The sequence below is a fragment of the Podarcis vaucheri genome (genome assembly GCF_965113315.1).
Source record: "Podarcis vaucheri genome assembly, chromosome: 3".
In the NCBI taxonomy this organism is placed as follows: domain Eukaryota; kingdom Metazoa; phylum Chordata; class Lepidosauria; order Squamata; family Lacertidae; genus Podarcis; species Podarcis vaucheri.
The window spans coordinates 45,827,323-45,971,501 of NC_138761.1; the positions used below are offsets into that span (position 1 = coordinate 45,827,323).

The 144,179-nt window shown below is 42.3% G+C and overlaps 2 protein-coding genes and 1 long non-coding RNA gene across 6 annotated transcripts; all 3 read left to right on the plus strand.

The window, feature by feature from the left end:
- The first annotated feature begins 2,024 nt into the window (after positions 1-2,024).
- PLD5 (phospholipase D family member 5) lies at positions 2,025-91,558 on the plus strand. Of its 4 annotated transcripts, none has more exons than XM_082215051.1 (10): positions 2,025-2,251; positions 45,407-45,543; positions 54,362-54,530; positions 58,643-58,757; positions 74,567-74,694; positions 81,763-81,960; positions 84,767-84,906; positions 87,440-87,605; positions 88,993-89,107; positions 89,811-91,558. In XM_082215051.1, exons 1-10 carry the CDS (start codon positions 2,063-2,065, stop codon positions 90,041-90,043), a joined length of 1,590 nt encoding a protein of 529 aa, XP_082071177.1. In that variant the 5' UTR covers positions 2,025-2,062; the 3' UTR covers positions 90,044-91,558. The 4 variants fall into 4 exon arrangements, with proteins under 4 accessions (XP_082071177.1, XP_082071178.1, XP_082071179.1 ...); XM_082215052.1 differs by lacking the exon at positions 2,025-2,251 and adding an exon at positions 32,676-32,778; XM_082215053.1 differs by lacking the exon at positions 2,025-2,251 and having other exon boundaries at positions 45,411-45,550.
- A 25-nt stretch (positions 91,559-91,583) lies between these two features.
- Positions 91,584-102,593, plus strand: LOC309528021. The gene is made up of 2 exons (XR_014217476.1): positions 91,584-97,077; positions 98,070-102,593. It is a non-coding gene; the product is annotated as an uncharacterized lncRNA (long non-coding RNA).
- Positions 102,594-129,854: 27,261 nt separating this feature from the next.
- MAP1LC3C (microtubule associated protein 1 light chain 3 gamma) lies at positions 129,855-135,039 on the plus strand. Its single transcript, XM_082215127.1, has 4 exons — positions 129,855-130,323; positions 130,581-130,636; positions 130,872-130,978; positions 134,613-135,039. Exons 1-4 carry the CDS (start codon positions 130,266-130,268, stop codon positions 134,821-134,823), a joined length of 432 nt encoding a protein of 143 aa, XP_082071253.1. The 5' UTR covers positions 129,855-130,265; the 3' UTR covers positions 134,824-135,039.
- Positions 135,040-144,179: the final 9,140 nt, after the last annotated feature.

Consider the following 144,179-nt stretch of genomic DNA (forward strand, 5'->3'; position numbering starts at 1 on the left):
GTTCCCCATTCCTAACTCATTGCATCTACTTTAGCCCCAATTCTACCCTAAGGTTGACTCCATTTTCCTGACAGTGTTTCTGTATCTTGAACAGTAGCATCTCTGGCACAGTCGCAACAGGTGAAGATTCCCACATCAATAAACCTCAGTCAATACACTTCATGTGTTGAGTTCATGTGCCACGTGGCTGTAAAAAGCAGTTTCCTTTTGGGGGTGGGATGTGAGGATCTTCTTGACCCAACCTCTCAAATGAACCAGATTAGACCTTGGTTAACATCTGTGCTGCTTGCCTGCATTTCTCTCCAGGTCCTCTGTTCCTGCCCCCACATTCAGTCTCTTGCAGGAGTCTCAGAGGGCAGGTGGCTTCTGCCAGTCACCTTCTGCCTGACAGAAACAGCCTGCCCTGGGGGAATACTGACAAAATTTCATCACCTCTCTAATGGTGGCAATACCCAGATGGATAAAGGAAACCAGACAGATGGAAGTGAAATTATAGCATGAGCCACAGCAAATGCTGCTGCAGACACCATGTGAAATATACCTGCAATAGAAAGATTGTGTTATAGGTGATCTTTTTTTCTCCACCGTGTGCTGTTATATGGGCTTCCTGGGAGTCCATGGGAGATGCTGAAGGTTTTGTTTTCCTTTAGCAAGAGAGGCCACTCAGATCGTGGGGTGCCTATGTCACATTTGGTTTCATTTGCAAATCTACAAGCAGAGCCTATTGGAAACAAGCAGGCTCCTTTGAAATGCACCACAACTAGCTGTCCCTGCATCAGATTCCTAAACAGATACTGTTTCCTCCACTTTCAGCTATTTAATTGCACTTAAACTCTGTTTTCTGCTTGCCTCTCACCATGCAAAACTAGCACATCCCAGCCGTTACACTGATTGTGTGGAAGTAAGGAAGAGTGGAAATGGGACGGATGCTCGTGCCATCAGATTTAGACATGGATGGATCCCACACGGATCCCTTGGGGAGCTCGGCTAATTGGATGATGGCGATCTCAACCCATTAGGAAATCCATCCACAATTTAAAAATATGTGCAGAGAAACCGTTTAGCGACGCTGCACCCTGGGCCCACACCTATGTGGGCGTAAGCCCACGGGGCTTACTCTCAAGTAAACATCCGTAGGCTTTCACTGTCCGATCCCTTTCTTAAAAGTCCCGGGCGCTCCCGGGTTGCCCATTGCCCGGGCTGCGGAGCCGGCGGAAACTCGCAACAGTTATTTTTCAACTTTCCAGAACCAACGGCGTGGACAGCGCAAGAAGAGCAGTCGCGTGGATGAATCGGCGAGGAGAAAGCCGAGGAAGCTGCTGCAGGTGACGCGAGAGGGTCGCACTTCGAGCCTCGCCCACTTCCTTTTCAACCTCCTCGCCTCGCTGCCCCCCTCCCTCTCTCCGCGTGGAAGCACCAAGTTATCTCCCGAAGAGCCTCTGCCGGGCGAGATAAGGCGCAAGGCGGGAACCTGCTCTGGGGTGGCGGCGCGTTTGGTCCGGAGGCGGGAGCTGCGCGAGGGGTGGCGCGAGGGAGGGACGCAGCCCTTCCACTGCGCCAACCTGCAGTCTGGCGGCATCCATGGAGTGGGAGAGGGCGCGCGCCCCTCGCTTCCTGCCGCCGCCGCGTGCGCCCCTCCCTCCTCCTCCTCTTCCTCCTCCCCCCCTGCGCGCGCGAATGTGTGCCTGGCGCTCTCTGGGCCCGCCTTCCTTTCCGTGGCGCCCGCTGCCAGCCAGTGCCGCAAGGAGCCGTTTCGCGCGCCACTCGCTACTCTCGGCTGCCGCTCGGAGGGGGGCAACAAGCGGCGGCGGCGGCGGCTTCCCCCACCCCGCCTCCTCCTCCTCCTCCTCCTCCTCCGCGGGCACTTTGGCGCCTTTCCCCCCCTGAGCTTCCCGCTCTTTTCCCTCAGGAGGGTCTCGTGGGTTCTTCCGCCTCGGCTCTTTGTTTCCCGCCCCAGCCGCCGCCCCCCCCCCGCTGCTTCGCCTTCCCGGGGGTTTTTCTTCTTCTTCACCTCCCGGTTCCTTCTGCCGTCGCCGCCTGGACGTTGCCTTGTCATGTCAAGATGGAAGGCAGGAGCGACTGGCTCGCCTCGTCGTCCCGCCACGAGGGCTTCGAGCAGATGAGGCTGAAGAGCCGACCCCGCGAGCCGTCGCCCAGCCTCACCCGGGTGGGCTCCAACTTCTACAGCTCCGTCAAGCAGCAGGACTACAGTGCCAGCGTCTGGCTGAGGAGGAAAGACAAATTGGAGCATGTAAGCCACTTTCCCCCCCTTTTTGCTCCTCCCTGCTCATTCATTCTCACCAACAGCCCTGCCAGGCAGGCCACTCATTGCCCCCATTTGGACAGGTGGAGGAAGAACCTCATGAGCTTTCCGCCGGGTGAACCGTTTGCACCCGGGACTCTGTATGGCACAGGTCCAATGGGATCGTAGAATCGTAGGGTCCCCAAGGGTCATCTAGTCCAACCCCCTGCAGTGCAGGAATCTTTTGCCCAATGTGGGGCTCGAACCCAGGACCCTGAGATTAAGAGTCTCATGCTCTACCAACTGAGCTATATATAAACATTGGTTCTGAGCATAGTCTGTCCCAACCTGGAGCTTCGCCCTAGAAACCCCAAATAGGTTCAACAACATGTGGGGGCTCTTGGGAAGAAGGGTCCCTAAGGCTACAATGTGATGCACAATGGCTTGGAAGTAAGTTCCATTAAACTCAATGGAGCTGTCTGCCAAGCGAGCGCGCACAGGATTTCTCTGCAAAAGTGGGAGACGAGGTTCATTTCTCTTTAGGAACAGCAGGACATCAGAATAATTTGAACGGTCTGGATCACAGCCCTTCTGAATTGCGAACATGTCGCTCTGTGTTTTCTGTACGTGTATATGCTTAGTTCCCGTTCTGTGGACTATTGTCTACTGCAGACCAATTTCACATCCCTTCCCTCTCCATGCATGTACATATGGGACAGCTTCAGCTCAAGCTGGGAAGTTACAGTACCTTTTATGATGTTGCAGAATTCCCCTCCAAGCGAGAACAGGTTGGAATGTTATGGTGATCAGGATACCTGTGTTTTGCTTTTGCAATCCTTATTTCCTATTTGGAGCAGCAAACATTCTGTATTCCAGACATACTTTCCCTCCCCATCCCCTGTGTGGGATTTTAAGGCAGTGTGAAGTAGATTGCTTTCCAACATCAATTTCTGCAGCAGCAATGCATGTTAACTAAGTGGTTTTGAGACCAGGGAGAAGCTGTGGCTGCCTGCAATGAATATTTTATGGGGATTTTAAGGTGCTTGGAAATATTCCTGTGGTTCAGATGATTCAGAGCAATGGGCTCTTTTGTTATGTAATTTGTAACAGTAAGAAATTGGATGAATGGCACCCTAGGTTAGCATCATCTGAATAGAGTATTAGATGAAGTCCGTAATTACATTCTCCCCCTCTAGGCACAGATATTATGTTTGCTGCATGCTATTGGGGAAGCATTGCTGGGTTTTACATTGCAGCAGGCTTGCTTAAGAAGACATGCATGCAGTTCGAAGCTGACTTTGTGACATAGAAGACAAGTATGCTGCTTTTATAAAATACATCAAAAATATTGTAATGCAAGCAAGTTCCTTGAAAGAAATACTTGCATCAAAACATGTCTTTTGCAGACCTATTGACTCATTATAGTACCCACACATTATTTACACTTTGTTAGAAACTGATTCAGTGCCAAATGATGTAATCCAAAACGCAAAGATACAGCAGTAGAATAGCTGGAAGCTACAAAAAGTATTAAAATTCTTATCTGCATTACTATAAAGTATTATTTATTTGGGTGAGATCGCTAAAGGAAAGGATTGAGTATTCAATTAAAAAAAACCTCCCCCAAAGGTACATGTTTGTGGCCAAATATAAGTTGCAGTCATGGTGATAAATGGCATTGTCAAGATTGATCAACTGTGGGATGTACTGTTCCTCAGCTGTGCTACTAGTATACCTGTCTATCTTGATTCAATAAGACTTGTCAATAGTGGCATGTGACGTTTAATGAATGGCTGGTGGCTTTTCCTGAAATCTGGAATATAGAAATATCCGTTTTCTCAACATTGGGTTGCATCCTATGTTAGTTACTCAAAGTAGACATATTGAAATTAATGGATATAAGTGAGGTCCATTAATTTCCATGGTTCTACTCAAGAGTGCAACTTAGCGGGATACAACCCACAGACTTTTACATGAACTACCTGTGTAGGTGAACTATCATTTTGCAAATCTTAACATTGCCCATTTCTAATCATAACAGTATGATTACTATCAAAGAAACAGCTAGAAAATTGCAGTGTGGGAACGGAGAACCAGAATAGCCATATAGGCTCATTAAAACATTAAAACATTTCTGATACACAACACCAGCACTTGTTTTATTTAACTTACTTGGATTTGTGAACTGCTGTATAGTGGTACCTCGGGTTACAGGCGCTTCAGGTTACAGAGGCTTTAGGTTACAGCCTCTGCTAACCCAGAAATAGTACCTCAGGTTAAGAACTTTGCTTCAGGATGAGAACAGAAATCGTGCTCTGGCGGCGAGGCGGTAGTGGGAGACCCCATTAGCTAAAGTGGTGCTTCAGGTTAAGAACAGTTTCAGGTTAAGAACAGACCTCCGGAACGAATTAAGTTCTTAATCCGAGGTACCACTGTATTGACAATGGATAGCAACTTATATAAAACAAAATCTTAAAATGTGCATAAACTTATGCAGAAAGTAAGACGGTCTTGTAGTGTCTTTGGAAGATGCTAAGGCTGTCTTTGACAAGAGTTGGAGAATTCTTTGATATAAGACGCACTCATATCCACATTTACCTAGGAGTTTTCCCAATGCACTAATTTCAGTAAATATGGGATGTTAATGCAATTATTTGACAGTATTGTATAATAAAGCTTGTGTAAAGACCATGACCATTTGAGTTCAATGACACTAAACTGCACACTTATTCAGTGGAACGTACTCCCAGGTATCCATACAAAGTATTGTAGCCTTAGTTAAACTCCACATAGTTTTGTTTCATTTGGCAGAAGGGAGATTAGGTTGAAATGTAGATGTGGAGCACATAATGGTCCTGCAGCAATGTGAAAACATTTCCTATAACCTTTTTCAGATAGATGTAGTACAGTACAGCGGTACCTCGGGTTACAGATGCTTCAGGTTACATACGCTTCAGGCTACAGACTCCACTAATCCAGAAATAGTACCTCGGGTTAAGAACTTTGCTTCAGGATGAGAACAGAAATCGCATGGCAGCAGCAGCAGCAGGAGGAGGCCCCATTAGCTAAAGTGGTACCTCAGGTTAAGAACAGTTTCAGGTTAAGAACAGACCTCCAGAATGAATTAAGTTCTTAATCTGGGGTACCACTGTATTCATTGGGATTGTGCAGTAATCTATAATTGTGAATGCACTGTGATATAATGCAGTAGCTGACAGAGGGCAATGGGTTTGGTGTCATACCTATAGGGCTCAGATGTGGTCTTTTTAAAGGGCCCGCCCCTCAGTTCTGATTTGACAGCCTGTCTTCTGATTGGGTCTACCTCCTTACATAAGAGGCTCTCCTCCCTTCAGTTAGATGAAGACACCAGAAAGGGAGGATCAATGCCAAGCTTTTTCCATCAGCTATTGAACCACTCTTTGAGCAGCAGAGATGATACTCGCAGAAAGGAGGCTCCCCACAACAGTGGCAGGAGAGGTAAGATAACCTGGGATACTTGTGACATCAGCTGTTGATGCCCATACCCTGGCCTTGTTACGACTGAGATAAAGAATACCAAGTGTTTAGGTGTCCCTGGAGCAAAGTACATTCTGGACCACTGTGGATTTGGGGTATTCCTTTTCTTTTCCTCTAGGGCTTGAAGGATGAGAGGAAATCCTGATGTTGATTCTGGCCATTATGATACCATGGGTCATGATATCTTTGTGTTTGTGGTAAAACTGATGATGGTCCATTGCTCCATGGATATCAGCCATGGAGCTTGTTGGATCTGAAAGAGTAGCCCACTCTTGCTTTTAATAACAGTGGCAAAACCTGCTATGTTTTGCACAGGGGTGGAGCCTCCCTGTCAACATGGTTGTTACCTTTCATAATTATCCACATTTTGGGGTCTATGTAGCACATTACAGAGAATGAGTCTGTGATGCATTTATATTCTCACTATACTTCAGATATTATATCCAAGTTCAGCTAAGTAAAAACCTTTAGCTGATCTCACTGGAATTGCACTTGAGACAAGTTGGTCAACCATATGCTTCTTGTGAAAAATGCCTGTAAGCTAAGGGCAGAGCACACTGAATTGTTTTCAGATGATAAGAATGATTTTCTGATTTGACAGGTTTTAGCTTAGTCAGTATGTACTTTGCAATATACTTACTGAATGGTGAGCTCAATATATAGTCAACCAAAGTACTTGTAAATTCAATACGGCTAGAATATGTTGGACAATTTTATCTAAGTTTGTGCACATATGTGCATTATTTCATTATTTGAAATTTCATGATCTGTCTTGAGTGCGCAAGATATGTTTGATACTAATGGGTAAGGAGATGTTAATAGCCTATAAAAGAACATTACACTTTGTACATTTACAAAAGGTACAAGACCATCTGGTGCTGAGTCATAGAGACAGACTAGGGTTGCAGTTGGTGTACTGCTCACCTTGCTTCCTACCTGCCTCTCTGGCCAACCTGGCTGAAGTGATTTCAGCTGTGATGTTGGAGAAGCCCAAGGCTGTGGTCCTGGATGAGCTCAATACCCACACGGGGACCACTACTAGCATTTCTTCTCAGGACTTCATGGCTTCCATGAAAACAACGGGATTGTCTCAAGTGGTCATTAGTCTGACACACAGAGTAGGGCATACTCTTGATTTGTCTTTGCCTCAAATGATGCAGGTTGTGGTCTGAATATTAGGGACAGGCTGTGTAACTCTGTGGTCACAATCAGACTACTGGACCTGCCTGCAAGTGCTCCAGTTGGAGAACAGCCTTTACCAAAGGTGCCGTGGACTTAATGGGTTGGGTTCACCTAAGGAGCATTATTAGTGGAACCTTTGTGCAAAGACTTAACTAATGCAATTGGGGCTTCCCCCCCTTTCCACTCCCATGTGCCCCCGCCTCCCAAAGTTGTTGGGGGATGGAGAGAGCCGCCAGAACAGTTTGTGAGAAGACAAGAGGTGGGATTGTTCCATCTGGCAAGCTGAAATGCTTGCACAAATGGTATGTAATAGCAACACTGAATTCCACCCACAATGTCTGACCTCCCCTATAAGGGTAAGAGGTCCATTCAGTCAGCCCACACCTGGTGGCTTATGGACTCCAAGGGAGTCCTGAATGTTCTGGGGGATGTTCCAGTGACTAGATCTAACAATCCTGTCAAAGCTCTGCTCTTGCTATGGTATGGCAAAATGAGGTGTGCTGTTGACATTATCATTCTCAAATGCTGCAGAGCCAATTTTGCCTCTTGGTATTCCCAGGAGATTTGGATGTTGTAGCAACTGAACAGAGTGCAAATGGCAGAAATCTAACTATGAGGCCAATCATATAATCATGCCTATTGTGTTGCATTATTGGTAGTGAAGACAGCATATTTCACTGTCTCCATTGCATCCTCAAGTAGCCATCCAGTGGAGCTTTCTAAGATTGCCCATCAGTTATCATCTCCCTTAGCTAACCACACAATAATACAGATGTGGTCATTGTTGGCTTGCTGTGACTTTTGCAAGGCACTTTGAAGGGGAAGTTGCTCATCTCCATGGAGATATTGATACTGATTTGAGTTCAAATCCAGTTGAGGTGTTCAATGCTACATATAATTCTATTCTGTGAGGTCTGTTTCAGCTAATGTGGCCTGATGACACGGACAGGGAACTTACAAGAATGAGGCAGATTACATGCCATCTGGCTCCTTTTTCCTTCTTGGCTGATGAAAGGTAACCATCGGGTTCAGGATGTGGTGAATGTATCTTCATGCTGGGAAGTAGTGCCTGGTGCCCGTTAAGGAAGCAACAGAGCAACCACTCCTGAAAAATCCAACCCTGGACCCAAAAGCTTGTCAACTACTAGTTGGTTGGTAGCATCCTCTTTTACAGTAAATCATGGTATACGCCCCCTACGCTCAATAGACACTACTTCTAAAAAATAAAGAAGCTATTGCATTGCGCTGGAAAGAACATTACCAGCATCTCATTAACCACAACTCCCCTGTAGCTGCCGAGGTCCTCTCACAAATTCCGCAAAAACAAATTGAAGATGAGCTTACAGGATCTTCAAATCTGGGAGAGTTGTGTACAGCTATTAGCCAAATGAAAAACAACAAAGCCAGGGGACCTGCTGAAGTCTTCAAAGTGGGAAGAATTGGATTTACACAATGACTTCACAAGTTCAACAAAAAAATCTGGGAGAAAGAGGAGAGCCCATCAGACTTAAGGGATGCTAAAATTATCAATCTCTTTAAAAAAGGTGATTGAACGGATTGCAGAAACTACTGAGTCGCATCTTTATTAGCTGCAGCTGGCAAAATTCTTGCAAGGATCTTGGCAAACCATCTCCTAACTATACCAGAGGCTACCCTTCCTGAATCCCAAAATGGTTTTCAACCTTCTAGGGGGACAGTGTACATGATTTTCACTGCTTGACAGCATCAAGAAAAATACAGAGAGCAAAACCAACCCCTGTATATGGCGTTTATAGACCTACCTAAGGCCTTCAACACTGTAAATTGTAATGCCCCGTGGACTGTCCTCCTGATAATCCTCCCAGATAAATTTGTGAACATCCTTTGGCTCCTTCATATGGCAGCAACAATCGTGGATAACAATGGCTCTCAAAGTGAGCCATTCACAGTGGGATCAGGTGTTAAACAGGATTGTGTTATCACCCCAACTCCATTTATTATTTTCATCGCCATGATCCTACACTTTGTCGAAGGGAAATTCCCCACCGGGGTAGAAATCATATATCAAACAGATGGAAGGCTGTTTAACTTGAGTAGGCTGAAAGCAAAGAATCTTCTTTGACGATCACTCGTAGCCGAGTAAGATTGTCTTCCATAATTCTGGACCCACACGTCCTCCCACAGTGGGGACATTGGTTCCCGGGCGGGAGTTGATCATAGTGTGTATTTGCCAAGCGTGCCTTCCTCTTAGCACGTTTCTCCCTTGCGTTCTGAGTTCGAGTGTCTTCAAAGTCCACGGCACCTTTGGTAAAGGCTGTTCTCTAACTGGAGCGCTCGCAGGCCAGTATTTCCATGTGCCGGTTCATGACTAGGGGCTTCCAGATTTCACGATCCTGCCCCCATTACCATTTGCCGTTCACCATGGAACTTTTGGGGTTTGGGTTGGGTTTTTGGAAGACGCCTCTGCGTGAATTTGTTTTATGTGTGTAGATCAGTGCATAACTTGTATCATAGAGCTTCAACATTCTGATGACAACATAGTGCGTGCACACTCAGCGGATGACCTGACTGAGGTCTGAGAGGAACTCACGTTTTTGTCAGAGCAGAAGGTGTCAGAGTGTTGGTGCCCAGGAGAAAAGGACACTGGCTTGCTGGGGGGAAGGGGCATCAGCTGGGCTGCTCAGAATCTGGGGCATTGGAAGGGTGCACAACACTCTTGAAAGTCAGTATTGGGGCTGAAGCAGCAGTGCTGGAAGGCTATGTTGGAAGCAGAAATTAATTTTTATTCATATGACTAATTCATGGAAAATATTGCTTTATTTGTGTGAGATGCGTGCGCATGCACGCCCACGCACACTCACTGTATATGCACTTCTGGGGTAGTTTGTCCACCTTTGGTCCCCACTCTGCTCTTAGCTCTTATCTGTGGCTCCTAGAAGCTGTCAGCATGTGACAACGGCCACACCCCAGGGAACGTCTTGGACTAGCTGGCTAAACCGGGTCAGGGTAGCCGATGGGTCTCAAACCCTTGTTGAGTTAGGGACCTCTTCTGCTTGTGAAAACAGACTCTGGCAGATTGAGTGTACAAGACTAATAGTGGGGCTAATGGTTAAGTTCTTCATGAGCTTTAGAGGGAAATCTGTACCCGCTGCCTTTCAGGACATCTTCTGGAGAAAAAAAGAATAAGGAGCAAACCCAAGGCAAATCCAGAGTGAAGTCTTTAAGAGGGTTGGATGGTGTCTTGTACACCTCTTTCTGACAACTGCTGTAGCCAAGATGGTGCCAAATGTATTACTCTGCTCTGCTTTGGACCACATCAGTGAGACTGGGCAGCCCAGGACCTTCATACACACTGCCCAGGCATGTGCCCTGGAGAGGTCACTTTGGACTTCAGCCCCGGAGGCACACTCCATTGCTACTTGAGACAGATGGATGCCAACAATATTGTTTTAGAGATAAGCACCTAGTTACAATATTGAAGGTCCTCAATACTATTGTTTTCAGGGGCCAAATTAAGCAACACAATTTTTGGAATTCTGATTTAAGTCTAATGGACTAGAGTCAATGTAAACTTTCATTTCACACACTCCATCTGGATACTGAAAAGCTGACTTTGTGGGGTCTAGCTTCTAAGCCAGAAATCTCTTTCAATGATTGTTCAGTGGGATTTCCACACAACTCAACCCATAGCACCTTGGCATCTGTTGTATCTACAGCTTCCCATGGGCCTAGTATCCACCCTGATTTCATTCATGCAGCTGTTGGTGTGTAGGGTAGACTGAAGACAGAACTCACAGTACCCTTTAACTGTAACTGGCAGCTTATGTAATCCTATTGTGCTAAGGTTGCTTTTTGATTGTAATATAAACTCTGTCAAGCCAAAACTATATCTAACATCCAAACAATAAAGTGGAAAGAGGTCAAAAAAGCTCTATTGTTGAGGGAGTTGACAGCTTGAAGGTCTCACAAAAGCAAAAAAAGAAAGATATTTGATCAGCAAAATGCAGTAAATCATTAAATGTCTTCTCCAGCACACACTCTACTATGAAGACATGACTGGAATCAATTGTGAGTCAAATGAGCAAGATAACGTTTCAGCTGAATATAAATGAAATTTTCAACCCTTTTGTATTATTAAAGAGTGCCTAGAAAGAAGGCATATCATAGATGATGTTACAGTAAATGGTATAGCATCTTGTATCAGGTAGTGCAACATGATTCTAAAAGTCTGAGGAGGAGCTCAGAACGATGTAACTGGAAAACATTTTTTTCCAACTCCCCCATATTAGGTTACCACAGTGGGTCTAGTTTTTTACTAGTAAATGTTATTTCCCCTGATTTCTGATCCCAGCATTACCCCAAGACAGATTCAGATGAATCACAGGCCAGCCCCACCCAAGGGAGTCCTTGGAACCCCCTTTTACATCCTGAGGGTGTGGCTTTCCTATCATCTTCAAACTCCACCATAGAAGATGACTGCTCTGCAGCTTCTCCTTCATAACCATGCAAGAGTGTGCAGCTGGAGAACCACTGAAGGCCCTTTAAAGGATTACAAACAGTTCTGCCAGCGGGTGGGGGCAGAACCACTGGAAGCTCAAGCTGTGCCAGCCTTCGCAAGGCTTCAAATAACTCTGGTCTTTCTACTGCTCAGCAAGCAGAGCACACTCGGAGCTACCCATGGTTTTGATTGCTGCTCACTGGAACCTGCCAGGACTCAGCCTGACTTGACCTGATCTGACTTATTATAGCTGGACTTGCCTCAGCCTGACTGAGTTTGACCTAAGCTACTTGACTTGCCCTAGCTGAAAATCATTTGACCCACAGTACCCTGGCCCATCCTGATTAAGAACAATTGATCTGCTTGAGTGGGCCCCACCTGAATCTGCCCAACTTACCTGCTTCTTCCCTTGGATCAGGCATGGCTAAACTTGGCCCTCTAGCTGTTTGGGGACTACAACTCCCATCATCCCTAGCTAATAGGACCCAGTGGTCAGGGATGATGGGAATTGTAGTCCCCAAACAGCTGGAGGGCCAAGTTTGGCCATGCCTACCTTAGATGGTAAGGAAAGGGGGTTATTGAACATTCTGGCACTGGGCAGCCCTCCACCTGAAGGCCTCTTTTCTCGTTCCCCCAGACCCTAACATCCTAAGTGGCAACACAGTTGGGGGTCAGGGGATGAAATTAGGTTTTGTCTGTCTCTCAGTTAGCAACCACACATACAGAAATCCCCCTCTATCTGTATTAACCTTCAGAGTCATCTAGCAGTTCTTTACTTGCCAAGGCTGTATTTCTGAACAGCGGACAGCAGAGCAAGAAGCGCCATTACTCAGTGGTAGAGCATTTACTTTGCATGCAGAAGGTCCAGGGTTCAGTCCCTGGCATCTCCAGGTGGGGTTGGGAGAGGCCTCTGTCTGAAGCCCTAGAGAGCCACTGCCAGTGAAGACAATACTGAGTGAGTGTGGTGGAGTCTCCTACTTTGGAGGTCTTTAAGCAGAGGCTTGACAACCATATGTCAGGAGTGCTCTGATGGTGTTTCCTGCTTGGCAGGGGGTTGGACTCGATGGCCCTTGTGGTCTCTTCCAACTCTATGATTCTATGATTCTATGAGATGGACCAAGGGCCTTGCTCAGTATAAGGCAGCTTCCTATGTTTGGGATGGATTCAGATGACCCATTCTGTAGTGTCTTCTGTAGTGAGTTACAGTCAGCCACACCAGGATCAAAATGAATTGGGCTTGCTTGAAGCTTTCTGATGGATTTTGACACCAACATGATTTTTGGCAAGTTATGTTGTTTTTTTAAAGTGCTGTTACATAACATAATTGTCAGAATCGATCAGGTGCTGACCCCCTTCTGAGCTAGATTGTAACCGGATCCCACAATATGGTGGTTGCAAAAGTGATCAACAGGTCTCCCTTAGTGTCTTGTACCTCTCTTCCTATATCTCTCATATAGCATTGGACGTAGGGTTCCTAACTTGCTGTGCTAAAATATGTACTCCAGTTGCTCAAAGCTTCTCTTCCCTCTGTGAAGGAGAGTTCCACTTTTCCTGCCGTATTCTTAGGGCATTTTAGAATTTATTTAGGATTTAGGTGGGTGCAGGCTTTTGAGTGAGGGCAGTGATTTGTTTTTCTTTCCAGTAAAACATTTCTTTGGCCTCCTGTATCGTCCCTGGCTGTCCAGGCTTCATTTGAGAAAAGCCCCATGGGAAGACTTGCTGCATGATGTCATCCCCCCCGGTTTTAACTGAAGTGCAGGTATATAGGAAAGCTGCAGAATGCAGACCACTAGTGAAATTATTTGTAGATTGAAAGAAATGACACCCCCAAATACCTCTCAGTCACATCAAAAGTAAGGTAACAATGACAAAAGCCCATGGGAATTTTGCTTAAAATTTCTCTCTCCCTTTGACAATTTTCTTATGCAATTTCTTTTCTCGTTAATTGATGGAGATTTTATTTTATTTTATTTTTGGTGGGGAGTGGGATACAGGATAAATTTCTGGCTTGGCATTATTAATAAGTGCAATTTAATAACATTTGCTCTGATAAATGCGAAGATTTGCCCAGAATAATCAATGAGCATTTGTAGCATTACTGATGTAATCCAGATAAATTCTAGTTTGAGATCATAAAAATAAATTAATTGGAGGACACAAGAATCTGCAGAGGAATCAGCAAAACCCATCCCTGCCTTCCTTCCCCCTCCTCCTGAATGGATCCAAGCCAATTGCAGTTGCAGTTAATATTGTTACATTTTAAAAATGCATCTCTCCATTTGTAGATAATCATTACTGCCTTTTAAAGTACAACAGAAGTGGAAGCTTATTTAAAGATATAATGGTGGAGATGGATGTTTGCTTGGTAAAAGAGATGAATGCCTAAAGGTTCCAAGTAGCCTCGTGCCAATTTCTGGTTAAGCTTGCTTTATTATAATTACATTCTTTGTAAAAGGCTCTAATTCCATGTATTTTTCTAAAACAATAAAAACAGTAGGGTTCCTTTTCCAGTTATTGGAATAATAATTAAAATCAACATGATTGTTATAGGAAATGAGACATGGCAAATTGCTAAAAAAAAGTTTAACGGTAACTTAAGGTGCAACAGTAAGCACCTTTGTACCAGACTCAGAGGGGTGTGTGTGTGTTGCATTGGATTTGGTGAAAGTGTCTTTCTCTCTGGCCCTGCTAACTTTTGCCTTTGGAATGATGCCAGTGTTGCCCTGCAGCTGCAGACCTCCTCCTTTCAACTATAAAACAGGCAGACAGCCCTCTGTCAGTGGAATCCCCACTAGTGGCAGCCCACAGAAAGCCCAGAAATGCACAATTCTAGGAGGAGGAGGAGGAGATGATGATGATGATGATGATGATGATGATGATGATGAAGAGTTTGGATTTGATATCCCACTTTATCACTATCTTAAGGAATCTCAAAGCAGCTAAGAATCTCCTTTTCCCTTCCTCCCCCACAACAAACACTTTGTGAGGTGAGTGAGGCTGAGAGACTTCAAAGAAGTGTGACTAGCCCAAGGTCACCCAGCAGCTGCATGTGGAGGAGCGGAGACACGAACCCAGTTCACCAGATTACAAGACTACCACTCTTAACCACTACACCACAATGGAGCAGCAAAAGGCTGAACTAGCCTAGAATTCACTTGATTCACATGACAGGACTGAGCCTGATTTGGGTCCGATCCCTGTAGCAATTTCAGGATGACACTGTGATTTGTATCCCCCACCCCAGCATGTGTGGCAAGCCTGCAAATGCAGCAGTAGCTCCACTGCACCATTAAAAGCCTGTGTGAAGAGGGATCCTTTGTTTCCATTACTTTTTCGGTCTTGACAAATTGCTAAGTCTTACGTTCCGAATCATTCATACATTATGCACACTTCGTATCAAACTTTCGTAATTAAAATTTTAGAGATAATAACAGAGTGATTCTTTGGTCCCACTGTGCATACGTAACATAGAAAAGAGTCACAGGCCATCAGTGCAGGAAACGGATGCTATACACACATAATTTCCCTCTCTTGAAGTTGCCCAACACTTTCTGTATTAGTACTGGGTGAAGTTTCTTAGTTTGCCACGGACACATTCCTGGTGTGCACTAGGCCTGTATCCTGTGCACAAAGGATTGGTGGCTGCGGGGGTGGGGTGGGTTAGGAAACAAACCACCGCCTCTACAAATAAATTAATTACTGTTTGGAAGAATTCTACAAATACAGCTCAGTATTCTCAAGATGATTTAAAATCTGCAGAATCTTTTATTGATTCCTAAAAGTCCACTTGGGAATCCCTTGCAGGATTATTCTGCTTTGGAAAAACATGCCGTTGGTATTTCTTTTCCACATAATGGTTTAGGGCCAATTCTAAGTATCTGAGTCAACCGCTTACCTGGAAAAACATTAGGGAAACAAGACATTTTGAAATGGTTATGTTCAATATGGTACACCCAATCTCTCAGTCTAATATACTGTACCCCTCTGTATGGCAGCTGTTATAAAACTGCTTCTTGGTGGCCCGGCTTCTACATCTCATTGGGGAAGGATAAAATCACTAGCATGTATGTTGTCTGGATCATGCGATTACTCGTTGTGCCAGCAGCTCCAATAGATGTGCCAACCTGGTAAGGTAAATAACTCCATGATAAAGTACAGCTGTCACAGTGATGATGTGTAGATTGTCACTACAGGTGGGTTGACTGTGTTTCATCAAGCTGAGAGCTTATTACAGGGACTAGGCTCTCTTTAATTTGCAGCCTAAGACTAACGGAAGCAACAGAGGAGGTTGTAAATCCCAGATGATCTGTTATCGACAGAGGAGGGAAACCCAGAGGTCTAATTGCTTAACTCCTTTGCAGGTTTAGAACGCTGGCTGCTCCACAGTGGCAACCATGACAAGCAATTTATTTGCTTTAAAATCCATTGCAATTACCAAAAAATAAAATCATGATATAGTATGTTTAAGAGGAATACACTGTGTTGCAGTCAGCACAGGAAGCTGGTATAAGAAAAGAAATTATGTTGAAGGAATACAAAATAATGAAGGACAAATGAACTAGAAATTGTTGGGGTGGGGCAGTTGCCATGATTTCCAAATGGTGATTCTATTTTTGCACTTACTGCCATCTATCTTCTTAATAAATGGTTAGTTACATTAAAATTTAAAAGAAAGTGCTTACTTATAAAAGACCTTCATTACATTTTTCTCTGCTGTAACAGTTTAACTTCTCAATAAAAAGTGGATGACGGATGGAAGGGTTGTCTTCATCCTGCCAAGGCAATAAACAAAGGCATCTGCACTGTTCGGAGATTTCATACTTCCTTGGTCTTCATGTTTTATTCTCTTTTAATTGGAAATGAGCACCTGCTCATATATTACTTAAGCTACCAGTCACAAACAAATAGCAGACACGCTGTTTCCTCTTGGGATGAATAAATTATGTGAGCAAGTGAAAGAATACACGGATGTGTCTGTGTCTGTGGCCTCATAGATATGCTTTTCAGTGAGTGACAGAAAAGGCACTCTGTCTGCAATTCTGTTTCTGTTGTTTCACGTAGTCAGTTTCCTAAAGGAGAAGAAAGCCAGTGAGGGAACACACAATTATAATCTATGGCAAGTGGAGGGGAGCTGCTGCAGCAGCAGTAATACAGTTTGTCATGTCCCTTCCTGCTGCTGTGTGGCGTAAGCAGAGGTTCACTATGGCAGCATTCTGTGCGAGGCAAGCAAGCCAGAGCTTCATGTGTATCTTAGGTCCAAACTGTGTGACTTCTGTGTTCATACTTCCCACAGTTTCTAAAGACACAGGTAGGGTCAATACTATGTTATTGAGGAAGGGATATTTTGGGGGAGGGATATTTTAACAGTGCCATTTTCCCACTCTGCACTGCCCTCCCCACTGCTATTAGTCTCTTTGTGGGGAGTCATTTACATATCCCATATGGGAATATGGTAGCTTCCCCCATAGCAAATAACATCTTGGGAGGGCAAAATGTCAACCAAGGAAACGGCAAAAGAAGCTACTGCATTTTCTGTGAACAGAAGCTGTGGGAGATTATGGGGCTTCCAATGAAGGGATGTAGAACCCTACATTCTCACTCCCCAATCCCCAAATGCTAGCATGGCAGTCTTGTATGAAGGCTTTGCCTCCCGCTAGGAAACAGCTATGTTACTCAGTTGCCCACCATTCTGTGGATGAAGGGCGGGGGGCAGAATGGTTGGATGCTGAACAAGCAACAGGCTTGAGTGAGAGAGGAAGAAGAGACAGAAAGAGCTGCAGACGTAGGACAGGCAGCTGAGGAAGAGGTTGCAACAGATTCGCAGGAGTTTGCCGGTCCTACTGTATTCAGCTCCCCTTGTCCCTTGTCTCTTGTCTCCAAGGGCACGGAGGGCTTTGCATGTAGCAGAGCAAAGGGCACAGCGAAAACAGGAGCCCGCTCCCTGACTGAGTATAACACTGATGAGAAAACAGCCTGCCGGGGTGGAGACTTACGGCGAAGTGGCAACTGCTTTACCAGAGTCAGTTTTGCCCGTAGGTTTCTCTGTTTGTATTTTGTTTCCTTGGATAAAGATTCAACTTTACTACTCGTCTGTGTACTGACTTGCAACTGAACCAGCCCTGACAACTGTAATTTAAGGGGTATAGAGTAAATATGGCTCGTATTTCTGGTAAAGGTTCTGTTAGTTTTGTCTGCATTTGACAGAAGGGCTTTGCTCTGGGAGCCTTTTGGCTGAAGGGCAGTGTGTACATATGCATACATAAATAAACTAGTTATTTCAAATCATTAATGAGTGGTGTGTGTGTGTGCTGTAGCTCAGTATCGGAGCATCTGCTTTGCCTGCCAGGTTCAATCCCCAGCATCTCCAGGTAGGGCTAGGAAAGTTCTCTGGCTGAATAGCTTCCAGTCAGTGTGGACAATACTGAGCTTGATAAACAAATGGTCTGACTTGGTAATAATGTAGTTTAGGGAACCCTCCAGAGTGTGTGTGTGTTTTTTGTGTGTGTTTTGCAGGTGTACTCTGTAGCATGTCACTGATGCAGCAGTAACAGTGCTGGACTGTGCACATAACATTTCACTTTCTTAGTTGTTCTGCAGAGCTCCTGTGATGTTGTTGCATTATTGTAATCTGGAAGGGCACTCTTGCACTACTGCACAACAAAAGCAGGGCAAAAAAATAAACCAGAACAATTGTGATATAAATAGTTACAGGATTTCAGCTGGGTGTTAGGGGGCATGCACTGATTGGACACCAAGCAGTATGTCTGGTGCGGAAGTGTACGTGAACAGAAACTAATTAGGTAAGGAAGACTTAAGTTCACATATTCTTTCAATTTAACTTGCCAAGTTCCCTGTAACTGAAAAAAAACCACACACGTAGACTGCTGGAACTTCAACAGTACTTTAGCTTTCTTTTCTGATAACTCTCTGCTAATATAATGGGATGCTTTATTTAGTGGATATGTCCCCTCCACTTGACATTTAGGGTGCCCTTTCTACTTGTCATCCTTCCTATCTACCTCTACTCACCTTTTAACATTATAACTTGGCCTTCTCATTAAGTCCCTCCCAGTGACGGATTTTAAAATACTTCCCTTCTTTGAAATGCTTTCTACAACCACCTAGCTTAGACTTCTATATTAAGAGTGTATTGGCCAAGTTGCCTACACCTCCTAACCTTCTTCTTATTCATGGGCAAGGAAAGAGTTTGGCAGTCACACAGCTCTCATTTCAACCTCTGCGTGTACTGAACAAAGTGCATATATTTTTGTATGGGATCTCATTCTTAACTTCGGTTGCAGCATACAGTGAGCTCTCTAGAGAGCTGGGCATTTTAACAATTCTGAGTGAAACTAATATCTTTGGGAGTTTCCAGCCAATTAACTAACTCAGCTTTCATCTGCCTCAGCTTCTGTGCTCTTAGGTCTTTCTGATTAATTGCTCCAGGCTGTTCTGCTGGTGAAGTGTTTTTAAAATTTTGTGCTGATCTGTTACTTTTGATGCTGGACTCACTACTAAGCTATGATTACAATCTTTCCAGAGTTGCTGTTTCACAGGGCTAAAAGCAACATAAGAGAGAAGACTTCATACTGAGTAATACAATGACCAGACCACCACCATTACTGTTAGCAGCAGGAGAGCTTTTTAATCATCTAAGCTGCTTCTTCAGAAGATGACTTTAGGGCATCAGATACCTGAGTTTCACTGGAAATCAGTGGTGTTCATACTCCTGACATTTCTATTATAGTGGTACCTCGGGTTACAGACGCTTCAGGTTACAGACGCTTTAGGTTACAGACTCCGCTAATCCAGCAATAGTGCCTTGGATTAAGAACTTTGCTTCAGGAGGAGAACAGAAATCATGCTCCGGTGGTGCGGCAGCAGCAGGAAGCCTCATTAGCTAAAGTGGTACCTCAGGTTAAGAACAGTTTCAGGTTAAGAATGAACCTACAGAAGTAATTAAGTTCTTAACCCGAGGTACCACTGTACATTGAATCTAGTTTCAAAGTTTTTATTCATTAAATGTCAAAGGGATTGAGACATGCTTGACTATTTTAAATACTTCTGAAAATGCCATCCCATAGCTATTACATATTTCCTCCAACAATGTCACTCAATCCCCACAATATTGCTATACACCACCCCAATCTCTGCCAAGTGGTGCGTGAGATTTCAGGGGGTTGCAGGTGCGCTCCCCAGGGTCTGTGTTCCCTTTTGGGACAATGGGGTGCAGCAGAGACTGTGGCGTCATTGTGATACAGTGGTACCTCGGGTTACATACGCTTCAGGTTACATATGCTTCAGGTTACAGAGTCCACTAACTCAGAAATAGTACCTTGGGTTAAGAACTTTGCTTCAGGATGAGAACAGAAATCGTGCTCCGGCGGCACAGAGGCAGCGGGAGAAAGTGGTGCTTCAGGTTAAGAACAGTTTCAGGTTAAGAACGGACCTCCAGAACGAATTAAGTACTTAACCCAAGGTACCACTGTATATGGTTTATTTGCACATATATACAATCTGAACCTAAATGATGGGATTGCAGAGCTTTCACTTTTAAAGCAGGCCTAGCCTCCTCCATAAGTGCAACACTGGATTCAAAAAGAACAGCAAAAAAGCTATCCTCTCCATTTCTGTTGCAGCTTCTCCCAGCTAGCCTCCATTGTGTTCTGTCCCCTCCTTCGCGGCTTGCAAAACTGAGGTTTTTTTCCTGTTTGCTTATGTTATCCACCCTGAAATCCTAAACCCCTTTGGTCTCTTCCCATCAATGCACAGCTGGAAGAGGCACCCCTCACCTCCTTGTCTGACAGTGTTTGCTCTCTCTTGATGGTTTCATCGATGGGCCATCACTTAGCCAGCCCTGACTGTCCCCCTGACTTGTTAGCATAAACTAAACCCAGGAATTTCAGAGTTTGGCACAGTTTAATCAAACCTTGATTAATTCTAACTCTTATGGGAAACTTGTGCCCACAACTCCCCGCACCCAAGATCTATAACCATATGGTACTAGTTTATTTGTCTCTAAATGCAATTTGTTACAGGCGAGATATATTAAACTTCAAGTAGGCAAAACAATACATGGACTAATGATGAACAAAGTAGCAACAAGAAAACTCCAGTGGTATTGTGGCTCAGAACAGATATTAATTTTTAAAAATCCTGACATTTGACTGTTGAAAAGACAAATAATTTGTCCTAATCCTAGTTTCCATGTCGTTTGTGTTCACTGCAGAGTTAAATGAAGTCTTCAGATGTTGCACTGCTCATGTGAATATATCACTCATGTGGACAGTTATACATAGTAGTTGGCCCAGATTAGTAACATCTGCACAACCTTTCACGCCATCTTTTGTCTGCTGTCTCATTTGTGACAAAATGGTAATAGCTTTCCCATGTACTCTGGTTAAACATGAAACCACATCATGATGCAAATATATATACAAAATTTTCCCCTGCTTCCACTATCATTTAGCCAGGTTCTAACTTTAAGACAGTGCATAGTAGGCAAAGTGATAGCCAATGTGCCACACCAGACCCACTGCAGTCAAATATCCCATTTGACTGTAGACTGAGGAGTGTGCATGTGCCTAAACACAGCTTTCACTTATACAGCTTCCTCACTGAGAGACATTATGAACAGTATGCAGAACAGGAAGGAAGTGACAAGGAGCACAGATGTGGTGGGAAAGCTGATGGGATAAAGGAGCAGGAGGTGGGGGAGAGAAGAGCAATGCACAGTTAAATGTGATTGTAAAAGCCACAGAGCATGCAAAGCTGTTGTAAATTATATGACCTGCAGAAGAGTGGTGTTTGTATAGAAAAGCAGCATTGCAGAATTTAAGGAGAAATAAACTTTGTATTAATAAACGCAGGTGGTGCTCTAGTCTAAATCACTGAGCCTAGGGCTTGCCAGTCAGAAGGTCAGCGGTTCGAACCCCCGCAACAGGGTGAGCTCCCATTGCTCAGTCCCAGCTCCTGCCAACCTAGCAGTTTGAAAGCACATTAAAGCGCAAGTAGATAAATAGGTACCGCTCCGGCGGGAAGGTAAATGGTGTTTCCATGCGCTGCTCTGGTTTCACCAGAAGTGGTTTCACCATGCTGGCCACATGACCCAGAAAAACTGTCTGCGGAGAAACGCCGGCTCCCTTGGCCAGTAAAGCGAGATGAGTGCCGCAACCCCAGAGTCGTTCGCGACTGGACTTAACTGTCAGGGATCCTTTACCTTTACCTTTTTAAACTTTGTAAAGGAAAGACAATATGAAGCAATTGTTTTTCTAAGAAGAAGTTCCCTGTTCATTTCACCAGTAGTGTTTTCACAGAATAATGTAGTTAGGACAAGATGCCGTCCATTTTCTTCATTGTTTGTTAGCTTAAACGCCAGTAGCTCGAAATAGAAAAACTATCCCTCTCTCACATTCATACCTGTAATAGAGAGAAGGGGAAAATGGAGATAATGTGAGATGCAACTCAGCAAAAAGAACATGTGTTAGTGGAAACTTGTGATTACGGGAGGAAAAATCTGCCATTTGCTGAATGGAACTCTGAATATGGCACCCTCTCAATACAAATGAATTTATTGTGTGCATTCATTGAATGCATCCCTGTGGTTCCTTGGTTGAGCTGCTAGTGAGGGGATGGAATTAATTTCATATAATTATTTGAACTAATCACCCAAGTCTTTGACTGCAGAACTACAAAACACACACACACACACACAAGTTCTTCTTCTAGAGGGGTCTAGGCCAATGAAAGCTACTTGTGGTCTGACCTGGTACAGAGTTAGGTATTCCTAAGTTGATTGATTTTTTTTTTGAAGTTATGTGCATCTAATTCTGCATATGAATGGGCTATGTCCCAAATTAGTTATATATTTGACTGTGAAAAACCTCCTGAGAGAAGAATCACAGAAGAGAATAGGAAACTGGATCTGAATAACTTTACTAATACCCATGGCTGGGATTCGGAGAACATCCTTTCCCTTTCTTTCTAAATGTTTATTAATTATAATGATTATTTTGTCAGCATGAAAGAATAAAACAAGTAAAAGTAATGGCAACATTCATTCAGTAATTTAGATTTAAATACCCGAGAAAATTGAAGCATCTCCCATACAGCTCTGTTCCTGAATTCTAATGAGCTGGCTTGCACAGCTAGTTCTAGAACTGCAACAGCTAGTGAGAAAGCTCTGCCCTGAGCCCCTATAATGACCTAGAGTGGGGTTTTATTGGGCTGACACTCCTTGCATCTACAAAACAACAACAACAACAACATATTATTTTGACCCCACCCATCTGGGTGGGTTTCCCCAGACACTCTGGGTGGTTTCCAACAAAAAGATTAAAAATACATTAAAACACCAGTCATTTAAAACTTCCCTAAACAGGGCTGCCTTCAGATGTCTTCTAAATGTCATATAGTTGTTTATTTCCTTGACATTTGATGGGAGGGTGTTCCACAGGGTGGGCACCACTACCGAGAAGGCCTGGTTCCCTGTAACTTCGCTTCTCACAGTGAGGGAACCACCAAAAGACCCTTGGCACTGGACCTCAGTGTCTAGGCTGAGCGATGGGTGTGGAGATGCTCCTTCAGGTATGCTGGTATACAGAAGCTGACTGTACAGTACTGGAAACCAGGCTGTTTGGTGGAAATGAAAACTGAGGGGAGGGGAGAAGAATGGAATGGATGTAATACATTACTGCCACCTTAAGTTCCTATTTTGCACATATCATTTTATAACAACAACAACAACAACAACAACAACAACAACAACAACAACAACAACTTATTATTTGTACCCTGCCCATCTGGCTAGGTTTCCCCAGCCACTCTGGGCGACTTCCAACAAAAAAATTAAAAATACATTAAAACACCAGTCATTAAAAACTTCCCTAAAGCCTTTTAATATCAGAAAGTACAGTGGTACCTTGGGTTAAGTACTTAATTCATTCCGGAGGTCGGTTCTTAACCTGAAACTGTTCTTAACCTGAAGTACCACTTTAGCTAATGGGGCCTCCTGCTGCCACTGCGCCGCCAGAGCACGATTTCTGTTCTTATCCTGAAGCAAAGTTCTTAACCTGAAGCGCTATTTCTGGGTTAGCGGAGTCTGTAACCTGAAGCCTATGTAACCTGAAGCGTATGTAACCCGAGATACCACTGTACATCACTAGTCAATACATGCAGTTGTCTCTTTTCTTCCATCTTTTCTCCCATAGGTATAGCTTGGGAGAGCACTTTTGAGTGGAAAAACAGTGTCATGGGAAACCAGACCCATTTCAACTTTTTACCTTTCACTGGAAGCCTCTGAGGCTGCTTTTCAGCTTAAAAAACCCACAGAGAAACAGAAAGTTTAGGGGCAGAAATGCACAACACAACTGTATTAACATCTCATTTGGGTGTCAGGCAACTGTGAAGGTGAAATGTTACCACAATCTACTTCAGAAAGCAGTTCCAAAGCAAGAAGCTGCTGGAATGTGAATTAAGCACTTATGCCACCTAGTGGTGTTCAGCTGTGACTTCAGTTTTCTGTAGGAGCAGCAGAACAAAGAATGTTCATCTTTCTGTGTGTTTAGGCCAGTTTGTATGGTTGAATGGCACAACACGACAGCAACATCTGACCGTTAGAAGGTGTGTCAGCAGTGTGGCACATAAACACACCAGCAAATCAAAAGGGCTTGCCGGAACAGTGTAAGAGCAACCACTGGGGCTGTAGCAACCAATACACCTACCTACCTTTAAATAAAAGTCTGTGTCTACTGCACATTTTTAATCAGAAAATAGTGGAAAGTAAAAATAAATTAATAAATGCAAATAGTGGCAGAATATTAAAATTCAACATTTTAATAAATAACTTTGAATGAGGTAATAATATTATATCCTAACACTTGTAGGAACCTGTATTTGAGTTTGCTTATTTCCTCTTTCCATCCAAACCATGTTCCTTTTGTGTTATGGCTTTTTAGATTGTAAGTCTGAGGGCAAGGACTGTCTCTTTTAAGTGATTTATAAGTTGCTATGGGAGTATTTTTGGCTTGAGAACAAGCCAATTTTATTTATAAATAAATAAATAAATAGATGATAGATAGATAGATGATAGATAGATAGATAGATAGATAATGATGATGATGATGGAAGGAAGGGTTGGCTATGGCAGAGGTGCCTTGCTGGAAGCAGATGGATCACATACACTTTGGAGGCTTCAGTTATACACATGGAAAGTTCCATGAGCATAGAATTACCACTAGTAGTAGGGTTCAAAATGAGATATTCTAGGGGAGAACTGCATCTACCTGTTCCTAAGCTGCTTTGTTATGCCAACTATATACTATGCCCTAACCTGATGAATCTTCCAGTAAGGACCTAGCACTCCTAATGACCAAAAAGACCCAGATGTGCGTGTGTGTGTGTGTGTGTGCGCGCGCACACACACACACACACACACGGGGGGAGAGAGAGAGAGAGAGAGAGAGAGAGAGAGAGAGAGCCAGCCAGCACTGAAGACCCTAGTATACTGGGAGGGCCCTTCCCAGGCCAGCCTCCAGGGTTTCCCTGGAAGGACTCTAAGGGTGGAGAGCAGAGCTGAATCACCCCCAACCCTTGAGAGTGTTGGTGCTAGAAGGTCCAAGCCCAAGCGGCTGATCAATGATGGAGCACATGACTCTAGAGCAGGGTGGTCCAATGCATGGCCCAAGGGTCGCATGCAACCTTTGGGGCCCTCATGTGGCTCTTGGCAACATTTGACACACACACACACACACACACCAGCCCTCATGCTGCTTTCCCAAACCTTGGTAAGCATAGCACTGGGCTTTGGGAAGGAGGCATGAGCGCTCTGGTTGGGTCCTAGTGTTCTCTTGCCTAGTTAGCGCTTTCTCAGCTTTGGGAAGGAGGAGGGAGGGTTCTAGGACCCTGCCAGAGCCTTGAACCTCCTTTCCAAAGCTCAGCATTTCTATTCTTATTCAAGTAATATCTCTCTCTCTCTCTCTCTCTCTCTCTCTCTCTCTCTCACACACACACACACACACACACACACACACACACACAGATATATATGAGAGATTTTCTTGGTTTACAAAAGTTACGTGCATTGTCTCTTTTCTCAGATTGTGAAGTCTTTTCTAAATATCAGTTACGTATGATGTGACACATTGGTGTTGTATACAGAAATGTCTGATCTTTCTAGCTTCTGACCTCTGCCCCTGGCTCTGCCTTTGGATCATGAGCAATTCCTGACTGGTTTTGGTTTTGGAAGCAGTGGATTATTCACCTCTACCCCCTCCTCTCTAAACTACCAATGAACTTGTGCTGTGTTCATAGATGTTCATGGCCAGTTCATTAAGGTAGTCATTATACAACATTAAATCTCTGCACTACATTTTCCTGGAGCACTGCAAAAATAGTATCTGTAATGAGTGCCAATGGCCATGTTAATCAAATAACTTATGTGCGCTTCTCACACAGGCACAATTTGATGAAAGCACGGAGTCTGTTGCTTTTAGAATACAAAGTATTCAGACTAGATTAATTATTATTGTCCGTCCTTCCCCCCCACCCATAGATTTGAAAATGCTTTTTCTTTACATCCTTCAAGAAAAATACCCAGATTGTATAACAACAGTACAGCAGCACAAGGTATCATTTTTAATGATCGGTTTTGTCAAAAGACAAATTGTCTGTTTAACTTCAGCTAAGAGGTTCTGCAGCACTGTGGCACTCTCTAGTGGCCAAAGGGAAAGAGAGGTTTAATCATTTCTCCATGTCAATGAAAGACTCAGCCAAGAGAGCACAGAACAAAAGCATGGATTATGGAATATTGATCGCTGCTGCTGTTGGCTTGACTTGCTGTTTGAAAAGACAGACAATATCAGTAGCTGAGATCAATGAAATTGGGCTTTGTTTAGCCATTTTTCATGTCAACAAGACATGTTTATCTATCCGGCTTACTATTGTATAATATCAGCATAGACGGTAAAATAATAACATATCCTAAGTCTGGTCTGCAAGTTGCTTCAAGGCTACACAGTCTTTTAATAAATCTGTGAACTGTTGTTGGTTTTATGCCACTAGTGGCCAACCTCTTAGCAAGTATATCACAAATCAAGCTTAAAGAATAAGTGGCGCTTAGGGGGCCCTGACTTGCTGTGCTTCTAGGGGAGCAAACCTGCTGCTATGACATAGCCAGGCCTGTGGAATGTTCTGCTCCTATCCAGTTGCATTACATAGGAACATAGGAAGCCTCAGTCAGATCAATGGTCCATCTAGCTCTGTACTGAACACTGGAATGTGAGAGCATGTTTTATGTTTTACTGGGCAATTTGGAAAACTACTGACACCTTGCTATGTTACCTGTACAATTACAATAGTAAAAATTGAAATTAAAGTACAGTGGTACCTTGGGTTACATACTTAATTCATTCCGGAGGTCTGTTCTTAACCTGAAACTGTTCTTAACCTGAAGCACCACTTTAGCTAATGGGGCCTCCTGCTGCCACCGCGCTGCCGGAGCACGATTTCTGTTCTCATCCTGAAGCAAAGTTCTTAACCCGAGGTACTATTTCTGGGTTAGCGGAGTCTGTAACCTGAAGCGTATGTAACCTGAAGCGTATATAACCCGAGGTACCACTGTACATCACTCTGCTTTCCATTCCCCGGTGGTTACAGGCCTAAGGTACTGTAAGTCCCCTAGGAATCAGTCTCATGTTGAACGCAAGCAGGACTTGCACATCTGTAAAACATGCAATAATCAGGCCAAAGTAAGATTAGTTGAAGCCTTGGAACCTTGGAGCCTTACAGCAAGGATCTTTGTAGTACAGAGATATATCACTCTGGTTAACGCATGTGTGGAGAAGAACCTTCTGCCCTCCAGATGTTGCTCAAATACAAATCGCATCATCCCTGGCCATTGGCTATGCTTGCTGGTGCTGATGGCAATTGTAGTCGAGCAGCATCTGGAGGGTCAAAGGTTCCCTATGCCTGGGATAAAGAAACCAAAATTTGATGCCTATGATACAAGCAATAAGACCCATTTCGTAGCCATGTTATGCCTCCTATATATTCATAAGAGTCATGTGCTGTGTGCGTGGTGTTGGGGGAAGGAAGTACCTCTGGTGGGGGGGGGATGTTCTCCTCCTACTCGGGGAGTTTGTCCACCTTTGTTCCTCACCCTGCACTCAGCTGTCCCTGTGGTTCCTAGAAGCTGTCAGCATGTGAAAGTGGCCATGCGCCTGGAAATGGCTTTTGCTGGCCAGATGAGGGTAGCCAGTGGGTCTCAAAGCCTCAGTGAGTTAGGGACTTCCTGCATGCAAAGGCAGGCTCTAGCAGACTGAGCAGACAATACCAATAGTGGGTCCAACAGTCAAGAAGGCAGTTATTGCACATGCTGTAGAGGGAAATGAGGGGCACATGGGGCTCATCAACCTGGGAGGGTAGCCCATCTAGGAGAAGGAAAGCTCTGATCCTAAATCCCCACGGCCTTGTGACTGTACTCATTCATGAGAAACGCTGCAGGAGTAAACCCTGAGGATGGTGCCTTGTGGGACATCTTTGGGAGAAGTAAAGGCTAAGGAGTAAACCCTACACAAATCTGGAGTGGGGTTCCTAAGATAGATGGATGGTATCATGGTGTCTTGTACACCTTCTTCAGGCAACTCTTGCAGCCAAACTGGTGCCAACAGTACTGCTATGCTTTCCTTTGGACTACAACAGGAGTAGGGCCTTATAATCTGAGCATTCCAGGCTTGCACCACAGAGAGGTCACTTCAGTGCTGCTAACACAGCAAAAACAACATGGGAGGCAGCAGTTTTGAGATGATGATGATGATGATGATGATGATGATACCAATGCAGCCAAAGCGGTTTGACTTCATCCCTGGAAGCACATTCCATTGTCTCACAAGACAGACAGATGCCAATACAACAGATGTGAGGTAGGTTAGTGTGCGAGTTGGTGACTGGCCCAAGTTAGGAAGTGAGCAAAAACAATGGGAAATGAGTTTAAAATATGAAACTGTACATGCCCAGTATACCTTATTTCATGATTTCAAAAAAATTCTTTTTTGGGGGGAGACCCTATTTTGAGAACTGCGCCAGTGCTCCCAACCACTTCAGTTAAGCCTTGGAGAGAGGCCTGTTTGTACTTCCTAAACTAGGAGTACGCAGAGTCCCCTGGCTTCTGCTTTCGATGGATTTATTTGATTCTGCAGGGAAAGTTTTTGTCTATCTTTTTAGAGAGACGGAACCTTCAGTTTTTTATAGCAGGATATATCTCTTTCCATAAAATTTAATTAGAATCTTCAACTGAGGATCAAACTAGATTAACACGATACTTTTAGGATTTGCACTAACACCCACTTGTCTTTAGTAGTAAGAACAGCTTTGCTATCGATAATGAAATTTTTTGAGATCCTGCCCAGTTGCTTAATAAAGGCGAGGGCACTTTCATCTATTCCAGTGCTGTCCTGCAGAACACCTACCTGGACAAAAAGCAAGAGTCTCCCATTATGGTTGTGAATGGCCCCAGAAGAAATGCACATGAATGTAATGGTGGGTTCAACAAAACAGCTCAGTACCTAATGCTTTGATGAAGATTCAGATACAGTTCTGTAACTTGGAAACAATGGTATAAAGTTACAGTACTAGATTAGTTTCAGTTCTGTTCTAAATGGAGGTGATAATTATGGAGAGAATTCTGTTTGTTGATTTGTTTATTCATTCATCCGTCATTATAATTTATTTTCCACTGTGCATCCTACTATCATCCCAGGACATGTTACAGAAAAAAGACCAATCTCCAATAAAGCCTGAAATAGTTGAAGGAAGGATAGCTCAGTTGGTAGAGCAGGAGACTCTTAATCTCAGGGTTGTGGGTTTGAGCCCCATGTTGGGCAAAAGATTCCTGCATTGCAGGGGGTTGGACTAGATGATCCTTTTTGTCCCTTCCAACTCTGCTATTCTAAGATTCTATTATTAATATGCATCAAAAATTATCTATACACAACAGACAGCAGCTCCATTTCATAACTCACAGCATATCCTATTTGACTCCCACAAAAGTCCAGGTGAATAAATGGGTTTTCAGCAGGCAGCAAAAAAATAAACAATTACAGGGCTAGGCAAAACTTAGGGAAGGGAGTTCCATAGCTGAGACAACACCACTGAAAAGACCTGGGTCACTACAAAATGTGCTTGACATCAACATGATGGCCAGGAGAGCTTTCCTATTGGTCTTATTACATGGGCAGGCTAATATAGGAAGGCCTGATTCTAGGGAGGGGCCAGATGGCATCTATGGGGCCCACTGTCCGCCTGCCCTCCAGGACTCCAACAGGGAAGGCGCTGCCTCCACATCAGCTCCTTGCTGCCCACATGCTGAGCACATCTGTCCAGGCAAGCCCTGGGAACCCAGCAACTGGAAGACCATGAAGACCATGGGGTGATTCAGCCACCTGACTCTAGAATGTGATGGCTACCTGCTCACTCACTCACCTGGCTGCGCTCCTCCCTGCTAGGACCCAGAGTAGCAACTGCACTTTTAAATGGGAGCGTAGCAGGTTCCTTACATGGAGGCCAGCCACCATCAAACTGGGTTATGTGACAGCAGACATGAATGGCCACAGCACATGAGAGCTGAGCTTGCTACTTGTTCCTGTGCAAAAGCACCAGCTTGCTCACTTCTGAATTTTCCTTGCTGGTATTATTGTAGGAGATGCTATTCCTGTTTCCTGGAAATCCTCTCAGGCAGTGCTTGTCCTTAGCAGCAAGAGGAGGAAGCTGTGGGTTTTCCCGCCCTTCTGGCAGGGCCAGAGCAAGGAAGACAAGGGTGGGGTACAAAATGCTTTATTTTTATGTCAATTGTATACCACTGATGTTAGAGGCAAGCCATGGTTGTTATGGTGGCCATGAAGTTCTGAGCTGGCCTTGAGGGCTAGAAACTTACTTTAAAAACAAAACAAAAAACAGCGTAAACTCAGAGTCTGGGTCCCAGTGGCAGCTGGTGGACCCTGGACATGGCGGCGCTTCTTGGAAGCCAAAAAGATTCCAGAGGTGCAAATAGGCCCCCAAGGCATAGCCAAGTTGTTCTGGATTTCTTCCCACCCTCTTCCCTTGCAAAGATTCTGTGGACACTTAAGCTTTGCAGTTGTACAAATAATTAGCACTTAACTGAAAACTGTTTTACATTGTTTCAGAAGGGAATCCCTTCTGTCACAGTTACTTCTCTCAGCGGGGGGGGGGGGGGCGAAATTAACCGGGCTGCCCCTGCCCCTGCCCCTGCCCCCAGCTCATTCACTTTTTTATGCCCTCTTAAGAACATAAGAAGAGTCACTGGTCCCATCCAGGCCAGTATCCTGTTCTCAGTGCTCAGCCAGATGCCCATGGGAAGCCTGCAAACAGGGTCTGGGGGCAACAGCACTCTGCCTACCTGCACCTCCCAGCAATTGGTGTTCAGAGGTATCCTGTCTCTGACAGTGGAGGTTGAAGACTTGCTCCATCATGGCTAGTAGCCATTAATATCCTTATCCTCCATGAATTTGGCTAATCCTGTTTTAAAGCCACCCACTCCCTGTGTCTAATGTAATCCTTACTCAGCTCTTATATTGCCTTCTAAATGGAGTGGCAGGTTTCCCACCCCAGCCCCACCCCTGGGTCTCCACTCACATATGCTTGGACTTTAAAACAAGGAGCAAGCTTGCCTAGGATCAAAGTTTCCAACTCCCTTCTATGTAGGCTTTTTAAGCTCTAACCAGAGAATCCAAAAGAGCAGTACACTTCCCCAAGCCAATGTCTTCTTTCAGGCAGGATCTTAAACCTCAGTTTGCTTATTCGACCCTCCTAGCCTCAATAGACAGGATTGGTAGGAAAGGGGAAGAGTCCAGGCAGGGCTGAGCAACTGGACCCTGATTCCTCTAACGGACCAGCCTCCACTGGGAAATATTACATCAAGGTGTGGACGTCAATCCAGTTCCATAATTGCTCCAGTCCAAACAGCTTGCATAAGCTTCACATAATGAATATGTGACAATAAGAAGTTCAAACATTTGGGTTTCATTGAAAAATATAGAATGCTTGACTATGAGCTTATTTTTCTATGACTCCTCTGAGGTTTAGTGCCTTGGCTTGGCTATTTTGAAAATATAGCCCTTTTAGCTCACTGGGGTGCACTTATATGGAATAGCAGAAGACTTTACCCACTTGTGCAAATCTGTGCCTGTCACACCCATGTGCACTGAATTTAATGTGTAGTGATGTCTCTGCAGTTAGAGCCCTAAGTGCTTAGGTCTGATAACTTACTATCCTTACCCTAATATGGGCAGTATGCTTTGAGATACATATGTTAGGCTTTATATATGTGGACATCACAATGTTATGTTACATCCTACATAGCTGAGCCCAAGTGCACAGGGCCCATGTAGAGTGATCACAGTCCTGCTGCCTGTTGTACATTCAGCATACTTGGGCATGGTTGTGTTAAAAGGGCAAAAGTCTGCCTGCTTCCCTGGAGTTTGCTCATTTTTTTAAAGAACAATTCATTCTTTATACTTCCTTGTAGCATAAGGTTATTGTTTTCCACTCAGCCTTCTCTTGCATCAGAGCAGACAATGTCAGCCACCCAACTGACTCTGAGATTTCCAAAGAAGAAACATGGTTTGTCACAAAGCCATTTGGCTTTTGACCAGTTAGTACACTGTCTCATAGAAAAAGCAGATAATTATTTGGTATACAGGGTCGTTTTTTATTCCCTTGAGTTTCTGAGTCATCTAATTGCTAGCATTTGTCAGGTGAATTTTTTATTTTATTTTAAATCGAAGCATAGTGCAAGAAAAAAATAATAACCAATTGGTAGCACGTAGATGCACATTTTGATTGCCAACACATTTTATGGCTTAGTTAGAGGCCCTGGGGATTTAGGAGAATATCAAGTTTGGATTCACTGAGCACTGCAAGTCAGGATTTGGGTAGCATGGCAAACCTTTGTGTCATCTGGCCCGGTGCCATTCTGCATAATACATGCTTTCAATCAACCCACTGAAGAAGCTTAAAAACTATGTGTGAATTGCTTTTGAATAAAGAATAGGGAGTCATTCTCTACACACAGTAAATAAAAATGCAAATAAGATGGATCTTCTTCCTCTTCTTCAAACTGCACAAAACTATGCTATATGAACATTCCAAGCCCTCCCTTTTCCTTGCCTGGATTGGCTGATGATTTCCAAAACATCAAGGCTAGCAATTGAATGACTGAAATATAATAGGTGGTGATGCGTTTTCCACACATAAAACACTCTGTTCCTCTAAAGGCTCCGCTGCCTCCTGTAAGCAGCACTACAGCCACAGTTCCTTTAGCACTGCTCGACTCTACTGGATCAGAATGGTAAGAAGCGATTTGGTTTTTAGCAGCCTAAGAAAAAATATTACAAGCTAGACAGGGATATGATGTATAGAACTTGCTAGTGAAAACAGCAGAGTGCAGTTATTTAAACCAAGCTGCAAGTGGCTAACAGTATCACTATCAATATGCTATTGGAGGGGGAAGGCAAGTTGGTGACAAATATCTCTGGCACTGATAATATACAGTTTAACAAAAGCCTTTCTAATGAGAAGATTGCTGTTTAAAAGGAATCTTGATTCAGAAGAGTGTAGGTGTTCTCAGTAACATAGTCAGGTATAATTTGGTAGATTCGGATGTAAATAAAACAAGTGTTCCAAGAACAGGGCTGGTGTAGATTTATTTCTTGTGGCTTAATGGCATTTATTGATTTTGCTACCTTGCATATGACTTTGAGTGGATGAATTCTGTATTCTTGCCATTTGTAATATGTTAAACCATAAGGTGAAGTATTCCAGTAAGTAAACAAATGCAGCTTAGGGTGTGTAAATGTTTTTAAAATTGGCAAAAAAGCAAACAAACCCCCAAACCCCAGAGCAGTAAAAGTATCTTCCACACTGCAAGAAATGCTTGCCTGTTCTCTTTCAAAACAAATCTTTAGACTCTTTGCTGTAAAATAATTACTAGGGGCAGGGGAAAGAAAATTGCATCGCCTTCATTGTAAGCTTTTGGATCCACCCTAACTGGAATAGGAAAACACAGGATTTCTTCATTAAATATGCAATGAAGGCAGTCTTCCGTATGAAAATTTAACCCTTTTATTTTAATAATTTATTTGAATAAAATATGATAATGAAATAATAAGAGCACCAAGGCAGAAGAAATACAAAGCATGAACATTTAGCAGAAAGCACTAACATGTGCTTATTGGACAGCTGACAATATATTATTCTCTTTGTCATTTAAATGAAAGAAGAAAATATGTGGCATGCTTTTTAAATGGGCAGGATGTATCAAGCAAACCACCAGATAAAATAAATATCTTAAAAGATTTTTTTTGCCTCTGATGCAAGTGCATGCGTGCAGACACATATACACATAATTCCAGGTGTGGTTTCAATAGATTCCAGGGATGCAGTGCCCAATAAATTAGCTGGCATTTGTCAAGGTATGGCTGGATTTAAGAGTGGATGTATGAGAAGGGAAACAGATAATAAAAAAATCTGTTGGAATGCCAACATGTTGTTTTGGCAGAAGCTAAGCCCTTCTGACTGTTTACTCGACGTGAATAAAGCCTACTTTGAATGTTTAAGAATCCTATCTTTCTTGAAGGATTTAAATTTTCTGCTTGCATAGTAGACCCTAACACAGTGAGACTAGAGTGTTTTACAGTAGTGCTTCCCCCAAAATATTGTACTTGGTCATTGTACTAAGTGTTGTGCTAAGATCAACAAATAATGTTAAAATAACTGTTGAGCGTAAAGTTGAAGCGAAATCTTTTTTAAGCTAAGCTAAAGTGAACTGTGACCTCAGGACTGCAACCCTATAACACTTACCTGAGAGTAAGCCTCATTGAACTCAGTGAAGCTTACTTCTTCTTTGAATTAATATCTATTTTTATAATAAAAAAAATCCTTCCTGTAGCACCTTAAAGACCAACTAAGTTAGTTCTTGGTATAAGCTTTCGTGTGCATGCACACTTCTTCAGATACAAGTGTGCATGCACACGAAAGCTTATACCAAGAACTAACTTAGTTGGTCTTTAAGGTGCTACAGGAAGGAATTTTTTTATTTTGACTATGGCAGACCAACACGGCTACCCATCTGTATCTATTTTTATGGATACTTGTCCAAAGATATACAGTGGTACCTCGGGTTAAGTACTTAATTAGTTCCGGAGGTCCATTCTTAACCTGAAACTGTTCTTAACCTGAAGCACTACTTTAGCTAATGGGGCCTCCCACTGCTGGAGCATGATTTCTGTTCTCATTCTGAAGCAAAGTTCTTAACCCGAGGTAATATTTCTGGGTTAGTGGAGTCTGTAACCTGAAGCGTATGTAACCCGAGGTACCACTGTACAAACGTTCATACCCTACACACCAGAATCCTATACTTCTTAATAGACATGTATAGGATTGCAGCCTATGTCAAGTGGTGGAAAGTATAGGGCATGGGCAACATTCAAGACAGCATTTGTTGTGTGGTTTTTTTGAAAGATTTATCATATCAAATACTATGGCACTAAATCAATAATACTTGAATACCGTTTCTGTCAAAATATAAAATAACTAGGGACTGCATCCCCGTTCTCTCTGCTCACCCACTTCCTGCCATTAACCACACATTAACTCCTTAGAACTTCCCCTTCCTACCCCCCCCCCCAATGTGGCTACAGAGCTCATTTTTCACTTTCCCGACCCCATTTCCAAAGCCACTTCTCTGTTCTGTTCTTGCAGCACAACTTTGCACTCCTGTTTCCCCTTTCACGACTATGTCCATTCTCCCCCACCTCTTTTTGTGCAACCTCCACCTTGCACACAAACCACTCCTATGGTAACTTCCGGCATCTTCCTCTGTCCAGCCATTGCACCCTTTTTGCCTTCTGCCCAGTTATAAAGCCACTATCACTTCCTCTTCTTTAGATCTGTCTATGCTCCTGCTTTCATCTTCAAACCCAACCCCATGCCTCCTACTCCCTCTTTTTGTAACCCCCTTTTTGCATTCTTGTGTTCACCGTCACTCACTTTCCCCCTCCACTCTTCCCCTTTTCTCAACTCTCCCTTGTACACAGATCACTACCGTTTCCGTGTCTCTTCCTCTCTCCTGTTGTGCTGCCCCCTTTGTACACACACACCATGTTGATATACATTGTTGTATCTTTGTAAGATGAATAGACTCTTTAAAGCAAGCTGGTCAGTAAGCTTCTTCCATTAGAGAAGGTTAAGTTCGGTTGATGGATGCTGTACATAGATGGGTGTTTGCTTGTTAATAAAGCATCTCTTCTACATTCATACATTGGATCTGAAACTTCATGTGTTGAAGATAACACATAATACTAAATCAAGTGGCTACTATTGCTTATTCAAAGTGGCATCCAACAAGACGTGGTGTTTGCAAGGATGGCCAGATGAATACGGAGTATAGCAGGGGTCAGCAAACTTTTTCAGCAGGGGGCTGGTCCACTGTCCCTCAGACCTTGTGGGGGGCCAGACTATATTTTTTTTTGGGGGGGGGAGAAACGAATTCCTATGCCCCACAAATAACCCAGAGACACATTTTAAATAAAAGAACACATTCTACTCATGTAAAAACCCGCTGATTCCCGGACCATCCGCAGGCCGGATTTAGAAGGCAATTGGGCCAGATCCGGCCCCTGGCCCTTAGTTTGCCTACCCATGGAGTATAGGTTTCCTTGTGTTGCACTTTGTGGAACTTGATGGGAAAGATCTGCAATAATAAGCAGTATGAGATTGCACTGGAAGCAAGTGATTCCCATCCTTGTGTGCATAGGTGAGAGAGGATGGGCAGGGCAGGAAGCATAAGACTGAGTTTCCTTTGGATGTGTATACATTCTTTCTGTGTTTAAGCAATATCTAAATTTAGTTTTCTTAATTATTGGGACAGACTGAAATACCATACATTAAATGGAAAAAATTAAAATATATGACCTGGGATTTATTCTTGGTAAAGCGTTTGTATTAGGGGAAAAAAGAACATTCATCAGATTTTTAGGTTTCACAAGTAACTTAAGAAATAGTCCAGTTGTCTTTATTATTTGCTATTGCTACCAGACAGATAAAATATTCTGGCCTAAAACACTCCAGGAGCTTTTCTACACTGCTGTTCTGGAAAGATGTTTCTTTTATGTTTTGAAACTCTGTTCCTCAAAGTGGCATTTCTCCAAATACCGATTCTCCTGTAGCATTTGTTACTTCGGTCTCAAGTTACCTGAGATTCAGATTCATTTTTATTGCCTTTATAATGTTGTTATAGGAACCGAACTTGTACTGTAGTATTCTGAAGACTGAGAATATAGGGAGTTGCTATGGTAACCAACACATAGCCTGAGAGGGGATCCTCTTAACTCTTGTTCTTGGTGGGCAAGAAAAAACAACAACAGAGCTTAGGGAAGAACAAGATCTAAGGCAGATAAAAGCATTGAGTACAGTAATCTCAAGGCCACACGCTCAGAATAGTAGTATAGAGCATGTTAATTCTAAAGGCTGAAAGGAGGGTATCTCAATGTTGTGTGAGAGAGAAACGGAGCTAGTTTTATTTTACTTTTATATACCCTCGACCCAACCCTTCAATCAAATTCCCAGGGCAATTTATATGAAAAATACAACAAAACAATTAAAATGACAAATTAACAAGCTTCCTCTATATTAAAAATATAGGAATTTACCATTTTATAATCCACAATATAATTCAGATATGGGGCTTATAGTCATTTTTAACACTGATACTAGTTCATCTGACAACAAGCCACACATAACATACTTCAAGATATTGTACTTTATTTAGTCATGGGGCAATATCAGTGGATGCTAGTCACGATGGCTATATGCAGTTTCCAGATTCAGAACTGTAGGTCACAGAATCATAGAATTGTAGAGCTGGAAGGGGTTCCAAGGGTCATCTAGTCCAGCCCCCTGCAATGCAGGAATCTCAGCTAAAGCATCCATGGCAGATGGCCACCCAACCTCTGTTTAAAAGCTTGAATACTAGTTACTAGGTAACAACAGGAGAAGTCTATTGCCCTTATGTGTTTGTGGGCTCTTCGTGTGCATTTGGTTTGTTACTGTAGGGTGCTGGATTAGATTTTTAGGCCCATGCAGCATGCCTCTTCTCATACACACACACACACTGTTTCAACTACCAACTATAAACAATGGCCATATTGTTTCAATAGTGTATTGGAAGGTAGTGCCTCCTTCCTGCTGCAGTTAGTGAAGACCTCAGTTGATAGTTGTCCGAGTGCTGGTCTAATTTTAGTTTTATATCAGTGTCCTGCTTGAAGTGTTAGGAGATAAATTTATCTTAACTAAACTCTGGTAGCACTTCAAAAGCAGTTTAGTTCAGCACTAAATTCTACACCCTCAACCCTATAATTCATTATAGAAATAGTAATAGATAGAGCGGCAACTAGGGTCTAGCATGCTAACATGACAGAGATGTTTCCCTTGAAATGGCAGACACCTTTCATGCTGTGGAAATTTCCCCGATTTTTTTCCACAACCAGTGTAGCATGCAAGGGGGGGGGGCTAGCTGCTGATCCGTGTTTCTTCTAGGTATATACTAGGGTGTGTATTAGCTCTCTATATGAATAGAATAACAGGCAAACTGGGGGATTTGGGGGTCTCTCCCCCTCCCAAGTGAAAGTGCAATCTCAATAACTTTCCACTGAGTAAAATTTCCCTCCTCCTCCAAAACCTTGTGTAATTCTATTTCTGTTCTTTTCAGTGATATAGTTCCTTTACAGTACTGTATATTTCAATTTTTTTTCTAGACCACTAGGCTTTGCAAGAAGTGAAGCTACCCAAAATGTTACCTGGATTTTTGTTGTTGTTAAAGCACTGGTGTAGGCTTTGTTTTTTTTTTTTAAAAAAAAAAATCCTATCTACATTGGTCAGCTATAACAAACAAACAAAAAAAAAAACCCAAAAAAACACACCAATGCCAGAGATCTTCAGAATTCCACAGGCAGCATTTTAAGACAGCTTCCTGTTGCCAGCCCTGTTTTAAACCTGTAAAGGCCTATTGTAGGAAATAGACAATACTAGAAATGAAGTTTGGTGTGAAGTTGCAAAATTTTAAAAACTGTTGCAAGCAAGAATAAACACCAGTCTTCCATGTCTTTTAAGTTAAGAAAGAGACAAATTCCACTCTCCCATAAGGGATCATGGAGGAAAGTGAATCCCATTTACTCTGTCCACAAAAATAGCACCTGGGTTTATTTGTCTTCAGTTTTGGCAGACTTCGTAACACCCTGAAGGGGACCCTGTTTCTGTAAATTTCACCCACTTTGGCCAAGGGGGTGGAACCAATAACATTTTTTTATAGTGAATGGGGAAACACAAAGGCAGTTGTGGATGGTGAGAGGGAGGCACTCACCTGACCTCTGGTTGTCTGCGTCACTGCTGCATGTCATGATGGAGAAGGGGAGGGGAGAGGCAGCAGCAAGGTCATGATGGTGCAAAAGGAACGGTGGGTGTTTCAGATTGTATCCACCAGTGGGTTTGTACCAAGCTGATCTCATACTCATACTTCTGCCCGAACATCACAGTGACCAATGCCAACAGACACTGGCACACTTAGGGATCTGCAGCGTGTTCGCAGTTTGCATAACAGACCTCAGCAACTCAGCATTTCAACTAATTACTTTATTTACATATAAACACACACGGAGCACTGCAACATGACTCCCCCTCTCTCTAGCACCAAACAGTAAAGAGAAAAAGAACCCACTAGGTATGCTCAGGAGTTTGCTAACACAGCTGTTGCAGATTTAGCTGTGGTTAGTGGCTCGACGCAGGTCTTGAAACCTGCGTTTCAAGATAATTTCTGTGCTCAGCCTCCATTCTAGATAAGGCTAATATAGTATGGCTAATATAGTTTCATTGAGTTGAGTGATGTGCTTGTCTACTGAAGAGCAGATGCCAGAACAAGAAAATGTTGACACCATTTTTAAGCAGCTGTTTGGTATAAAGATTTCCACTAAAGAGCAAACATTCAGACTGTCACTGGGATTGTAGGATTGTATTTAGAAGCCATTCATGTTCAGTTTGGTAATATGATGTCTGCATACTTAAACTATATAGAGATCCCTTTTATTGCATCCGGACTAATTGTTCATCCACCAGGTTTCAACCCTGATCAGCCGCAAGGTCTTGAAACATCTAGGAGGTTAAGAGCAGTACTGGTTTTCCCTTAAACAGAGGTTACAAGGCTCAAATTGGGATCTTATATAATGTGCAAATACTACATTTTAGGCCCCTTAATATTGATCTGTGTCCTTACTATGCAGAAATATTTTAAATAAATTACTCTAGCTACTTTATGATATCTTTTAAGAAGCCATTTAAAGCAAATGGTCTTGGTCCCTTTAGGAGAAGATACGTAGCTAAAAGGAACACTGGTCATGCTTGGTATGCCAGTTAATGTTCTTAAAATAAAGTGGAAATAGACGGGAGATTAAAGGTTAAAAGATTGCTAATGGATGCAATGTGGAATGAGACTAACTGCAATACTATTTATGGCAACTGCACAGACTGTCTTTTTGTAAGCTAATGGAATGTCTGCATTTTCTGTCAAAATAAAAAAATTTCTTCCTGTAGCACCTTAAAGACCAACTAAGTTAGTTCTTGGTATAAGCTTTCGTGTGCATGCACACTTCTTCAGATACACTGAAACAGAAGTTGCCAGATCCTTCTATATAGTGAGAAGGTGGGGAGGGGTATTACTCAGAAGGGTGGTGGGAATCGGAGATTGGCAGATAGCTGAGATGAGCCTGATGAGCCTGTTGACGACTCTTAACACTGTAGTAGGTCTTACAGGAAAAGGCAAGGGGTGAGAAGGTGAGAAGTGGCTTAGTCATGTATAATGAGATAAGAATCCAATGTCTCTGTTCAGACCAGGTGTCTCCATTGTTTTAAGTTTGGTAATGAGTTGCAATTCAGCAGCTTCTCTTTCCAGTCTGTTTCTGAAATTCCTTTGTAGTAAAACAGCTACTTTGAGATCTTGTATAGAATGTCCTGGGAGATTGAAGTGTTCTCCTACTGGTTTCTCTGTTTTGTGATTCTTGATGTCAGATTTATGTCCGTTTATTCTTTGGCGTAAGGTTTGGCCTGTTTGTCCAATATAGAGAGCTGAAGGACACTGTTGGCATTTGATGGCATACACAATGTTAGACGATGAGCAATTAAATAGTCCCGAGATGGTATGTGTGATGTTGTTGGGGCCAGTAATGGTGTTGTCCGGGTGTATGTGGCAGCAAAGTTGGTATCTGGGTTTATTGCAGGCTCTGGTGCCAGTGTCCGTGTTAAGTCTGGTTGTAGTATTATTGTGGGTTAGGAGTTGTTTAAGATTGGGTGGCTGTCTGTAGGCAATGAAAGGTCTTCCTCCCAGAGCTTGAGAAAGAGAACTGTCATTGTCCAGGAGAGGTTGTAGATCTCTGATGATGCGTTGAACTGTTTTAACTTGGGAGCTGTATGTGATGACTAGTGGTGTTCTGTTATTTTCTTTTTTGGGTCTGTCTTGCAGCAAGTTCTCTCTGGGTATCAGTCTGGCTCTGTTGATCTGTTGTCTAACTTCATCTGCTGGGTATTTTAGTTCTGAAAAGGAGTAATACCCCTCCCCACCTTCTCACTATATAGAAGGATCTGGCAACTTCTGTTTCAGTGTATCTGAAGAAGTGTGCATGCACACGAAAGCTTATACCAAGAACTAACTTAGTTGGTCTTTAAGGTGCTACAGGAAGAAATTTTTTTTATTTTGACTATGGCAGACCAACACGGCTACCCATCTGTAACTGCATTTTCTGTAGATCACCTTTATTTTTCAAAAAGAGTAATTTAATGACTTACTGTGATCCTTTTCAGGGGCATAAAAAATAACATTATATATCTCCCAACATACAGTCTAGCACACTGAAAATAATACAAGGGACTGCTGTCTCCTTTATGACCCTGCCTTCCCACTTAAGTCATCTTTGAAGGCTCGGTTCTGTATTCCTCTCCTATCACTATTGAGAGTCTGGGTCAGAGCCTGTTAAATTCCTGCGTAACTCCTGGAGAATCTATGGCCCTCCAGATGTTTTGGACTACAACTCGCATCACCCCAGCCAATAGTTATAGTTGATTGAAGTCTAACAATAAATGGAAGGCCACAAGTTCACTATCCCTTAGTTATGAGCATGGTTATAAGTCTCTTTTTAATATTGCTTTTCATAGAATCATAGAATTGTAAAGTTGGAAGGAACCTCGAGAATCATCTTGTCCAACCACCTGCAATGCAGGAATCTCGACTAAAGCATCCATGATAGATAGCCATCTAACTTCTGCTTAAAAACCTCCAAGGAAGGAGAGTCCACTACCTCCACTGTCAAACAGCTCTTACTGTCAGAAAGTTCTTCCTGATATTTAGTCGGAATCTCCTTTCTTATAACTTTAATCCATTGGTTCGGGTCCTCCCTTCTGGAGCAGGAGAAAACAAGCTTGATGCTATCACACCTCTTCTCAGTCTCCTCTTTTCCAGGATAAATATACCCATCTCCTTCAACAGTTCATCATAAGGCTTGGTTTCCAGAACCTTTATCATCTTGGTCAGCTTCCTTTGCCCATGTTCCAGTTTGTCAACATCCTTCTTAAACTGTGGCGCCCAGAACTGGCCACAGTATTCCAGGTGTGGTCTGACCAAGGCAGAACAGAGTGGTACTATTACTTCCCTTGACTTGACATTATACTTCTGTTGATGTAGCTGAAAATAGCATTAGCTTTTTTTGCTGCTGCATCACACTGTTGACTCAAATTAAGCCTGTGGTCTACTAAGATCCCTAGATCCCTTTTACATGTCCTACAGGTAATCCAGGTGTCCCCCATCTTATATCTGTGAATCGGGTTATTCTTGCCTAAGTGTAAACCTTACATTTGTCCCCGTTGAAATTTATTTTATTAGTTTGCGCCCAGTTCTCCCATCTGTTAAGGACGTCTTGAATCCTGATTCTGTCTTCAGTGGCATTGGCTACCCCTCCCAGTTTGGTGTCATCTGCAGATTTGATGAGCATCCCCTCAATTCCTTTGTCCAGCCCACATTTTACCAACTTCTCTGCAATAACCATCCATTGACTTTAATGCAAACAATGTGCAACTATTTCCAGATTTCCAGATGTCTCATTTATTGCTTTGAAAAAGTGCAATTAGCATGTTTGATGCTGAAATGATTTTTTTTTAAAATCAGAAGCAGATACTTTTTATAGTGCCCATCTGCCATACCAGTCAGTAATTTTTTCAGATGGTAGGTGTGCAATTAAAATAATTCTTGTAATCTCATCAGCAAGTATCCTTAGAAGGACATTTCTGCTTTGTGCTGATATGAAAAGATGGAATAAGATATTTATCAGGAGGTTGCAGTAATGGTCAGTTGACCACAAGGGTTTATAAATAATAAATTGGACTTATCAATAGCAAAATAGTCTGTCTTAAAAATTTACGTATTTTTAATTTGTAGGTTTTTGTTAGTATTTTTTCCAGCATGCAGCTTTAAGCAGCATCACACAAGTTTCCTCTTTCTTTCAGTGCTCGATTTCTCTCTCTAACTCTTATGGCTGTGATGTTTGAGGCTTCCCCTTATGTTCTTAAGAAATCATAACATCTAGTTTATTTGAAAGCATAAAAAAAGTATTTATAGTGTTTGAATTTTTTTGTTCTTCTTCAGTTGTTTCTTTTTTCCATGTTTTTGGTAGTACACAAAATCTGCAAAAAAAGAGAGAGAAACTTTTAAATCTCAGTAATTTCCATGAAAGATTATCCAGAGAAACAATGATATCCCTCAGTCCTGAACCATGACTCCAGTACGTTCAAATATTAGCTGTCCTGTTAACTTAATACATGAGGAATCACTCACAGGGCTAGAATATAAATGCATATTGGTGGGAGCTAATTGGGAAAGAAAGCTTGCATGAATCTACAACTGAACACATCCAACTTTAATTCCTTTTTTTGTTTTTTTAGTAGTAGTAGAAGATGTTCAGTTTAGACTGTCATTACCTTTGTACAAATTTCCATATACTTCCTACTGGCTTTTGCCTTTCAGGATCATGGAATCAGTTTTATATTTTACTTAATAAAGGCTTACCTTTCACCTGTGCAGCCATAGGGAGGTCCCCAGCTATAGTCCAAAGGTGCATGAACCTGTTATTTTGCTGCAGCTGAGCAGGTTTGGATCTGGGCAGGGCTTGAATGAGGAGCTTTGTAGTTAATTATATAAGTTCCCATGTTGTATGATGACCTCTGTTGGGAAAGAAGCAGAGGAAATGTGTCCCTGATTACTTTCCTGGACCTCTCAGTAGCTTTTGATACCATCGGCCATTGTATCCTTTTGGAGCTGCTGTCCGAGTTAGGGGCTGGTGGCATCGTTTTGTGGTGGTTCTGGTCCTACTTAGACTTGGTTATAACTTGGGCAGGGGGCTTTATAGTGGGCAGTGTCCCACCTATATGAAGGAAGAGGTCTCCACTCTGGGGATATATAGATGTGAAACGTCTGAACTTTACGGTTAGTTACTTTAATTGCCTTGCTATCAACACTCTATTGCAGCACCAGTACTAGTTTCTTTGTGTCAGGATAGTGCCTTTTGAAGGAATAAGAAGTAGCTAAAGTGGATATCTGCAATAATTATTCCGGGCTAAGTTATCCATTTTGATTTCTACATTATTTAATTCTCAGATTGTAGTAAGTCGGTCAGGAAGTTGGAGGAGCATGTTTTTGTCTCTCTTTAACAAGAACATAACACTGACCCCGTTTCAAGTGTAATACATAATACCTCTGTACAGTGGGTGAATTCATCTGTAAAAAAAAGTACAAAATTTCATTGATTTTTATGGCCTCTCTTTGCCCCTAATATATTAAAATATTGTGCTTGAGCTTCTGTTGTTAATTCATGATAGTTCATTTTTAGCAGGAAATACAGCAGTTCAATATATTTTTTGACTTGCATGAAATTGTTGCAGGATTATGTAAATAATCTTTAAATAGCCATGAGGTAGGCTGAAGATGAAGAAACACAAGTTAAAGATAAGACTTCAGAGGCTGTGTGTGTGTGTGTGTGTGTGTGTCACTATCAACAGTGATGTACCTACCCTCAATTGTTCATATGGATATGTACTTGGATGCACATCTAGTTTATGTCTGCAGTTATGCCTGATCCAGCTGGATTGAGTTGATAATTATTGGTAGCCCCCGTTTTTCCTTCTTTTTCTTTATGGAAAGAAGTATACACTTCTCACAGTACTTTATGTAAAATTGACCTTGAACTCAGTTGGTGTATTTTGAACAAGCAATGGAGTTTGATGTGACAACCGCATTATCCAGTGTGATGCTCCCATAAGATAAGAGAGGTTGGCATGAGAATGATTTTTTTTTGTCACCTCCCTGTGAGCATGGGGAATATCTTACCCTATTATTTATTCTTCTTGCATACTTAAAATTATTTTTATATACAAGATTTGTTATCACCAGGACTCATCTTTCAGTTTCAAGGTACTCTTTTGTACGCTCACACCTTGGTATCAGTGATTCAATTTTCACCTCAAATTTGGGATGATTGAAAAGTTTTATTTAAAAAAAGGCTTTGTTCCATATCATACTTTAGTGTATGCGATGCTTAATAAAAAATACTCCCAGTAATATATGCAGAAGATATTTTAATACAGTTGTATTGAGACAAAAAGGGAAGGGGGGGGGAATGTGAATGTTTCTGTCAGGCTTACGACACTACTTTGTTGTGTTTTATTAGTTTCATGAAACCTCCTTGATCAAACCAATTGCATTCTGAAAGAAAATTGTATTCAATAAAATGGTTATGCCTACATTTATGACATAAAGGCTTTTATAACAATTGTGATATTATTACTTCACTTCCTAGCATTTTTATTTTTTCCATTTTAATCTCTTTCAGTCCCAGCAAAAATGCATTGTGATCTTTGCACTGGTTTGCTGCTTTGCAATTCTCGTTGCACTGATATTTTCAGCTGTGGATATTGTTGGAGAAGATGAGGATGGTCTTTCAGAAAAGAACTGTCGAAATAACTGTCGGTAAGAGGTAACAAACAAAACTTCTCTTTTGGGGTGGCAGCAATATTAATATGCGAGGGAAAATTAGAATGTTACATGGTTATAAGTAGAGTATGAGCATTCTTTGACTGTTTTCACAGGGGGAAAGGCGAAGTGAATAGATAGTACTGTATTGTGCTGTGCTGGCAAAATGTTTGCAACAGTCAGAATGCCATACTTACTGCCAAAATGTCTCTCACCTGACAGCCCAATCCACAAGCTATTTACGGTAACTCTTTTTTGTTGATGGAGAGCATTTTCATATACCACCTTAAGTTTCAACTGGTGCATATTGTCTACAGTCTGACCATATTAAGGTTACCAGATTTTTTTCAATCGATCCGGGGACACTTTTCAACTTCATACTAAATAGATGGATTTTGTCAGGAGACTGATTTGTAAATCCAGGGACTGTCCCTGAGAAACGGGGATGTCTGGTAACCTTAGACCAGATTTCACATTCATATTACAGAAATATATGTTCCGCCTAATTATTAAATACACATTCACATAAATAACTCCAGAAAAAAACACCAAAGGTTATTTAAGGCTTGTATGTGAAAATTCCTTTAGCATCTGTCTTCAAAGACAAGTGGCCAAGTGGTGTGGATTCAGAAGACACACATATTAGCAGAGGCTGTGCCACAGTGGTCCTCCTTGTTGCTGAAAGCTCCATATTGTTCAGGGGGATGCACACATGTGTGAGCACATGAGTGAGACCACACAATGGTGCCTAGTGCATGGTGGCCTACTTCTTTGCCTACATTGAATCATCAAAGAGCTGTTGATTGAAGCTTTTTTGTATTGTCCAGTATATGTTGGCATTTACTGAAGGTGAGGGAGTTTTAGACCCTTTGGAAACCCATTGAAACATTTTCAGTGGCATCTAAATTAGCAGAGGTTGTGCAAGCCCTGGGTGGCCACCTAGACACAGCGGTGGACTTGGATCCTGGCAAGATGGAGGTACTGTGAGTGGGCTGGTCCTGAGTCCAGACAGTTGGTCAGTTGTCTGCTTTGAAGGAAGGTTGTACTCCCCCTGAAGGAGCAGGTTCATTGTCTAGATGTGATGCTGGATTCATCTTTGTCACTAGAGGCCCAGGTGGCCTTGGCAGTTAGGAGTGCCTTTGCCACTTTAGTTGCAGCTATGGCTTACTGTGGTTCAGGACAGCCTGACTGCTGTTGTCCATGCTCTTGTAACCTCCAGATTGGATTACTGCAATGCACTTTATGTGGGGCTGCCTTGAGGTTGGTCCAGAAACTACAGGTGGTGCAAAATGCAGCATCTTGACTGCTCTCTGAGGGGTCATCCATACTTCCACTTGTCCTGTACCTAGAAAGCACAGATCTGAGCATCTTTGCATTTGCCCTGCTGCTTTCTCCTAGAAAACCTGCTCTTTAGTGCTGTATCGGAACAAATGGCAATCCGTGGAACTCCCAATTGCTGTTTGTTCCAATTCAGCACTAAACTGTGGGCTTATTCAGGGGAAAGCCTAAGGGCACATGGAAGTGTGGTGGATCCCTGAGCAGCATATTACCAAGCACATTGCTCTGCTGTTGAAAGAATTACTTTCTTTAAGCGAAGCCAGTCACAGTGACCTGAGGAACTAATACAATCTATATAGCTTTTGCTCCCAGTACAGGTGGAGCAGTCCATTCCTGGAGCAGTCAATTTCACATGTGGTTTGTTCAATAAGTCCATTCTGTCCTACTTTCGTATAAATCTGTGCTTTTTTAAAAAAATCTGATTGCAGATTTGTATTTAACTACATGTTTTAAAGAACTGGTGCTGTTGGAAACTCCTGATTATTTACTAAGAGGAAAAGGAACACCCAGTGTGTCTTATCACTGCCATGCTTCTTCTTCCTAATCTAACAACTGATTGGGTCCAGAGATCTCTACACAGTCACAAATCTGTATGCATTTAGCAGGCCCAGAAACTACAACCTCTAGAGCTTTCTGTGCCACTGATGGTGTGCTGGGGGTAGGGTTTATTTTTTCTCCACTCACGTGGCTTTTGCATGTTCCTGCTTCCAGAATGTCTTTCTGCAGACTGTTTCCAGATCAAGGTGACAGTGTTAAAAATATAAAACCAAATGAGTTGCTTTTCTCCTTTCTGTTCATGCAAGGTAAAATGTTTTAATGTGTTCTGCAGCACAAGTTTCACTGACCTGACAGCTTATGAAGGTTCTTGCTCCTGTTCTTTTTCAAATATAAAATTTACTCTTTTTTGTCTAACCTGTGGTGTATAGTACAGCTGGCTCAGAGTTTTACTCATGAACATTTCTTCACTTTTCTCCCTGGAAACCTTCAGCAATAATCCATTGCCCATTTTACACTCTTTGTGCAGGGAAATAATAATGTTTATTAAAACAATTTTGTGCAGACAACAGTAAAATGATAATTTTTCTTTTGATAGAGGCACAAAACAGCTCTCTATTCCCTGGTGAACATGAAGCTTCACATATACAGCTGGAATGTACAGTTTCGAAATGCCAAACAGTCCAGGAGAGAGCAATAATCCTCATATGTTATTTCTTTGGTTGCTTTACAGTTATTATATTTTGGGGATGGGTGAGCATAAGAAGCTATACCAAATCAGTTCATTGGGTCCATTTAATTCAACATTGCCTTCACTAACAGAAAATGGCTCTCCAGGGTTTCAGGCAGGGATTTCCCTCCTCAGCTCTGCAGGTGCCAGGGGGTGGAAATGGAGACCTTCTGTGTACACATCATATAATAATAATGCTAGCTGCCAGATCTCCTGGCTGGAGAGGGTAGGGATTGTGCAGATGAGCTCTGAAGGAACTTGTCTGCCATAACCTGCTATGCCCACAGAAAAGTCTACAGGTGTTGATCTAGTAGTGCCTGTGTTTTTTCTGCTAGCTGTAGCTTGGGTTAAGTATTATAGAGGCGGAGCAGAGGAGGACATGCATCCATTAGATTCAAAGCCCCACCACCCATTCCCCCAAGAGGCCCCAACATCAGGCCTTTTACCTAGGCAAACCTAAAACTGGCATGGGTAATTTACACCCATTGGTTTCAAAGCGGGGTTTTTTAAATCATCATCATCATCATCTTCATCATCAAGACTTACCAGGCCAAAGAGAAATAAACACATCTCTCCAACCTTCTGCTCTGATTAGTGCAAGCAGATCACCCACCACTTTACCCCCTCACATGTACATTTAATACTTGTGCCCCTTGTCAAACCTTTAAATATTTAAAATTCAATTTTCATTTTTCACAAGGGTACCAGTGTACATCCTCCAAATGTACAAGGGCTTCTCAATTCCATGGGAACTTTCCATAGTGTTCTTTTCCATTGAGGCTGAATTGAAAGAAAATAAGCACTGTTGTTCCCTCTTCTCTCGCTTGTATTCCCTAATATTGCTCTTAAACGTATGCCCACAGCTCCCCCTCCCAAGCTATTGCTTCCTTGCTCCTTTCATGACTTTAAAATCTTAAATCAGTAAAAGCATGGGACTGAAACAAAAGTGACATGAAAGCGTCCATTATTGTGTAATATGTCAGCATTAATGGTATATTTAAATGCACCCCAAGGACTCATGACCATGTATAATTGCATGCAGGTATAAAAACAAATGCTGCTTTAAATATGCTACCACTTCAAAGTTTGAATGTTCAACTTAAAAAATAGCATCAGTGCCCATTTATATTATGGTAAATGTGAAGGACAAATTGCACTTAGCTTAAACTCAATGCTGGTATTTTGCTAACACTTACAGATGAAATATCCATACAAACAGACTTGATAACTTGATTCCCTATTCCAAAGGCATTGTTAAGTTGGATGACAGATAAATTAATGCCTGAGGTTCCTTGCTTCTACAGTAATGTTGACTGTGATTTTCTTGAGAAAATTCTTTCAGGTTAACCACATAGCTCAGCAGCAGAACATTTGTGTGCATGTATAATGCCGCAATTTTATCCTTGTTCTCTCCAACAGAAAGTGTCTTAGTAGCATAGTTGGGGAAGATATCTGCCTAAGACCAAGGGGTTCATTTGCACTTAAGGTACAGAATGATGGCCTAATTGGGTTGGGATTGAGGAAGTGAGTGTTAACTTCTCCAAAACATGTCTGCCAGATTCTTCACCAACTTGAGGGGTGGGGTTGTGGCATCATGATCCCAGAACCTAGCCCCTTGCAGTATCCTGAGGAAGGCACAGATGAGCAAGAACTACCAGCTACACCACTCAGGGGCGGGCAGAGCAGCTTCTCTTAGACTTTCCAGAATTGAGGAGACAGCTCTCCTGCCTTCCTCAGACTCACAGGACGAGCCCTCAGCAACATCCTTGACACCTGCACAGAGGCACCAACTTGAATAAAATATGGTGGGGGCACAGGTAAGCCCCACCCCCACATAATCAATCACATGACACATTGCACACACATCATTTGGATGGGAATATCCATCAGCTTTGTAATGGGCTGGCCCCATGGCCTCTAGGAGTTGGCTCCTACGCAGCTACAGAATTAAACAAAGGGCATTTAAGTCACCAGAGTCAGCTCCTCAGGTAAGTGAGGCCAGCTGCATTACAGGACTCGCCAACCTACATAAGGCTTCAAATGGTTCTAGCTCTTAGCAGACAAATCTTTCACAGGTTGGCCAACATGGTCCACTGGGAACTGTCCAGAGTCCTGATGTCCTTAGAGAAAAACTCCTTACCTTTGCCTGACCTCATGTAAAGCACCAACGTTTGTGGTTTAAACTACTGAACCTCTTGGGCTTGCTGATCGGAAGGTCAGCAGTTTAAATCTGCACAATGGGGTGAGCTCCTGTTGGTCTGTTCCAGCTTCTGCCAGCCTAGCAGTTCAACAGCACACCAGTGCAAGTAGATAAAAAGGTACCACTGGGTTGGAAGGTAAATGGTGTTTCTGTGCGCTATGGCTTCCATCATGGTGTTCCGTTGTGCCAGAAGCTGTTTAGCCATGCTGGCCACATGACCTTGAAAGCTGTCTGTGGACAAACGCCGGCTCCCTCAGCCTGAAGCAAGATGAGTGCTGCACCCCAGTCACCTTGGACTGGGCTTAACTGTCCAGGGGTCCTTTACCTTTTATATATTAAAGTTCATTAGATGTGTGTTGCTATATTCTTTGTATAAAAATGCACACCATGAAAGAAAGAACCTTTGCCATTCAATAAACTAGATTGGAATCAGTTTTCAGAATATTCATTGGATTCAGATTTAGTCGTGCTTAGAATAGACTCTCTGAAATCAATGGAACTTAAGTGATTTCACTGCATCTACTTACAATCCTAACCATGTCTACTCAGCAGTAAGTCCTGGTGAATTCAAAGGGGCTTAATCACAGGTAAGTGAGATTTCTGTCTGTCTGGATCCAAACCATTGTGCTTAGTAGTGATTATTCTGAGCATTTTGAGTTGCTGTTTACAATCCTGCAGATGGAAGAAAAAAGAGGACTGATTATGTGCCAGAAACATCCTTAATACTGTTCATTAAATAGATTTCACACAGGTCCCCAAGGCTTGTATATCTTGCTTACAAAGACAGCCATGAGCGCAGGATATTTGTAACAGCTTTTAACCTTTTGCCTCTGAAGCATTTAGTATTTGACATGCTCCAGCTCATTGTAGAATGAATACTGATTGTGACAGTCAACTGGTGCATACATCTAATTTCTCCTGTAATAAATATCCCCCTTCTTACTCAGTGAAAACAATTTATCACTACTTCATATAAACAGTTTTTTGAACAGGACAGAAAGTATGCACAGGAAAAAAGTGATGCTTGTTTTAAAAGCCATTTGTAAGCCTGACAGAATGCTAACAGATTAAATAGCTAATGAGGTTAGGTCATGGAGCTTTCATATTCCAAACTGCCATTTCCCTTGAGCATATTTCAAGAGGTTTCTGCATATAGTTTAACTTTTGCCGATTTACATGACTGAAATGACATTCAAATGCCTGCGAGCGGTGACTACCCAACAGTGGTAATTTCCTAGGGAGCTATATAACTTAACTCAAGTAAGAATATCTACATGGTAGGAATATTTCATGTGTTACCGCCTAATAACATGGCAAAGCACTTATATATGTTGTGTAACATTTGTTGACTTAATCCATAGCAAATTCCAGCTGTAAAGAAATAGTCTGCAGCATACATTTCCTAAAGTGAGAGAGAAGTGCAGGCAGATGTAGTTTGACATCCAGATACACAGCTGAAAATGTAACAAAGACACATGACTGATAATTAAACCCTCATTTCATGTTAACAAAATTAACTATAATTTTTTGCCCATTGCTTTGTGATATATTGATAAATATCTATATTCATATCATTCATATGCTGTGTGTGTGTGTGTGTGTGTGTGTGTGACCCCAGAATATATTTGAGCATAAACCCCATTTTCATAGAATCATACAGTTGGAAGGAACCCTGAAGATCATCCAGTCCAACCCCCTGAAATGTAGGAATATACAGCTGACCCAGAGGGGGAGCAAACCTGCAACCTTGGTGTTATCAGCACCACGCTTTAACCAGTTGAGCTATTTTATCTGCAGTTATCTGCAGGAGTGGAGGAAAAGCCACATTATAAGTAATGCTGAGTATTCTTGTAGAGGACAAATGTTATTCCTACGGAGGCCTAGTTCCATTGTTCCATTATTCTTTCAATACGGTTGGTAGAGATAAACTTGCTCTCTATTTTTATCCTGGAACAGAAGTGCAAATTCTAGGTCACATACTGTCCCTCTTGCTCAACCTTTCTGTTCTGTTTCCCAATCTATTATGTGAGGGTGATAATGCTCGTCTGTTTACGTCACAAGAATGTTCTGAGGGTTTAAGTAGATAATGGGGAAATGGAACAAGTTATGTATTAAACAGCTTCATCCTTCTAAAAGCCTTCTACTTGTTGCCATATTTTTGAGCAGAGCAGCCTTTTCTTCCGTTGTTGTTTCTTCTTTTTTTTAGCCACCATTTTTGTTAAGGCTAGTTGTTGTGACATGGCTGATGAGACCAAACTGTTCCCATGAGACTTCTCTGGTTTTACATTTCATACAAAACCCAGCAACTCATTGTGACGTGAGAGAAAAATTAACAGGTTCACCATTGCAGAAGAACCTGGAAGTATAATTTTACCAGCAACATTATTTATAGTTCTAGTATGTTTATTTTTGAAAGTGCTCATATAAGATGCTCCATTTTATTATTTTTTTACAGAAAGGTAATAATCTCTATTTTGTATGTCCACAGATGAGCTGGAATGTGAACTGGTCTCTCAGATGAGAACCAATCTTCATAGCACTGCAATTGTGTACCAATTGTGTACTCATCTATGTTATTTATTGACCCCTCCTACGTTCACTTCAGGTTTATTATTTTAATAGCTCTTTTCAGAACACATTTCATATATCATTGTAACACCCCTCTGAGCTAGTTATAATATTTATTTAAAATATTTATGGCCAGCCTTGAGGTAACATTTGTTTTTCAAATGTAGCGTTTAAAACAAAGAAACAGAAAATGAGCAAGCATGCTTTCTCTAGAAACTGTTCTGGTGAAACTGCAACTATCCATTCCATTTTTATTAAAGCTGCTACTAGACAGTATACTTTCAAGGTGGCTGGCCAGATGAACAGGGTGTTTTGCTGTTCCTTTTCTGTTTCTGCAAATCTGGAGCCACCTGGTGTGGCTTATTTTATTAAAAGGTTTACAAACTTATTTTCAGGATTATTATGCTCAAAGTACAAAGCAGTTACACAGCAAACATAAAAGCATATAAGATCAAATTGAAATTCACTTAAAATGGCAACAATTAATAAAAATCAGATTGAAATAAAAAAACATCTTAAGAGGTCTTTTAAAAGTCACCAGTGGTTCATAGGGGAGGGAATTCTATGAATAAAGAGCTACCAGTGAATCCCTAGTACCTATCAACCTAATATCTCTTACTGGTGGGCTATAGAGCAGGAAGCATCTGGGACTGAAGGAAGGGAAGATTGCAGTCACATGACTCACCCAAGCATTTTGGCGTGCAAGATGTGAAAACCAGGGGACGGTAGAGTGTACATATTCTTGTGAAGAAGACAACAGGGTTTTCACAGAAATACGGGCATCATAATAGGAAAAAATAGGGGGCATATGAATTGACTATGCATTTGAGGAACTAACTGTGCTAAGAAATACAAGTTGTTTTAATTAGGTGCTAGGACTTGATATATTTTTGAGCCAGAGTTCGAGTCCTAATATCTACGTGAGTTTCCTTCTCTTTGTCATTCCAAGTAAGAAAAAGAAAAGACCAATAGCTAAGAAAAGTTAAGCAATGAACGTGTAAGCTGGATGCATCACCTCCTCCCTGACATAGAGGGGAGGATCATGAGCAATTTTTAGAACAAATTCTACACTCTCTGACATGTTTAGCCACACGTAGTTGGAAAGTGTCAGCAAATTATAGGAAACTATTTCAAGAGGTTTTCCAAGATCCAGATAGATGCTACTAAGTCAGATCTTTTTTTAACATCTAAATCTGCTGTGGGAACAAAATAAAGTTTTTACTATTGCGGGTCCCCAAATCTCTTGACACATTAAAAAACCGATGTAAAGAAAAATATAGAAATGTTTTTATAAATATATAAATGTATCGAGCATGTGGCAATACATACCTTTAAAATGCCTTGGAAGTAAAATACTTCCAAGACCAGAGGTGGATGGGGGGGGGGGCTATAAGAAACCAACACTTACACCCCTGTGAAATTGGAAAAATTTAAATCAGTTGAGTAGTTTTGTAAACTGTCTTCCTTTCTTTGTGTCTTCTCAGGGTTGCTCTTGTGGAAAATATTCCTGAAGGCATAAACTATTCAGACAGTGCACCAGCCCATTTGTCTCTTTTCCAAGGCTGGATGAATTTACTTAATATGGCTAAAAAGTCTGTTGACATAGTATCTTCCCAATGGGACCTCAGTCACAGTCATCCATCTGCATTCCAGGTATGCTTTATTTTAAATGTTCATGGCCTTGATCAGGTGCTTGGTTTGCATTTTACTGTTCATCCTCTTCTGTGTCTGAACTCCTGAGATACAGTTTTGTTAAGAACGTCTTGTTTGCTTGTTCTCAAAATGAGACTTCCTTTTCGTAAGAACCAGTTGCCTAGAATAGTTTCTCTCCCTCAGCATTTTAGGGAATGATTCTCTGAATAAACATACTTTTGTATGCAGATTTAAGAAATATACATATTTTCGTAAGCAATTTCCCCGAATATGATGCATGTTTAAATGTTATTTTCACCAGCATATGAATTTTATGCACACTTTACCCTAATATATGCATTTTCGTACACATTACTTGACTGGAGAACAGCACTGCAAAATTCAGAGAACCTCCAATTTAAAAGGAAGTCTGCACTTCAGTTTGTGAATTTGGTAAATTCACTTTTAAATGCAAGTTAAATTTCTTCCTAATTTCAGATCACATGAACAGTTTAATGCTGAGATGGAGAGAGTCCTGGAAAACAGATTTTAGAGAGACACTCCCTAATTCTAGCACAGAAATATTTTCATATTTTATTGTAATGATATTTTCTTTTTAAAAATAAATGAAAAGAAAGAGTACAACAACAACAACAACAACCCTGCATACACTGCCATTCAGTTTCAACTGGTAAACATATTCATGCTTTCATATATCATCTACCAGGGATGGGCAGACATGGAATCTAATTAGTGTTTACCAGACCCCCTGAGATCCACCAAACAGAGTTAGGTGCAAAATAGTGGCTCCAGGAAGTGGAAGAACACTAAGAATTAAGAAACAGTGTACCTCTGAACACATGCTGAGCGCACAAATTTGCAATCAGTACCTGAACCAAGTTCACACATGCTGACTGCTGTTTTATCAAACACACCCCGCATTCATATTTAAGCAACCAAACTACGGTAGGGTGCGCTTTTCAGCTGTTGTTAGATAGTTGGGAGTCAGAACCCTTTCCAATTTCCTGCAAATCACCCAGGAAGATCCAGCAGATCCAAATCTACCTTCTACCCCCTCCTATCACATAACATCTATCATAACTGTATAACATGTTAACTGAGATCCAAAGGGTTTGAATCAGGAATGCCTTAGAATCAATGTTTACTTATTTAGCCTGCCCCTTTATGGACAATTCTTTGCAGCTTTTTCATGTCTAATTACTGAATTTTACAAAAAAGGGGGGGGGAATTAATAATAGCATTTAAAACAGAAGCAGTCATTTAGGATCTTTCAGATCCATTTCTTTTTTCCAACTGTAATACATCAGATGCAGATCAGTACGATTTAAGTGACATGCAATCAGATGAAGGATTGCATTTTTAAGGAATAACAACTAAACTTTCAGGTCCAGATGTTAGTCATTTGGTTACTCTAACTGAGCATTCTTTCGAAGTTTTGTTTACCACTATTGGAGTCAAACAATAGCACATTGTCCATTGAAACAAATGCAGTAAAATGCAAAGCTACAATGATGACATTGTTGGTACTGATGTCATTAGTGCAAGGGCTACTGTGGAAGTTGTGAAGGAGTATAAAGATCCAATTCGAAAAAGCAGAACTAAGTGGAGCTTCTCTAGAGTCAAATGAAGAAGAAAACCTTTGCTCATGTGCAAAGATCTATATGCACTGTCCAGTTTCAGAAAATGCAAGAATCCTTTGGACAAGGATGGCTTTTGGGCTGGGATGTTGTTGCTGTTTTGTTGTTGGTTTTTTGTTTCTTTATTTTAGATCTTGTGATTTATGAGGAAATTGATCAGCTTGGTTGTGTATCTTATAATGTTAAATTTATTGTTTATGACTACTTTTTGTATTGTAGTTACATATTTTTTCATGTTGTAAACTGTCTTGAGCATGGTTTGAACTACGGAAAGGCGGCATACAAAAAAAATTATGTATGTATGTACCGTATTTTTCGCCCCATAGGGCGCACCGCCCCATAGGACGCACCTAGGTTTTTTGGGGGGGAAATAAAGAAAAAAAATTTATTTCCCCCCCAGGCGCGGGGCTGGCGCGGGGGAAGCCCGAGCTTCCCCCAACCCCAGCCCCCAGAACAGCCTGCTATCCTAGGTTTTTTGGGGGGGAAATAAAGAAAAAAAAATTATTTCCCCCCCAGGCGCGGGGCTGGCGCGGGGGAAGCCCGAGCTTCCCCCAACCCCAGCCCCCAGAACAGCCTGCTATCCTAGGTTTTTTGGGGGGGAAATAAAGAAAAAAAAATTATTTCCCCCCCAGGCGCGGGGCTGGCGCGGGGGAAGCCCGAGCTTCCCCCAACCCCAGCCCCCAGAACAGCCTGCTATCCGCAAGCCTAGGGAGCCCAGCGGGAAGTTGCGCCGGTCTCCCCAGGCTTGTGGAAAGCTGCGCGAAGCCCGGGCTCCCTAGGGTTGCACAGAGCTGCGCGAAGCCCGGGACTGCAAGCAGCTCTGCACAGCCCTTGGGAGACCGACGTGACTTCGTGCCGGGCTCCCTAGGGTTGCGCAGAGCTTCCTGAAGCCTGGATTCGCCCCATAGGACGCACACACATTTCCCCTTCATTTTTGGAGGAGGAAAAGTGCATCCTATAGGGCGAAAAATACGGTATTTAGGATAGAACTTGCAATAGTATACTCTTTTTCATTTGATACTGGGTTGCATGTTCCATATTTGTTGCATGACAAAATATGACACCTTTTAACAATGGGGACATTGTTAAGCGTTCTTATAGAAGGTTCAATAATACGTGGAAAATTCATATTCCTTGACTTTATATCCTCTTCCCAGTTTTTATAAGTTGACATTGGGGGGCTAAAGCTTCATAGCCATGGCCAGCATATAAGAGCTTGATTCTCAGAAATATCAGAAGGAAAAAACCACCAGCAGTTGGGCATCCCAAGGCCAAATTATATACGATGACATGGCAATATCACATTTGTTTATGTGTTTATCCCATTCACATGTAAAGCAAGGGGTTTCCAGGGTGGGCAGGGGCTATAATGGAAATGGCTCAGTCCCTGAGCAGAGCTGGAACCTCTCATGCTCTGTTTTCCTGTGAAGTAAGTTCCAGTTCTTTAAAATATGTGAACAGTGAACTGGTCTCCCACAGTTGCATCTATTTTTGTCCTTAGAACACATTGCTGTGTAAGATAGCACTTCAGCTTAAATCATTGCCATGCTCTTATTGCATCAATGGAAATTTTTGAAGCAAAATAAATAAATCCAGAGTGAAATTCCACCTACGTGAGGCTCTTAGCATCTCCCTGGAGTTGAGACTGCAAAGTGACAAAATATACGAGAGAAATTATTTATTTAGATTTCACCATCACCCTATTCCGAGAGGTCAGAGAAGATTGCAGTATCCCCTTATCTTGTTTTGCTCTTATAACAACTCTGCGAAATAAGCTAGGCTGTGAGATAGTTGCTTTTTTAGGGTTTCTTGGAGATCTTCATGGCTGAGCAGGGATTTCAAATTATTTTAACTGCATGGCATTAAGAAGTTGCATACCTTGCAAAGTGCTCTTATTGTAGACACAGAATGTTATGATGCCTCTTATGAACGTCATAGAATCATAGAATCATAGAGACCACAAGGGCCATCAAGTCCAACCCCCTGCCAAGCAGGAAACACCATCAGAGCACTCCTGACATATGGTTGTCAAGCCTCTGCTTAAAGACCTCCAAAGGAGGAGACTCCACCACACTCCTTGGCAGCAAATTCCACTGTCGAACAGCTCTTACTGTCAGGAAGTTCTTCCTAATGTTTAGGTGGAATCTTCTTTCTTGTAGTTTAGATCCATTGCTCCGTGTCCGCTTCTCTGGAGCAGCAGAAAACAACCTTTCTCCCTCCTCTATATGACATCCTTTTATATATTTGAACATGGCTATCATATCACCCCTTAACCTCCTCTTCTCCAGGCTAAACATGCCCAGCTCATGATTTAGTAATTTTAAATGCTTCTTTCAGAAGACAGATTCAAGTTCCTCTGAAGCATAAAACATTATATCAAAATAGACACCTGAATGTATATTAATTGATTTTGTATATTTTTGTGTGTCTAATCATCATTCCCAAGCATGTCTCCTTTGTTGTTTTTCCTACAAGGGGCAGCATCTGTTCGAGAAGTTGCAAGACCTGTTGTCTCAAAATGTAGAGATCAAACTAGTGAGTGATATTCTTCACAAGGAATCCAAATTATTAAATGACCTGAAAAACAAGGGTAAGATCATGGTTTTTATGTTGCTATATATTCACATTAATATATAAGAGTTGCCTTTGCTTGTTCTTAATATGTGGGATGTTGATATAGGCCCAAGTTAAATGCGTAAAACCATTGACTGGATTGCACACTAAAAAATGAAGCCTTTTTAAGTTTAACTAATTTTTGTGGGAAAGTTAAACACGTGCATAACTATTACCCACTTAGATAAACTGAACTTCAAAATGTTTAAAAGTAGCTGGATTTTTTGAAAACACTGATATTCAATATGGAAGCAGTGCTGTTAGATTAAAAGTTTTGAACACAATGCTTATGATTGGCAAGACTTTTCCAGTAAGCATTGTAAGTGGTGATACCAGTGCCCAAGAGTAATTTACTACTGGGGACATACTATTGTCCCTATGATCCAAACGTTCAGGGAGATCCTGAAATGAAGAATGAAATCACTGAAACATCCAAAAGAGAAAATACAGTGATGGATGACTTCAACTACCCTCACATAGACTGGCTACATATGTGTTCCAGTCATGACAAAGAGGTAAAATTTTCTAGATACCCTAAATGTTGGTCATGGAACTGACCAGAGGAATAAAGCACTCAGGACCTGGTGTGAGATATAAGTGTTTTTGAGCCAACTAGGAGCAGTGACCATAGTGCTATTAAATTTAATATAAATCTAAATGGTCAATTGCCTAAAAAAATCAAATCCAGTAATTTCCCCAAAATGAGGGAATTGGTAAAAAGGAAGTTGAAGGGCAAGTCAAGCAGATCAAATCACTCAAAAATGTTTGGCAGTTGTTTAAAAAGCACTCCAGTTGAGCTTCTAATACAGTGGTACCTCAGGTTAAGAACTTAATTCGTTCTGGAGGTCTCTTCTTAACCTGAAACTGTTCTTTACCTGAAGCACCACTTTAGCTAATGGGGCCTCCCATTGCTGCTGCACAGCCACTGTTCTCATCCTGAAGCAAAGTTCTTAATCCGAGGTACTATTTCTGGGTTAGTGGAGTCTGTAACCTGAAGCGTATGTAACCCAAGGTACCACTGTATTGTATATTGCAGATTAGGGAAATGGGAGACATCCCCAAGGGGATGCCAGCATGGTTAACTAACGGAGTCAAAGAAAGAAGAAGAGGCAAGAAGGCTTCCTTTAAAAAATGAAAGTCTTCTCCAAATGATGAAAACAAAAAAGTAACACAAACTGTGGCAAAAGAAATGCAAACAGGCTATAAAGGGTGCCCAAAAAGAATTTGAGGAGCATATTATATTGCTAAAATACATAAAGACTACCACCAACAAAAATATGTAATTACATTAGTAGCAAGAGAGGCAGCTGGACCCTTGAATGACAAGGGAGTCAAATGTGTGATAAAGAAGGATAATGAGATTGCAGAGAAGGCAGATGAATTCTTTGCATTTGCCTCCACAGCAGAATATACAAGGCAAGCCACTGTGCCTGAACTAACTTCTGTAGAAAGGGAGTCTGAGGAACTGAGAAAAATAGTGTTGATGAGAGTTGAAGTTCTAGGCCCAATAAACAAAAGGGGGGAAATGACAGATTGCTGGATCCATTTGGCATCCAACCAAGAGTTCTCTATATTTTAGAAAAGCAAGTTGTTCATAAGATCAGCCTCAATACCCAATGACTGGAAAGTGGCCACTGTAACAATTTTTAAAAAGGGATATGGGAGATGGGGATTCCTAGAAATTATGTTAGTTAGCTTAAGTTTGAAATTCCTGCATTGCAGGGGTGGACTAGATGACCTTTGGGATACCTTCCAACTCTACAATTCTATGACTTTTCCCCTGGAAAACTGGTGAGAGGTATTGTTAAAGATAAAATAACCAAGCATATAGAAGAACAAGTCTTGCTGTTGCTGAACTAGCATGGCTTCTGTAAGGGTAGGTTAGATTACTGCAACATGTTATATGAAGGGCTGCCTCTTAAGGTGGTTAGGAAATTTCAGAAGAATTCGGTGGCCATATTGCTCAGCAGGGCAAGACAGTTTGAGCATATTACACAGTTTCTGGCCTGATTGCACTGGCTGCCAGTTAGCTTCCAGGCTCAATTCAAAGTGCCGGTTTTGACCTATAAAGCCTTAAACGGCTCAGGACCTCAAGGACCACCTTTCCTCATACGAACCAACTCAGATCCTATGATCATCATCTGAGGCCTTTCTTTGTGCGCCTCCTCCATGAAAGCTCCAGAGCATGGCAGCACAAGAACAGGCCTTTTTTGTGGTGGCTCCCCATTTGTGGAATTTTCTCCTCAGGGAGGCTCACCTGGCACCTTCATTATATAACTTTAGGTGTCAGGCAAAAACATCAGGACTTGGGCTGATTAACAGCCTATGCCGACCTTTTAATTGTATTTGTGTGAGGAGGGTTATTCATTTGTTTTTGTTTTTGTTTTTATCATGTATTTTGTGTCCTCATTTTTAATAATAATACTTCTGGGAAGCAGTTGCTGGAAACCTCATGAGGGGAGAGTGGTGTTGCACTCAGCTCCATCTTGCAAGCTTCACATGGACATCTGGTTGGCCACTGTAAGAACAGAATGCTGGATGACATAGGCCACTGCCCTGATCCAGCAGAGCTATTCTTACATTTTCTAGAAATCTATTGTAATCACATGACTGCTGGTGAATATGGGTTTCTTGGAATTATTCCTACAGCCAAATTGTTTATCTTCATTGTGCCACTTATAATATACCTTATGTGGGTATAGTATACATCCATTAGCTTTTATGGTTTGTGTGTTAGGGGCAGCACTATAATGGATAAATATTAATGTACCAATACTGCATGCTTCAAAGTTACTTAAGTTAGCTTCTCTTAGGATCCAAGCCAAAGTCAAATGTGTGAGCCATATGGAGCCAAGTTAACTGACATTTTTAGTTGGCTTGTAACTGGCAGTTAAGAATTTTAATTGGTTTTAATTGTTTCGTTTAGTAGAAATGTTGCTATAACAGCACTATTGAGACTTTCAGGCTCATTTTTTTCAAGACAGATTGGTTACTGAATAGGAGCGCAACAGATATTTATTTTCTGTTATCCTTAAGAGATAAAGCAAGTTTGTGTCCTGCTCATTATATGATAAGGCAAATACAATGTAAGACCGCTAGTACTATGCTGGTGTCAGTATCACATGATTCCAAACTTCCCAGGTGATAATTTTAAGCTGTTTCCTTGATATCAAGATAGCACCAGACATTGTTGCCTTCTTTGCTTACATCAGAAGTGGCTTGCTGCATGGGGTAAAGCCATTAGCTCCTTGGCAGACGGGTCACTGGTAGGGAGAGGGCAAGTGTCAATGAGGAGCTTGGCACAGTGCAACAGCAGAGCCAATCCAGTGCTCCTGGTGGTGTGTTTATATCATGCCAATCTCCCTAGCACCTCAACCCTCTCCTTCCTCAGGAGAATGGAGAAACTAACTCCCTGGTGAGAGACTACAACATCTGGGCCTTTTTATGTTTCAAAATCAGACGTAGCATGTCTCTGGATTCCAGTTGCTTAGGAACAACATGCAAGAGAAAGCTATTGCCTTCATGTCCTGCTTGTGGGTTTCACATAAGAATCCTGGTGTGCCGCCGTGGGAAACAGGATGCAGGACTAGAAAGGCTTTTGGTCTGATCCAGCCGGGTTCTTTTTACGTACTCATGTGCCTCTGCGTGGCAGCAAAATCAGATTTTCACCAAATTTACAGAAAAATAAATTTCTTATAGCACAGCCATTATATTTTTCAATGCCTATGTGCCGAATGAAAGAACCACATCAGTTAGAACATGCATTTGATTTTAAAGTGGCCCACTGCTGCTTTCTGTGTGCATTAACCATGTCCTAGAGTTATGCACTAGAGACTAAAACTGTTGCTTGCATAATTTCTGAAACATGAATTAACCACTGGCTGATCACTAATATGACATGAGCAAAAGTTTAAGGAAGGGGAGGCCAATTCCAATAATTTTGATAATTCTGTTAAGTCAGGAGGGTTGCATGGTTATGTTGACTGTGGGAAAATACTTTTGCTACAGTGCTATTGCAATGGTTTTTTTTTAATCCAATACTTGTCTCTTTTCACTTCTCCCACAAAAGACTAATGATCAAGGTGACTGGTGGTTCTTTGTAAGCATATAGAATCACAGAATCATAGGGGTAACCAGCAGAGAATCCTCCAGATAGGCCCAAGGTCAGGGATGGTAGAAATTGTAATCTAATCCTGGAAATAATAGGTTTTGGGAAAGTTGAAAGGTCATATACCCCATACACCTCCCCAGGTATTTCCCTTACTTGTAATCAGTTATGTGCTTGGAATGCATGGCTCTATTTTAGTAGCCTTTTTAGCTTATTTTTATTTGGATAACAATTGGGGTTTTTGTTTGTTTGTTTGTTTGTTTGTTTGTTTAATGAATATGAGTCATTGATTCTTCATCCCAGAATTCTGACACCTGCAAGCAGTCTTCTCAATGACTAATTCAGTTTACAATCTCCATCTACAGACTGAGTATACAGACCTCCAGATTTCAACAGCCAACCTAACTTTTGTACTCCCGCTCCGTCATCCCTCTAACCCTTGATTTATGTTATCTAGCCTAATGCACAGATCTGGAGAACTTGTAAAAATTGCTCACTTTTTTGAGACATTGTGGTTTGTCCTAATAACTGTGTTGCCCAACTGTGGATTTTGGAGTGCTTCACTTCTTCTATCTCATGATGATTATGTCAAAGTGCATGTATTGAAAAGGTCCTTCTGCAATGTGTAGTGATTTTACATGCTCTGCAATAAGCATTCAGGTCAGTGAGGCTTTAAACCATTATAGTGTCAACATTCAATACATTAGACGCTCTATGGGAACGTAACCTTATTCTTGCCAAAGTTCCACTGAGAGCCAAAAGCTAGAAAGAGGTAGGCTCAGTTTCACAGCTTTTAACATAAAATTATTCTGAAGCCCAGGGTTAGATGCATTGGGTCTATCTGGGAGGTGGGAGGTGAAATGTAATGAAAACTCCCACCTTAGAAATTTTAAAATATATTTTTTCTGTAATTCACTAGCAGCATCAAAATCAGGCTCATTTTCTCATTCACTTTGCAGGGAAGTGTGAAACCCAGAACCTGTGATGAGATGGTCAAGAGAATGAGGGTAAGTCACCCTGGAATGAGAAAATAATGTGCAAAGTTAGATAAAGATAAAATAAAAGGGTGGTGTTTTTTTAAAGAGGCAAAGAAAAACAAATTTGGAAAAATGAAAAAAAAATGAAAATCATCCTTATGTTCCCATGGAGCTTCCATATATGAATGTTGACACTTCTGAATTCATTGTGACCCAATGGATTGTGGTAGACTTTGGTCCCAGCTCCCCCATAGATCTTGCAGAGTGAACTAGATTCCGTTTCTAACAGCCTCAGTTAATAAAGGGCAACGTTAAGTCTCATTCAAATGCTCAACAAGCAGCATGGAGGCCACCTGAAATTTAATTAGCATGGTAGCTCTCTGAGAAAGCCAGCCATTTGTGTGCAGTATCTTACTAAACATATCAGGCACCACAGTACAGATTTCTCCACTTCCCACAAACTGTCAAGTGGAATATTTCTGAACGGTGGATCCTCATGGTGTGTCACTGTACACTATATATATATATGTAAAAATCAGTTTAAAACGAAATTAAATAAAACAACTAATAAGAACAGTGCAGCAGCAGCAATCCAGAGTAGTGCCTGGGAGAAAAAGAAATGTTTCTACTTGGCGGTGGAAAACCTGCAAGGTCTCTGCCATTTGTGTCTCTAGGTAGGGAAGTGAATTCCAAAGCTGGAGAGTTAGACCAGAGAGGGAACTGTCTGGTACTCAACACCCAGTAGGCTAAACCCACAAAGGGACAATGAGAATGAACACACACACACACTACTACTACTACTACTACAACTAGCAGTAGTACTACATTTTTACTCCTTTTTTTTTACCTGAACATGTGCCCTTAACACCAGCTTGAGCTGCTGTTGTTCAAAAGTCAAGCTGTTGTGTAAAAGAGGGGATCAGGTTTTTCTGGTCAGAACACACAGTTTTATTCTTGTTAGATCAGCTAGGTGTTCTTTTTGTATTTTGCTGATCGTTCCGTTTTTGCTTACCTAAGGAATGTTAGATTGCGTTGAAAGAAATTATATTTTCTAGCATTATTTGATACCGTGCTTCCAGACAAATAATGTATTTGTATGAAAAGTTAGATTATATTCTGTTTTAACAGCTCAATTTGTTGTTAATCATCTGTGATTAGAGCTGCTTCTTAGTTCACACTGCCCATATGCTTCAAAACAGTAGTTTGTGTGTGAGTGTTTGCTTCAATCTGGCATTCGTCTGGTGTGAAACATATGCAAGACACTTTACAAAAATAAAATTAGAGTCTCTAAGTTTACAGTGTAAGTAGGCAGCAACAATATCAAAGGCTAAGGCTGCAGTACTGTACATTGAATTCAGTATGGCTCACGTCTGAGTAAGCATGGGTAGGATTGCACTGTAAAAGTGGAAAATAAAAGCTATTAATTAATTATTTATAAACAGGTTTTCATGCTTACAACCCTTGAAATACTTTTTTCTCCATCTCTGCAGTCTTTATTCTAGGGAAATGGGGCCAAAACTAAATCTTAATGTCTCACAAAGAGGGCACAGGGATCCACAGTGGAACATAAGTCTCTCCAAATTGGAAATGCACTTAAACGCTTGTCTCTTATTGTTTCTTTTACCAAAGAAGTCACTATAAAAGGGACTTTCCCCCTTTGGGAGCTGTATTCCTAAGCTGAGAAAACGTATTCCATTACTGTGAAGGTTGATAGTGTAAAGCAGGATTTTCTGGTACCAAATTAAGAACTGGGACAGTCGTATGTATGGGAGCCAAGTTTTAGTTACATTTTTCAAAGCTTTGATTTTGTTTTCTGTAAACAGATATGCAATAAAATGTGGGCAGATTTTCATAGATGTTCTATTTAAGGTTTTGATTGACATACTTAATAGCTTTGCTGTCTGAAATGCATGAGCAACAAATGTAGTCAGTTCCTTGGAGCATAATTTTCTGTTAAGCAAAGTTGACAGAAGCCATCAAGAGCATCCTTATAATTGTACAGGCAATGCTCAGCTTATGCTGGGCTCATGTTCCGGGATAGTGCCTAAAGCCAAAGTAATGTATAGTCAAAACACATTGGATTCAATGGAAGGTGGAATTGCCAAGGCTTCTTTTCCTGGACACCCACTCCCTTTCCGGCTCCTTTTCATTTGTTTTTTGCCGAGTGTGTATAGCTTAATGTACACAAGTTAAATACACATGTTACGAGTTACCTGTAGTTGCTTCAGTGGCATTCCAACAAAAAACAAAATAATTGAGTATTATGATGTAATCTGAGATTTGGAAAAGTGGCAGTATTTTTCACTACCACCACCTAGGACTAATCTACACCAGTCAGTTAAAATGTTAAAAATGTGTTATAAAAATGTGACACCATCCATCGTCAATGGGAAATTGCATTGAGAGCTATATTACCTTTTTAAAGCATTTTTATAGATCGGTGTAGATTTTTAGTGCAACTTTGCAATATAAATAGGTAACGTTAACTCACATAAATTCTCCAAATGCTATGAATTATGGCATTTTTTAAAATTTAATAGAAAAATAAATAATATGCAAGTTAAATTGTATCATTACACTATTATAGTGGCTGTGCAAATGCGTGGCTGAAACCCCTTCACCTCTTTTGCAAAATTGTTGATATTTTGAGGAAGAGACATCAATAATCGTTAAGGGAGGGTATTGGTAAGGTTGCCATTTTTCAAAAAGTGAAAATCCATTCACAAAAAGGTTTTTTGGCAAAATCTTTAAAAAGACAGTTTTTGAGCTATTTTTAATAAAATTTGGTGAAAGGTGAGGAACCACCATAAAGAATGAGACCCAAGGGTATGGAAAAATAAATGAAACTAAATGTTAAGCTGAAAGTGGTGAGTATATATGTTGGAAGGGAGGATAATAAGTTAAAACATTCCTTTTTTTAAAAAAGGTAAATTTAAAGAAAGGATCAGAAATATTGAAATATTGAAATATTCTGTGGGTTTCACATGCTTATGTAGCAGAGACTGGAAACAGTCCTACCTCCCCACACCCTTTCAATGGTCAGGTGTTAAAATGGCAAGTAAATTTCCCTCCAGTGGTGGAGAGCTGCTACTACCAGTTCTCCTACTGGCAGTAGACCATCAAAGAGAGAGTTGTGGGGAGCCAGTGGCTCAGTCCTTGAGCCTTGAAGCTGGCATAGCAACCCTCCCTGCTTTTCTAGGCTTTTCCTCCTTGGGGGGCTGGCGCAAGCTGGCATGGCTTTAGATGCAACAGTGGATCCACTGCTCCACTCCTTGCAGGACACATGTTGGGAATGTCCTGCTGGACTTCCCTTGAGTCTGAAATCATTCTTGCCAGGATCTCTCTTTTTAAACTATTGCATTCCTGAAGAACACAAAAACAGGCCATTTTTCAGTTTAGACGTTTGAGTCAGATGTGCAGTAAAATACGTAGCCTTGTATTATTGACTTGTGCATCCCTCCACTTTACACTTAACCACATTTGAATGCAGAGGGTTTGTACTAATGGAACTTCTGGAACACCTCCAGACATTTGGCATAAAGCTAAGAAGAAAGCTTAAAATGCCTGGAGATGAGTTGCTTTACCATTGTGCCTCTGGAAAATATCCAATATGAAATGGTTCTTCTCTGTCAGCAATTCATCTACACTATATATATATATATATATATATATATATATATATATATATATATATATGCTTTCGTAGATTTTCACGGGTACAGGAATGCAGGTTTTGGTATCTTCGGGTGTCTTCCCGTGTAAGAGTAGGGGTGTCTGGGCGACGTTTCGACGAGGTCTCACTCGTCATCTTCAGGCTGGTGCTTTCGGCTTCTTGTTACTGGAACAGAGCAGAATCTGGTGTTTGAGTTCCTATAAATACTGTTGAGGGGTGTGGTGTATAGCCTCCAACGTTCTGGGCAGAGAGGAAGTTCCTAGATTAGTGTGCCTTTTCTTCTTTTGTTCCTTAATTACTTGAGGGATATCTTGAGTGATTTCATGAGTGATATTCTGAATACTCCTGGGTGGGTCATTAAGTGTAGATTAGTTGCTAAAGCTTTCGTGTCTTGACCTCTTGAGCTTGTGAAGAGTTTTTCTGAGAAGATGGCTGTGCTGCATTTAGTTGTGCTCTGGCTTGGCTTCGTGTATAGGGGCGAGCTGTGATTTTGTGCCTTGTGCCCGCCAGATCTGTGTAGGGATTGCAGGGGGGTGCAGCATCCGGAGGTGCCACTATAGTTTGGCTACTGGATGGAGTCTGTAATATGTCTGTGGAGAGGGTCTGGGTTTGGGTCTGGTGTGGTTGATTGGTGACGGCGTTCTGTGTGCCTCTGGTTCTGGTGTCAGTTTTTGTGGGGAGGGCTAACTTCCAGATGTCTGGCAGGCGGGACGTGTCGTCACGCTTGTTCATGTTGTGAGGGTGTTTCTCTATCTCGATGGCTTCCATGATTATTCTCTTGTGGTGATGTTCCATGTTAAAGAGCAATTTGGAATCTGCAAAATTAATTTCGTGTCCTGTTTCTTTCATGTGTTGGAAAAGAGAGGAAGTTTTCTCTTCTTTTTTGACGGCATTCTTGTGTTCTGCGATACGTGCATTTATTCGTCTGTTTGTTTGTCCAATGTACGTGGCTGGGCAGACTTTGCAGGGTATTTCATAGACCCCTTGGTTTTCCAGCTGGATTTTGTCTTTTGGGTTTCTGAGGATATTGGCTATTTTTTGGTTGGTGCAGAAGGCTGTTTTGATATTGTGTTTATGGAGGATTTTGCTAATTTTGTCTGTAGTGCCCTTGATATAAGGAAGGAGGGCCATGCCATTGTTTTCTTCTGTGTCTTGGTTTTTGGGGGGTGTTTCTTTTTGGATTAGCTTCGTAACCTTGTTTTTCTGGTATCCATTGGCGATTAACACATTTGAGAGATTCTGTAACTCAGTTGTCAAGTGGTCTTTGTCAGCCAGGCGTTTGGTTCTGGAGATGAGAGTCTTGGCTACGGAGTTTATTTGTGCAGGGTGGTGGTGTGATTGTGCATGTAAGTAGCGGTTGGTGTGTGTTTTTTTCCGGTAGATAGTGTGTCCTAGGGAGCCATCAGGTTTTTTGTAGATTAGGACGTCAAGAAAGGGGAGTTGGTTGTTGTCTTCTATTTCCATAGTGAATTGTATTTTGGGGTGTAGGCTGTTGAGATGTGTGAGGAAGCTATCTAGTTTTTCTTTCCCGTGTGGCCAAATTACAAAGGTGTCGTCAACATATCTGAGCCAAAGTTTGGGTTTGTGTTCTGACTTGTCTAAAGCATTGGTTTCAAAGTGTTCCATGTACAAATTTGCGATGACCGGTGAGAGGGGTGATCCCATAGGTGCTCCTTCTATCTGTTTGTATCTTTGTCCATTGTGGATGAAGTACGTGTTGGTTAGGCAGTGGTTGGTCAGGTCCAGGATGTATTTGGGGGGATTGTATTTGTTTTGAATGGCTGTCAAGGCTTCATTAATGGGCACTTGAGTGAAGAGAGATACAACATCGAAGCTCACAAGTAGGTCATCGGGATGTAGGTATTGCTTCTTTATTGTTTCTATGAACTGGAAGGAGTTAGTAACGTGTGAAGCGATGGATTCTGCATAGGGCTGAAGTTGCTTAGCGAGAAATTTAGCGAGATTTTGTAGAGGTGAGCCTATGGAGCTGACTATTGGTCTGAGTGGTGTTCCTTCTTTGTGTATCTTGGGGAGACCGTAGAGTTTGGGGCATCTGGATGATTTTTCTCTGGGGATGATTCTTAGCTGGATTTCTTCACTGATAGGAGAGGCTTTTATTTTGGATTTGGTGGTTTTTTCCAGATAGGTGGTGGGATCTGTTTTTATAGGTTGGTAGGTAGGGTCTTGGAGTAGATTTGATAGTTTTGCTTGGTAGTCCGATGTAGATTTGATAGTTTTGCTTGGTAGTCCGATGTGTTATATGAAGGGCACTACAGACAAAATTAGCAAAATCCTCCATAAACACAATATCAAAACAGCCTTCTGCACCAACCAAAAAATAGCCAATATCCTCAGAAACCCAAAAGACAAAATCCAGCTGGAAAACCAAGGGGTCTATGAAATACCCTGCAAAGTCTGCCCAGCCACGTACATTGGACAAACAAACAGACGAATAAATGCACGTATCGCAGAACACAAGAATGCCGTCAAAAAAGAAGAAAAAACTTCCTCTCTTTTCCAACACATGAAAGAAACAGGACACGAAATTAATTTTGCAGATTCCAAATTGCTCTTTAACATGGAACATCACCACAAGAGAATAATCATGGAAGCCATCGAGATAGAGAAACACCCTCACAACATGAACAAGCGTGACGACACGTCCCGCCTGCCAGACATCTGGAAATTAGCCCTCCCCACAAAAACCGACACCAGAACCAGAGGCACACAGAACGCCGTCACCAATCAACCACACCAGACCCAAACCCAGACCCTCTCCACAGACATATTACAGACTCCATCCAGTAGCCAAACTATAGTGGCACCTCCGGATGCTGCACCCCCCTGCAATCCCTACACAGATCTGGCGGGCACAAGGCACAAAATCACAGCTCGCCCCTATACACGAAGCCAAGCCAGAGCACAACTAAATGCAGCACAGCCATCTTCTCAGAAAAACTCTTCACAAGCTCAAGAGGTCAAGACACGAAAGCTTTAGCAACTAATCTACACTTAATGACCCACCCAGGGGTATTCAGAATATCACTCATGAAATCACTCAAGATATCCCTCAAGTAATTAAGGAACAAAAGAAGAAAAGGCACACTAATCTAGGAACTTCCTCTCTGCCCAGAACGTTGGAGGCTATACACCACACCCCTCAACAGTATTTATAGGAACTCAAACACCAGATTCTGCTCTGTTCCAGTAACAAGAAGCCGAAAGCACCAGCCTGAAGATGACGAGTGAGACCTCGTCGAAACGTCGCCCAGACATCCCTACTCTTACACGGGAAGACACCCGAAGATACCAAAACCTGCATATATATATATATATATATATATATATATATATATATATATATACACACACACACACACACACACACACACACCGTATTGGCCTGAATATAAGCCTCACTTTTCCCCCAAATTCCCACCGTGAAAAGTTAAAGTGAGGCTTAGTCCCCTGTCCTCTCCCCCAAGGCCGGGAAGGGAGAGAGCGATGAAGGGGAAAGGCCGCCAGCAACACAGTGCGGCTCCCCTACCCACCTGTCCAGTATGCCGCCAGGAGCAGTGAAGAATGGAGCAACTTGTATTTGGGTATTTTTTCTTTTTTTCTTTCCCCCCTTTCAATTTTAAAGGTGTGGCTTATATTCGGGTGCAGCTTATATTCAGGCCAATACGGTACTCTGTTTCTTATAAAGATATTTTTTTAAACCCCTGCACTTCATTAGTTGCTACCTCTACTAAGACCCAATGATACTAAATTCACATACTATAAAGTAAGTTCCATGAAATCCGCAATGTGTTACTCCAAGTAAACATATTGAGATCTCATAGTATAAAGCAGTGTTTCCCAACCGGTGTTCCGCGGCACACTAGTGTGCTGCGAGACGTTGCCTGGTGTGCCGTGGGAGGGAGGCGGGCGAGTCGGGCGACGAGAGGCGGGGCGGCGGCAGCGAGGAGAGGCTGCCCAGCGCGGGGCTCTTGCCGGCTGCCTGCGTGGCGCTGACGTCACGGGGCTGTAACGGGCGAGCGAGCTCCCTCCCACATCCCATCGCCGGCTCTGCACCAGGCGGCAGAGCTCGGCGAAGTCGCCACACTGGAAGGCCAGCAGCGCGCGCGCCTTGGCCAGGCTCTCGCCCGCCTGCGCCTCCAGGCACGGCGCCTTGGCGTCGGGCGGCAGCGAGCCCAGGAAGCGGCCCAGCCGGCCGGGGTCGCCCGCCTGCAGCAGCGCCTCGCACACGCACGAGACCTGCTCCGCCGAGAAGCGCGGCGAGCGCGGAGGATCGGGCGCGGCGGAGGCCAGCCCCACGCTTGGAGAGGACGCAGCAGCCGTCGCCAAACCCGATCCTCCTCCTCCTGCTCCACCGCCGTCCTCTGGCTCTCGGCCGGGAGGAGCCTGCGGCGACGGGGCGGGCGCCGAAGTTGGCAGAAGTTGGCGCGCCTCCTCGGCAGCGCCTTCGTCCTCCTCCTCCTGCCTCTGCTCTCCTCCAGCGGCGGGGGCGCGCCGCCCTCCCCGGCCGGGGGGCTCGGCGGGGCCCGCGGGGAAGGAGGCCATGTTCACGGCGCGCGGGATCGCGGCCCTCCTTGCCCGCCTCCAGCCCGCTCCCCTCCCCCTGCGCACTGCCCTAGCCGTGCGGGTCTCCTCCCCCTGCGCCGCCGTCCCCTTTCCACATCCTAGGAGCCGCGGCCCGCCTTCCGCCCCCGGGCCGCGGCGCGGCTCCCAGCCCGGGCTGGCCTCCGCCTCCTGGGACGCGCGCCCACCACTGCGGCCCCCCAAACTTCGGAGCAACTCTCCAGACGCTTCTCCCCCACCTCGGTCTCCCTCCTTTCCACTTCTCTTCCCCCCTTCCTTCCCTCTTTCTTTCTCTTTCTCTCCCACCCGCCTTTCCTTCTATTAACTTTCCTTTCCCCTTCCCATGTAGAACAGTCCCTGCAAATAAAAACCTAGCATATTTGGAAGAGGGATGCTAGCCTAACCATTACCTTCTATGCTGTTACTATTTTTTTTATTTTTTTTTACATAAGTAAAAAGTGACCTTTCCCCATCTGGCATGGTGGTGTGCCTCGAGACTTTTCTCATGAAACAAGTGTGCCTTTGCCCAAAAAAGGTTGGGAAACACTGGTATAAAGCATCTGCAACTGAATTATCTTCAACTGCACTGCGAATATTTCTTCTAGCCATATTCACTAAGCGCAAGGCAAGAATAACACGGTGTCTCAAACTCTTGACGGTTTGATTCTCAAGTATTCCTAAGAATAGAGAATTATAGGTGGGAGGCCATGTCATTTGTGTGTGTAGAAAATCATCTTACAATATGCAGAGTGGCAAGATCTTAATATGGCTGGGATGGCTTGTGAGAGTAACTGCTTTCAGGTGGACGAGCAGAACAATCCACAAGGGATTTCAATGATTCCAATGGGGACAATGTCTTACTTTTCCCTGTTTCTCTGAGGGGAAAAAGTTGGAGAGTCTTGGCAGGCTAGTTCCAACAGGGAGATGCTTTGTCTGCCTTACACATTTAGTTTATTATTAAGTAGATCACAGAATCATAGAATTGTAGTGTTGGAAGAGATCCTGAGGGTCATCTAGTCCAACTCCCTATGGGGCAGATAACAGATATTAATTCTTAATATATTTCTAAGGGAATTATGCATTGTTGAATTAAATAATGTTTTATATATGACACATTTTGAAGGGGGTTGGAGGAGTCACAAAAATATTCTGCTGGTATACAATCACAGTATCACAACAGGGAGACCAAAAGGAGCACTCATTAATTAATATTATTATATTTTTAATTGAGTTGCCACAAGGAACCATTTATGAATATGGCATTATAGTAAGGGACAGACAGAAGTGCTTAATTTTGTTTTGTCTTTTAAAAAAGAATGCAGTTGGGATAGTCTTAGAGGCTACAAAAAGCCTTTGAGTGCAGATGTGGCCTACAGGCTTTGAGTTAATCACCTTGTTTTAAAGGTTTCTAGGAAGCGTAGTTCAATCTAACCCACTTTTCCTTAATTAAACATTGAAATCTTTGCATGTTAGTTATTGTAGCTATTGTAGTTAATGTATTTACAATTGACACTGTAAATAATGTCAGTAGATGGCCTTTGAGGGGGTTTAGTTTCACCAATTCTGCATAAGAAATGTCCTTTATCAGGGGTCAGCAACCTTTTTCAGCCATGGGTCAGTCCACCATCCCTCAGACCATGTGGTAGGCCGGACTATATTTTTTTGGGGGGGGGGATTAAGAAATTCCTTTGCCCCACAAATAACCCAGAGATGCATTTTAAATAAAAGCACACATTCTACTCATGTAAATACACGCTGATTCCTGGACTGTCCATGAGCTGGATTGAGAAGACAATTGGGCCACATCCAGCCCCCAGGCCTTAGGTTGCCTACCCCTGTCCTTAATACACATGTACCATCCAGGCCAGGGATCAGCAGAAAAATTTGTGGTGCCTGTCAAGAGGAGGAACTGCCTCCTCCTTCTAAGTCATGCAAGAAAATGGATTTAGAGAGATTAAAAACTAATTTCCTGACTGGACATGGACCTCTGCACAAAAAAGAACTGGAAAGAAAGTGTGTGGTTCTTAATGACCAGAGAGTTCTGTCTCTGTCTAGCCAACTGTCCTTCCTGAAGGACTCTTATTACTTCAGCTCATGCTTCTGAAGAGCTGTAGCTGATGACTATTAAAATTCTTTGCTTTTGACAAGATTCCCAGATACTTACCTTACCGTACAGTGTAAAATGTAGCTAGAAAGATGTGATAATAAATGTAGCTAGAAAGTTCCTGTAATGGAACAAGGCCCACTGAACATGGTGAACATGCACAGGGTTGGACTGCGTCTCTGAGTATGCCTTCCTAAGTCCACTTGCACTGAACTCCATGCTTAAGATGGCATTGTGAAACTCTGAAGTGATGGACTATGTAAGCTTTTGTTTGTTTGTTTGTTTGTTTGTTTGTTTGTTTCCTTATGCACAACTTTAACTGTTATGCTCCTGTATTCCTTAGGTGCTGAAGTGATTTTTATAAACATGACGGCTTACAATGATGGCCATCTGCAGACATCATTCTGGATTGTGGATAGGCAGCATGTATACATTGGAAGTGCCAGTTTAGAATGGAAGTCACTGTGGCAGGTACTTTCAATTTATTTATTCATTTAGAGCATTTTTTTATCTTGCTCTTCAGTCAGAGGGGCTCTCAGCAGGGACAGACTTTAGTACAGTGGTACCTTGGGTTAAGAACTTAATTTGTTCTGGAGGTCCGTTCTTAACCTGAAACTGTTCTTAACCTGAGGTACCACTTTAGCAGTCCTGCTCAGCCCCTCTTCACTGCACTGGTTATTTATTTTAAACTGTTTGGCACTTATCTGTGTTCTAGGACTTTGTTCTTATTTATGGCAGAACCTATGAGCTATTGCTTCTTTACCCAGCTAAAACTAAGAAACATTGTAATTAGTGGAAACGATACTACTTCCCAATTTGTTCTAATTATGTTATCTTGCATTGTGGCAGTAAATTAAGTACGGTCTGTGGTCTAGGGGTGGCATTTCAAGTCTTTATCTGTATTGTGTTGATGCAAATGTCTTTGTTCCTTAAGGATGTTCTTGAAAATTGTGCTTTGCACGCTAAACTTACACAGTCTTTAGTTTTACAGAAAATATGCAGGAGTAAGGATCCGATGGATTTAAAGAAAAGACCAATTACGCAATTTTTAAAAATTGGAAATTGTGCTTGTATTTTCAGCATCTTAAAATCCCTCAAGGAACCATTCTTATTGGTCAGCATTTGTTTTCAGATGTACACATGTGTGAAAAACAGCCCATTCAGTAATGTTTGTTGGTTGCAGTAACATGCTGAAAAGCGCTCTTTGACTTTGTATTTGTCGCGCACTATACTGCAGTGTTCTGAATAACAGGAGATTTTATCAAATCATCTCTGTATTTGAATGTCTTTCATTCTGTTCCTTTTTTGAAATCCCTGTCAGAAGCAATAGCTTAAATTGTAAGCAGTGGGCAATTCTTTTAGAAAACTCTAGACTAATAAATATGGTGAGTGCCAATAATCTGTCTTTTCCCATGCAGCTGGAGTGGGAAGTTATCATCTATCATTCTAGCCTCTCCCCTGGAGATGTAACAGAAGTGAATCTTTTCGTTCTAACTAGGCTGTATATTGCATTCTAGCAAAACCAAAGAAGGAGCTAATGTAGCTTACTGATTCCTTTTTGTAGTAGATACAATGATATTTAATTTTAAATGCATTTACTAATTAGGCTGCAAAGCAGTTTTAACATGATACAGACTAAAGCATGATTCCCCAATGGGGGCTGTTCTGGAACCCACATGTGGTCTGGGCATATGGACTGGCTGAAGAGCAGAATCAGAAGTCATGGCAAGCGAGGAGCTGACATTGCAGGAGGAGATCTGGGGGGAGTAAGAGCATGGTCAACAAATATATTCAACCAGGGGCAAGTGCCCCAGACTATTTGGTGAAAAGAATACTCCATAGCTCACATTCCTTACCCATCCCTGCTCAAGTTTTGATTTGCATTGCACTTTATTGACAATCTTATACAACAAATATACTGTATTTTTCACTCTATAAGACGTACATTTTCCCCTCCAAAAATTAAGGGGAAATGTGTGTGCGTCTTATGGAGTGAATGCAGGCTCCTTGGCTTCAGCGATAGTAACACGAAGCCTCTGAAACACAGTGGGAGCGCTCCCGCTGTGCTCCGGAGGCTTCGGGTTGCTTTCACTTAAGCCTGGACAGCGAGAGGGGTTGGTGTACACCGACCCCTCTCGCTCTCCAGATAGCCGCCTGAAGTCTCCGGAGCACAGCGGTAGCCGGAGGCTTCTGGTTGCCTTCACGGAAGCCTGGAGAGCGAGAGGAAATAACAGGAAACAACATGTTTCCTCCAGTGTTGTTGCTTGGTGACTCTATAAACTTGGGAAATGAGTTGGACTGTGATTTTGCTTTGATCGAGCTTTATTATATGCTCTGACTCAACTTATCAAATAAAGTTTCCTTCAACAAACAATCACTTTAAAGCAGTCCATCTTTAGAATCATAGAATCATAGAGTTGGAAGAGACCACAAGGGCCATCGAGTCCAACCCCCTGCCAAGCAGGAAACACAATCAGAGCATGCCTGACATTTAGTATGAAGTCTCACATGTAACTGAGTACAAGTAGCACCAATTAAAAACCTCTTGAGCTTATGGACTGGGCCAGTTATAAATATACAAAACAATTCATCTCTCTATAATGTTTCCAAGCCAGAGTTTACAATAAGATTTGTTAGCCAAGGCAGGATTTGTTCTGTTCAAGAGAGTTGCATCTTATCATTATGGAAATATATATGGTGAAAAGAACACTATATCAGTCTTTTACTGTTTTGAAGCTAATGAGTTTTTTTGAAGTAATGAAAAGGCCCAGCTGGCTCTTTTAAGATAGGACATTAATGACAGGCAGCTGAATTGAGTTCTTTTACTGTACATCAAATAATACTGGGATTGAAAGGAACTATTTTTTCACATTTCCACTTGGGATGCTGTTATGCTGGAATTTGATCCAGTATGACTATGATAATTTTACACATCAGTGCCTGTTTTCCAGTTTTGGAAAGACAAACTACCAAATTTATTTATTTATTTAATTTCTATGCTGCCCTTCATCTGAAGATCACAGGATGGTTTACAGTAAAAAAAACCTCTCTATATATACTGTACTATAATAACATTAAAAAACACACACCATAATAACAAGGCTTTGAACAACAGTGTAGATCCTGTGCCTTGAAATTATAATTAGGTCATTGCTATACTGCTTGATCAGTTTAGTTTATTCATTATACTAGTTTAAAATATGTGGCATTGCATTGGAATGCTAAATAACGACAACAGATTTATGAATGGTTATTGTAATCTGCTAGTTTTAGGACTAGGCACAGCACTGCCCACAACCCAAGATCACAACCTGACCTGGGAACACCTGTTCCTCCCTGGAATGTCCTGTTTTGATGGACAGAAGGGAAACCTCTGTGCTAGAAGAATCTCACAGGTTTCACTCTGTAGGCGGTGGCTAGCAGGTCTGGATGGAGGGACACCTCTACCCAGTTGACACTCCCTACCCTAGAGCTTTTGGATTCCAACCGTAGACTAGGCCCTATCCATCATATACACGTGGACTGCACAACTATGTATTTCTTCTAATGCCAGGGCGACTGTGAAGTTGCAAGTGATGTTTTCATAATTGTGTCCATTAATCCTCCATACAGTATTTCAAAGAACTATAATTAGACAGTGCTTAAATTTTTAATTAATGCAAGCATTATATCATTCTCACGATGGATGGCTCCTTTCCCGTTCTGAAATTAGAATTAGAATTATGAAATGAGAGATCGGCTTGTCTACTGCAAGTTGTATCGGCAGCATTCATGTGCTGCATGATTGCAAGAAAACCTCTGATCGGTTTTTAAAAAAACATAAGAGCATTAAAATTATAAAAAAAATATTCAAAAGATGATAAAAATAAACAGTAGCTAAAGAAAAATAAAGCACATGTCTGGATAGGCTTGCATAGAAGAGTTGGCTTGGTAAAAATGAGTTGCATAAAAGAAAAATTCCACCAGATGTGGCTTTTCCTGTTACTGTAATTAGGAGATGTTAGACCATGAAATTTTCTGTTCTATGTGATTTTTTAAAAGCACAGACCTAAGTTCAACATGAGCTAGACCTATTGGTTTCAATGGCCCTAAGCAAGCCTACATTTCTGTAGGACTTAGGCCACAGTCTGGACCTGCTACCCCTAGATTTTCTACAGGATTATTACCAATAAATTATTTCAAGTGATTTTTAAGCTGATGTTCTCTCCCCATTTTGATTTCAGCTACGTCATCACATTTCCCTTCTTCCTTTCTTTTTATCTGTGGCTTATTAGGGTTTTCACAGAATTACAATAGAATTACAGCCCCTCCTTTCATCCCCCCAGTTCCCAGCATCCTTCCCTCCAACCTCTTTCTCTCTCTTTTTGTAGCTACAGTATTTTCATCTCTCATCTTCAGTTGTCTGATGTCCCACAAGAGATACAATTTCTTCCAGTCATTGTCTTGTGGACTCAGAAGTATGAAGCACTGGAAATGGAGCCACTGCTAATGGGATATACACTCTTCTTTTGAACAGAATTTTTTGTGAATGTGCTCATGCCTAAAGATTGAAAAGCAGAAAAGTCATGGTGGTGCCACTTCTTGCATCAACTTTTAGTGGACTTTAGGGCAATGTGTGACACCTCCCCCAAAAAGGAACACATCAGCATCATAGTGGTGGAATGCGGAACATAACAGTCAGTGAAAAAACTTGACAAAACTCTGCCCCACCAACAAAAAGCATTGGTAGGCTGCCAAAGCCTTGGGGGAGTATATGGCCCGTTAGCAATGCGTTAACAATCCCTGGCTCTCTCTAAGTGCATGAAGATGATGTCTTACGATGTTCCTTGTGTTTGGAATATGGTTACCAGATTTTTTTCAATGAATCCTGGGACACTTTTTTTTCCTGAAGCTGAGTAGTAGTGGGGATGGTGATGCAAAAGACCCTAGGCCCAAGCACACATGCATATTGTATAAAACTGCAAAGCCCTTCTTTCGCACCCTGTGAAACATAAATGCGCAGTTTTTTTAAAAAACCGGGCAACGGCGTGCCGCCCTCCCGTGATTCCCAAGCCTTCCCCAATCTCCTTCCCCCTTTGTTTTGACAGATCAAGGGAGGCTCGAGAGTCACGGGCGGGTGGCCATTGCCCAGGAGGGGCCAGCCTGGTAGTGCAGTTGACTCCAGCTGACTTCAGGAGCAGCTCCTGAAGCCAGCCAGAGCCAACTGCGCTACCAGGCTGGCTCCGGGCTGCTGAGGCTGCCGCTGCCACGTTTCCTGGGGACAGATTTGCAAATCTGGGGACATTCCGGGGACGGAATTTGTCCAGGGACAGATTTGCAAATCCGGGAACTGGGGACGTCTGGTAACCCTTGTTTGGAAGTATTTGCAAAAAGTGTTGTGGAAAATGCAGCATAGCAATATATGTGGGATGTAACCAAAGCAATAAAACAGAGTAGTATAAAGCTGCAGTAAATCTAAGAAAAGGACTAAAAATGCAATCTAGCTGCTACAAGGGGAGAATAATACATATTTATTACTTAAAGTAATATACTGTGCAGCTGTACACAGATGAAACATTAGCTGATATTTATATTAATATATTCAACTTCCTTGAGGTTTTTATTCCAATCACAGTAGGTAGCAGGAAAAATAAAAACATTTTGCATTCATATTTATATTGAACAGGATTTTTTCAGTAGGCTTAGGCTAAGAAAAGCAAACAGTACTTTCCCCCAGGAAATAGAAAGTAGATATTGAAGTTGATGTTAGTACATGATATTCAGCTGTGAATATCAAGTTGAACCAAGTTGATTCTCATAAAGAGCAGTAGTTTTGAGGATATAAAGGACTAGGCAATGAGTAATATGCAATTATTAACAACATCATCATCATTATTAGTGATGTGTAGAAAATTTTCTTTCTTCCACCATGTTCCACTGGATATAAATTTAACTTTCAAAAAAATCAAATACTTGTGTTGTGTCCCAAGATTTACTTTGTTAAACCAGAACTCCCACATTATCACATTATGAGAGTTGTTTCCTAGTTCTGCTGGATCTCTCAGCGGCCTTTGATACAATCAACCATAACATCCTTCTGGACCGTCTAGAGGGGCTGGGAGCTGGGGGCACTGTTATACAGTGGTTTCGCTCCTTCCTCCTGGGCCGTTTTCAGAAAGTGGTGGGGGGGATGAGTGTTCAGACCCCTGGGCCCTCACTTGTGGGGTGCCTCAGGATTCCGTCCTCTCCCCCATGCTTTTTAACATCTATATGAAGCTGCTGGGAGAGATCATCAGGGGGTTTGGACTGGGTATCCATCAATATGCAGATGATACCCAGCTCTACCTCTCTTTCAAATCAGAAAGAGTGAAGGCGGTGAAGGTCCTGTGTGAGTGCCTGGAGGCGGTTGGAGGATGGATGGCGGCTAATGGATTGAAGTTGAATCCTGACAAGACAGAAGTACTGTTTTTGGGGGACAGGGGGTGGGCTGGTGTGGAGGACTCCCTGGTCCTGAATAGGGTAACTGTGCCCCTGAAGGACCAGGTGCGCAGCCTGGGAGTCATTTTGGACTCACAGCTGTCCATGGAGGTGCAGGTCAATTCTGTATCCAGGGCAGCTGTCTACCAACTCCACCTGGTATGCAGGCTGAGGCCCTACCTGCCCATGGACTGTCTCGCCAGAGTGGTGCATGCTCTAGTTATCTCCTGCTTGGACTACTGCAATGCGCTCTACGTGGGGCTACCTTTGAAGGTGACTCGGAAACTACAACTAATCCAGAATGCGGCAGTTAGACTGGTGACTGGGGGCGGCCGCCGAGACCACATAACACTGGTCTTGAAAGACCTACATTGGCTCCCAGTACGTTTCCGAGCACAATTCAAAGTGCTGGTGTTGACCTTTAAAGCCCTAAACGGCCTCGGCCCAGTATACCTGAAGGAGCGTCTCCACCCCCATCGTTCTGCCCAGACTCTGAGGTCCAGTGCCAAGGGCCTTCTGGCGGTTCCCTCACTGCGAGAAGCAAAGCTACAGCGAACCAGTCAGAGGGCCTTCTCGGTAGTGGTGCCCGCCCTGTGGAACGCCCTCCCATCAGATGTCAAAGTGATAAACAACTACCTGACATTCAGAAGACATCTTAAGGCAGCCCTGTAAGTTTGTAATGTGTGATATTTTAGTGTATTTTTGGTTTCTATGGAAGCCGCCCAGAGTGGCTGGGGAAACCCAGCCAGATGGGCGGGGTACAAATAATAAATTATTATTATTATTGTTGTTGTTGTTGTTGTTGTTGTTGTTGTTGTTGTTGTTATTATCATCATCATCATCATCATCAACAACACATTATCAATGTGTTAGCCATTCAGAAGAATACTTACAATATTAACAATATATTTGAAACTTCTTTACAGTAAGGTGCTGGCCTAATAATGCATTTGTTTCGCACAGGGGCAATCACACTTGAGACTATCTACTCAGAGTAATGAACTTCTGACCAAATTATGTTGACCAGTTGAGATATTTTTGCTGGGCAATGTGCTCTCAATTATATGCACTTCTCCTTCACAGATGAAAGAGCTTGGAGTCATTGTATACAACTGCAGCTGCCTGGTGTTAGACTTACAAAAGATATTTGCCTTGTACAGCTCACTAAAATCCAAGAGCAAAATCCCACCTCTTTGGTCTAAGAGACTGTATGCCGTATATGGCACTGAAAATAAACTGGCCCTTGAGTTGAATGAAACCAAATCAGAAGTCTTTGTTTCGGTGAGTCGCGTTTGTGTTGGTTTGCTTTGGTTTTGTGTGCTTGTGCTCTTTGTTTATTATATTCTTTTTAGACAGGTTGAGGTGTTAAAGCCCTATGTAAGTTCAGGTTGAATTAATATTTTCACATTTCCTCTTAAATAACATCTGACTGGCTCCCATCAACGCCTTAGAACTTGGCTGCCACTGATCTCTGACACAGTCTATATTTTTATTATTTAGAAGCTGTCCACAATTCCAATCTACAGCTGCCTTGCTAAAATGTGCTTAAGAAGAATGAAATGTGTGATGTGTAACACATAAACTAACCACTTCCTGCTCTCTTCAGAACCCATTTAACATTTTTTATAGCTTCAAAGAAGACTACAACCCAATGATTCAGGCATGGGGAGAGAGTATTAAAAACCTCATGGCCATAGGTTAGCCACACTGATTTAAATCTATTTATTTATTTAATTATTTATCTATCTATCAATGACTGCTCCAATAGTCTCCCAGTGGCCAATTTTTTGTGGTACACCAGATTTGTCATTTAAAAAATGAAAATTATTTTAATTTATTTTTTAGTTATTCTAGGTTATTGATCCCATTGGTACCTACTGTTATACAGAAGGTTTTTAAATTTGTCCATTTCAAAAACATTTTTTTTAGTTTTTTTAAGAAAACCTAATTGAGTTTTTTTAAAAAAAAACTTTTAAAAAGTTTTGGACCACTCTTGCAAGTACAAAAAGCATATTGTAACCTCCTAAGACCTCCCAAATTGTTCTTGCCTACTTCTACACTTTTGCCATTCCCACTTTAACATGTGGCACCTGATTGAGCATGGGTCAAAATGACCCTCAGCTTGAAAAAGCTTACTAGCCCTGATTTAAATGAAGGCAATTTCATTCAGTGATTTAAATCAGCAAGAAAAGAGACCTATCCACCTGAACAAAAACATGTCACATGCAACTTCCGTTACAGATCCCTTATAACCTCTCTTTTATTAGTTCTTAAGCAAGTAGAACCTGCAAAAATATGGTGTCTGGAGTGTTTCTGTCCCAGCCAGTCAACAGTACCTTTTCTAGAATACTACATACAATCCCCACCCCACCCAGTTTTCTATTTCCCCCTCCAGTCAGTCAGCAGTCCACATCTCCTGAGAATGCTCAGTCATCATCAGGTTTTAAGTCCACCCACCTACAAAGGGTTTGTCCCCTGAAGAGTTGTTTTGTATTTCTGCAAGTTCAAGCCTGCTGATATCACCCTCCCATGTGAAGATGGTGCTATTGTGGCTGCATAGGTACAGTCGTACCTTGGAAGAAACAGCCTAGTTCTCAAATGTTTTGGCTCCCAAATGATCGAAAGCAGGAAGTGACTGTTCTGGTTTTCAAACGTTCTTTTGGAAGCTGGGCATCCAACGGGGCTTCTGCAGCTTCCGATTGGCTGCAGGAACTTCCTGCAGTCAATCAGAATCCGCAATTTGGTTTTCAAACGTTTTGGAAGTCAAACGGACTTCTGGAATGGATTCCGTTCGACTTCCAAGGTACGACTGTATCCACATGTAGTATTACAGAGCTATAGACTTGGAAGGAGCCACGAGGATCCTCTAGCCCAGGCATCCCCAAACTCGGCCCTCCAGATGATTTGGGACTACAACTCCCATCATCCCTACCTAACAGGACCAGTGGTCAGGGATGATGGGAATTGTAGTCCCAAAAAACATCTGAAGGGCCGAGTTTGGGGAATCTCTCACCTAACTTGGGGCTAAGAAGTTTGCTGTTAATATACAGGACAGCTCGTAGCCATCAGAGAACACATTTCTGGATAAAAAACCCACCAACAGTGTGCATACATTATCATGTGGTAAAGAATGCCAGCAAGAGTATTTTACCTTGTATGTCTTGACTACCTCTTTCTCCTTTTTATGCTTTGTACCTGCAATTTTAAGTCTGGGTGCTCTATCTTCAGCAACCATTGTGGTATAGTTGCTAAGCAACAGAAAATCATCTCTCTGATAAACACAAAAGAACATGTACTTTCTGTGTAAGGTCGTGGAAGCTGCTGACTGCTTTTCAGTATTAATGACTTTACTGTTTGAATTATTTATTATTGCATTATTATCACCCAGACAGCCAGGGTGTAACAGTGATATAGCTATGGCACACACCACACATGCCAGACTGGGTATAATTTTTGCAGACAAGGAAGAAAGGAAATGGAATAGAACCTAAAAAAAAGGTAACACAATGGAAAATGTAACATAAGCATTGAAGGTTTAGCTTGCCAGTTGCATTAAGCCAACAATAAATTTTTCAAGTTTCATAGAACAATGGCTTTCAACAGCAACAACTATCATTATCTTGCTTAACATGTACCTGCAGATATAGATGATTAGCCCTAATTTGAAAAAATATGGTTTTTGACAGTGGTTTGGTTGCAGTAGCTTCTGTGCAGGAATGTCAGGAAGTAACATGTTGTTTTAGCACTTTAAAAAATTAGGATACACATGCTGGCTCTTTATGGGGGTCTGTTTAAAATGTAAGGAATACAAAAAAATCTATTAGGTCTTTTGCTGGGTCTACTTGATCCTACATTTCAGTATCAGAGATAAGGGTTGTATTCATATTTGAAAAGGTTGGGCTGAATCCTCTGGCACATCAGACAGTAACTTCCTCAGATTAATTTGGATGTAACTGCTAAACTTTTTTTTAAAAAATGAGGAAGTGTAATAGCATTTGTATTAATTCTACACTGAAGAAATATGAAAAAGTAAATCCTATCCTTTGTACAACTTCTGATATAAATTTCAGCCTTTTTATCTTCACAGAATTCTCCCAAACTCCTATGCCCTAAGGACAGGGTTTTGGATGTTGATGCTATCTATAGTGTTGTTGATAATGCACAGCAATTTGTGTACATAGCTGTTATGGATTATCTGCCTATTATCAACATCACAAATCAAACAAGGTTGGTGAATACCAGAAATCTACATTTATCTGACAGTGTACCAAGAGATAAAAACTGTTGCTTCTGAAATCGACAGCTATTTAGAGATTTCCATGGGGCAGTTCTTCTCTTGGATGTCAATGAGTTTGCAAATATCAAATATAGAGCAAATATCAAATCTAGAGCAGGGAGTGATATAAATGTAATTGTAACAAATCATGTCTGCTCCTGAACAGAAATTGTTCAAATAGCATACTAGTTGAGAAGAGCACAATCATTTATTAGCTATGGGTCTCTTAACATTAAACAAATAAATAAATAAATAAATAAATAGAAGATGATAGTTGAGCATCTCCAATACTTATCCACAGAAGACATGCAAATGTTTTCTTTTTGATTAGCTCACCAGACTGCCAAAATGTTCCACTCCCAGAGAAAAATAGGTAACATGCCATTTGACATGCTGTTTACTTCCCAAGCTTAAGTTCTCAATTAAGTGTTTTTTCCTAACATGTTACTCATTTAAAATGGACAACTGGATTTTAAGCTTCCAACGGTTTATAAATTTTTAATCCTAGCAATGCATGTACCATAATCTCCCCATCACAACCTACCTATTAATAGTGACCACCTGGGGAAGAAGAATTTATTTTTCCATGTTGCGTGTGTAGTCCTTACATAAGGGCTATCTGCTCCCTGCAGGCACCATGAAAAACTGTGGAGCCCTATGAACCACCAGACTCTATTCCCCCATTTCAGTGCTTACACACCTTCTTATATTATAGCTATGGAGATATATATATATATATATATATATGCAGGTTTTGGTGTCTTCGGGTGTCTTCCCGTGTAAGAGTCGGGGTGTCTAGGCGACGTTTCGACGAGGTCTCACTCGTCATCTTCAGGCTGGTGCTTTCGGCTTCTTGTTACTGGAACAGAGCAGAATCTGGTGTTTGAGTTCCTATAAATACTGTTGAGGGGTGTGGTGTATAGCCTCCAACGTTCTGGGCAGAGAGGAAGTTCCTAGATTAGTGTGCCTTTTCTTCTTTTGTTCCTTAATTACTTGAGGGATATCTTGAGTGATTTCATGAGTGATATTCTGAATACCACTGGGTGGGTCATTAAGTGTAGATTAGTTGCTAAAGCTTTCGTGTCTTGACCTCGTGTCTTTCAAGACATGAAAGCTTTAGCAACTAATCTACACTTAATGACCCACCCAGTGGTATTCAGAATATCACTCATGAAATCACTCAAGATATCCCTCAAGTAATTAAAGAACAAAAGAAGAAAAGGCACACTAATCTAGGAACTTCCTCTCTGCCCAGAACGTTGGAGGCTATACACCACACCCCTCAACAGTATTTATAGGAACTCAAACACCAGATTCTGCTCTGTTCCAGTAACAAGAAGCCGAAAGCACCAGCCTGAAGATGACGAGTGAGACCTCGTCGAAACGTCGCCTAGACACCCCGACTCTTACACGGGAAGACACCCGAAGACACCAAAACCTGCATTCCTGTACCCGTGAAAATCTACGAAAGCATATATATATATATATATATATATATATATATATATATATATATAGGCAGTGGTGCCCTCCCCATGGAATGCCATCCCAGCCGATGTTAAGGAGATAAAGAACTACAAACATTTTATAAGACTTCTGATGACAGCCCTGTATTGGGAAATTTTCAGCGTTTGACGTTTTATTATATTTTAATATTTTGCTGGAAGCCGCCCAGAGTAGCTGGGGAAACCCAGCCAGATGGGCAGGGTATAAATAATAAAATTATATATATATATCCCCTAAAAATTGGAGAGGGATTTTACTAGTGACTCTACCCATACCCTGAGGTCATCTTGGAAGCTCTTCTCCCTGTGCCTTCTCAATCAGAAGTTTGGAGGTTGTCATAAGTGCTTTTCAGTGGTGGCACTCGGCTACGGAGTTCTCTCCCGAGCAAAGTCCACCTAACACCCACATTGCTATCTTTTTTTGTGCCAAGTTAAGACTTTTTTTCTTTTCTTTCAGGTCTTTTAAGATCTGGTTTTAAGTTCCTATGGTATAGTAGTTTTAATCTATATATTTGGTGGCTACATAGATTATTTTATTGTGCTGGTTTTCAATTTCAGTTTTCACACTGGTTGTTTCTTAAGCTCATTGTGGTTTTTCTGTACTATGGTTTTATTGATACATTTTTATTCTGTTTTTATTCGTATGACACCTAGACAATTTATTTTATGAGATTCTCATAAATAAACAAACGAAATACTAATTATCAGTTGGAAAGTTCCTTGCCAACCCTTTCAGTCCCTGGTATCTCACCACCTAGAGAGTTCCTAATGGCAGTTCTATATGATGCAGCTGGTGAAATATCCTTCTTGAGTTCTAGTCCTCTGGCCAGTCATATAATGCAGAACTCTGTATTCTGCTAACAGCTGCACCACAGTAGACACAGCTGGATGAAGTTCTTGTTTTCTTTAGTTTTCCTTGAGTTAGCAAATCCTTCTTCTCTAAAAATTATGTAAATAACATTGGATGCTCTTTCCCTAGGTATTGGCCATATTTGGATGGAAAGATAAGAGAAGCTCTGATTTTACGCAATATTAAAGTACGACTCCTCATAAGTTTATCAAAAGACACAAATCCACTCACATTTAACTTTGTTTCATCTCTTAAAGCAATTTGCACCGAAGTTTCTGGCTGTAGGTTAAAAGTTGTAAGTATTCCTCATGTTGTCTCTTATAAACCTAAAACAATTTCCAAGTAAATTTGTTCAGCTGTCTAGTGAGGACTCCATGTTTGACTTCAAATAACTGAATTACATTTTGAAGCGGATTATTAAAGTGTAACACAGTGTCTTCTTTTCTGTCAACATAAAAGAATAGCAGACTAGTGCCAAATACCTCTGTCTAACAATGGGCCATCTCACCCATTCAATGCACCTTCTCTGCTTAGATTGCACTTAGTTTTCGTATTGCTCCGATATGTGGCTCTTTTCATTAATGCTGATAATATAAATTGCTCTGAAGAACACCATATCGCTGAAAAGTATTGGGTTCACAAGTATTTCTTGGCTCCAGAAATGTTCTGTGCATCTTTTACACCTTTTGTCTTAATTACATGAAGGGAGAAGCTTCCTCAGAACCTAGCTTCCTTTCTGCATAATACACACATGCTTCATTCAGACATAATGCTACTTGATATGAATGCCCCTTGGACTTGTTGCTTTCCCACTCTCCTCATCTAGCATAGCCACAAGGAGGAAATTAGAAGCTTTCAATTCTGTTTTTAATTAACTGCACTTATGACTGAAACCAGTCAAACCGTGATTAGGGTTAACTATGACTGAGGGAAACAAGCCGTCTTCAAACCACAATTTATGAAGATACTTTCCCCTCAGATAGTTAAGTCTAGCCACAGTTTTGGGTGCAGAATGAGACAAGTGTTGTACATTTTCCAGCGTATTAAATGCCAGTGTGTGACCACCATAAAACAATTTTCTCTATAGCTTAGGGGTGCCGAGAATAAAGAACATTGACTGAACAAAAATCTTGCAAGTGGCAGCCTACCAATGTCTTTAAAGCATTTATCCATTTATATTTTTTTCTTCTTTCACATCTGTATTCAGAATGCCTGGTACAACCCAGAAGAGCAGTGAGCTAGGAGTGGGATATCGCAAGCCAGAAGGGTGCATGGGTATTCTGTTTGTCATTAGTTAGCACACATTCTGGGTTTACCTGCAGCTGTACACCTGCAGAATGCTGATGCTGATAGTTTTCTGCCTTTGTCACTGCCTTCAGGTGTTTCCCAGGTAATCCCCCTTCCGTATAGGTCATTACTTACTTAATTACATGTAGGCAATTAGACACCAGGCTTTTGAAAGCAACCTGCTAGTTTCTTTGGAAATCTTCCAGAATGCAATCAGCAAAGGTATACGAAACGTGTCATTTCCCATAAAATCCTTTTAAACTGAGGTTAGTTCATGATCTTTTTTTATTCTATAATTTCACTTTTGCAAAACCGGTATGTTATCATCTTTAAGTTTTCCTTCTGCAGTGCAAACAACACATTTTCTTTCACTATCTTGATATTCTTTAATGCAGAAATTCTTTGACCTTGAAGAAGAAAGTGCTTGTTATTTTAAGGAACAGAAGAATTCTTCCCTTCCTAAACTAAATCGCAACAAATATGTGGTGACTGACACAGCAGCTTATATTGGTAAGTAAAGAATTGAATAATCTGATTCCAGGCTGTTGCTTGTACATACGGTACAAATCTAAAATAACAATTGATTGCACAATTAAGAATTAATAATAATAATAATAATAATAAATTTTATTTATATCCCGCCCTCCCCAGCCGAAGCCGGGCTCAGGGCGGCTAACAACAATAAAACAGTATAAAAGTATAACATAAACAGCACTCTAAAATCATTCATTGTAAAATTAATTAATTCAGGCCACTGGCAACCATTGGGCCACAGCTCCGCGAAGATTGCCGAGGGAGGGAGTCAGGCTGTGCCCTGGCCAAAGGCCTGGTGGAACAGCTCTGTCTTGCAGGCCCTGCGGAAAGATGTCAAGTCCCGCAGGGCCCTGGTCTCTTGTGACAGAGTGTTCCACCAGATCGGAGCCACAGCCGAAAAAGCCCTGGCTCTAGTTGAATTAGATAAACTTCGGCTTGTTGGTAAATGTTAAATGCAAAAAATCAGAAATATATAACAGTATCCATCACCCTCTCACCCTACTTGTGAGTCATTGAAAACCTCATGTAGGAAAGTAAGGTCCAGCTACTTTTAGCATAGTGACATGCATAAAGGAAACCATTTCAATGGAGAAAGGTGAGATTAAGAGCAATGGCTCTTCTAGAGAAAGCTTACACCCAATGTTACCATATCCTTGTATGTGCTTTCATTTATTTGCAGGTAATTTTGACTGGGTTGGGACCTATTTTAATCGTAATGCTGGAGCTGGCCTTGTCATCAACCAAACAGACACAGGAAACAAGACCAGCATCATCAAGCAACTGAAAGCTGTGTTTGAAAGGGATTGGTATTCAAATTATGCTAAAAGTTCGACCACAAAAATTCCAAACTGTTTAAGCTTCAAACATAACAAAGCAGCAGCAAATAAGACTGCCCAAAGCAATGTGAATTGAAGCCTGTTCTGCTGTTCACTGCAACTAATGGAGAAATAGAATGGGACTGACACTGATCTCCCCTTTCATATTTACAGACAATAGACTTTTTAAACAAAGCAAAAGAAAATTTATAGGAAAAAGCACACTTATATAAAATGTTCTTTAAACTATATTCTCTATACTGAATTATTTACAAATATTAGATTTGTTACTGCTGAAACTGAATGTCATTTCTGCTTTATTGTTGGTTTGGAGGTATCACATTTAAATTTAAAAGCATGCTTTGATACTTTGGTTTTAGAATTATTCCTACCTCTCTTTTCTGATTAGCATAAACAAGGCAAGTTTGATTACTAAACAAAATTCTTAGATTGGTTGATATTAAAGTACAGATTTTACCCGAAGGAAAAGATACAGGTATAAGCAAGCTTTTTATGATATATCTCCATTATGTGACCATCCTGAAGCAATTTTTTTGTTTCAGCATTATTGACCTGATTTATCCCACTATGCCCAGTCCAAATGTATTAAAATTTATCTATTTTCTTGCTTTGCTCCAGTCATGATGCAAAGGGCACAAGTGAATCAACTTTAACTGTTCAGTCAATGGGATACTAGACCAACTAACTCTGATTTCTGACAAATATTTTATTATGATTCTCTTGCTTCATCACTGTAAGTAGGTATGTTAAAAATATTTTTGTTTTGTTTTATTTTTTTACATTGGGCAGCAATAGTGTGTATGTAATTTTCTTCTTCAAAGTAGCATATTTGTCAATTTGGGGGTAATGATTACCATTCGACTAAAGGAAACATGTAACTTTGTTTCTGTAGAACTAATATGTACCAGCATTCCTTTGGTTCACCTGCTTTGTTTTTCATGAAATAGGGCATTACCCAGCATAAGCACAGAGCCCATGCATGGAGGCTTCTTCCCAAAGGTCTTGATAGAGTCCTGTTTCCTGCCCTCTCTGCCTACCCTGGCAGTGCAACAGATCATAACAGAGAAAATGAGACATTTGAGCATGTCTCCATTCTCCCTGTTACTTCTGCTCTCTCTGCCTATTGCAAATTGCTTATGTTTGGAGCATGAATAATCCGCATGGTGCGGATGATGGATTGCTGGACAGAGATATGAGAAACGTGCACAGACCTCCTAGTGTCAAGCTGTCTTTGTACATACTCATCGGCATACATAGGTAGCTGGTAGAAGGTTGTTGCAATCGTAGTGCAAATGGACTGTGCTCATGAAGTTTTGACGCACATCTGAAATGGCAGCTTTTGGAAAAAGCTTGTAATGGGAAACTGATTGAAATCAATTTGATTAAACAGATTTTGCCTACAGTCACTGGAGATTCTATTAGCAAAGAAGCGTTGTGGGTTCACCCATAAAATGGTGACCCCAGTGTGAGATGTTTCACTATTTAAAAAGTCCTCTTTTTACCATTTAGGTTACCTGGGGGAGGGGGTCCAAATGATTACAATTTTATTTTCTTCCAGGTAAATGTTTTTAGCCTCAAGTTCTAGGCATCACTTTGGCAAGTTCTAGGCATATTTTTCCCTTTAAACAACAGATTTATTTCCTAATATCCAATGCCATCAATGATGCCATTAATAAGTAGCAGTTTGTAATATATCACAATCTGACCTATAGAATTTCTAAGAATCCAGTTCAGTTTTGAAATCATAGATTGTGTCAATCCTGACAAGATAATTAAAATCTCTATCTATACATACATCTGTTCACTTCTAGTATTGAAATGCATAGCTTACAATGTAGATGGTAGCCCATGGTAATCATTTTAGCACAATTTCTCAGAGCAGATTCCCACTGCAAAAGTTGGACCAAAATTAATCTGTGTGACTCTCTCATCAAGTATCAGCTAGTGCCAGCAAGTCCAAACACGCAATATTCTTATTGTGGGAAGAAAATATGAAGCATTATGACCCACGTCATGGGGTAAATAACAAAAGAATCAGTCACATGCCTGGATTCAAAATGCAGGTTTAATCTCACTTTCCAGCAGAAGAGAGCCCCCAGCAGTTTGAATTCACAAAAGTCAAGCAACGGTATAGCGTTAGTAATCTAGATTGTTGGACCCTTTTATCACATTTAGTCTACTTGCAAACAGCACTCCACTCTTTTTACTCCCCTTGCAATGACCACACACTCTTAAGTAACTTTAAAATTCTTTACTTACAAAAGTTCCAAGGGTCAGATTTATGTATTTATCCAAGCAGCAGCAAGTGCAACATAGGCAGAATACTCTTTGGTACAAAATACAGAAAGATAGCTTCAAACATGTGTTCTAAGTTTGGAGCTTGCTCAGGCATGTCTTCCTTGGTCAGTTACATGGCATAAGGGAGAGGGACTAGAGATGGCTTCACTTTCTTTCTAATCAAAGAAGAAGGTGTGTGACCTAGCTGAGTCTAATAATCCAGCTCTATGTCTTAACCCACTCATGCATAGTTACATTTGACTGCAATTTCCCACACTTATGCCAATGGTTCCAGGCCAAGGTTGCCAATGTTTCAGCTGTGCATTTGGGTGGTTTGTTTAGTGTTTTTCATAGTTTATCTACTTGAATGGTGTTTGCTAAATGGCTTTATCAATAGTAATGCTGCAGTGAGACTAACAGGCATAAACACACCGAAGTGTAATAATTGTAAGCTACAATCCTAAAAGCAATTATACATGTCTGTGCACCATCAATTTTTAAGGAATCTGTATGTGTGTAGGACTGCAGCCACATACAAATCTCTGGGCACTTAGATGCACAATGAACCTCTGGTGCATTCAGTTATCCACATTCATATCAGCAGGACCAACTGCATTGTGTACACATTCATTTTCAATGAACACAGAAACCAGGCAGAGCTCTCAAGTGCTGAGCAGAATGCTGGATGTGAGAAACAGTGTTAGAATTGTAGCAACTCCAGTGTAATAAAGGTTTTGTTGATACAGCATGTTGTCCAAACCACAGAGCATCCTTGGCAGTAAAAAAGAATAGGGAAATGAAAATATATTTGATTTCAAAGACAGTCAACAAACCATCATTTATTTCAGATGACCTTAGATGAAAAGTCACAATCACAATCCTGCTCACAGTTTTCTAGTATATAAAAGGCTGCATGATATGACTTGAGACTACTGGTGGGGTTTTGCATTAATGATCTTGCAAGCAGAATCCCATCAATGCACTCCCACAAAAGCCTTCTAATTGCTGCTGGGAATTCTGGTGTGTTCTCTCATATTGCAATATTGATTTCCAAAAGAAATCTGCTTTATTCTTAAATTAAGATAAGCTATAACTGTTGCTTGCTATAAATGCATGCCTTCCAACATGTCGCAACGGAAAACCAGAACACCAACTTCCGGGCCTGCATTCGTAGCATGAATCATGCGACTCGCATGAGACTACAGCCCTGAAAAAGGAGCGGGGGGGGGGAGGATTGCAGCAGCCAAAATGTGACTCCATTTTTAACATGCTTGGAGATCAATGTATGGTGCCAATATAAATAGCTTTATGTCAGGGTTTGTGTGCCTCTAGCTCCAATGTCTTCCCCATATAATCTGCAGTAATGCAAGCTGAATAGCTGCAATGTGCTGTGTGTAGGGACTACCTTTAGAGAGTCATCAGAAATATCATTTGGGGCCCAAAACGCTGCAACAAGGATGTTAGTGCTTGCCATGGGATGATGATAACACCTATACCGATGCAGCCACACTAACTGCTGATTCATTTCCAGGCACAATTCAAAGTGTCGGTGATGACCTTTAAAGCTCTAAATGGCTTGGATACAGGGTTCCCGAGGGACTGTTTCCTTGCATTTAAGCATGCCTGCTCCTTGAGTGGAGAGGTATTTTCCATTCCCATCTGTTGCTGAGACATAATTGGTAAGGCCTTATTGGTGAGTGTGCCCAGATGAGAAATAACTTACCCAATGAGATTTCCCTTACTGTTTTCCACTGACTGGCTAAAACAGCAGGCATTTGTTCTGGTAGGCAGCTGTATTTTGATATAGATCTAACAATTTCTTGTTTCCTGCTATCATTAATCAAAACACTTGTCCACTCTTGGGAACAGCTGCTTCCTGCCATGTTTGGTGTATTTATAATACAACTATTTTGGGTTGTATTGAGAATGAATAAAAAATGGGAATAGATAACACATAATTTTGCATTAAGACTGCGACCTTATGCAAACTTACCTGCAAGTAAGCACCATTTAATTGAGTGGCACTTTCTATTGAGTAGACATGTACAGGATTGCACTGCAAAGCTTATAATTACGGTTTCTAAGCATGCAATAGTACCGATGTACGACTGCATTTATCTTCAAAGATTATTGTACTTTTACAACTCCATCTGACAGTTCTGAAGCACTGAACAGATCAATAATTTTGTTGGCTTCTCTTCTTTCCTAAAACTTTAATCATTTCCACTACTTTCCTTTGGATTATTTCCACTTTTTTAAGCATCTGTCTTCGAATATGGAGCCTAATATGGAGAAGGTGTTTCTCCAAGCAATATCTTACATGTGCCAAACAAGCAGAAGGAGACTATTAATTCCTTTGTCTTGAATCCGATTCTTTTGGCATTGTAGCCCAAAACTGTGCTTATATTTTGTTCCACAGCGTCATGCTGATTAATGTTTAGTTTATCTGCTGTGACGCCTTAAATCCTCAGCAGAGCTAATATGCAGCTAGATATACCGGGTAATTACAAAAATCATTAAGTGGCCATGTTCATCCATTAGAAAAATCCAAATACCACAGTTTGACAATACCTTTATCTGGACCAACTAAATTTCACAAAATACTGTGCATAATGCAAAATACTGTCTTTTAGTGCTCCAGAACGCTCATTCAGGCTGTATGTTAAATAAGTAGAGGAAAAGCTGGGCATGATGTTGGAATGCAAAAGTCTGTCGTTCTTTACAGACTTTGCAAGTTTGTAAGATAACATGGGAGGTGTTGCTTACACTGAATTAGGTTAGTCTTAATTAGGTACAAAACCTAGTAGATTTCAGGTTGCACAAGGACTGCTGTTCTCACTACTTCTGTCTTCAACCAAACAGAGCACAGTAATTCCTTTCTAAATTTGTGGATGTGTTGAGTCTGCAAATTCATTTTGCCACTCTTGTTTATCTGTTTCAGTAGAACTTTGATAACTCTTTCCTTTCCAACATCTAGCTCACAATAGAGTTCCGCAGATATCAGATTGGTCCTTAGTTCCAGTTACTCCAAAATTTGATTTTAGCATATTGTCCAAAATATATAATTGAGAATGATTTATAGGAGAAGTAAAGAAGTAAAGGAATTTCATGATACTTCAGAGAATAATGTAAATCTCTTCAGAAAATGAGAGAAAAGCCCATTCCCACCGCTTCTTTCTTCCTTATTTATTGTTTTCGGTGCTGCCATTAGATAATGTACCAGATATTCAAACTGCACCAAAATGCTTCCCTTCATTAAGTGATCTGATCACATGTCTTGACGCTTTCTGGGGATATTGCTTTGGCTGCCTTTGGGCAGAAAATGTCATTTATAAATATTAATAAGATAATAAATAAGACCAAGAATTCTGAGTGCAGCTTCTTATATTAGAAGGCATCCACCTTATTCAAACTGATAAATACATGGTTGTGAAGGCAGAATCTCACTGAATCACCAATTACTCGATCATTCGTGATATTCTGCTGACAGTGTTATTTATTTTATTATGAGCATCTAATAAAATTCTCAGGGTGGTTTACAATAAAATTCCATAGAAAATGCACTTTAAGCAAAATATTTATAAATATGTGTAAAGCAATAACTAATACGCCTCTTTAAAGCTGAAGCAGCATAAAAATAGCAAAGCACATAATAGATTAAAAATGGGGGGGGGGTTACTTGGTCCCAAAACAATGACGTTGGTGAGTTTCTCTTGGGAGAGCATTTCATAACCGAGGCACTACCCTGAAAAGTCACCCTCAGTGGTAGCCACCTGCATTATCTCAGATGGCAGGACCAGCTGTAGAAGGTCTTAAGCTTCAGGAAGATACATATGGAAACAAATGCTGCATCAAATATTGTAGTCCTGAGCTGCAAAGGGCTATAAAGTTCAAAACCAATACTTTGGATTGTCCTGGAAATGAACTTAGTACTAAGATGTCATCCGAATTCCCCAAACCATCCTACTGTGCTGTCACCCAAACATATGCAACGTGGCAGCTTTGTATGATGCCACTACGCACCAAAATATTGACAGTGCTGCTGCAAGTGAAACCACGGGTCCTGGTGATTCCATCTTGTCCTTTATTGCCAATGAAAACATGAGACCAGACCATCCTGACTGTAGACCTTGGTCATGTCTACAGTGACCCAAGACCAGACAGACAATTAGCCTGTCTGCCCAATTTTTACATCTTTGTTAGTGGAGGAAGTCTTAAGGCTAGGTCCAGGAATAATTTCACAGGGTTTTTGCATGGCATAAACAGCATCTTCTTTTCGAAGAGTTAGCACACATTCTGTGGTGTCTCTTAGCCTGCCTCTCAAATTTCTCTTTCCCTTGCTGGAGCCATGCATGCCTGCTTCTTTAGATGGATTACAAATACGTGCCTATCGCTGAGTTCAGCAGTTGATTCTTTTTGGCTTCCATATTTATGCGCCTTTATCTTATAATATACCTCTGTGGATGGAGAAGGATCTAGCCTATGCATTAACATAGGAATCAATGACAGATTTGAGCCTTATGAAGTGTAAGCAAGCTAGACGCCTGAGCTCCCACACCCAGCTGATTTAGATAGGGGATCTTCTGGTTGCTCAGAAACAGGTGCCTTGTCAATATAGTTGTGCATTGTTAGAAACATATTTGCGTCTGTTCCATCTGAAATTCAATTTCTCCTTCTCCTGTCTCCTACCTTTGGGCTAGAACTACTTCTAGATTGTCACTATTTTGTAGAATGAATTCATCCATATACTGGCAAATTTAGGTTGGTCAATAAACAACAGACATTGTTTAAGAGCCACACAAACTGTAAAAATCAAATCAGTTAACAGGTACAGTGGTACCTCAGGTTAAGTACTTAATTTGTTCCGGAGGTCCGTACTTAACCTGAAACTGTTCTTAACCTGAAGCACCACTTTAGCTAATGGGGCCTCCTGCTGCCGCCGCACCGCCGGAGCACGATTTCTGTTCTCATCCTGAAGCAAAGTTCTTAACCCGAGGTACTATTTCTGGGTTAGCAGAGTCTGTAACCTGAAGCGTATGTGTCAGGGTTACTTCCAGATCCTAGCTCACAGAGGATCACGCTAGCCAGCGATCGTTAAATAAAAGTCTTTATTGAGTTACAGTCTCCATTCTCGAGCTGCTGCGTGCAACCCTACGTCTTATGCTTAGATCGGCGAAGCTCCGTCTGAGTCTCCGCCCTTTGCGCACCAACTTAATATCCTAGCCCTGCTCCACCTTTTCCGCCTGACAGTTCTCCTCTGGGTCCCTCTGCCCCCCTGGGTCTCTTCCTTCCGGGATTCTTCTGACGCTGACCCCCCGGACTCTCCTGTCTCCTTGCGCCGGGCTTTAGGACCTGGCTCCCTTTCCGGGCTGCCTACTGCGCCACCTTCCTGTGCATTTGAACTTGGCGCGCGCGCCCAACCTTCCACTTTCCGTCTAACCGTCACTTCGCTCCCCGATGAAGGTGTGGCCACTCCTGACTCGTGCCCTCCCTCCTGTTGCGAGCTGCCAGCGCTTGCTCCCTGGCGCTCTTCCTCTTTCCTACTCTCTGGCGGTGACGTTGGTCCCGATCTCCAACTGCTCCCCTCTGAGTCCCCTCTGGCTCTTTCTTCCTGGGGTGTCCCCCTAGTCTCCGCCCTTGCCCTGGCCACTGGTGCTCCTTTTTGTGAATCTTCTGATTCACTGGAAAGACTCGGAGATCTCGGGTCGTCGTCATCACTCATCCTTTCTTCTGCCTCCTCCCCCTCGCTCTCTGTTTCCTCCCTTGCCCTCGCCTCTGCTCCTGAACCCCTGACAGTATGTAACCTGAAGTGTTTGTAACCTGAGGTACCACTGTAGTCTGTATCAAGTATAACACAGACATTGCAGATTGTTTGTTTTTAAGAATCAATTTTAGGTAGAATGACAGATGAATTCTTTCTATTCCAGCTAATGGGTTTTAGGTAGAGTTTGCTTTCTGGGGTACTATTGTAGCATTTGCTGTAAAACAATGGAGTCTCACGGAACCCCGTCTTGTGAGTTAACTTGGCAACATCATATTCTGTTACTCCTTGGAAGTAACTAAGAACTTCCTGGCCAATATATAGCGAACATCCATATTTGCTACTCCATAGATACAATTGGAATTTAGAATAAAGCTTCCCATTGACTTTTGAAGTCAGGATGTATTAAGGGAATTACCGTAACATGTATTACTGTACACTGCTTCTGTACTTTCACTGCAAAGCAGTCTATAAATCTGCAAAAAAAGTCACTTAAAGACTGTGTTAAGTATTAAGCAGTATAAAAATATCTGAAATGAAATTTAAAATACTGTAATTTTCAGTAAGAGATTCAATTGGAAAATTTCAAAGTTCAGAGGCTACTGTGAGCACACACAGGAACATCCAAGTGCATTATGAGGAACCTCCAGACAGAATTGCTTTCTTTATTATATTTCTTCTACAGGAATTTTTGGGACCAGTCGAGTAAATTAGAGCCCAAATACTTTCCTGTCAATGCCTTATTTTAAGTAGACTGGAACTCATTTGGTACCTCCTTGAATTAATATAAGGCTGACTGCATGAAACCAGGCATTTGAGATTAATTCCTTCATTGCAAATATATGGGTCAACAATTTCTTAAAGGGCAGGCATTTAATGGAATTTTAATCTAAACAAATTCATAGAAGGATGAATTTTTTTCATCTGTTCCATTCAACAAACTTTAATATACATGTCATATTTTATAATTGCCACTTTTCTGAATTTTCTCACAATCTTTAATAAGCAATTTCTAATTCTTGCTATTTCATAGAAGCAAGACCAACCGTTCCCTCTAAAACCTAAATCACAATTTTTCAACACCTGGGAGCTTAAAAAAGAAAGGAAAAAAGAGTGTTTTCCCCTCCTGCTCATTTTCTCTTCTGTGATATTGACCAACCTTATTACATGTGCTCCTTCAGGCAAAAAACACATGCAAACCCATGCACTGATTGGAAAAGAAAAAAAAGACAATGTCTGTCTGTGAGGTTTCAGATATATCTGGAATTGTTTTTGCTTGTTTAAGTGCTGTCACAGCTACCACAATTTAGAAGCTTAATATATGTGTTGTCTTGGCAAGCAGAGAAGGCAATCCTATCTCCCAATGTTGATGGTTTGGGGATAGAATACAATATTGCACAGGACTGCTTCCTGTGCCCAGGAAGATTGAGATTCCGCACTGACAGTAACAAACAAATCTGAAACAGAACAGCTGGCAAGGTTTGAGATGTGGCGATGAACCTGCTGTTCCTCTTCTCACTATAACCCCACTTAGAATAGCTCTGTTACCCATTTTCTTACTTCATCATTAAGACACAACAAATATCATAGGAATCAAAGAACAGGTTTACCTGGCTGCTCTATTTTCCCCATCAAATTACAGTGAGATTCATGTGAAGTTAGACTGTCTATAAAGACAGCCAATGAGTGATGAATTCTGACACCATCATCCTTTTGATGGGTTGGAAAATCTTCTTTGCTAAACTAGGAAAGCATGGTGTGGGTGGGTGGTTTTTTTTAATAACCCAGGAAACTTGTGATTTGCCACAACAACTCCAATACAAAAAAATAAGACAAAGAGGTTGGGGGATGCTGTTCCCCCCCACCCCTAAATTACTATTTGAAAATCATGCATAGAATTTACAGGGGGAAGTAGTGTTTTGTATAGCACCATAAAATGGATGCCTGTTACTTTATGCATTCTTCTGACATCAAAGAGTAGAGATGCTTAAGCTCTCTTTGAAAACTGCATGGCTAGCTTATGCAGTAACTTGATGTGATAAGATACTGTGTTGTTTTCTAAGACTGTAATGTGTAGTTTGGACATGTAGCTAGAATTGGGGTTTAAGAGTTGTGGGCATGCTGCTGGCTACCTGCAGTATCAAGCATTCCCAGGTTCCTTTTAACATGAATTTGCAACAACCACAACACCGAGAACACCTAGAGAGGCTGATGGAAATTCACAAGAGGGAGTTATGAAAAAGCATGCATTATTTTGCAATTTGCTTTTAGTCCCTAAATTCTAGTTCTTTTTATGTCTGAACTATAAGCCTAAGAAAAACACAGTGGATATTTTATTTACTTGAGGCAAGCCTTATAGAGTCTCCAAGCAGGAGTCATTTGCATTGCTTAGACCTGTTGCATAGATCTGTTTTCTAGTGCACACGATAAATGAAATTTGCCACTGCAAAGTATTTTTAATTACCTCTTTTTTATTTGAGCAATCAATGTGCTGTGATTGGGGGGAAATCGAAACACAGGGCAATTGCTGCATGCTTATATAACATTAGTTTTGTTATGATATAACTTTTATGAATGCCTATGCACTGTAAATGCTTTAATACTAGAATACTGAATGTTTTGTACCCCTTTTTTGTAATTATCCTATATTTATTGCATGGTTCTTTTCATAGTTCTGTTGTCCCCATAAAGTACAACCAAGGAACATGTGGTATTTTATAACATACAAAGTTCAATGTCAACTTAATCCATTACAAGACATGGTTGCACCAAGACATTTTAAAGAAACAAAACATGGTAGGAAATGGGCTTCCTACCAACAATGGGCTTGGTTCACAGCAATACATGAGTCCGTGATCTATGTGTCTGTAACATTGTTGATTTTGTATAAATGGGACTAGAGGCCTTATCGGATCCTGGAGACACTTGCATAATCCAGTAGGGCTGTACAGGAATTAGTGTTTGCAAAATCAAAAGGGTAATCTGCAAGAAGGTGTGATCTGTTTGGATAAAACCTGTATATCAGATACATTGGCGCAAGGCCACTTTGTCTGATATAAGAGATAAGAAGAAGAAGCAATATCCTTAGTTGTTGTCATAGACATTGCCACACAGCAAGTGGTAACTATTTTGCCTGACATATGCAACTGTGCATAGTATTATCAGGAAGAAATGTAGTAGAAATAGGTCTACTATAGATCTGCAAAAATTATTCCATTCCATTTATATTGCAAAATAGAGAATTCCAAACAGAAATATTTCATTTGGTAAGACACTCTTGAACATGTGAGGCTTTTTCTTTATGAATAATAATTCTCGGGGATCCGAACAGCTGCTTCGGTTCATGTTCAGTGAAAATGTTGGCAACTTTTTCCTTGAACAGCAGAGTACAGTGGAACCTCGGGTTGCGAACGTGACTCATGCGAGAGGCACGTTCGCAACTCACAGCGCCGCATCTGCACACACACGGGTCATGAGTCAGTGCTTCTGTGCATGCGCAAAGCACGATTTAGCGCTTCTGCACATGTTCGAGTGCCAAAACCCGGAAGTAACCTGTTCCAGTACTTCTGGGTTTGGTGCGGTGCGCAACCCGAAAACACATAACCTGACGCGTCTGTAACCTGAGGTACCACTGTACTGTTAAGAGCTTAGGGATGCTTCTAAAGCAATGTAACACTCAGCAAAGCAGCTCTTGGAGAAGAAATATGCTTGATTGTCCCTTTGGAATCTCAGAACAGGTTTTCATGCATCTCTGGATCCTACTGTATTTCTTACCTTTATAACACATTTATCCTGATCAAGTTTGAAAAATGTGTAAACACAAACAGGTTTCTCTAAAATGAACTTCCTTACCACCAGAGTGAAAAGTGCAATTTGAGGGGAGGGGCAAAGACTCTGTACCTAATGACAAGATATATGTTAGGTGTTGTTCCACTGCATGGCGCCCATCACAGAATGGGGAGGCAGAAGGAGGGAATGGACTATCCATCTATTTTGGGTCTAAAAGATAATCAAAGCAAAGGGCATGGAGTGTCCTTCTTCACTCCAGGTGCCTTGGATCAGGGCCAGGGGGTGCAATCATCACTCCACTGAAGTTACAGTGGTGAAAACTGGTTGTGAACTGGGCCCACTGTTTACAGTGTTACTAAACGTAACCAAAGATCATTCGAACAAAAATTGGAATACCAAAGGGTTGGATTGATCCAGAAATAGCTTTTTATTGTATTGATAGCTTTCATATCTGAAAAATCACTGAGTGAGGTGGCCAGAAAATTGGTGTTAAAATTTTTGAAAGAGGGCTGGTAATATATTTATACTGCTGCAAACTAAGTTACCAATGAAATAACACTAAATCAAAGTGTTGTGTAATGAATTGATTTCAAGCTGTGTAAGAGTTGATTTTCATGCCGGTACTATCGACTTCTTTTTCCATCGCTTTGATATCCAAGAATACCTGATATTCGATAGAATGTATTCCACCCAGCATTTTGTTCAGGCCTCTGTTTTATTTTCAAAAAGCAAGTTTTCATGCTGAGCAGAATAACTTTCTCTTTACTTCACAGAAATAAAATAAACGTGTTTCAGTACATTGCGGTGCCTCTTATTTTGGTGCAAAATTAGGGCAGCCTGCCTGCCAATGGCATGAGCTCCCCTGGTCTTTGTTCTGGTCCAAAGGGACTGTTCAGTCTGGTGAACAAATGCATATGATTTGATGGGAAATCCCATCAAGAACTGCTGTTCTCGTCCCAGACTGAAATAGAAATGAAAGAGAGGGGGGGGGAGACAGACAGAGAGAGAGAGACTGTTCCCTGTGGTGATGGCAAAATGTTATTTGTAGATTTGTTCATTTTTTTATTATTTTAAATGGAGCTAGGATTGACTGCAGGTCCCTGTACTATGCAGTGCAGTGCAGATTCTGGATTTTTTGCTATGTAGCGTATGAAGCAGCCCCTGCTTTGTAGCAGGCTCTGCACAACCTTTCCCCTGGATCTCTCGGCTGATCTTCTCTTCCACTGAATCTGAGATTTTTAGATAGTGGTAAAGGATATGTTTTCACATACAGATTTAGTTGCCACAGAATACTGAGTATCTGTTAGTAGGGAGAGGCGGAAAAGAGGGAGGCGGGGATGAAATCAAGGAAGCTAACAGAGATTGTGGCTGGCTTGCCAGAATCTTCACATGAGTCTTTCACACTATGACATTTTGCGGCAAGTCTCACTAGTGCATACTAAGAACAGGTAACACATAAAGGAGACAAGAGAAGGAGCTTGACAGAGCAGATGACTGGCAAATGATTCAGGAGGCTGTTTCCATACGGACCTGTGGGACCATGCAGACCCCTTGAAATTTGTACTTTGTGGGATATTTACTGCAAAGCACAGAAAAGGGCTCTTCCTTACACTTGCTTGTTGGTGTCCTGCAAAAGTATCCCTTTGACATTTTCCCCCTTTACCATCAATTCTCCAGACAAGACAATGGATAGAAATGAATCGTTTTATTTCAGCCACTTGGTTCCATGCAGTTGAGTTTTCATCAACCCCACCTACTTGCTTATACAAATTATGTTTCTTGGCTTCCTCAACACTACTGTTAATGCTCTTGGCAACAAAAAGCTGGATCCAATACAACTGGCTTTTTTTTTTTTTTTTTGCCTGTTCATTAAAAGGGCAGCTCATTAAAAATTACATAATGAACAGCAGTCATAAGTTATACACTTGACCAGCAAAAACACTGTGTGCAAATGGTCTGCCGCATTGGCAAATGAGAGCAATTCAAATATCCCAGACAACCCACTGGTGAGAAATCAGTTGGGGGCATTTGTACACTTACAAGGCAATCCTGTGCATGTGTACTCAGAAGCAACTCCCAGTGAGTTCAGCGGGATTTACTCCCAGGAAAAACATGCATAGGATAACAGCCTTAATTCTCTCAGTATTGAGTGTTGCCAGATTAAGGCCACACACTCAATCTCTCCTCTTTCTCCAGCAGTACTTCCTTTCGCCTACCCTGAACCTACAGGAAATAAACTCCTGCATAGTTATTTGTTTTAAGCATTTCATCCTGTCTTTCCACATATGCACCCAAGGCAGCTTATTAAGTGTAAAGCAAATCTATACTATACCTATAGCCTAATTACTATTTTCTTGCTGCGTAAAAGCATACTTTATTCCCCATACTGCAGTCAGTAGTGCAGTTGCTAGTTAACTGATGGAATCCACACCCTGGGGCATTTTATTATACAAGAAGTTCCAGCTGTTTCAGAGGTGGCATTCGATATTTTTTACTTAAATTGGTTTTTATGACATGCTTGCAAGCAGAGGATGTCAAGACCTCCTGAATCTTGAGTAAAAGTCTGCTGGCAGTGAATGCAGTTGGGGGGGGGAGGGGAATCGTCCACCAGAAACTGCACGATGATAAAACTCCCTCAAGTAATGGCTGTTAATGATTAGAGGCTCACTTGGGCATGAAATTAGTCGTTTCTGGCATGTGCGAATAATGGGCAGAAGCCTAAACTGCAATGTTAAGCCTGAAGGCTTCCATTATTTCTAACTGAGTGAGTGTGTGTTTATGCGTGGGAATCTCCAGTGTACGTTCTCTCTGGGCTGCTGCAGGGGATGTCTTTGTAGAAAGAAGCAAATTCCCTCAGTTGCCCAATGCAAAGATAACAGACAGAGAAGCGGCAAAGAAATACGAGACAGCTAGGAGAGAGCTTGTTTATATTTGGATTCATCAGTTCAGATCCAGCTAAAACCTCTCACATGTGCCAGGACTGGGGAAGACCTTTTCTTCTCCTGAGAGCTTGGAGACAATGTTGGGCAGTTTCATGTGATCATAAGTGGTGGGTATATAAGGCAGAGGTTCAACTACACAAAGAACAACAACATTGTATCTGGAGTAATGGTCAATATGGTGCCTTCCAAAGATTTGGACCACAACTCCAGCCAGCAGGAGACTGAGGAGCAACTTCTGCCCTCCTTCCACCCCATTTTTCAGAATCCCAGTTCCATCCATATTAAGATGCCTGGGTCTTTTTGGCTCCAGTAGTTGTGGGTAGTTTCTGGTTTTTTGTTTAAGGATCAAATATCAAGGTCTTTGCTTCAGACCCTGGAGAGCTATTGCCCTAGATGGACAGAACACCTTCGTTGTACACCACCATTATATTTTTTATGAGATTTGGACAGAAGTATTCAATGAAACAAGTCTCATTACAAACTGTAGCGTCCATGGTTCACCACACTTAGCTTTACTGACTGTTTTCCACAGAGAACAAAAGGAGATACATTCTGAGGAGCCAGTAATATTTCTACTTGTGACAGCCTGAAAACTGGTGGTGCAGAACTGGAAACAATTCCTGAACTTGCAACTTTCCTTGTGGAGACAAAGAGTATGGACAGTAGTGTTAACAGAGAAACTTTCAAAATATGGGAAAATGGAACCTAAGACTCCAACAATTTTATGGAAATTGGGTATCTTTTTATTACTTTTCCTGTCTAACAGTCCTTCAAATTGGCACCCTCCATCTACACATAGACAACTGTGGTGCAATGTACTTTGTGAAATACAGTCGTAACTTGGTTAATGAACGACTTGCGAGTCAAACATTTTGGCTCCCAAACGCTGCAAACCCAGAAGTAAGTGTTCCAGTTTGTGCACATTCTTTCAGAAGCTGAATGTCCGGCACAGCTTCCACAGCTTTTGATTGGCTGCAGGAGCTTCCTGTAGCCAATCAGAAGCCGTGCCTTGGTTTCCAAACGTTTTAGAAGTCAAACGGACTTCCGGAACGGATTCCGTTCGGCTTTCAAGGTATATGGTTTCTTCCTCAGTGGGTGGGGGGAAAGCTCTATTTTTTAAAAATAAATCTTTACTGTTGTATTTAGCATCGTTTTGATACTTCTGTAAAACTGAACAGAAGCATTCATTAAAAAATAAATAATACTTTTATGCATCTAATAAATAATAAAGAGAAGCCTGATAAGATAGTTTCCTATGTACCTTAGAGGGAAATGACTTGCTTCTGATCATACTGAATACTCAATGCTGCAACAGAATTCACAAGTGACTGCTTGCACTCAGAAGCACCAAATTAGTCTCCACAGGTAAATGAAGGCAAGAAGGATCTGGTGCCCGGTGGACTCTTCTCCATTGAAGGTTTTTAAACAGCAGTTCAATGGCCATCTGTCATGGATGCTTTAGCTGAGATTCCTGCATTGCAGGGGGTCGGACTAGATGGCCCTTGGGGTCCCTTCTAACTCTACAACTCAATGAATCTGTGATGGAAGTTGAGTTTAGTACTTGGTACCCAAAGAAAACATGCAGAATGTTGAGGGAAAGAGTTAAATACATTTACTGCTCTCCCTATTTCCTTTTGCCCTCACTCACTGCAGAAAATACATTCAAACACCAAGACACTGAACTCAGTCCTAAAGCCTGCCTTTAGAAAAAGGCAACCACTGCTAAACATGTGCTTAATTCTTTCAACAGATACACACACAAACAAGCATTGAGGGCCGGCCCCACCATTAGGCAGACTGAGATCAGTGGCTGCCTCAGGCAGTTAATTCTGAGTGTTGTGAAAGGGCAACAAACTAATATTACTTTATTAGGTGATAATATTATTAGGAGGGGGAAGAGGGGCTTGGGAGATGATGATGATGATGATTATTATTATTATTTATTTGCCTCAGGTGCCAAAATAACTTGACCAGCCTTGGGAGCTGTGTACCATGACTGGGGCATTGGCCGCTTTGTTTATTTATTTCATAAAGTTCATTTCATAGCATTTTATGCCTCAGGCAGCCAGATGTCTTGGGCTGACTCTGCAGAGGGTTGCTGTTTTGATCACAGCTGCAGACCTGTTGGAGAGATACTGCCCCCGTCCATATAACACAGTACAATGGGTTTGCTTTTCCTATTTGGTGGTGATATTCAGTCTCTAGCAAAACAAACACCAAAATAGCCCCAAGCAAAAATAACTAGCTGTCTTGTTGCAGGTGGCTACAGCTGACTCTAGGCCCTTAATGAACATGCTGGCGGTGGGTGGGCAGCTTGCTACAAATAGCAAAGCAATGTTTTGCATGCCAACAGATCCCAATCACAGGGCCCCTTTAAGATTCAGTAGGTCAACCCTCTGCCTGATCTGACCCCATTCCATTTACTTCCGATTCCCTCACCCATGCTCTTTCAAAGTCTAGAACAAGCAGCAGATTTGTATGCACACACTAATCCTAAATATACTTAAGGTACCTTTGGTTTTGAGTCCATATGGCATCAGGGTAAGACCCTGTGCATGTCTAGGCATGGAAGGAGCACTGGAATGGTTCCTGATTCCATGGTCTCGCCAGAGCAAAAAGTGTCCTTGCTGGTAGCAACTTGGCTAGTGCATCTGTGAGTCTTCCGGTAAGCATCAGAATAACTTTAAAGTTCTCATCAGCACTAGTTGAAATTGTAAATATATTTGCATGTTTTGCACACATGCTGGGAAGTCACATCCATTATTGGGTGCATGCCGTGAAATATTGGTGTACGCTCATGATTCTCCATACAAGGGTTCCATACATTAGCTCAAACTCAGGACAAAAGGAAGAAACATGCTAAGAGCCAGGCACGCTTGGCAAACCCTCACTGTGATCAACTCCCACCCGGAAACCTATGTCCCCACTGTGGAAGGACGTGTGCATCCAGAACTAGCCTCACACAGTCACTTACGGACTCACTGTTAAAACCATGTTCATGGAAGACAATCTTAATCAGCTATGAGTGATCACCGAAGAAGAAGAAGAAGAAGAAGAAGAAGAAGAAGAAGAAGAAGAAGAAGACATTAGCTGCCTTTGAACGAAATTCCCCATGAAAACTTATGCTTTCTTAGGGTACTGTTGCAACTTTCAGAGGCACAGCAAAGATCAGAAACTAACTGCTACTCTCCCTAATTAGATTGTAGGTCCACAAAATGCCAAGCAACTTTTTTCCCCTCATTAGAAAAGAATGGGAGGCAAGTCCTACAAATTGCCATAAAAGACTTCCTGGCATTCACTTGCAGAAGGTATGTGTTAAAACAACCCTTCAGCATCTTAATTAGCTTTTGCTTAAAAAAAATAATAATTAAAAAGTGCAAAAACTCATTAGCTGCTATTTCTGTCTTCCCCAGATCAGTCTGGGAGGCCTTAGTTGAGAAACCTTAGCTGGCAGAGATGGATGTTCACAGCGAGTGCTGCTCATCTATCTATTGCCCATGGGATCTCTTCCAGAGTACTATACACCTAAAAAGCCCAGGTCTGAAGAGAGCTCAGCCCTGCCTGAATGCTTATTCCCAGTTGTGATCATTTGTCTTTTGGTAACATTGCCATTTATGGAACCACGAGCATCTTTATCTGAAATGCTGAATATAAGTCAGGAGACAGCAACTCCTGTCAGGTATTCCATGGTACACTGGTGTTTCAACGATCTGTTTACATCATGGGCAGAAAAAGCTAAGTAAGGGCTTAAATTGACAACAGTGCAACACTCTACATGTTCTGTACAACTGGAACGTCTGAAGGGTTAAAGGAGACGTGTAACACCTTTGCTCCACCTGTGCCTTTTGCTTAGATTTTATTTTCATTTTAAAGCACATTTAAATTGCGTGGCTCCCCCGAAAGAACATTGGGAGTTTGTTAAAGGTACTGGGCATTGTAGCTCTCTGTGGGAAGCCATGGCATAAAGGTGCTTTAAATTACTGGGGTGGATCATGGAGAAAATGTCTAGCAGTGACTAGGATGGGTTCATTCAGACTTCCAATTCGTGCTGTGATTTGTAGGCACAGGTCTATGCTTGCCAAGCATTGGTCCAAAGGGTTCTTGCTGGGTCTTTTGTTCTGACACTTCCCTGGAGAAATCCGTTCTTTACTACTGAATTGGAACAAATGACAATCTGCAGAAAACCCAACGGACATTTGTTCCAATTCAGCAAGAAACAGCGGGTTTTCCCGGCAGGACAAAAAAATCCATTATAGTCATTAAAGGTCAGTGCTGCTGAATACTGACTGATACTGTTCACAGTGTACATGTTAAAATTCTATGATAATAATAATAATTGTATTGAGCAATGAGTCAGGAATCTGCTTCCCCAGAATTTTGTTTTTTATCTGATTAAACTGGCCTGCAGAGCTCAGGGAAAGGTTTGCAGTCCAGGCATTAACTAGATAAGAGGTGATTTTAGTGTGAAAATATGTGCATGCCTATTAGGGAGGATGGGACGTGGGTGGCGCCGTGGTCTAAACCACAGAGCCTAGGGCTTGCCGATCAGAAGGTCGGCGGTTTGAATCCACGTGACGGGGTGAGCTCCCATCGCTCGGTCCCTGCTCCTGCCAACCTAACAGTTCGAAAGCACATCAAAGTGCAAGTAGATAAATAGGTACCGCTCCGGCAGGAAGGTAAACGGCATTTCCGTGCGCTGCTCTGGTTTGCCAGAAGCGTCTTAGTCATGGTGGCCACATGACCCGGAAGCTGTACACCGGCTCCCTCGGCCAGTAAAGCGAGATGAGCACCGCAACCCCAGAGTCGTCTGCGACTAGACCTAATGGTCAGGGGTCCCTTTACCTTTACTAGGAAGGAAGTTCCATTGTGCACACTTCTAAGGATTGTCAGGGAGATTTTTTTTAAAATGGAAATGGCAGGTGATCAAGTAAAGGCCAGCCCTACCTTTAGGCAGACTGAGGCAGCTGACTCAGGCAGCAGATGCCTGGGGGGCGGCAGCAGTCCTCACACTATTATCCTCTAAGCCAGCTTTCCATTATCTATCTTCTCCTTCACCTTGGGTAGGAAAATGTCTTGGTCCAGTCCAGACAAAGTCATGGGGCAGAGTTTGGATAAGTCACATTTTGGGTTAGGGGCACAAAGGATCTTTTCTCTTTCTTATCAGGCTGCTTCTCTGGACCCTTATTACAGTGGTACCTCGCAAGACGAATGCCTCACAAGACGAAAAACGCGCAAGACGAAAGAGTTTTCTGTTTTTTGAGGCATACCGCAAGACGAATTTCCCTATGGGCTTGCTTCGCAAGATGAAATGTCTTGCGAGTTCTTGCGAGTTTGTTTCCTTTTTCTTAAAGCCGCTAAACCGCTAATAGCCACTAAGCCACTAATAGCCGTGCTTCGCAAGATGAAAAAACCGCAAGACGAAGCGACTCGCGGAACGGATTAATTTTGTCTTGCGAGGCACCACTGTATACTTGGTACAATGCAGGGCTTGTCCAAGTACTCATTTTGTTCTGATGGGCAACTAGCAGAATTGCATCTTTGGGTGCTATTTCTCCAAAGGGCTTAGAAATGAAACAACACATAGTTCCACCAGGGAGGCCCCCTCCCTGCCCTGTAATTCTATTTTTACTCAGTCAACAGTCTTGACTGCAAAGCCAGCAATTACTGCTGAGAAGGCTTTGTATGTAACAGTGCTTGTTGGGTGCATTAGCTGAGAAGTGCCTGGTGAAGGTGATTTCATAGTTTCTAACTCCTTACATGTCTTCCACTAAGACAAAGGAATGGAATCTCATTGAGAAACACAAGCATGCCATTGCCCCATTAGTATAGGCTGAGCAACATTGTTTTTGGATAATGGAGGAAAGAATCAAATCGCTGTCTCTTAGAACCGAGATCTTGCAGATGTGTTTGTAAGGAGAGTGACTCACACATTTCTGAAAGGAACTTCCTCTTCAAGAGAGTTTAAGGAACATATAAGAACTGTCACTGAGCCAAGTGACAGGAAATGCACATTGAAATTACTCTGCAACAGCAAAAGTCCCCAGTGTTCCATCTCCCAACCAAATACTCAGCTGTTTCTCTCGTTAAACTGAGAACAAGGCTGCCCAGAACAGAAAATAATATTTGTATATATTCAGAATTGGGAGATGTTTTGCTTGTTTGGGAGCAAACATTGAAATAATTGTTTCTTCTACGGCATGCCATAACTAGGCCTGCTGGTCACAACACTAACCACTGGCTAGAATTTCCACACACTGAATGTGTGGCAGGCATCTGTCTCTTCTACTGTTCATTTCGCAGAACATGCAAGTCAAGACATCCATGCCAATGGACAAATATGCAGGGCTACCATTGCGAATTGGGTGTCAATGTGGCAGCCTTGGCTCTGTTGTGTGTGGCAGAGGGAAAAGATGGCTGCCCTCTCCTCCATCATGTACAGACTGATGGCACTGCCAGTAACCTATCAATTGGGTCTGATTCAAAATCACTTGTATAAGTGCAATTATTTGTGTGTTTGGTTGTAGTCGTCATCTCCATGCAAACAGATACACAAAGGAACTCGATGACAAGGGCAGAAAAAAGCTTTGAAATTCATTTGAAAGTCTATTACATTATAAGCCTCTCATATTTTCCCAGTACAGAGAAATGTCACCTGAACATACAACTCTGCTCCACCAAATGTCTGTCATAAGGCTTTGCAGCAAGAAAATGGAATAGCATATAAAACATTTCCCTTTCATGCTCCACGAGGTTCAGATTTGAATGTTCTCAAGATCAATGTGAACTGAATTAATCAGGAGTTCAAAGCCTGGCAGCCTTCTGTTAATGCAAAATTAGTTCTCTGTGTTTCTCAGACCACTGTGCTATTTTCTGCACCTCCAATAGTCACACAGTTTCTTTCAGCATATTTATTTCCTTTGTAAAAGTCTCCAAAGATTTTGATGAGTAGACATACAAAACTCTCAGAGCAAAGTCACAGGGAATTCAAACCAGAGAGTATGCTTTTTCTCTCACCACTACAATTCCTTCAACAAGAGAGAATCACAGAATCCATGGGTCCCACAGCAGGAGACCAGGGCCGTGCTGAAGCTAAGCAGGTTTGTTCCAGTTTGTATCTGGATAGGAGATCTCTTGGGAACCCAATGTATATCACCTTGGGTCCCAAGATGGAAGAAAGGTGGGAGTGGGCAGATAGATGATAGATAGATGATAGGTAGATAGACAGATAATGGGCAAATGAAGGCATGGATACAGATTTGATTATAGATTCTCCTACTGGACAGTTGTAGATGTTTTAGCTAGCTCATCTCCTGCATCACAACAGAATCAGCTATCTTTAATTTTATCTGAAGACGGTATGATTGTTATTCAAATGCTGTGCATCACTGCCATGATGCCATAAGGACATTTCTCATCCTCCTCCGCCTGGAATCTTTTAGCATGAGAAAGTTTGTGCTCCAGGAGGAGAGCTCAGATATTTTTACAGTCTGTATTGCCAATAATGCATCTTTCGTAAAAACAACAGCACCCTGCATTTATTCATAAGAACAAAGAAACACATCAATAGCCAGTCAGGCAGGGACAATCATTTGAATGTCAAATGGCTATTTGCTACTTCATCTATTGCACCAACTGCATCCACAAATTCTTAAAAAGCTCTAAGGAACTTCTTACATGGGTGCAACAAGAACTTCATTGGCCCAGAAATGGCTGTTGTATTTAGAGAACATGGTGATACAGAATCACAGGACTGTAGAGCTGAAAGGAAAACCCTCAAGGGTCATCTAGTCCAACCCCCTGGAATGCCGGAATCACAGCTGAATCACATGGTGCGCTTGTTTCTTTTGGAAGTAGTAGTAGCAGCAGCAGGAACAGTGGTGGGAGCTGATGAGCAAACAGGTATCAAGGCCAGTCCGTTGAGACAATGTAAAGCAGGAGGGAGGCCTATAACCTTTGTATTTGGCTTTGGATGTCCACAGTTCAAACAGAAAAGGTTGAAAGACAAATACCAATTCAAATGCCTGCCTCATGAGAGGCCCTGGAGGAAAATGTAATGCCATAGCATACAGTGTGTCTCCTTCCCCCTTGGAAGCAACTTTTTGAAAAGGCATTCACTTCTGTGATGACAACTGCTATTGGATCCCGTAACTTTCCTTAGGATTTGCTCTCATGTATGCATCACCACATTATGTCACCTCCTTAATAAATGTAAAGGTAAAGGTAAAGGTACCCCTGCCCGAACGGGCCAGTCTTGACAGACTCTGGGGTTTGTGCGCCCATCTCACTCTATAGGCCGGGGGCCAGCGCTGTCCGGAGACACTTCCGGGTCACGTGGCCAGCGTGACAAGCTGCATCTGGCGAGCCAGCGCAGCACACGGAACGCCGTTTACCTTCCCGCTGGTAAGCGGTACCTATTTATCTACTTGCACCCGGGGGTGCTTTCGAACTGCTAGGTTGGCAGGCGCTGGGACCGAGCAGCGGGAGCGCACCCCGCCGCGGGGATTCGAACCGCCGACCTTTCGATCGGCAAGCCCTAGGCGCTGAGGCTTTAACCCACAGCGCCACCCGCGTCCTTAATAAATGTACTTCTTCTCAATTTATACAAACAGTGCTGTGTTTCTTATGGAGAGTTTGATTATGGCGCTGTTCATTTCATTGAATGTACCTAAGCAATCACTACTTCTAGGTACACAGTATTACAGCAAATACAGTATAAAGTGTTTTCCAGGACCTTAGCTGGTAGGTATTTATACACCAGTTGTGGAGGAGGAGGAGGAGGAGGAAGAAGAAGAAGAGGAGGAGGAGGAGTTTGGATTTGATATCCCGCTTTATCACTTCCCAAAGGAGTCTCAAAGCGGCTAACATTCTCCTTTCCCTTCCTCGCCCACGACAAACACTCTGTGAGGTGAGTGGGGCTGAGAGACTTCAGAGAAGCGTGCCTAGCCCAAGAAGCTGCATGTGGAGGAGTGGAGATGCGAACGTGGTACCCCAGATTACAAATCTACCGCTCTTAACCACTACACCACACTGGCTCTCAGTGCACTCAGTGTACTCAGTGAGGTTAGTGGTAAAATAAATGTAAAAGGGGCACATAGTCACAATTCAGTTATAACTAGGATGATATGGGTGGCGCTGGGGGTTAAACCACAGAGCCTAGGACTTGCCGATCAGAAGGTTGGCGGTTCGAATCCCCGCAACGGGGTGAGCTCCCATTGTTCAGTCCCTGCTCCTGCCAACCTAGCAGTTTGAAAGCACATCAAAGTGCAAGCAGATAAATAGGTACCGCTCTGGCGGGAAGGTAAACGGCGTGTCCATGCGCTGCTCTGCTTCACCAGAAGCAGCTTAGTCATGCTGGCCACATGACCTGGAAGCTGTACGCCGGCTCCCTCGGCCAATAAAGCGAGATGAGCGCCGCAACCCCAGAGTCGGTCACGACTGGACCTAATGATCAGGGGCCCCCCATTTGCCTTAGTGTCTTTTCCTTAGCTGGAGCAGTTTTTTGCTCCTCCTTTTCTTCTAATTTCTCTCCTCATTGCTTTAATCTTCCTGTCTCCTCTCCTTGCAAGTTCACTGTCTTTACCTCCCCCCTCCCAGGCAGCCTCCTTTGTCACTAGAGTCCCTTAGCTCCCCTCCCGATCGCTTGCTGATCAGCTGCTTAGCAGCTTTGTTTCAACACCCTCTTCCCTCTTTCTAAAAAAAAGAGCATGATCTGCTTTTTGCCCCTGGGCAATTCGGCTCCAGGCACCATGCATTCACTCCATAAGATGCACAGACATTTCCCCTTACTTTTTAGGAGGAAAAAAGTGTGTTTTATGGAGCGAAAAATATGGTAACTAAATGCATGGGTAGTATATGTGGTTCTTCCACTGGGAACTGTGGATGTCCTGCCACATGGGCCAGGATGCAGCACTGTATTGCTCATCAGTGCAAAACACTTCCTTCCAGCATTTGGAATGGGAAATCATTTCTTAATACCAGCTCATCTTTACCCTACATACAGGAGCATACAATCTGGATGTAAATTGCTAAAACTGAAGCTTCATCCCCATACTGTACTAGACCACTAAGTATGTTATGCCACCTAGTGACTGAAGTTGTGAATTACATTCACATCGTACATTACAAATTATGCATAAAGAGAAAGGCAGTAACTTATTCACATCACTTGGGAAGACAGGCGAACTAATGCCAGTGTACTGGAAGGAGCAAAGGTCACCAGTGTCAAAGCAATGATTCTTCCAACATCAACTTCATTGGACTGGTCATGTTGTTCGGATGCCTGATTATCGTCTTCCAAAGCATTTACTCTATTCCCAACTCAAGAATGGAAAGCGAAATACTGGTAGACAACAGAAGAGGTTTAAAGATGCTGTCAAGGAAAACCTTTAAAATGTAGTATAAGCACTGATGAGTGGGAAACACTGGCCTGCGAGTGCTCCAACTGGAGAAGAGCCTTTACCAAAGGTGTCATGGACTTGGAAGAAGAATGAACTCAGAGCAAAAAGGAGATATGAGCTAAGAGGAAGGCACATTTGGCAAACCCCCACCATGATCCACTCCTGCCCAGAAACCTATGTCCCCACTGCGGATCCAGAATTGGTCTCCACAGTCACTTATAGACTCACTGTTAAGACAGTGTTCATGGAAGACAATCTTACTCGGCTACAAGTGATTGCCAAAATTCAGTTCTCCAGCATATTGCAGCACAGAGCACAGTAAAGTGCAAAATAATAAGCCCTTTTTCTTTTAAAATATGAACCCTTCCTGCTGTTTTAACAAACAGCATTTTTATTTTTTTAAAAAACCCCTGATAGCTCTAATGGCCTCTCATTAGATAAGGAGCAAGCATGGATCAAGGTCACATTTTAGGATTCCACATTAAAAGGTTTTCTAAATTATCAACAGCTATTCAGGGGCTACCGTCATAAGAGGCATTATAGGGCAATTACAAGCACAAGATTTTATATAGTATTGCCAATTAATGCCAATTAATCATTTAACAAAAACCCACACAATTTTAGTCCACATAACCCTAAAGCAAATAATTTCAAGATTTCTTCCTTGGTATTTACAACTGTATAATCTCACGCATTCAAACAACAAAGAAATCAGGCAGAAAGAGAACAGTTTTTGTTATCAAGCATTTGTGTTAACTCTTGTTTAGGCCCATCTGAAAACAAAGACTCAGTTAAATATTTATCTGCACTAATCAGGCCCTTTTATAATTTGCAAAGATCCCACTATCATCAAACAATGCTGTTGTTCAGTTCGCTCCCATTTTTGGACAAACAGAATGCAACAAGGATTGTGAGATGTTGTGAAATTTTCCAAAGACGTTTGGTGACATAGAAGGCTTTGCACTGATTTTTCTTTTAATTAATTTTTAGGGAGCAGGGAAATAGAGGGAAGGGAGATGATTACCTGCCCGTATAATTCCAACTCTTCCAAGCTGCTACTGTAATACAGTGGTACCTCGGGTTACATACGCTTCAGGTTACATACGCTTCAGGTTACATACGCTTCAGGTTACATACGCTTCAGGTTACAGACTCCACTAACCCAGAAATAGTGCTTCAGGTAAAGAACTTTGCTTCAGGATGAGAACAGAAATTGTGCTCCGGCGGCACGGCAGCAGCAGGAGGCCCCAATAGCTAAAGTGGTGCTTCAGGTTAAGAACGGACCTCCGAAACAAATCAAGTACTTAACCCGAGGTACCACTGTAATAGTTATGGCCCTGCTATAGAGCGGGAGATGTTTTCATCACCATTTATAAACTGTATTAATAGTTTTTATGGTTGCAAGTGTAACGTGCAAAATATAGTCATTAGGACTGAACGTCCCATGGGTGAGGTCACGTAACTTCTGATGGACAATGTAGTCCCATGCTGAAGTGTTGCTCTGCCAGTTTGTTCCCTATAGAGTTGCTGTCTCATCAGCTTCCATGTGCTTCACAGATGTACAAGCAAAGTTACAGCAGAGAAATTGCCCCATTCCACCAATGTCTCTCATTTAATAGGAAATGCTCCCCCCACCTGTTCATATTTCTCTCTGTGAAAAGTACAAGAACCCTGACAAGACATGAGGTTTTGATGATATAAGGTAATCATCAATCGTGTGATCTGTTTGGGCAATGAGTTTTGGCTCTCTTTCTGGAGTTAATACTCATGATTTGTGTTCTTAATGTTACTTTTGCACAAAGAGGTGGTGTGTAAGGAGTTCTGATGACGTGGCTAGGATTGCCTTTACTGTAGCCATTCACTCTCTTTCCTTACTACACCATCCTCTGCTTTCACATTACAATTATTACACTTGCATTCAATCTTTCTTCCATGATGAAGCTGAAGGTGGCATGCACAAGGCTCCCCAGTGGTTTCCTATCCAAACAGACTTGTTTAAGCTTTGGGGAATTGTTGCATCATATCTCTTCAGGGACGTGGGTGGCGCTGTGGGTTAAACCTCAGAGCCTAGGACTTGCCGATCAGAATGTTGGCGGTTCGAATCCCCACGATGGGGTGCGCTCCTGTTACTCGGTCCCTGCTCCTGCCAACCTAGCAGTTTGAAAGCATGTCAAAGTGTAAGTAGATAAATAGGTACTGCTCCGGCGGGAAGGTTAACAGCGTTTCCGTGTGCTGCTCTGGTTCGCCAGAAGTGGCTTAGTCATGCTGGCCACATGACCCGGAAGCTGTCTGCGGACAAACGCCAGCTCCCTCGGCCAATAAAGCGAGATGAGCGCCGCAACCCCATGATCGACCACGACTGGACCTAATGGCCAGGGGTCCCTTTACCTTATCCCTTCAGGACATGCCCAACTCATGAATGCCCTCATATGGCAAAACTACACTGTCTTAAGCTGCTAACAGCTGGGCTAACGCTGCAACTTCAGGATGGTATGCTGTTGCAAGCCATCTCATCCTTTTTGCACTGCATAGGAAATAATGTGTGTTGGCATTTATGCATCGCTGGCAGACCAGAGCAGGAGAAGCCAACTCACTGTCTGGCAGTGAAGCTCTGTCCACTAGCTGGCCCCTAATTGGCCAGTTTGGATATAAGAATTTGAGGGAGGCAGTCCCGTCTTGCAGCGCAGCTAACCAGAGAAATTCCCAACAGCTGGCTGAGATCATGGGTCCCAGCTGCCAGGGATGGTGACCGATCAACATGGGGCCCCAACAGCCGCCCACCCAGGCATGGGGGCAAGTAGCCATTGCCACAAAAAGCCTTTCTACAGATAGTAAATGGAGACAGAAGGGAGCAGAGCAGGAACACGCAGATTGCATCTAAACACCATTGGAAACAGGGAATGCTCTGAGCCCCTAAACCCATCCCCCATGGAAATAAAGACACAGTGGAGACAGAATTTAGTTTAAAGGTTAATGGGCAAATTTTGGCCACAACTTTATTAAATACACAAGTGTGTCTGGTATTGGCTTAGGCATTGGTATCAAAACTATAACTGGCTCCTGCCCACCCAGCAGGAAGCCTGGAAGGGTAAACAACCAGCAGGGGGTGCTCCATCAATGTATATTGATTGGTGTTCACCTCTGGGGTTCACGGGGGTCCTGGCATGGCCCTAGCCCCTCCATGGACTTCAGACGAGATCCAGACCCCCGAATTCCTTTAACGAAATACCCTATTAATTGGAGGGGCAGGTGATGGCTGCACTTCCCCTCCCCACATTCCCTTAAACCAATGCCTAACCTTACAAAGTTGTGGCAATTGCTAAGAGGTAGACAAAAACCAAGTGGCCACAGCCAATCTGCCACATTGGAAAAATTCCTACCCAGCCCCCGTTCCAAAACAGGCGACCAACCGAAGTCCAAAGCAAAGCCAGACACGACCTAACTAATGGGTGAGTGGGCGAGTGTTCAGCAGTGCCAAGCAAGAGAGGGTCCCCACGTAACACTGCCGAATAAATACCCCCAACCCCCAAACTTGCTACGCTGCCAATTGACTAAAGGCCAGTGGCATAACTGTAGCACCACCGGCTGGAGCGGGGCAAGCCCCGCCCACAAGCCAGTTAGGAAAGAGTTCTAGAGCCATGCGCAACATGGACCCTCTGTTAGGAGGATCCAACTTATCACAACTAAGGCTAAGTTGTATTGATTTCAATAGGACTGAGGCATGAATAGACTTCTGATGGCATGAACTAGACAGAATATGCAGTTTAAAGAATAGGTTTGATTTGGGATGCAAGGTTCAGGGGCCGGCTCCACCAAAGAAGCCTTGGGCAAGTCAAGCTTTGCTACCGTTCAGGGGAGAACAATGAATGATCTCGTGCGTGAGTAGAACAAGACAAAAAGTGAAAATAAAATGCTGTTTTCAGGCAACAGGACGATGAATTATACTTAAGCCAAACACTCATCTACATTATGCAAGCATAGTTTTCAACGGATGCTTCAACTGCTTACGTAGACACATGAGAACTATCAGAATTCAATTATGCAAGAGCAAACTGAGGACTTTAGAAAGGCCCATAAAATACAGCAATGAGACTGGAGCTGATAAGGGGACCTGATATTCAACACACAGATCTGGTTGGTTGGTTTGTTGGACAACGTCCCTCCACGTGCCCAGAAATGCAGCCACCTTGTGTGTGAGGTGAGAAATCACACACACCAGGGTGGGAGTTCTCTCCATGCCCCACACTGCTCACATCTGCCAGCCACACCCCTTACATTCTCAGTATTTGCAGTTTAGGCACAAAGTTTACTTGGAATAAATATTGCAATTTTGCATTCAGCTTGAATTATGTAGGTAATAATCAAGGAATTGTCAGAGGCAGCATTCCAAGTATCAGAGTGGGAGTGGAGAATGGCCTTAATGCCCAGATTGAAAGAAAGTTCCTTAACAGAATTGGTTGTCGCTATTCATTTTTTTATATATTTCATAAAAGAATCCTAATGAACTATATTGTAAAATTCAAATAAGTGTGAACTTTTTGTGTGAAGACTGGCTGTGTTTGAGTTCTCAGTCATACAGTTTCAGAAAGTCACAATCTGATAGATTCACTCTTAAATGTGAACTGAATTGAATCTCTCCCCCTTCTCTAATAAAGAGGGAGCCATGATCCCTCCCACCAGCCGTCATTAAACAGGGCCACAGGGGGGTTTCCATTACTGACACATTACTTTTTTAAAAAATGGTTGATGTTTTATTGTGTTTTTAATATTTTGTGGGGAGCTGCCCAGAGTGGCTGAGGCAACCAGTCAGATGGCCGGCATATAAATAACAAAATTATTATCATTATCATTATGACAATGCAATACATTATTTAGTTTGGACAAGCTCATAGTTCATTTCCTTCTATGTCATGAGCATAGCATCAATTGTGTGAACATCATGCTATTTCAAAGGACAAACAGGATGATATAAATTTCTTTCAATGAAAGTGAAAAGAAAGCTGAGAAAATAAAAAATATTGTACAAATAAAAGGCCGAAAGCTACTAAATTTCTGGATGGAAAACCCAGAGGAGTTAAAAATTAAGCCCGGGTTCAAGACTACAAATAACAGGAGCTTCCATCTCAAATAAAGTCGGCATCTCTTCGTTTACATGCTCAGCCTAATTTAACTCTTGGGAAATCCCCTGAACCTGATAGCTAAATGCTTCAGATAGCAGCTTGATGACACAAGTGCTTATTCAAATGCAGATAAACTCTTGTTCATTTTTGAGATTTTGCTAAAGTCTGATTCCTACTCCTTACCCGTGTCTTTTTGCATAATGAGCACTTTTCTCCTGAACGCAACCTCACAAAATAAGATGTAGTGCTTCCTGGATATATGTTGCTTTAGCGGAGATACAGTAAAATCTCACTGCAAGAATTATACCTTATTTATCCCACCCATTGTCCTTGGACCCACTTTTATTTAGCAAGATTTATACACTGCTTAATCGGCATTTCATTCACAGCCAGCTAATTTTACCCTGGTGCCAGGAGTACAGTCTGAAAACACACATGAGGCCCCTGCCACCTTGATGATGCTAAGCAGGTCTGGGTCTGGTCAGTGCCAGGGTGGGTGACTGCCTGGGAACCGCCTGCATATGCATTGGGTTTCATGACGGAAGATGGCATATAAATGCAAGAAAGGTGCGTCCGTATATATAAGGGACTAATTTCCTTTTGTTACGGAAATTACGGGGGGGGGCACATCTTTAAAGTTAAATATTACAAATATTATGCCTGAATGTATCCTTTCAACTTGACAGTTCAGGGAAGTTACCTAGCTTTAAAAATAATATAAAATCATCTCCTTTCCTAGTTTCCTCCATTCCAAAGCTATTTTCCCCTTGAAAAAGGACTCCAGGAAGTTCCCAGAGGTGACAATTGCTGGGCTCATTGTTAGCCAAAGGAAGCCAAATCTCATCACCTGACTCGCCTCAGGCTCCAGACATGCAAAGGAACTTCTATTGTACTTTTGGGTGGTGGGTACTTAAGACATATTTGTCTATGCTAATCTTATACCTCAATCTTGCCCTGCCATGTCTGCTTATCCTAATCTTGTACCAAGGACTTGTCTGGGCATCTTTGCCAAGGTTAACCCCTCCCCTTTTGTGACATGTCAGTGATGTAGCAATGATGCTGTACGAACTGTATTCTGGGATATGGTGGGAAAGTTTTAAAAGTCTTTGTCACCCCATCCTCGGGGTTCAAAATTGCTCTTTGAACCTATTGCGCAATAAACTTTGGTCTACAGCTATTTGCTCCGGTTGGCTGGACTCCTTCCTTTATTCCGCAGGGACCCGCAGGCTCTGCCCGATGAGCTGGGTGACTGAGCAGCCTCGCACCTAGATTTTTTCCTAACACTTTGCAGCCACCCTTGTAAAGTCAAGGGAGGGCTAGGAGCAAATTAACAAGAGTAGCAATGGTAATTTTGAGGGCTGAGGTAGTCAGGCTCCCGGCGAGAGAGATCACTGATGACAGTGAGGGGAGATATATTGCATTCATGGGCAGGCTAAATTCAGATGCAAGCCTTTCTGAACATGAGGGCCATTTATGCAGGTGGTTGTCACATATTGTGATGAATACAGTGGTGCCCCGCAAGACGAAATTAATTCGTTCCGCAAGTTTTGTCGTCTAGCGAATTTTTCGTCTTGCGGATCACGAAATCCCATAGGAATGCATTGAAAATCAATTAATGCGTTCCTATGGTCAAAAAAAAGTCCAAACAAAGCCAAATTTGGTACAACAACAGTTTATTAACTGCTCTTTAAAGTCACACATACTGTAAAGAGCAGTTCAAAAATTGAAGGGAAAATAAATTAACTTTATAAACAAAACATGTCTTTGTTTTTAGACAAAGGAAACAAAGTCGTGAGACGTTTTCGTCTTGCGAAGCCCATAGGTGAAATTTGTCTTGCGAGGCAAATCGAAAACGGAAAAACCTTTCGTCTAGCGAGTTTTTTGTCTTGCGAGGCATTCGTCTTGCGAGGTACCACTGTATAGGGGTTACTCGTGCGTAAGTTGCCGCCACTCCTGGCTAAGTTGGCTTGTTAAACCTTTTCTGTCTGGACAGCCCTTCACTTCGTGGCTGCCTCAGTCGCTAGCAGAATCCGTCAGTGGGCGTTTCTTAAACCTTTTCCAGCATAAAAGCTGTTTGACGCCAAGTCTCCTCCTACTCTCCCTGCGCGGAAGTCTTCTGCGCAGAGAGGGTGTGGGTAGCTGAGGACCCGTGCTCTCCCCCGCTGGTGTCCAGCGAAGAGTCCTGGAGCCATCTCGCCGATTGTTTTTCTTAGCCAATAAAGAGAGAGAGCAGGCAATCCTGAGGACAGTACACATTTGTCAGTTATTGGTCCTGGCTCTTACCTTCTGAAGGTGGCTCCAAGATGTGGGTCAAATTTGTCTATGCATGTAAATGGAACATAATGGAATTTAAATTCCTCCCCCAGCTGAAAAAATGAGATACTATGCATTTAGCAGTTGGGAACAAAAATTATTGTTCAGTTCCAAACCAAACTTTGAACAACTTTATGCTGTATGTAGCACTGTGATTTTAATTATACTTATATTAACTGCAGCGACACTTACTGTAAGCACTGTAGGAAAGCAGACCTGATGTTGGTCTGGCAGCAGCAACTCTGCAGCTTAGCTTTGATGAAAAAGTTTACCTGAATGGGAAAAATTAAATGAGCATGTGTTTTGCCCTCCAGTAATGCATGGGACTCTCTGGCATGACACTATAGGCATGTATAGACATGTATGTATATGGCTATGTATGTTATGGCTATGGCACTTATGTATAGGTGATGTAATTGTCTTCTGCAACAATATATACACTTCTCATCTGAGTTGTTTATTTAATGTACCATAAAATAAAAATAAATAAATGATAAAATAGGAAGTTGTGCAATGTCAGATCAGTTAAGCTTTTGGCTTCCCAGATGTGTAGAGCTTGAAAGAACGTGAGATAAATTTGATCTCAAACTAATAGGTTTCTAAAAAATCAGTTTATATTTACAGTGGCTTGGATAGGGTGGCTCAAGTCTTGGTAACCTCATAGACAGACTGTTGTAGTGGGCTCATGTGGTGCTATCCTTGTGGATGGTTCGGAAGTGCAGCACAATTCTACAGCCTGGATGCTATCTCTTGAGCATTGGTTACTGATCATGGATAAGAGCTGTGTTGAGGGAGCTGTACCAGTGGCCAGGATGCTACCAAGCCATTTTCAAGGACTTACTGTTAGGACATAAAGTCCTAAAGAACCTGGGACCAATGTATTTACAAGGCCAGCTTATTCCCTAGAGGGAGGAAGAACCAAGAGGGAGGAAGAACCAGGCACTAGCAGTAAGTACCAGAAACAATTCCACTTTTCCATAATATATTGTACGTGTTGCGGGTTTAGAATTGTAAGCCAACCTTATCTCTGAAAGCTATTCTCTCTCCATTTCACAGGACTGTTGTGGTAAAAGCATGCTCCTCTGGGCCATTTCGTGGATGACTGAGATGTACCTAATATCTATATCCTTTCTTTCTTTCATGGAACTGAAGGTAGAATACAACTTTCCATCCAGGCACTTGATGAGATCTAGACCTGATTAGTTTTAGCAAGGTTGCTGTATCATGTGCCCTTTGCCAGGCCCTAGGTAAAAAGCAATTCCTCACTTTCCTATTTCCAAGAACACAGCTACAAAGTTCAGTTTCCTTTCAGTTTTTTTTCCTGGAAGAGTGCTGTTGCACACATGTCCCGCTGGTGGGCTTCCCGCAGACATATGATTAGCCACTGTGGGAATAGAAAGCTGGACAAGACGGGCCTTTGGCCTGAGCCAGAACGACTTTTCTATGGTCTTATGGGAAAGCAGAGAAGATTTGCATTGTCTTTGTAATATTTGCTTTATCTATTAATATATATACAGGAAAGCATGAGGGGGGAGCACCCAGGAACTTCTACAACAGGCAACAGATTCACTGATTCCTACACTGAATTCCCAGAGAACTTAAGCAGCCTACCCACCATCCATTTTCTGCTAGAAACTCTCAGCTCTCCTCGCTTTGTCTGCCTCTTTCAGTCCCTCTCCTTTCAACTGCTAAATTGCTTTTTCACACACATTGTCTGAAGACACCACCCCTGCAGATGAATTGCCAGTTCAAGGAAACATCCACAGCCATTAGAATAATATTCTTGGGTCTTGTGCAATATCCCTGACTCACATTAAGTGACACTGTATTTATATGAAGCCACAGTAATACTAATCAGGTGGCCAAATTCAAAACAATACAGTAAGCAGGTTTGTATAGACAATCCCAGGAGTTAGTTGAGAAGAGTAGAGTACAGGCAGGCCCTCCCCCTTTATGCATGTTCAATATGTGTGCGACCATGTATATGTGCATTGTGCCAAACCCAGAAGTGACCTAGAAATGTCATAAAGATGTCACTGAAATGTCACTAAAAGGGTAGGGCATAGTGTTCTTCAATGGGTTTCAATTACGGTCGTACCTCAGAAGTCGAATGCCTTGCAAGACAAACATTTTCAAAATGTTCGTTGTGACGATTGCTACGAGGAAAGTTGTGACGATTGCTACGAGGTAGGCGAAAAAACCAAAAAGCCTAATGCCAAATGGAAAAACTCCTACCAGGCCCCCCGGGCAACCGGGGCGACCAACCTAAGGTCCATAGCAAGGCCAATGACCTAAGCCCTAACTCAAAGGGAGTGGAGGGTGGGTGACTCGCGACGGGGCGACGACGAGGAGTGAGGCCAGGGAAAGGCTGGCGCTGCAGCAAAAGGCTGCTGAACACGCCCCCTCCATGGCACCTGGTTGGGTGGCCGCCGGGGGGGGCGTGAGCGCCAGCCAGGTGAGCTGGAGGCAGGGGCCACGCCCCCTGCTGGGCGGTGCTCGGGCTCCCGACCACAACCCCTACCCACTCTTTCAGGGAGGAGAGTCTTTACGGTCATACCTCAGAAGTTGAATGCCTTGCAAGACGAACATTTTGGCTCCCGAACGCCACAAACCTGGAAGTGATTGTTCCAGTTTGCAAACGTTCTTTGGAACCTGAACGTCCATTGCTGCTTCCATGGCTTCCGATTGGCTACAGGAACTTCCTGCAGCCAATCAGAAGCCACGCCTTGGTTCCAACGTTTTGGAAGTTGAACAGACTTCTGGAACGGATTCCGATTTCCAGGGTACAATTGTATATGGGATTTCACTGATATGCACAGTGCCTTGGAATGTAACCATTTACATTTACATTTGAGGAATGACAGTACAATCCCTTCCCCACCCCACATCAATATCAAGATCTGCTCAAGGCATTTGGCTCCCTGAGATGAAGCAGCAAATAGGGCCCTTTGCCCCCTCTTCTGAAAGTCCAAGTTTATAGTGCCCCCACTTGGCACCATCATTACATATCTCTATATATCTTTAGGTGCAAGGCAAAAACTTTCCTCTATAACCGGGCCTGGGGCGATTAACCATTTGTGGCCTTTTAGAAGTAGGTGGGATAGTCTGAATGTATGCCTCCCTTGGTTTTAGTGTCTCTATTGGGGGGCAGCGTTGGTTGATGGGTTGGTTGTAAGTTGCTTCAGGTTGCCTCGGGCTAGATAAAGCAACTAACAAATGTAACACTGTAAATAATAATAATACCCAAGACCAGCCAAGTTAGTTTGGAACTTGAGGCAGAAAATTCCATAACTACCTCTCTCCTTCCATTGCAGTAAAAATTCAATGATAGCCACTTAAATAACCATCCATTTCCTGCCCTTTCATGACCCTCAGTATCCAGGACCCTGCCTGACTCTCCCTCGTGTTTGGGGCAGCCCAGAGACAAGTACATACTCTTTCAAGAACCTTTCCATGCTGTTGTTTTCTTTCAAGAATGTTTGCTTCATGGTTATCTCCTTCAGCGCAAAAGCAAAATGAGGAAATAAGAAATATTGATATAATGATTGTTTTCCAGAAGGCAGGATTCTGGCATGCAGGTATATGAAAGATGCCTCTGCAAAAATTCTCTCTGCCACAAAATTACAAAATGGCATAGGAACAATGCTCTCCAAATGTGAATAAATCCTTAGCTGATAAGACAGTTGTCCAACTAAGGACATGGGCCTAGTCTTGTAGGGAAAGGGCAATAGCTCAACGGTAACTCAGCCGCTTGCTGTTGTTTGTCCCTCAGACAGTCTCCTTATTCCCTTGCAGCTGCCTTACCTTAAAATAACTGGGACGTTGCCTCTCTCATAATAGTTTCCTCTTTTATAATTTCTGTAACAAATATACAATTCACTCTGGGCAGAAAGCAACTATCCTTCTCCATCCCCTAACCTCTCACAAGTTCTTACTGCAGTCCTGGAAGACCCTTGTCCCTCTCCAATTCTTGCCACTCGAACACCCAAGCTCATTTATGAATGAAAATTATATCCCACCCTGAGTCTTTCCTTTGCTTCCTCATGCCTGGGGGATCTCGCTTTCTCCCTCTTCTTCCTTTTCCTTTTCTATTGTTCTGTCCCACTTGGAACATGGTTTTACATGTTTTATAATTGCACTGGTTTTGTTTTTACCATTACAATCCTAATCCTTGGACCTTATCGTGGGTAAGAATTCTTATAAACAAAGGACTTTTCCATGCCTTTCCATTTTTCTGTCATCCAGAATACAGTGGTGCCTCACAAGACGAAATTAATCCGTTCCGTGAGTCTCTTCGTCTTGCAGTTTTTTCGTCTTGCAAAGCACGGCTATTAGCGGCTTAGCGGCTATTAGCGGCTTAGCAGCTTTAAGGAAAAGGAAACAAACTCGCAAGAACTCGCAAGACGTTTCGTCTTGCGAAGCAAGCCCATAGGGAAATTCGTCTTGCGGAATGACTCAAAAAACGGAAAACTCTTTCGTCTTGCGCGTTTTTCGTCTTGTGAGGCATTCGTCTTGCAAGGTACCACTGTACTAGCTTAAAATGGAAAATTATTAAGGACACAGAAGTGCTAAATGTTAGAAATAAGCCAAGCAAGGGTTGCCTCAAACTCTAGTTCCATGGGTGGCATTAACAGTAGGCCATGTTGGTTGCCAAGCCCTACAGTTACCCCAGCTGATTTCTGTCTATTGCATGATTGTCAAAGGTGCAGAAACAGCCCAGGCTAGCATTTTGGGGTTTTTTTTGGATCAACTGGCAAGTATTAAAGAGTACAATCAAAAAGAGGAAATTCAAAAGTTAAAGTGCACACAAGCCCTCTAAATCTCCTTTTCCACCCCCGAAAGCTCTCCTGTGCTTTCAAAAGCTACCCTTCAGAAATTCAGCTGGTGTTCACCAGAGATGTCTCCCTCTTCATGTCTCTCAATTTTTTAGTCATGCTGTGATTTCTTCTCCCACTGATTTCTTCCACACCTAATTTATAAATACCATGGCCTAACTAAACTGTAAACTTTTCCAGGCTTCGGCCTGGTTTGTGAGGACAGTACTCTCTCATTGCCTTCACCCCATAAAAAAGCCATTCTATGTCCCTCACACAGGTCAGTGTGGTTATAGGGCAGGGGTGGATAAACACATTTCCAGGACCACTTCTGTTTTCCAGTGACACGCTGCAGAGTATCTGCAATGAGCTTTTAATTTCAGAACGAAAATATTTTCTTAAAACACTTTTCATGGGCAAAATGTATGCAGTAGATATAGATATATAGATATGTAGAAAAAACAGTAAGTCTTCATTGATTCTAGAATGAGACACTGAGTGGACATAGCCCATTCTATTTTACTCCTTACATGTAAACCTTGGTTCCTGGTTTGTTTTGCTCCAAACAAACCATGAGCTGTAACTAAGGGTTGATCTTGCTCAACTGCTCATGCTGTGTTTGGGGAGGCAGGCCATGAGCCTGTGTCCACATGCAACAGTGAAACCATGGTTTAGATTTACCGTATTTTTCGCCCTATAGGACGCACTTTTCCCCCTCCAAAAATGAAGGGGAAATGTGTGTGCGTCCTATGGGGCGAATACAGGCTTTCGCTGAAGCCTGGAGAGTGAGAGGGGTCGGTGCGCACCAACCCCTCTCACTCTCCAGGCTTCAGGAAGGTCTGCGCAACCCTCGGGAGCCCGGCTCCAGAGGGTTACGCAGAGCTGCCTGCGCTCCCGGGCTCCGCGCAGCTCTGCGCAACCCTTGGGAGCCCGGCGGGAAGCCGCGCCAGGCTCCCAAACGTTGCGCAGAGCTGCCTGCATTCCGAAGCTGAAGAGCGCGCCCGGGCTTCACACAGCTCTCTGCAATCCTGGGGAGACCGGCGTGGCTCCCTAGGCTTGCGGATAGCAGGCTATTCTGGGAGCTGGGGTCGGGGGAAGCTCGGGCTTCCCCCGCACCAGCCCCGTGCCTGGGAGGGGGAAAAATTTTTTTTCCTTCCCCCCCCCTCAAAAGTAGGTGCGCTCTATAGGGCGGTGCATCCTATGGGGCAAAAAATACGGTAGGTAGCACAGCAGCTGCAAGACCAGGAGAGGAGTGAAATAGCCATAATAAAACAGCTGCTCCTCTTGGGTTATTCCAGCCTATCACAACCTGGTGCCCCGAGGGCCGATGGGTGTCCAAAACATTTGGCAAAGGTTGGTTTTTCTGCTCCTGCTTTCCCAGACACAGACACTACTTTGAATCACTATAAAGGTAAAGGTAAAGGACCCCTGGATGGTTAAGTCCAGTCAAAGGTGACTATGGGGTTGTGATGCTCATTTTGCTTTCAGGCCGAGGGAGCTGGTGTTAGTCCACAGACAGCTTTCCGGGTCATGTGGCCAGCAGGACTAAACCACTTCTGGCACAACAGAACACCGTCATGGAAGCCAGAGCGCACAGAAATTCCATTTACCTTCCTGCAGCAGTGGTACCTATTTATCTACTTGCACTGGCATGCTTTTGAACTGCTGGGTTGGAAGGAGCTTGGATAGAGCAACTTACAATGCCAGCACCTTTTTAAGGACTAAGTGCAGACTAGAGTGCTTTACACATTTCCATCACAGAATTGTAGTGCTGGAAGGGAACCTAAGGATCATTTACAGTCCAACCCCCTGCAATGCAGGAATGTGCAGCAGTCCCATAGGGGATCGAACCTGCAACCGGTGTCATCAGCACTAAGCTCTAACCAACTGAGCTATCCAGGCTCTTCCAGCACCTACAACAAACTGATGGTAATAAGAAACCTGCTGCTCAGTCCTTTGCGCATTTAGGTAGAAGTCCCACTTCATTTGAGCCTCAAATAAACCAGGGCAGTGTTGTAGCTGTAAAGCTTACACAATGCTTTCTTGAGCGAGTCCTACCTTGACCTGTTCACAGTAACTTGGAGCAAAACCATTCATGGCGCAAAGAGCTTTGCCTGCGCAACATTTCCAAAGGAAGCAACGTCACTGCTAAGGGCGCGATCCTACATAGAGTGAGATGGGAGTTTACCCCTCTCGACGCAGTGGAAGGGGACTTCCTCCAGACTAAACATGCACAGCAGCCACGGTAGCGGCACGGGAGGAGGAAGCAAGCGATGCATGCAGCTGTGTAAACCCCCCCCCCTTACCCACACGAAAGCAAGCTGAAGGAGAAGATCTCCTTGCACCGTTGCAAAGCGCAGCAAATAGCAACGAGCTGCTGGACTTGCAGCCGATCCTCTATGTTTCCTAAGATGTAACTCCCCCCCCCCCGGGTTCAATAGCACTCCCCACCCTCCAGGTTGCAGTGTGGATCAACGAGTTTATTTTGTAAAAGACACGAGCTTTGTGTCACACAGCAAACTATTCCCAAGAAGATCTAAACCAAAGAGCGCCCGGCAGCAGCACAGGCCACAGTGCGTCAAAGAAGCCATGCGCTGCGCGCGGGGCAGAGACCCCTCCCCACCCTGTAGGTTAGAAACGGTGCCTTCTTCTGGCCGCGAGGCACCCTGCCTTCCCTAACCCTGCGGAGGCCAGCCTGACCCCACCCCTCACCGCTTATGGAGGGGGGGGGGAGGGACGGAGGGCAAGGAACGAGGCTGATGTCACCAGCAGGTCTTTATAAGGGGGCTCCTTTTAAGAACGGTACATTTTGACGGCAGCTGATCCGGTGCAGGAGTCGCTGGTTAAAAAGGAAAAGCAAAGGCAGCCTGCCTTCCAAAGGGGAAATGCAGCCTTTACATAGCTGCCAGCATGTCAGACCGTTTAAACAAAGAAAGAGTTTTGGTAAGTTGTTGCAGACGAAGCCTTTTACTAACCGACCAGACTCCAGTCCGGCTGCACATTTATTTGGAAATGAGATCAACTGGAATATTGTTGGGGATGGCACGGTGGGCTCTAGGAGCAGGGTGAAGTCTAGGTGTATCAAGCTACTGATTTGGACTAGGCTACAGATTGCACTCAAAAGCCTGTTGATTGCAATGGCATATGCTTCCGGGCATGCAGGAATGCAGACAATTGATCCTTGCTTTTCTTCTGCATAGCAACCCGAGTTGAAGAAGTTGCAGGCATACGAGGGAAGTTCCCAACAAAAGTCCCGGTAAGTATCTATTCTGTTTCCTTTTCCTTTGCCGATTACTGACAATTGCACATTTTCAAATTATCGAGGATTCTGTGCTTATTTAGTTAGTCACAAGCAAGTCACACTGGGATCAATGGATCTTTCTACCCAGGAAGTGTGCTTAGAATTGCCGTCCTAGTTCTTGAGTACTATTGTGCAGCATGCTCTATTGCTACTTCACTTTAAAATCTGTTTCCTTCTTTCTTAAAAACAGGTTATTGTTGAAAGGTACCAGAAAGAAAAGTACCTTCCCCTGCTAGACAAAACCAAGTTTCTTGTGCCTCAGGAGCTGACTATGACTCAGTTTATAACTATCATCAGGTATGTAGCAAGGTCTTGATAGGCTTCTAATTTTGTTGACTCTCCCTGCTCCTCTGCCTGCTTCTTTTGCTAATCTATTTTTGCAGCAAGACTTCTGAAAGAACTTGGAAACTATGTGATAATATGTACTATATTACTCAGCACATTTCTGTGATTTTTCCCCTCCATGCTTTGATGGGGCTCAGATCATTTGAGTTCTCTTGCAAATGATTCCTTCTTGTTTGCACAAGGCTGTGGTAAGAAATCTGTTAGATTAATGTCGTCTTTCCTACTGCCCGCTCCCCCTTGCACACACACAGACAAAATTTTGAGATATATTCTCAGTGTTTGTATCAATGGTGATTAAAACACACACACAAGTTCCCAGATTTAAAAAATAAGAAAATCTTTTAGCAAGGCTTCGGATTATTTATTCTAAACCCAGATCTGCTGATGAAACCTCTTGGAGACCAGGTTCCAAAGTGTTCTGCTAGTATTTGGGGGAAAAACTGATTACTTGTGACATATTGCAAGGTAAAGGTAAAGGGACCCCTGACCATTAGGTCCAGTCGTGGCCGACTCTGGGGTTGCAGCACTCATTTTGCTTTATTGACTGAGGGAGCTGGCGTACATGTGGCCAGCATGACGAAGCCGCTTCTGGCGAATCAGAGCAGCACACAGAAATGCTGTTTACTTTCCCGCCAGAGCGGTACCTATTTATCTACGTGCACTTTGATGTGCTTTCGAACTGCTAGGTTGGCAGGAGCAGGGACCGAGCAACGGGAGGCGGGGATTCAAACTGCTGACCTTCTGATCGGACAGTCCTAGGCTCTGAGGTTTAACCCACAGCGCCACCCGCGTTCCCTTAGATATATTGCAAGCTGCTTTTAAATCCTCCCCAGTTTTGAGAACTGTTTGTTATAAGGGGGGGTTGGGGAGGACTGTTCAAGAACCATAGTTACGGCACCCAGAACTATTTGTGTAGTGCATGACTGTGTTTCATTTGAGTCATAGTATTCCAAGCCTTCTCTGTCTGTAACCCTTCTGTCTTGGGGATATAAGGAGCCTGCCATAGGAGACAACTCCTAGGGCTGTGGGGGTTTCGGCCCTCACAATAAAATATTTGAAAGGGGTTGGGGGGGGGCCCAAGTTGATGGCCATTTTTATTCAAATGGTGAGTGTGTGTGTGGGCACTGTATCATGTGATCAATTATGCAGGGCAGGGCTTACCTGGCCCCCCACAGTATTTTATTCAAGTTGGCACCCCTGGAGCCTGCATTAGGAAGTCTAGCTAATTAAGGTTAGCAGCAGTTGCCCAAGGCCACAGACTGCCCTCCCCATCCCTCACTGCACAATATCATTTTTCCTGAGATGCTTTGGCTCAAACCCAGACTGCGTCACAATCAGCCCTTTTTACTCTGCTGTTTTGGAGCTTTTAGAGGTCCTTGGAGAGCTTCAGACAGGAGGCGGCAGTCTGTAAATTTTGTGAGAGAGACCCAGCGCAGATGTGACTCATGCTTTCTAACTACTTGCGCATTACAAAGACCGTGGGCATTCTATAGCTGCACCTTTCCAGCTTGTTTCAGAATCCAAGTGGAGAAAAGGAACGTCAGACGTGGCCCTGAGCTACAGCCTCTCTGAAGTCAGCTTAGGAAATGTGCAACGTTTCAGCAATCTGCCCTTGGTCCTAAGCAAGCGGTCTGACCTCTCTGACTGATACAGTTGTTTGCCTTCTCAGTTCACAACCTTTCCAAGGTGGAGTGAAATACAGAGCAGAGTACTAGGATTTTTCTAGGATTTACCTTGTAGGATAGCTTTCCTATCCTACAATTCGTATCCTACAATATGTCAGTAGTAGCTTGTTTCCATATAATTTGTTACTGTACATTCTCAATAGTAGCTGATGAAGTTGGCACATATCCAGTGTTCTTACCCCCAATAAACATTCCACTCACTAGCTTCTTTGTGTGAAAATTAGTACCTTATTAGAAACATGTTGAACTTTTCCTCAATGCTTTTTTTGGGGGGGGGAGGAGGAAGCAGAGCAGCGTCTACTGCTTTCCCTAAAAACTACATTAAAAAAAAAAGACTGTGTGTGTTTGTAACAATAGATATTTGTTTGTTTCAGTTAGACACTGGGGAAGGAGTAACTTTGCACTACTCTGCTACCACCTAGAAATGTCTCCCTTTTTCTGGTGTATTCCTCTTGGAAGGCTAGGAATTGTCATAACTTTAGGTATTTCCTTTACCACCTAAACCTCGCTTCTGCTGATCTAGCTGTAGGATATAGATAATCTGTGTAAGTATTTGAGTCTGACACTTCTATAAACCTCTGGAAACCAGCTAACTGTCCTCCTACCAATAAGCCTAGGTTCAAATACTTGCTTAAACTATGAATCTTGGAACCATTTCACAAATCAGCCCTGTTCAGATGCTACTATCTCAGTCCAATAAATAATCATTGTACCTGCCTGATATCCCCTTCTTTTCCCCTCATGTACCATAATTAAACCATAATTTAAAAGCTTTTAGGGGATTTTAAACCAAAGTTTCCTGTTGCATCCAAACTGAGAAACTGTGGCTTTAATCTTATAAACCAGAATTAGTTCTGGTTCCAAACTATAATCTGACATAGCTTGGATGTAACTAGAAACTGTGCTTTAACAAACAGTGACATCTGTCTAACAGCAGTGCAAGAGAGAATGGATATAGAAAAGGGAAGAAGTGCCTGCACATTCCAGTAAACCATGGTTTATTAGACAAATATAATTATTTGCTTCTTGGGGGATGGGATACAAATTTATTAAACTTCATGTTTGACTCTGCACCAATGTTATGTGCACTGAACATTCAAGCTAAACTGCTGACAAAATGTAAAGATCAGGAGTTACAGTAAGCAAAAACTTTCCCAAAAGTGATGAGCTTAAATTAGGGAGAGGATTTTCTTGAATGGATTTTGTTTGTTCCATCTTGTATCATTTGTGGCTATGTATTAAAGGACATTTAGCTACCAGTTTCTGTAGCTGAGGTCAATGCTGCAGATGACTTTCCCACTCAATCCATAGCTAACTTGATGGACCCTAGGGAAACTGTAATCAACCTGTTTACTATTTCACTTGGCCTTTCTGAATATCTAAATGTCCCAAAACTTGTCTGAATGGTCACTGATGTGCACAACTGGGTGTGTGATGGTTGATTCCTCCTACCCAATTCCTAATGGATTGTCTTAAATATCTATTTAAGGAGAATTTGTTTAAAGTTTGCTTACCACCAGCCATCCTATACATGGAGTAAAAGTAGCACCCCAGTTTTCAGTGGCAAAACTTACACAAGCTGTAAAAATTTCTCCAAAAAAGCCAGATTCTGGGTTCCCTCACCCTTACTGGGCCATCTTGATGGACTGGAGGAATTTACCCACCTGTCAATCACCCAGTGTCACTGTGATGTCGTACAGCCCACTTTTCTTTTGTAGGTGTGAAAACAGTGTAAACTTCCCTTGAGTGAAGCCTGCCAATAAGAAATGAGCCCAGTTATAAAGTATTCTCAAGGGTACAAAATCACTGAGTACATTGTCCTGGATTAGGATTGTATTGGCATAGCATGAAACAACTGGCACATTTTAAAGACTTTCCCTCTCTTTTCTTTGTTAACCCAGAAGCAGAATGGCGCTGAGTTCTACGCAAGCTTTCTATATGCTGGTAAACAACAAGAGTTTAGCAAGCATGTCTCTAACGCTGGCAGAAGTCTACCAGGATTACAAAGATGAAGATGGGTTTGTGTACATGACTTATGCTTCCCAAGAGATGTTTGGAGGCCTCTTAGCCGCTGGCAAGGGGAAATGTAAGGAATGTCTCCAGAAAACATAAGTATTCTCTCGGGTGACAGCTATGTGGCTAGACAGCTCAGCTGTGAATCATGCGAGCTGCCTGAAAATGAAAGGTGCTCTCTCTAAATGTGGGCTCCTCTCGAAGGATTCATGGTCCAGGAGTTGGCAGGACCCGACCAAAGAACCACCTGATGGAACAAACCATCCTAAATGAGGGACACGGACAAGTACTTTGTATTTCGCTCCTTTCCTGCCCCCCAAAAAGGTAGCAGGGGATGCACTTCAGTGTTTAAAATAATAATAATAAATGATGTAACTGCTTTTAAAGGTGGTGTTAAAACCACCACTGGAATACTTGCTTGCTTCCAATTGTGGTTGCATCTGTGGTCCAAAAACAGGTATTTCTGGATGGTCAGCAAACAGTTCCTCTAAATGAGTAACTGTGGTCAGTTTTGAAATCCGAACAAATCTATGGCTATGACATCATCTTCTTCGAGGGGGCACACACACCAAAGGAAGAAGCACACAAGTGCAGAGAATGCCCCCACTGGGTAAGACCAGTGAAAACTAAAGGGATTTTTAAAACCAGGTCACATGGTCTGGGCAGGAATGATCTGCTTAGCAGCTAAGAATAATGTATGCACTAAAGATTTTACTAACTGTTTCAGAGTTACTGTAGCACTCTTTTGATTCTAATCTATGTTGTTGAGCACTGCAAAACATAGAGCCATAGCTGGCTTTTCTCTGCCCCTGCTCTTGTCTACATATACCTCCAGGAGGAATACCCCTAAGGATGGATTTACATGATACTACACACACACAAATCCATGTGGGAGTGAGTTTTATTGAAAGGGCTGAGGCAATGGCATGTAATGGGCCTCTTTCAGGCAGCACTGCTGCACATGGATCCCACTGCGCAGTACTTGTAAAAAAAAATCAGGAGTTGGTAGGGTGAAATAGAGCTCTGGCCAGGTAGGGAGTTGAGGAGCATAGCTCTCCAAATGGAGATATGATCAGTATGTGAATATTTACTGTGCCATCTTGTGGCTGTTTAAATTGAGGGGTGGGGAACAGGCGTTTTAACTAACATTGGAGCTGAGGCAGCAATCCTTGAAGCTCCAACAGTAGTTTTATCATGAGGCTGTGTTCTTGCCTTTTGAACTCTGTGCTGAGCTTTCTATATTTGGGTTTAAGATAAGATTGCTGCATAAAAAGGGCACCCTGTTAAAAACATGACTTCCGTCCGTAGCTAACAAAGTGCAAGGCAATTAGAAGCTCCTTGGTCCTTAAACCTTGTTGCTAAACTTAACCGCCTGAGCCTCTTGTGTCAATGTCATGTTTAAGATGGCCGCCTGTATCTCAAGGGAACTTAGCTGACTTGGGGGCTCTCTTGAGTTGACAGGTCCTAGTCTCGCATAAGCCAGATGTCTTTAGAAGGGGTGCATCACAGACTATCGGAGTAAGAGACAAGGGATGGGGAACTTGCATGCCCTCCCATACGATGTTGGACTCCCATAATTTCTGACTATTGATCGATGGGAGTCAAATCACATCAGTTGGTTCACAGGTCCCCACCACACCCTTGGAAAACACCTTCATGGCTCAAACAGTATTTTAAATAAGTATTCACTACAATGTGGACACAAATTCCTCCTCTATATGGCACACTGCTTGGTTTAATGGACCGCTAGCTCTAAGGGCCTGGATTCTGTATACAGTGTCACTACGTTAAATGGTACTGAATTATCACTAGTTATGTAAATAAAGAAATATATATATTGCAGTATATCTGCCAGCTTTCCCCCCCAAAAAAATAAATAAATATGGATTTAGACTTGTTGAAGAGAAGTGGAATTGCAAACCCATCTTAAGATCAGTTTTCATCTACCAGTTACATATCTCAAAAGCTATTCTCTGTTGGCATCCTTGATATATGAGTCGTCCTTTATTTGTTTGTTTTAAGAAGCTGCTGTACTGGCCTACCAGCGTTCCTGTTTGAAAAGAGAACCTTGGCAAATGTTAAGAGTATGTGCTGTCTAGTCTACATTTTATGATTCTGCCTGCTGCTGGTGTGTGTACTTGTACTGTATGTACTTTGTTGAAAGCCATTTCTTAAGGGGGGTGGGACTTAAAAACAAACAAACCAACAGAGTTTTTGCCATTGAAGAGCTTAAGGCAACATCACCTGTTTAGCAACAGCAGCATTCTTGTGTCTTTTCTGATGTCACTGCCAGCCAGGGGCAGAGAAAGGGGGTGCGGTGGGGGCGGGCTGACCCGGGTGTCACCACTGAGGGGAGTGACAAAATGCCGGGCGGCACTCACCACGAGGCCTGCAGCACGCCCGAACCATGTGTCTCTCCTCGGAGTGATGCAGTGGCTTGGGCGCCCGCAGGCTCTGTGCTACCCCAAACGGTCCGCCCACTGCCTTCCCCCCAGCTGTAGGGCGGCTGAATGGGAGGAGGCAGGCAGACTCCTCAGAGACCCTGTGGAATGTCCTGCCCCGGCTGACCCTGCAGGTGGCTGGCCCCACCCCTAGGTGCCCGATTGACTTGCTCCACCGCTGCTGCCGGCGTATAAAAAGATGAAGAGTCAGTGTAGCTGGAATGGATGGTAGTTTTCAAAAACCTCCTGCAGGAGGCTTCTCACTTTCCAGCCAGCTGCTTCTTGATATCCTGTATGAGAGACTTAAATGGACATGCTAAGCATTTTAAACTCTGGAATAGTTACCTTACTCTAAAGTAAAGGGTTGAAACAGTGGTGATGTCACTATGGGAAGGATGGACTGAAGGAGAATTAAAGCAACGTGCCTAAACGTCTCTCGTCTCTAATCGTGTTTCTGGTTTCCTGTGAGTGAATGCAGTTTGAAGTACAGTAAACCTCACAACTTACATGGGGATGAACAGTACAGGGAGGAGGGGAGCCACCTGATATCAATAGGCAGAGAGTTCCAAAGTGCCACACTGAAATACTAATTTTGTACAAATGTGGAGCGGGTATTCTGTGGCCCCTGTAATGGTGCCAGTCCCACTGACTGAAATGGTCAAGTGGGTATATGTTTTGTTTCTTTGACTGTCTTCTGTACTTCCCTTCATCTGAGGATCACAGGGCAATTTACAATATAAAAATACATACCATAGTAACAATGCACTCCTCACCCAGTATATATGGAGTAAAGCAGGCTTCCTCAACCTCAGCCCTCCAGATGTTTTGAGACTACAATTCCCAGCATCCCTGACCACTGGTCCTGCTAGCTAGGCATCATGGGAGTTGTAGGCCAAAAACACCTGGAGGGCCGAGGTTGAGGAAGCCTGGAGTAAGGTGATCCTATAGGTAAACTGGTCCCAAGTAGTTAAGGGTTGTATGTACTAATAGCAAACTGTTCATTGAGACGAATTGCTAATGCTGAAAGGGAAAGGCATGGGTCACTTTCTCCCAAACAATTGAGAGCAGTCAAATAATATTTTAGTATGGATTGGCTGCTGGATTTATTAATGACCAAGAGCGGTTCTCTACCTTAAAATGATCAAAAATTGCAGAAAGGGAATAAAGAGTTACTGCACTTTCAAGAAATATAAATAGAACAAATGTGGTGGAGCTTTGGGGAGGTTAAGCATCCTCTGCTGATTATACGCAGGAATGAATGACTGAACACTGACTTGGTCTGGACCTCCAGATGCATCCCTCTCCCATCTTCCCTGTAAATGTACATCCAGTGTGCTAATAAAAATGGTCCAAAAAGACATACATCCCATGTAATAGAGATTAGAGATTAATATGTCCAGTTCTGGGCACACAATTTGATGTTGTCAAGCTGGAATGTATGCAGAGGAGGACAACCAAGATGATCAAGGGTTTGGAAACCAAGCTTTATGAGGAACGGTTGAAGGAGCTGGGTATGTTTAGTCTGGAAAAGAGGAGACTGAGAGGAGATATGATAACCATCTTCAAATATATAAAGGGCTTTCACATAGAAGATGCAGCCACCTGTTCTGGAAGGTAGGACCCAAAGCAATGGCTTCACGTTACAAGGAAGAAGATTCTGATCTGATTAAACATGAGGAAGAATTTTCTGACAGTAAGAGCTGTTCAACAGTGGAACTGCCCTGAGACCTCCAGGTATAGGGCAGTATGTACATTCATTCAATAAATAATAATAATAGCAGTTGTGGACTCTCCTTCCTTGGAGGTTTTTAAACAGAGGTTGGATGACCCTCTGTCATGGATGCTTTAGCTGAGATTCTGGCATTTCAGGGGGTTGGACTAGATGACCCTCAGAGTCCCTTCCAACTCTACAATTCTCATTCTACAAATTGTTTGAGAGCAAGTTTGTGAGGCAACCTGAAAGCACCCCCCCCAAGAATATGACTTAATAAAAAAAAATCTGTCTTGCAACTGATCTCTCTAAGCCAAGTCCTGCTTTTTGTTGCCTCAGCCCCTAAGGCATCCTGAAATAGGTGTAAAATGCTCCCATGATTACAGCCAGCATTTTACACTTAATTTGGCACAGCTGTTAATATTTTTCAACAGCAGAAAAAGAGCCCAGGTTGTTTGGCCTTCCCTAGGCAGGGAGGGAGGTGTTCAGCTGCAATAAGTGAGTAATCATCCCTGCTTTGTGCCTCTCCAATAAGCAGGTCACAGAAAAAGTTTACAACACTTCTTGACAAATCAGCTGGGCTGAATGATGATGATGACGACGTGTGTGGGCATAGGGTATTTTGTATTTGTTGGTCTGTAAAACCTGAGGCAGAGCATTGCTAAGTGAATATGCCTTACCTGCCTGTCCAACACAATTTGCAGGAAATTCCATCACAACAACTGCAAAATGGTAAGAGAATGTAGTAGGCATGTGTGTCTGTGTGCATGCCGGAGTCCTGCTTCTACTTTTAAGTGGCTAGGGCCAATTGCACATTCACCGCACAAATAAATAGAAAGTGTGGGCCAGAATCTGTAATGCTGATAATGCAATCCTGAAAATGACTGGTTCAGGAAAAGCAGACATGACTGTGTGCCACGTATTTTAACGTTTCCCTGCAAAAAATAAAGCCACATCAATCGAGAAGTGTGTAAGTCAATAATGAAAGGAAGACACACAGAATAATTCATGAATCTCAACTCTTAATAGTTCTTCAGCAGAAGCCTTGGCCCCACTGATAACCTTAAGCAGGCACTCCAAGCCCGCCTGCCCACCCCTCCAGCTGTCATTTCCTTGCAGTTTTACATCTGTCCAGTGCTGTGCTTATCAGCTAATAACTGAAGAGCGGACTTACATTTTCCTTGCTTCTCGAAGGAGCATTTTTCCTGCCCGATTTGCAAGTGGTGGTTTTCAATCAACAATCCTGCAGACGGTCCATCAAATGAGGCAGTATAATGTTCAAGATATCCTGGCTATGGGCAGAGGCACACCTGGGCTCCCTTGTGCCCTTGGCAAGGAGGTATATGAGAGACCATGGACCAGAAACTCAAAAAGTTTGCTTTCTGTCACCTTTTGCGCTCCACCAGTGACTTCCTGCTTCCCTCTCCTCGCTGCTTTCCCTCCTAGCCACTCTTGCGGCAGAGTAGAGAGGCACAATTTTGGCACCCCTATTTTGAAATATACTTTTAAGGTTGCTTTATTTTAAACATATTTGATATCTTTTTTAAGGACAGTTTTTTTCCTGCCTAAATGAAACACATCTGTTCTGAACACATTTGCTCAGAAGCAGTCTCATGGAGTTTAGCAAGACTTACTCCTAAGCAAATGTTTCTGTCACTGCATAAATTTGCCCTTAGGCACGTAGATTCCATGTTGACTTTTATGAAAGGCTTTGCTCCCTAATGAGAATGGAAGGTGTTTTAGAGGCAAAGCAAAAATACATTTAAGAGTGCAACATAGATTACACCTCGTTGCCCCTTAACGATGCCGTAAACCCAGGAGAATTGGTCAAGGAATGTTTTTTTTAAAATCTAAAGCAAGGAATAAGATTATCTTTGCTGAGGTATATGAAGCTGTTAATATTTTACATGGTAACTGCTTATATAGCAGGTTTATGAGCGACACACGCAGATAGATATCTAATCTCTCTCCAGTTCTCAAAAACTTGTCTAGTACTATTCCATTGTTTACAGCTGATGGGTTTGTTATTTGTGATACCACCTGAACAACCTGGCAGTGGAAACTAAAGCACGACTGCAAGTCTATTAATACTTGTGTGGCATGATCTTCAAAAGCTTGTCTACATGGTAATAATGCTTCTAAACAATGGTGACACATGCATTAGTTATGTACAAATTGGATTATTGCAAGATGGTCTATATGGGGGGCTTCCGTTTAAGAGATTTCAGAAGCATCAGTTGGTCCAGACCACAGCAGCAACAATGTTAGTAACTCCCTGTTGCATGGGAGTTTTTCAATTTTGCTTCATTTTTAATTTGTATACCATATATTCTACATTGCTATACACAAGGTGGCTTACAACATCAAAAAACAACAAAATACACAAGATTGCGCGCCTGATAATCCAAACCAATACAAATCATAATAAAAATTATGGCTTAAAATAACCAATTTATATCAAATAAAGTAATACTCAATAATCCATTATACAATAAAATCAACTCTCAAATTATCAACAAATAATAGACAGAAATGCACTATCGACAATTCATTGCTAAATCATTACTACATTATAAGTAAAAATAACAGCAAAATTACAATACATTAAAACCATGTAAAAATATCAAACTGAGGAATAAGGTCACAAACCTATAAAATTATTAAAAGTTTTCCCGCCCCCTAAACTCTTCTCTCTTCCCAGTTGCTCTGCTTGTCTTAAAGCCCTGGCCTGGGAGACACAGCTGGAATTGACTGTGGGAGGGGAAGGCAAGACTCTTTTGCCTTTCTACGCACCTTCCCAACTGAGGGAGCTGACAAGTTGTTAAAGTGAGACAGAGTAGCACAGTGTTATGGCTACTCACATCTCTGTGGCGATATCACACCTATCGTGTGATATCTGCACTGTTTGCCAGTTTGTTTCCAGGCAGAATTCCACGCCTTGCTGATGACAGCAAGCTTGTAACTTACGTGCTGTGTGTGTTGTGTTGCATTCTGGGGATTTCGCCTAAAGCCAAAATCGTGTATAGCCAAAAGCCGTTGGGTTCAATGGTGGGTGGGATTGCTGAGTACAAAGGCCTCCCTGCTTCAGGCAGTTACTTTTCACAAGTTGGAAGCTAATGAGAATGTGTTTCTTTCTGCTAAGCCTCCAAACCCATCGCACATGTATTTATATGGCTTGTGTCCCATCTATGGTTGGAACATTTTGCCTCATGAAGTTTGCTTGGACCTCTTTCTTGGTTTCTTTCCCCATTTGATTTTTGTATTCTGGCAGTCCTGCCATGGGAGGCAGTAAAGGTTTTATGAGTGGGATTTTGTTTTGCTTGCCGAAACAGCCTTTATTCCATATCATCTGTTTTGAACCTTTGCTGTACACTCCCATGTAATGTGTTTGCATTGGAACAGCGGGATATAAATATGTATCAAATGAATATTTATCAAAAGATAAATAAAAATAGCCAGGAAGAAGACATGGCTGATTTTGTATTAAGGTATTTAGGCCAGTTTTTCTTTTCTGTATACCCCTTTCCCCATTCCACAGACATTAATGTGGTTCTGTGTCATTCTGATCTTGGGAGACGCATAATATTGGTAGACCGTATGTCAGACACAGGAAACCAAAAGCAATTCAGCAACAAACCACAGCACCCCCTGAAATTAAATCATGTTTATAGCTGAGTGAAAAGATGGATGCGTTCATTGCAGCTGACCTCTGTGAACTTGCTTTCAAATCCAACACAAATATTAATTTGTGTTTTGAAGTCTTGAACATCCCACATGATATTAGACACAACACACTCCAGCTGAGCTGTGATTAAGTTTGGGAGCCATTAGGCAATCTGCAGGTTGCTTAGCAACCACAACAATCTTTGGAAAGTGGTCATTCTTTAGAAATGCCAGGCCTGCAGTAACATTACCTCAGCCTTGGACTAAAAAATTCTAAGCCACATACCCACAATGAGGGAACTGGATTTTTGCTTGGTGCAAAGCTGACGTTTTGAAGAACTTAATAATTCTTCAGTAGAAGCATACTATGTAAAACCAGTTAAATTCTTTTTAAAGACAACATGGAATACAATTATTAGTATTAGTACTATGGGGAGCTGGCTTGAGGCACCAGGCCCGGTGGCAAACAAACTGTGTTTTACAAATATGTCTGTAAACATGACACGAAGGCTGGCAATATCAACCGCACCGTGTGGGAATCCTTTGCAGACGACCACAGTGCCTGGAAACAGAGTCTGGTTGTGCATCTGTAGCAGTGACCAGAGGAGGAATGACCGCTGGGAGGAGTGCAGAGAGAAGCATCTGCCCCCGCTGCAATAAAACATGTCTCTCCTGTATCGGTTTCTACAGCCACTGCAGCCTTCCAACAGTTTGACTTCATCCACAAAGGCACACTGCTCCATTGTCTCCCGAGACAGACAGATGCCAACTTTAGTCTACTCTTCCTCCAAGAAACTCAAGCCAGATTACTTGGTTCTCTCCCCCCACCCCACTGCCTCAAAACCACTGAAATATTTGAAATGATAAGAACATGGGAATAGGCTGCTAAATCAGGCTGATGACCCATCCAGGCCAACAATCTGTTTTCTGTACTTCGGATCCTGCACTGATCACAAATGGGTGAACTCTTAAGATCTTCTCCATCAGATTTTGTGAATAAAGCAAACTTATTGTGGTAATTCAGAAAACCAATGCATGCATACAAACGAGGCATGAAAGGACTGCAAGGAAAGAATGATAGCAATTCAAATTAAAAGGTTTGCTTGACTGAATGTCCACCAAGGCAGCTGCCCTTTTCAGATCTAGCAGTATACCAGAGCACACATTAAATACTTCCGCCAACATCTTGCTCCTTGGACAAAAGATCAATAATACTCCAAGTAAAGTTACATATTCTTTATTGGCCAAACCAGACTATGTGAGAAATGTGTGATTATTATTTTTTAAGTAAAAGTGGGGTGTGTGTTGGAGCTTCCATCAGTAATGGCTATTTTAGTTCATCTAAATATATGATAGATAAAAGGGAAGAAATAGGAAATTCATATTCACACTTCATTTTTGCTTATTGCCATAAATATTTCTTGTAAATAACATTTGGCAAGTACAGTGGTGCCCCGCAAGACGGAAAACTCGCTAGACGAAAGAGTTTTCCGTTTTGGAGGTGCTTCGCAAAACGAATCTCCTATGAGCTTGCTTCACAAGACGACAATGTCTTGCGAGTTCCTGCTGGTTTTTTCCCCCATTCCCCCCTTTTTCTAAGCCACTTATCAGCTGATCCGATCAGCAGATAAGCCGCTAAA

Bases quoted from the DNA above. Each gene is read 5' to 3' on its own strand.
- PLD5 (XM_082215051.1), top strand. From the start codon at position 2,063: ATGGAAGGCAGGAGCGACTGGCTCGCCTCGTCGTCCCGCCACGAGGGC. The intron at 2,252-45,406 runs GTAAGCCACTTT...AATCTCTTTCAG, and splicing joins GGAAAGACAAATTGGAGCAT to TCCCAGCAAAAATGCATTGT. The intron at 89,108-89,810 runs GTAAGTAAAGAA...ATTTATTTGCAG, and splicing joins TGACACAGCAGCTTATATTG to GTAATTTTGACTGGGTTGGG.
- MAP1LC3C (XM_082215127.1), top strand. From the start codon at position 130,266: ATGCAGCCTTTACATAGCTGCCAGCATGTCAGACCGTTTAAACAAAGA. The intron at 130,324-130,580 runs GTAAGTTGTTGC...TCTTCTGCATAG, and splicing joins TAAACAAAGAAAGAGTTTTG to CAACCCGAGTTGAAGAAGTT. The intron at 130,637-130,871 runs GTAAGTATCTAT...TCTTAAAAACAG, and splicing joins AGTTCCCAACAAAAGTCCCG to GTTATTGTTGAAAGGTACCA.